Source organism: Myripristis murdjan, chromosome 19, assembly GCF_902150065.1.
Source record: "Myripristis murdjan chromosome 19, fMyrMur1.1, whole genome shotgun sequence".
NCBI classification, from domain to species: Eukaryota; Metazoa; Chordata; class Actinopteri; order Holocentriformes; family Holocentridae; genus Myripristis; species Myripristis murdjan.
Window position 1 is genome coordinate 10,244,083 of NC_043998.1, and position 137,769 is coordinate 10,381,851.

General features: G+C 42.0%; 11 protein-coding genes across 13 annotated transcripts in view; 7 read left to right on the plus strand and 4 right to left on the minus strand.

Annotated features, from left to right (window-relative positions):
- The window catches only part of patl2 (PAT1 homolog 2), a 6,463-nt gene extending 645 nt beyond the window's left edge, over window positions 1–5,818 (plus strand). The window contains exons 2-19 of the mRNA XM_030077173.1: window positions 1–35; window positions 121–419; window positions 514–579; window positions 658–711; window positions 795–959; window positions 1,055–1,129; window positions 1,260–1,408; window positions 2,304–2,378; window positions 2,478–2,601; window positions 2,781–2,898; window positions 2,997–3,103; window positions 3,193–3,246; window positions 3,330–3,469; window positions 3,690–3,846; window positions 4,009–4,149; window positions 4,430–4,527; window positions 4,635–4,775; window positions 4,914–5,818. The exon at window positions 1–35 is cut by the window's left edge and continues 116 nt beyond it. Coding sequence (XP_029933033.1) covers window positions 1–35; window positions 121–419; window positions 514–579; window positions 658–711; window positions 795–959; window positions 1,055–1,129; window positions 1,260–1,408; window positions 2,304–2,378; window positions 2,478–2,601; window positions 2,781–2,898; window positions 2,997–3,103; window positions 3,193–3,246; window positions 3,330–3,469; window positions 3,690–3,846; window positions 4,009–4,149; window positions 4,430–4,527; window positions 4,635–4,775; window positions 4,914–4,947 — 2,032 coding nt within the window. The 3' untranslated portion in view covers window positions 4,948–5,818. The remainder of the gene's footprint in view (window positions 36–120; window positions 420–513; window positions 580–657; window positions 712–794; window positions 960–1,054; window positions 1,130–1,259; window positions 1,409–2,303; window positions 2,379–2,477; window positions 2,602–2,780; window positions 2,899–2,996; window positions 3,104–3,192; window positions 3,247–3,329; window positions 3,470–3,689; window positions 3,847–4,008; window positions 4,150–4,429; window positions 4,528–4,634; window positions 4,776–4,913) is intronic.
- Window positions 5,819–29,203: 23,385 nt separating this feature from the next.
- Window positions 29,204–34,720, plus strand: cmn (calymmin). 2 transcript variants are annotated; one of them, XM_030078710.1, is made up of 17 exons: window positions 29,204–29,237; window positions 29,404–29,472; window positions 29,555–29,623; window positions 29,852–29,917; window positions 30,084–30,149; window positions 30,354–30,401; window positions 30,681–30,752; window positions 30,866–30,937; window positions 31,578–31,649; window positions 31,745–31,789; window positions 31,923–31,991; window positions 32,090–32,152; window positions 32,247–32,312; window positions 32,398–32,436; window positions 32,826–33,104; window positions 34,054–34,110; window positions 34,222–34,720. In XM_030078710.1, exons 1-17 carry the CDS (start codon window positions 29,219–29,221, stop codon window positions 34,224–34,226), a joined length of 1,176 nt encoding a protein of 391 aa, XP_029934570.1. In that variant the 5' UTR covers window positions 29,204–29,218; the 3' UTR covers window positions 34,227–34,720. The 2 variants fall into 2 exon arrangements, with proteins under 2 accessions (XP_029934570.1, XP_029934571.1); XM_030078711.1 differs by having other exon boundaries at window positions 30,354–30,392.
- A 111-nt stretch (window positions 34,721–34,831) lies between these two features.
- paqr4b (progestin and adipoQ receptor family member IVb) lies at window positions 34,832–38,536 on the plus strand. Its single transcript, XM_030078716.1, has 4 exons — window positions 34,832–35,597; window positions 36,741–36,959; window positions 37,660–38,119; window positions 38,152–38,536. Exons 1-3 carry the CDS (start codon window positions 35,432–35,434, stop codon window positions 38,091–38,093), a joined length of 819 nt encoding a protein of 272 aa, XP_029934576.1. The 5' UTR covers window positions 34,832–35,431; the 3' UTR covers window positions 38,094–38,119; window positions 38,152–38,536.
- A 75-nt stretch (window positions 38,537–38,611) lies between these two features.
- On the minus strand, window positions 38,612–45,793 carry pelo (pelota mRNA surveillance and ribosome rescue factor). Its single transcript, XM_030078712.1, has 13 exons — window positions 45,380–45,793; window positions 44,432–44,524; window positions 44,063–44,213; window positions 43,524–43,614; window positions 42,775–42,938; window positions 42,435–42,495; window positions 40,753–40,914; window positions 40,618–40,664; window positions 40,410–40,483; window positions 40,239–40,310; window positions 39,903–39,977; window positions 39,729–39,760; window positions 38,612–39,179 (listed from the first exon to the last, which is right to left on the minus strand). The coding sequence occupies exons 1-13, from the start codon at window positions 45,418–45,420 to the stop codon at window positions 39,085–39,087; spliced, it is 1,158 nt and encodes a 385-aa protein (XP_029934572.1). The 5' UTR covers window positions 45,421–45,793; the 3' UTR covers window positions 38,612–39,084.
- Window positions 45,794–46,003: 210 nt separating this feature from the next.
- On the plus strand, window positions 46,004–55,303 carry ppp1cab (protein phosphatase 1, catalytic subunit, alpha isozyme b). Its single transcript, XM_030078713.1, has 7 exons — window positions 46,004–46,416; window positions 47,109–47,240; window positions 47,978–48,208; window positions 49,295–49,399; window positions 52,113–52,336; window positions 53,682–53,816; window positions 54,388–55,303. The coding sequence occupies exons 1-7, from the start codon at window positions 46,362–46,364 to the stop codon at window positions 54,478–54,480; spliced, it is 975 nt and encodes a 324-aa protein (XP_029934573.1). The 5' UTR covers window positions 46,004–46,361; the 3' UTR covers window positions 54,481–55,303.
- Window positions 55,304–63,023: 7,720 nt separating this feature from the next.
- atp2a1l (ATPase sarcoplasmic/endoplasmic reticulum Ca2+ transporting 1, like) lies at window positions 63,024–74,919 on the plus strand. Of its 2 annotated transcripts, XM_030077808.1 has the most exons (24): window positions 63,024–63,273; window positions 64,397–64,414; window positions 64,919–65,001; window positions 66,469–66,573; window positions 67,273–67,411; window positions 68,242–68,322; window positions 68,437–68,522; window positions 68,614–68,911; window positions 69,076–69,242; window positions 69,406–69,494; window positions 69,613–69,715; window positions 69,812–69,943; window positions 70,256–70,372; window positions 70,474–70,692; window positions 70,818–70,929; window positions 71,136–71,359; window positions 71,558–71,778; window positions 71,995–72,197; window positions 72,326–72,411; window positions 72,500–72,633; window positions 72,798–72,915; window positions 73,115–73,232; window positions 73,614–73,659; window positions 74,599–74,919. In XM_030077808.1, the coding sequence occupies exons 1-23, from the start codon at window positions 63,156–63,158 to the stop codon at window positions 73,616–73,618; spliced, it is 2,976 nt and encodes a 991-aa protein (XP_029933668.1). In that variant the 5' UTR covers window positions 63,024–63,155; the 3' UTR covers window positions 73,619–73,659; window positions 74,599–74,919. The 2 variants fall into 2 exon arrangements, with proteins under 2 accessions (XP_029933668.1, XP_029933667.1); XM_030077807.1 differs by lacking the exon at window positions 73,614–73,659.
- Window positions 74,920–75,252: 333 nt separating this feature from the next.
- On the minus strand, window positions 75,253–82,420 carry sult1st6 (sulfotransferase family 1, cytosolic sulfotransferase 6). Its single transcript, XM_030077809.1, has 7 exons — window positions 81,644–82,420; window positions 81,317–81,445; window positions 79,576–79,673; window positions 79,250–79,376; window positions 76,193–76,287; window positions 75,941–76,121; window positions 75,253–75,584 (listed from the first exon to the last, which is right to left on the minus strand). The coding sequence occupies exons 1-7, from the start codon at window positions 81,828–81,830 to the stop codon at window positions 75,472–75,474; spliced, it is 930 nt and encodes a 309-aa protein (XP_029933669.1). The 5' UTR covers window positions 81,831–82,420; the 3' UTR covers window positions 75,253–75,471.
- A 2,705-nt stretch (window positions 82,421–85,125) lies between these two features.
- On the plus strand, window positions 85,126–92,204 carry LOC115378075 (tectonic-3). The gene is made up of 14 exons (XM_030078202.1): window positions 85,126–85,824; window positions 85,922–86,036; window positions 86,144–86,241; window positions 86,535–86,656; window positions 87,260–87,368; window positions 88,662–88,774; window positions 88,894–88,932; window positions 89,685–89,759; window positions 89,873–89,992; window positions 90,100–90,195; window positions 90,299–90,402; window positions 90,566–90,713; window positions 91,476–91,610; window positions 91,709–92,204. The coding sequence occupies exons 1-14, from the start codon at window positions 85,440–85,442 to the stop codon at window positions 91,955–91,957; spliced, it is 1,908 nt and encodes a 635-aa protein (XP_029934062.1). The 5' UTR covers window positions 85,126–85,439; the 3' UTR covers window positions 91,958–92,204.
- mto1 (mitochondrial tRNA translation optimization 1) lies at window positions 92,133–97,541 on the minus strand. The gene is made up of 12 exons (XM_030078200.1): window positions 97,145–97,541; window positions 96,833–97,032; window positions 96,569–96,686; window positions 96,002–96,300; window positions 95,583–95,695; window positions 95,284–95,474; window positions 95,054–95,184; window positions 94,225–94,429; window positions 93,502–93,673; window positions 93,232–93,341; window positions 92,814–92,971; window positions 92,133–92,383 (listed from the first exon to the last, which is right to left on the minus strand). Exons 1-12 carry the CDS (start codon window positions 97,332–97,334, stop codon window positions 92,216–92,218), a joined length of 2,055 nt encoding a protein of 684 aa, XP_029934060.1. The 5' UTR covers window positions 97,335–97,541; the 3' UTR covers window positions 92,133–92,215.
- Window positions 97,542–98,348: 807 nt separating this feature from the next.
- LOC115377747 (ataxin-2-like protein) lies at window positions 98,349–114,084 on the plus strand. The gene is made up of 23 exons (XM_030077732.1): window positions 98,349–99,111; window positions 100,266–100,305; window positions 100,887–100,943; window positions 102,525–102,596; window positions 102,820–102,979; window positions 103,167–103,288; window positions 103,601–103,692; window positions 105,590–105,838; window positions 106,085–106,542; window positions 106,649–106,735; window positions 106,835–106,948; window positions 107,156–107,236; window positions 107,580–107,641; window positions 108,582–108,928; window positions 109,062–109,131; window positions 109,634–109,768; window positions 109,887–109,950; window positions 110,712–110,893; window positions 111,545–111,686; window positions 112,002–112,111; window positions 112,245–112,424; window positions 112,867–113,041; window positions 113,333–114,084. Exons 1-23 carry the CDS (start codon window positions 98,987–98,989, stop codon window positions 113,380–113,382), a joined length of 3,174 nt encoding a protein of 1,057 aa, XP_029933592.1. The 5' UTR covers window positions 98,349–98,986; the 3' UTR covers window positions 113,383–114,084.
- A 4-nt stretch (window positions 114,085–114,088) lies between these two features.
- Window positions 114,089–120,859, minus strand: adprh (ADP-ribosylarginine hydrolase). Its single transcript, XM_030077733.1, has 8 exons — window positions 120,499–120,859; window positions 119,797–119,911; window positions 119,232–119,340; window positions 118,874–118,972; window positions 118,645–118,750; window positions 117,692–117,958; window positions 115,819–116,033; window positions 114,089–114,830 (listed from the first exon to the last, which is right to left on the minus strand). The coding sequence occupies exons 1-8, from the start codon at window positions 120,504–120,506 to the stop codon at window positions 114,682–114,684; spliced, it is 1,068 nt and encodes a 355-aa protein (XP_029933593.1). The 5' UTR covers window positions 120,507–120,859; the 3' UTR covers window positions 114,089–114,681.
- Between the last annotated feature and the right edge of the window lie 16,910 nt (window positions 120,860–137,769).

Sequence of the window (137,769 nt, forward strand, 5' to 3'; positions counted from 1 at the left end):
GATTGACTTACACAATGATGAGACATTTGGAATGGGTATGAAGATTTGTGACGTGAAGCAAACAAGTAATTTGTGACAAAATATGACGCCCCCCAACCTTCATTCTCCATTTCTTCCTAGATCTAGATGCAAATGAAACCACAGGGGAGCCCAGGAACGGTCTCCTCCAGTTTAAAGAGCCACCATCTCCGCCGCCTCTTTGTCCACCGTCACCGATACCAACATCAGTGTCTAAACCTGCTGCCCCACCATCTTCTCACTGCACCTCTCCGCCTCATAGGCAGAGGCCCCACTTTCTGCCCCAGGTCCCCCCGGGGCAGCGCGGCAGGGGTAGAGGAAAGAGGGGAGGGCTGAGAGGAGACCAGATGTTTGAAGATCCAGCTGTTATGAGGATAGTGGAGGGGAGACCGAGCCTCAAGGTGATTGCCGGTTTGTTTGATTACTTTCGCAAAAGCACTCACCGCAGCTTGTCCTCATCTTGGTAGCTGATATAATTTATTTGCTCTTTTTAAGAGCCTCGACAGTGCCATAGTGGAGTGTGGAAATGCCATGACCCGGGACATCTTTCATTATGATGATGTGAGTGTCCACTTGGGAAGGCGATTAATTTTTAATCGGTTTATATCTTTGTATCCTTACTATCCTTTTTTGTTGCAGTGGATGGCACGATCTTACAGAAAGACCAGAGGAATCCCTAGATCGATACTACAGGTTAAACCCATTAAACAAGTCTGTTATCTGCATGATGTGTGTTACCTGAACAACCAGGTGTCATATCTTATTCTGTTTCTTAGGACAATGCTATAGTGTGTGTGATTGATGGGCATGGGGGCAGAGGTCACCATATGACCTCCAACTTCCTGGGCTTGCCATATCCTGTCTCTTCCTTCAGGGGCAGGAGAGGGGCCCCCAGAGGACCCTACAACAAAAGAGTCTTCACCCCAAGAGGCCCGTCTCAGGTGCCCACTGTAGAGACTTGATTAGTTTATCTCAAAATTTTAATGTGCAGATGTCTGGAGTGCCCTGTCACTTTCCCCACTCACTGTACTTTCAGATGCATACATCCATGATGCCAGGATCGCCCATCCTCTCGCGTCAACCTTTAACCCCACGGCAGCATTACAATCAGGTTTTTGCAATGACAAGTTCTACCTGTCCTGAATTTTTTTTTTTAAAGCAAATAGCACATGTATTCTAACAAGCTTTGGTCAAATCCCTTTTGTGTTCGCTACTCATGTTGCTGTTTTGTGCTGTATAAGACAGGGGCCTTTCCGTTTCCTTTGAGCCGCCCTTGCCCCTCCACGCCTCAGTCTCTGAACCCCAAGATGATGCAACTTCGCTTTGGCACAAACTCACCAAGACCATCGCCTGTCTACAGCCCCTCGTCCAATCCTGTGCAGCATCTCAGGTCTGTGAGGGCAGGTTGCCTGTTGGAAATAAATGTCACCCAAGTTTGAAGAGAATATTCATGAATTTGCCGTCTGAGTCATGGATTTCGTCCGCCTGCTTTATTGACTTGCAGGATTGTTAATCGTTCATATCTGTGTAGAAATTTTAGCAACCTCAGATTTTCATAAATTTCAAACAAGCCTCGGAAATTGTTTTTCAAGATAAAATGCTAACATTCAACTGTTTGCAGAGCTGCACTTCACCATCTGTGCAACACCTGGTGCATGTGTGAACTTTATGTTGCCTGGAGGTGTAAAAATTAGATAATCATGCCTCACTTTTAGATGGATATTTATTTTTCTTAGTTCGTATTTTGAATTTCAGTAGTTACGTCAGTAGAATAACGTGTGAGCACTATCATAATAGCATCTATAAATTAAGGTGTGCCATTCATTTCCTATCCTGGTAAACTTATTTATGATTTTACAGCTCTTAACGACATAGGCTTGGAATGAGGTAGTTGCATCTGATTGCTAGATTAGTTGTCATCCCAAATAGTAAACCTGACCTGGTCTGAATATAATACCTTTCACATTTTCTGATAGAAACTTGGTATACAATGCTTTGTGTGTCAAGTGTGACACATCAGTATGACTATATTGACATACTGTTAAACCCTAAGTCCCCAAGTACCCCAAAGTGTTGGTGTGTACGTGATTTCATTAATCCTTACCATATTAAGCTAAATAAGTGCCTTTCAGTATGTAGGCCTGTATGACTTAATCATTTCATAAATTCATCAGGACTGTTGAGCTTGCCGTAGCTGTATCATGGAAACTCGAGCAGATCAGGCTCACATGCATCCACATTGCTTTTGAATTTAGTTTGCCTCTGTTTTTCTGTCTAAACCCCAGGTACCCTGGTCCCGTCACTCAGCTCCACCCTCAACATAAACGACTACTTAGTCAGAAAAAACATGCATCACAAAGGTACGGACTGCTTAACATTGTAAAGATCTTCTTTCATATTCAGTGCATCAAATATGAATATCTTTATATTAAATAAAAAAAAATATGGCTTACTTGTAGAAAACCGCAGGGCTGGGACCCTTACTGTAATCTCATGACAGCCAAAGAGAAGGAGTGGATCACCAGGTTACAGATGATTCAACTCCAAACTGTGAGTCCGTACCTTGAGGACTACTACTACCAGGTAGGATGGCTGAAATCAAAGCTTTTGTTTTTAAAATTTCCTGACAAATAATTGACCTTTCCTCTTTTGACATTTTCTGCATCATTGTAGCAACCTGCTCAGTGCATGGCTCAGGTTAGTATTTGATGATTGCCGGCATGTTAATCTCTGTATGTATCCTCTTCTCCATCACATGGCAGGAGTACTATCGGCGGATAGAAGCTAAGCTGGCTGAGGAAGAGCTGGGCATCAGGAGCAAGAGGGAGCCACCCAAACTCACCACTCCTTACATCACAAAAACAGACTCTTACACACCAGGTTTCTTTATTATTCACTCTTTCATGGCAGTACAACATGTGATTTCTCTTCATGCTAGTTTTTTTTTCCTACAATTTTGCTTTTTTGTTTTCCTCCAGTGGTGCACATTGAAGGCTCTCTGGGTCAGGTTGCTGTGTCTACATGTTACTCCCCCCGCCGTGCCATCAGCGCAGTCCATGCTGTTCAAGCCCAAGCTCCACTTGAGGTGCCTGTTATTTTCAGACAACTTCTTGAAATGTACAAGTGTATTGTTTCGCCTTCTGTGATAATAAAACTGGTATTTCTACATAACAGGAACAAAAAGACACCAGACAACAACGATTAGAGGTCCTTAGTAAAATTGAAAAGGTACATTATTTCATTCAGTGATGCTTTATTCACGTCCTTCCTCCCAACCATTTACTGTTAGTCACATGTATTCTGCCCTGAAGTTGTTCATAGTTCTGCTGGAGGTAGAGGAGGCAGAGAGGATGAAGGCTACGGCTGTGGGTGAGGCAGAGTCGAGGCTCAAGGAGAAGACACAGAGGAAGGTGGAGAATATCTACTCCCAGCTGAAACACCATGACCCCTCGTGAGTTCGCCAGATCGTCTTAGAAATGGACATTTTTCAGAGATGAGATCACTGCTGGCAAGAAGTTGTATATTAGACAAATTACTGGTCAAAAAAATGCAGCATATTTTGGGTTCAAAGAGTTCAGTTACTAGCTCTCTTCATCGACTTGCACATTGATTTATTGTGGACACAGTTATGTCAGACACTGGAAATGATCAGAGAATTTTCTTTACTTTAGAGATTCAGGGGGTGAGTTTCTCCCTTTTTTGCTGGTCTCAAAAGGCAAGAGGCTAGTAGCTCGGCTTCTCCTGTTCCTCGACCGTGAGTCTGCACTGAATATCCTGCATGTGGTGACCTCGAACCTGCCTACACTGATGAGCAGAGACACAGATGAGGTAGAGGCACAATAATAGAAAAAATAGTAAAAAGTATTTTTCTCCCTCATCTATGCAGAAAACAACTTGGATGTGTAGCAGTAAAAGGAACTTAAACTACCTTTTGGTGTCATAAAAGGAAGTAGAATGAGTGTTTTTTTCACAGCTACACCCACTTTTCAGTCCCTTCCAGTGCTCTACCCACCCCTGCGAACTGTGATTGGAGGTCTGACATTCAGTCAGCTCATTGGGGTGCTCAAAGATTTGACAACGTCCGAGTCTCTAACGACATACGAGTGCCTCACGCTAGCATGCCAGAACAAGGTCAGTACTTCTTGTTGCTGCTTTGCTTTTAGAAATGTTTTAGAAAAAAAATGTTTTTGCTGGATCGATTACTTGGCAGGGCGACACTCTGCTATGTTTGGTGTGAAGGTCCTGCGGGAATAATGGGGATGTTGAAGCTTTTTACAGCTTTCATTGATCAAGCTCAATCAGATGTTATGTCATGGGCTCTTGTGGTAATATTTTGTGATGCACTTTTTGTGTAGTTGCTCTAAATCTTCTTTCTCTCTCTCTCTCTCTTTTTTTTTTTTTTTTTAAATAGTTTGGGTTGTCCTTACTCTACGCCCTCTTGTCTCAAGGGGAGAGGTTGCTGTCGTCCGGTGTTCCTCTGGAGCCCAGCATCGGTGACTTTGAGGCCTGGTGGGAATCCTGAACCTAATACTCTATAATGACTATTTTTCCATTATCAGCTGTATAAATCCTAACTATAACTGTTCAACTAAGTAAGCAGTGGTTTTCCTTTCCAGGACGGACACAATATTCCAAGTGGCAGGACAACTGTCCCAGTGTTCACTGGTGGAGCCGCTCCTCCTGCCCTCTAACCTGCTCACTCTCTTCTGTCGTTACCTGGACAAGCGGACTGTCCATCAGCTGAAAAGCAACATGGAGTGGGTCCTTTTAAGATGTATCATCCATGAATTACTTGATTTTTGAGTAGAAGCATGTTTGGAATATTTTATACAAATAATAAATTTAGTTGGTTATACCTGGAGCAAAATGTTATTAATCACATTCTCCTTATTTAGGTCTGCAACAGGATTCCTGGCTCTTATGTCTTAAGATGCACAGCAGCTGAAGAGACACTCAGTTAATGACCAGGTTATGGTGAGCACCAGTGAAAGGAGCAGAAGCACAACCAAATCCTCAGTGTTCATTATAACATGAGCTATGTAAAATACTCCCTGATATGTTAAAAAACAACATTGATGTTGTTCCTCCCCCCCCTCCCTCATCCCTTCACATTTTTGCACTGTCTCAAAACTGTTTCCTTTCCTGTTTCCTTTTTATTTATTTCCTTTATCTGATCTTTTTTACTTTCCTCCCTTTGGTCTCCAGTATGCTACATCAATGCAGGTTCACTCTGAGATTATGGTATTGACTTTTTTCTTTTGTCGGTTTGACCTTCAAAAACAAGTGTTGCCATCATTTCATGAGTTGGCCATAAGGAAATTGGCAGCCTCGCCAGTAGATGGAGCTAATTTATCTTGTTCTATCCAGCTATCAGTTTACACACTTTCAAACGTCAGTGAGTGTGCCGTTTGAGTCCAGTTACAAGAGGTATGTGAATAATACTTAGCATTTCTGTATATGAATTAAATGTGTTGGATCAGATATTGGTGACCAATAGGGTTATGGAGGATTGTATAGTAATTTATAATTGTACAGCTGAACTTAAACATTCATTATAGTAATGTCAAATTAAGTAATTCATGGCACAGCACATCAAGAGACTGTGCATTTTTTGTGTTATTGGCAAAAAATGTATTTTGTACATGTGTAGCTATAGTAAATGTTCTGTATTTTCTGTCTTGATGTTTCAGTTGTAAAGAGATTTTTTTTTTTTTTTTTATTGAGTTGATTTGGAAACAGGAGTAATTTAAATTGCACCCTTGTAGAGCACTTGCAACAAATAAAATTCTTTAAAAAAGAAGTCATGATCTTTTAATCTAGTTTGCAGAAAATGGATTTTAGTTGATCAGCTTTGGTCAGTAAGCTTTATTTCCCGTGCTCTGCCCTGCCTAGTCTGTTTTATTCTTGTCCGTTTTCTACTTGACTGAAACTTTTTGTATCTTTGTACACGCTGGGCTTGGCATTGTTGCAGTCAACCCTGAAGTTTCTGGCGTCATGAGGACTGCTGTACTGACAGATTAGTGGGTGAAAATAAGTTTGTATGTTTTATGAGTCTGGTCTGGCAGATGCTGCAAGCCCCAAACTTCAGAGCATCTCAGTTACAAATTGTATCCACTAAAGCCATGACTGAGTCACTTCACGATCCAGGTTACTGACTCCATCTTACACGTTCTGCATGAAGGGTTAAAACACTGCCTCATCATAACTTCATGATTGAACAGGTCCATATTGTGTGTCAGTGTTCATTATCCCAGGTAGTGTGAACCACTGGCTCTTTGAAATATGTTCTTGTCTGGCTCGGCATCTGCTCTTATACCGTCTGGAACAGAATCTTAAACAGTTTTACACTCAACGGACCGATCCCTGTTTAACAGGATTTGTTTGTGTGGAGGAGACCTTAGAGGGGAAGCAAGGAGTCGAAAGACAGCCTCCCTGTCTGTATTCAACAATCACCTTTTTCTTTCAACATTTTCCATTGACCTTGGTTATTGTTTATAGTTACTGGTAGGTGTTGCCTTCTTGAATGTATACTCTTGACCTACGTGTCTCGGCATGGTCCGTGGCCAGTTACATTATGAGCATAAAATAAAAGCAGTAACTTCTTCACCTAAGCAAAGTTAAGTTTTGCAATATGGAGTTGATCTCATCATAGACAACCACATGTCTTTGGTCCATATTTCCTGAAGGGCACTGGCTTCTGACTGAAGTGATAAGCCTGTACTGTTCAGAAACACCAGCGTGTGACATTCCTAAAAGTTGCAAAGTCCTGATGTAACTAACTTTGTATATAGACAAGAGGGAGAATAAAGAGGAATAAATGGTGAAGGCTCCTTGGTGTTGAGTGATGCCTGAACCACAAGGACCTGACTCCTTCACAGTTGTTTGACTTTTAAATTGTTTTCTCTGAGATTTGCCATGACATCAGAATGAGCTGCAATGCAAGGCCTCCGTTTGTGTTGACTACTGCGATGTCCTCCTTTTAATATGTTTTGCTCTGTCTTTGCCCAAACAGTCAGGCAAGAAAAATGCCAACGTGGGCAGACAGAGACAATATTTTCTTATTGCCTGGGAGTGGGCTGGAATCTGGGACAACAGGGATAAATAGTGTGCCTGTGTGTACATAATGTTTTAAAAAAAGATTTGATATGAGAAATATGGATTAGTGGTGGTCCACAAAGATATATTGGTGAAGCCAAATATATGGTACGGCCTTGGTGCAAAGTGATATGAATTATGGGCCAGTGTTGATCCCTACTTTGACTACAACCTCCAACAAATATATTTGGATGACTACTTATGTTGTAAAACCATAGATGGTGTGTCTTACATTTGCTCCAATGTAGATGCATGTCAGATAGTTGGCTCATCAAATATTTGAAGTGAAGGCAAGCTGCATTTAATGACTACAGATGTACAGTTAAGGCAGGAGTGGCTGACATTCTCAAACATGGAAGGTATTTTAATATTCAGCACACATCCTGTCTTATTGAGTTATTGCGGCCCCCAGGGGTCCAACCAGAGGGGGGAAGGAGGGAGAACGTTCATGGGACCCCAAGCTGGACGGGACCCTTCAGAGAGGAGTGGACACTTGTTTCTATGATAAGTGATATTCATTGATGAGAGCCGTAAGACATTGCTACTTCTGGACCCCATCTGTGTTTATGAAACCCTCTGCTCTGCCCGTGTCTGTCACTGAGAATTGTTGACCCATGGGCCCCCTGGCACCAAAATGCAACCTCCACTGAAAAGGCTTGTCCTGTGTTAACAACTGAGGCTTTCAGTGTCATTGTTCATGTGACCATGCATCACCACAGATTGTATTTATGCCCAAGTGAATATTTTTATACCATAGCCACTGCAAATACTTCTGCAAATCTCTGCCCAGAGAGTGTTTGTTAAAACCAAATATGAGGACACCTCAAACATATAGTTCCTGTAAACAGTTTAATCACTTTTCCATACAAAACGTATTGTAGCTGACAATAGCAATAAACTCATGGCTACACTAACTAGCTGCATCACGTTAATATAACTACATTACCTGTTAGCTGCCATACAAAGCCCCATTTTTAAATCCTGAGTGCTTCATAACAATTATGACTATTTCCCAGCAATTAACACTGGCTCAACGTGAACACTAATACTGAGCTAGAAAAGACAGTTTTGTGTCCATGTATGATATTCAGTTTGGCAAATCCACAATGTCCACTGTGGCTCATTGAATAATGTTATGTTCAAAATTAACTGTGTTGCTAGGAAGATACAGGCGAAAAAGTTATATTTTCGCCTGTATCTTCTTAGCAACAAGTGGATAAGGCCTAAGTATGAAAATGCACTCCAAGGTTTTCTGAAAACTAAAGGACTCGGTGATCGCATACGCCTGCAGACACTTGGATGCGTTCTTCAAAGGCATTATGAGCACCAAAATGAAGTTATCATAGGAGGGCAGTTGTTGTTAAACTACCCAGTGCTTTGATATTTTTGGACGATTAACCATAGAAGTAAAATCTTAGTTTATTTGCAAAACTTGTGCTCAAACCCCATAATTGTGCTTGCACACCTGTCCCTCCTGGAGTGTTTGCGGTGGGCGACAAAGTCACTTTGTCACACACTTTGTCACAAGCAGCATTTTCAATGCCAACTAAGCTGCACAGGCCAAACAGTTGACAGAGTCTGCTGGATCTTTACCAAAAAGGGCAGAATCAGAGCTCAGCTGGCCAGCCTGCTGCTGGAGCTGCACACATGTGGGTCTGAATACACATTGTGGACACGGCCATCCAGACTCAGAGAATCCTTGTCAAACAGTGGTCACACTGTGGTCTCAAGACCAAGTTTTAGTATGGGACACGGAGCAATACACTAACATCCTGTCAGCTACTTAAACTCCACCCCCACCTCGGCTGTACCTCCACATTCCCATCTGGGTACCCAACACCACCTCAGAGCAGGGCTATTAGCATCAATCAGTCACAAGTCAGCTTTCACAACTTTTCCTGTTTTCTTTATGCTCCCAGCAGTTTGATTTTGTGTCATTTTATCTCAGATGTGTCTCTTTGAAATCGTGTTTCTCTTTTCTTTTTGTCCTCACGTTGGTTACATTCACACTGAGAGAGCGTCGAGGACAGTGTGACTCCAGGGAACAGTTAGAGAGAGAAACTGTCTGATTATTTGTCTTCGCTGTGCTAGAAAACTATGCTGACAACGTGTGTGTGTGTGTGTGTGTGTGTGTGTGTGTGTGTGTGTGTGTGTGTGTGTGCGCCACAGTGTGGGAGGTCTAGATAGGGTGCCATTTGTGTTTGTGTGTGTTCTGTAAAGATTTAGGTAAATATATAAATGGCTTGCAGCTTTTAAGCATAATGACCTTTCAACCCCTTAACAGTTTTACATTTTCCACTCAACACAGCTGTCAGCTATAGGAACGACATACTTGCCTGAAGAAAATGTCAAGCTGTAATTCAAACCGAGGAGACCATCGTGGACTAAATCTTGGTTGCTCAATTTGCAGTAAAACCTGTTGTTTATGTGCTAATGCTGTGTAAATGTCACTCATTGTCTTCACAAGCACACAAAACTGGGTAGAAACAAACTAAACACAAACTCAGTGCAAACACATTTAACATAAATGATTATAGCCAGTATTGTTGTCTCATTGTATCTACAAACATACTTTTACTTAAGAACTTATTAAAAAATACATTACATGAACTGACAAATTGTCAGGGGTGATAAATCCAGTGTGTTAAATTATTTTTGTCCAAATGGATTTCTTAAACCACCTGAATGGAGGGCGAGTTAAGCTCGTCAAACATTTGCAAGGAAATTTTGCATGTTCCCAAACGATATCAGGAGGCTGAAGGAGCTCCATAGGCACAATTTTTGCATAATTTTTCCAGTGAAATGTAATTACAGACAGTAAGCAGAGTTGGCCACTGAGTTTGTTGACAAGCCAAGTGTGTAAGAGGTCTGGGTGGGTGAGGAGGTGAGACATTAACCTCCACTTGACCCCATAAGAAGAGGATTTGGACTTTAGGTGAGGAATCTATGTTCAAAGTGCGATATCTTTCTCTTTTTGCCCCCCTTTTTTTCTTGAAATACACAAGAGGTCACTCTCACACACCGACTGTGTGCATATAAGATGAGATCATGGAAACCATACAGGTGAAAAGCGTCATGAGTAGCAGAGAAGGGGAGATGTGTTAAACTGCCTATTTTGCATCATATATTCGCTGTCATCGGAGACACTGAGATGCATGAGCGACTGCGGGCAGCAGAGGGAGCAGGTTGAGCTCAATGTGCAATACACATGTAGCCTTTATGAGCCACAGAAAGTCATGCTCATTTGGAAGGTAGAGTCCATGCACAGTGACGCTTGTTTTTATTGTTTAAAATTCAAGATTCAAAACTTTTGGTGTCCATTAATGCAAGCAATAACAGAAATGTGCTTTTGCTAAGATGCAGAGCTCACATAAAGACAGTCATACAGACATAGCTCACATGAAAGGAACGCCTATTTGTAGCACACGTAAAACGAACTCATGCATGTGCTGTAATTACAGAACATAATAAATACATGAGGATCATATAGTAAAAAGTGACAGGCTTGGATCGAGCACAGGAAACTGTGTGACTCTGTTATGGAAGTTGTTTGAATGATATTTCTGTGGAAATGAAGCATATGTTTATCTAAACTTGTCTTGTGTGTCTTTTCATGGTTGGACAGCTTATATGAGTCCAGTACCTGTTTAAGGAGGTATTTACGTGCTGCACTGTGTTACTGCACCGTATTTATGTTTCCATGTGAGAATGACGTGTTGTCTGCTCCATGCTTTATTTAACTTAATTGTAAAGTCCATTTAAATAATTGAAAGTACACTTTGGTTGCAAAGGAGTGCATTCATTTGTGCTCTGCAGCCTTACAGTACATGGCATTAATAGGTGTGAGCCAACATCCTGGATACACAACACATTGATCAAATATAGTACAAATAGCTACATTAAGAAATGTATTACGGATATACGGGGTCAAATATTTGTAAGATAATGATTATAGCCAATACTGAAATTCAAATAAGAGCATTCAACCTGTGCTAATGCATCACAAATCAGTGCTAAGCAGCCATTTGGGCCTCTATGTTGACAACTTTCTTCCTTTTATGTAACCTCATCAGTCAATGTCCAATCTGGTGAAGCCCCCTCTCCTTTTCTCTCTATCTCTCTCTCGTGTGTTAATGTTCTTTAAGTGTCCAGTTATTCAGTTGGTGTGTATGCACTGTGGCGGTCTGTCTTCACAAGGGAGGAGCATCTCAAGGAGAGGGGTATCCACAACCAGAGGTGGTAAGGCTTGAGGGGGGGGGGGGGGGGGGGGGGGGGGGGTCAGACAAGAGGGTATATTAGACCCTCGCTGACAAAGTGTGTGCCCACTCTGGACCTGCTGCGTACCCCTCCTTCAGTCGTCTGCTGCACCTTCAGCATTTCAGGTTTTTCCTCCATGTCCACCATGTTGGGACGACTGCTTCTCCAGAGTGCAGCGCTCCTTTGGCTGGTGCAGACAGCACACACGGGGGGTGAGTGTCTCAAGTGCAGATGTGAAGGCCACATCCCACCCCTGGGAGTTTGTTGGTTATCCTTGGAATTATACAGTTGGGTTTTTTTAAGACTTTAGGAATTAGTCACAGAATTCACAAATATCTGAGGCCATGGATTAGCTGTATCAATGCAGTATTTGACTTATTTTTCCTTACAACAAATGCAAACATATAGGAGGCTAGAAAATATGGTAAGCGCATTCCTTGCTTGGACGTTTTATTCTAAAGAAAAAACAGATTTTTTAAAATGATTTTGTGAGGAATGCTGCCTTTTAATTCATTGTGAGGAAAAACCTTGTGTATGACTGATGCTCTTTGGACAGCTTCACTGTGGTCGGTTGTTTATTTATCTGTGATCTGCCATGAGGACAGGGTGAGATGCTTTATGAGGCACAGCTTGTGAAGAATGAGCAGACATGACATGTGGCCAGCCGGCATGATGCTGCGCTCCATTGGCAGCTGGCTCAGAAGAGCTGCTCTCTGTTCGGGAATATCAACACTCTCCACTAATGCAAAGCCACCATTCAGATATTTATCAATAATCCTTGTAGGATTTTCTTTGAGCAGCTCTTTGACAATGATCTGTCTTGATGGCCATGAGCTCGACCATACATGCTCTACTTGCTGCTAATTTCAGTTTTTGCTTTTCTTGATGCCAATCTTGCCAGTCGAATGGAAAAGATTTATCAAACTAGACAAAATACACAGAAAACATGCACGTCCCAGGTGTAAGAACTGGTGACCAGGTCTACCTCTTTAGTCTTGTATCCACTTGTGTTTAATTGCTTTAACTTTCAGGGCAATGCTGTAATCAATAACTGGTCAATGCATTATTGAGAGTGTTCTCAGGCATAATCATCTGTACTACACTAGTGCAGGATCCAATGCACTTTAGACATGTGAGGGTTCCTTTGCATATTTTTTTAAAATTTGAATTTTAATTGATAAGGGCGAAACTCCAACACAGAGCATGAAACTGATTTGCTGCACAGAGAGTTGATAGCTGTTATATCTCATTTTCAACTCTTGTCCCTACAGTAGTTGGACTTCAGTTGGTAATATGTTCCAAAGTTGGCAGCTCTTTAGGGAAAAAGCTGACTGTCTAAATTTAGACCTACAGTGTCATGTTTTGCAGTTGCCACTCACCATGTTGCTCTGTCACTGTCTTGTCTTCGGAAATATCTGGAAAGAGGCACTGGGGATGACCTGCTGATACATCCAAAAACTAATTTGAGAAAACAAAAATGAGCAAAGCAGTATTTTCAGTGCCTGATTATAAAGGGATGAGATGTGTGTGACTGTTGCTGGTGATGCTTGAGTCCATACTGTCAGACGGTATGACAAATGAAAGAAAATCATAGAGAGCATGCATAACTGGGCCACCTGAGTGGTTAGTTTGAAACAATTAGTTTTGGTCTTTACTGTTTTTGAAATCTTCTTTACATGTTTATCAAATTTGAGTTGTGGATCAAAAAATTAGACAACTTGAAAGAAGAACTTGAAGTTGCGGACCTTCTCTGTGTCTTCATCTCATATCTTGACTTTAAAATTTTCAACTGAGCCCTGTTTTCCAGTGAGGAAACACAGAGAAGCTGTTTTCTCTTGTTGAAATATGTTTTAAAATACAAGATTTTAGTATAGTTTTTGCTTGGTTTGAAATTAAACAATACTGGTTGCTGGGTTTGTAGTGGAACACAAAGATGTCTGACACCAAAAAACAGACCTGAATAAAGTTAAAGTTTAAGATAGAGAATAGTCTGACTTTTCTCAACTGAGCTCAACAAGAGAAATTGTGAATCTTCTCTTCAGGTCTATGTAAAATTAATGTTACGACAAAATATACACTTAATGCATGTTGTGCTTGTATTTTCCTTGATAAAATATATCGATCGATGTTGCTTTATTGTATTGATCAATCAAACTCAAACTGTGTTGAAAAGTCTCAGAAATCATTTTGCTGTCCTGTGGTAGTGCAGCAGTTCAACCTGAATGAAGAGGGAAGAGATGGGAGAAAAGTCTCGCAGACGCTGGTGTTTGCTCGCCAAATTTCAAGTGATGATGTCAAACTGAAACAAGAGGAAAATCTTAGCAACGCTTGCTGTGTAACTCTTAAGTATCTGGCCATCTACCAAGTTTTCTTGCGATGATGCAAAGCAACTATATATTCTGCTTTACCTTTTCCGCCGGTTCCCTTTGGTGAAATCAAAGGCAGCTGAGCTTCGGTGGCAGCAGCAGTCTAAATTTGACATCCCGCTGTGAGAAAGGAGGTTTTACAACTTGTACACAGTCCCTCCATTGAGTTCTTTATCTCAGCGTTGAAGCTCGCCACTTCCCGACATTATCTTCACAATGCTGACTCACAAGGAGGATCAGCTTCATTCATTCTGTTGAATTATCAGAAACATTAAGAAACAGGACTGCAGCTTTCTTGATGAGGTGTGAAGTTGAAAGCAACACAAATACTGATTTCACAGATGTGAGGTGAAAGAAAACATCATTCAAACTGTCTTTAATTAATACACAATTGTTCAGCTCAAATAAAAAAAAATTTAAAAAGTCAAAAATTCTTCATATACAAGTGTTTACGCTTATTGATAGCTTTACTACCATGGAAAGTCTTGGTGGTTTTTCACATGTGGGTCGGGTTCTGGTCTCATTCTGGTGTACTACAGGCTACACAGCCGACCGCATGACTGACTAATCTGGAGAGTCTGAGGTCTATACTACCATGAATAAACACAAAGAAGGTTTTATTTTGAGGCAAGGTCTCTTTTCACAAGTTTTTATTGACTACAAGGAGAAAAGGGCCAGTGAATAATTGACTGTGAGGCATTCAGCTGTATCTTTAGCATCTGACAGGTTATTTTAAGAATGTCCTATGGCGCCTTGGTGGCTCACCGTGTCAAGCACAAACCACTGAATGAGTGTAAGAGATCAGTAGTCTTGGGCATATATATAGTAATTTCTATAATGTCGCCTGTGATCCCTGTCTGAGGATATGGGCCAGCAGATGGTGCGTCCAGTGGATATAGTGCTAAACCAAATGGTGAATTTATTTTCCAACATTGCAGTGAACAAGGAATATTACAGTCTACTGATGTAAATCTTAACATAAATGTGCTGTGCTCAAGGTTATGGTGCTGCTGGTGGTGTATCCAATGGACAAGGGCCACAACTCAGTGGTGAATAATCTATATTCCTTACACTTTTTTGAATTTTATTTTTAATTAAAATCATGTACATACAGTATTTGTGATCCTACCATATCCATTGGACTGATATAGTTTCCTGTAACAGATAACTTGGTTCTGTTCTAGGGATGAAACCTCAGAATGGTGGTGGTATCGGACGAATGCTTATGCCTTCAAAAGGTAAATTATTATTTGCAGTAAACATCTCCATTCATGATTTTTTCCTTTCCTGACAACATATTTAATATAGAGTATTTTGTTTTCCAAGATGTGGGTCAAGCAGTGGGCATGCAGGATGGATCTAGTGCTCAGAAAATGTGTGTAACTTTAATGTCTCACCCAGGCTTTGGGCCAGCTGGAGGTGTTCCAAATGGAAATGGGGCAAAATCTAATGGTAAACCTCTCTTTTCACACCATTTTTTTGTGGATGAAAAAAGCTTATGAGCTGATTATTGCTATATAATACCTCATCTATTTCAGGCTATGGCGCAGCAGCTGGTGTGTCCAATGGAATGAGTACTAAAGGTAATTTCACTCTGTGTCTGTGCTCACCATAGCTCTTTAATTTGCTGGAAAAAAAAATATGTTGAACAATACAAGAAATATTGTGGGCCCCTGGGCTGACGTTTCCGATCTTGTTTGAAAGGCTATGGCGCTGCAGCTGGTATGCCAAATGGACACGGAGCCAAATCAAATGTTAAGTATTCAACTGTGCATAAACACAGACACACAGATTATTATTACACCCAACACAGTCTCATACACACAGATATATGTGAATCAAAGTATGATTTCTATTGCAGGCTATGGAGCTCAAGCAGGTCCAACTGCTGGACAAGGAATAAAAGGCAACGGTAAATTATAATCTCAATGAATTATTGAGTTTCAGCTGCATGTTGAATCAAAGTCACATAAACAAAATTGTATGGGATCTTACATGTGAACACATGAGCACACACAGTTTTGTAACACTATGATTTCAACTGCAGGCTATGGAGCTCAAGCCGGCCCATTCAAAGGACAAGCAACAAAAGGCAATGGTACTGTACATGTGATCGTAAATAGAGAAAGGAGTTTATTTTTTGTAATATTTTGTTTGGTTCTTTCATTAATTGCAGTGTTTGTGTAAACTTTAGGTTACGGGGCTGCTGCTGCTGCACCTAATGGAAATGGTGGCCATATGAATGGTAAGTCCACTACCTGTGCATTTGTCCATCCAGATAATCTGCCGTACAGTAGCTTGTTACTGACCACAGTCACATGACCGACATATCACTGGCTTAGTGTTGCCCAGTGTCCTCATATCCACTTACACAGTTATTCTCAAATGGGGGTATGCGTACTCCTAGGGGTATGTTAGAGAACTGCAGGGCATACACAATTTTTTTTTTTTTTTTATGTTAATTTAAAAATATCAGTCATGCACGATTCCTACAATAATTAGCCTTGATAAAAATGTAAATGTAAGTTTGATAAACCTCATCTCATGTTCACTATTTGCTCCAGGTTTTCTGAAGGTGTCAAATATGTGTGTTTCTGGTTTAAATCTGCCAGGAGTGAAGAGGTTTGTTCATTATGGCAAGTCAGACAAAAATTAAGAAAATGGATTAGTGGTTGAAAAGAAGCAAAACCAAAGCCAACAAAATATCATCAGTATTAGCTTGTTGTTTCAGACACTGATGGCACTGTATTTGAAAAAAAGCACTGCACTAACACATGAGCAGAATGACATCATGCATTGTCACACCCAGACAAGACTAACCCTAACCAACATGCACACAGTCCTACAATATGTCATGAACTTTGTGATGTGCTTGTTTAGCATTGCAAAGCTCTTTGCAAATAAATAACTGTGACTTCACTTTAAAATACCACAGGCTATGGTGCTGCAGCAGCTGCAGCCAATGGACAGGCAACTAAAGGCAATGGTAAAGCAGATTCTTACACTGACGCTAGAAATGCAATATTGAACATTAGAGGTTATTTAATAGTTTTTCTGCATAGTCCAAAAAACGATCAGGGAGGAAAATGAGGTTTCACTGTGCATTTCTTTCTTAGGTTATGGTGCTGCAGCTGGTGTCCTGAATGGAAATGGAGCTAAATCTGCCGGTGAATACGCATTCATGATGTTCTTATAGATTGATTGACAGGAACATTTATAATAACAAAATCTAGTATGACCAAGGCTTAAAATGAAATAGACCACTATTCCATACAAGCTTTTATGCTTTTAAAATATTTCATTTGTTTGTAGAGACTCCTGTTTCAGCAGTAAAACCAACACCAACTTTATAAACTCATTGAAATTATAATCTTGAGGCTGTCAGGATGTTATAATGACTGAGAAGTTTTACCACCAAAACCTACAAGTTCCCAAGCACTTAACAGAGAGGCTACTATTAGAGGTCAGGCACTGATTAGAAATTTTAGATTTATCACCTAATGAATGATGATGAATGAACTGAGGTGGATTTTCTTTGTGTTATATCTGTTGACAGGTAATGGTGCTGCAGCTGCTACATCCAATGGAATAGGAACAAAAGGCAATGGTATAGTAGTTCCTTCGTTTGTTGTTTTTCTCATGTTGATTCCTAACAGAAATTGAGCCACTAGCCAGTGGTAATATCTAAAAACCTGAACCCAAAAGCAAAGTTCATTTAAATTGGTTTATGTAGGTGTTGTCACTCCCTTGGAGACAAATAACGATCTGGTTTCCTGGTTTCAGGTCAAGGGGCCTCAGCTGGCCCATCCCATGGCAGCAAGGCAAAGCCAAATGGTGAGAGATGTAGTGATGATGTCAAGTGGGAATGTGCAGCATTTCTGTATATTAGAAGTTTCAACACTGTGACTTGAGCGTGTCTCCATATTTAACAGGAGGCCATGGGAGCACTGGCAATAAACCCATGAAAGCATATGGCCGACCACCATATGGGGCCGGTAAGTCTTTCACCTTCCAGGGAGTCCTAATATTTGTAGCCACACTAATTATCTTTTCCCCCTTGGTTTTAAACTTCCTTAAAATAATGCTTCTGGATTAGGTCTTGGAATGGGAATGCCTAGAGGTCTAGATGTACCGCAGCTTGCAAGGAACCAGAGGAAAGGTGAGTGAGGGCATTTATATAATTTTAATATTGGGATGACCATCTAATGAGCATCAGTAACAATGTCTTTGTTTTTCCAGCATATGGTGGTAATGGTTATAATGGCTATGGAGCTCAACCCATGGCAGGTGACTCAATATTGCAGTCAATATTTACAATCAACATTTGATGAAAACCATGCAGTTTAGATATAAATCAGAAATGTTTTTTTCTCATGTGCATTCTTATCCATTACTTCTCTACAAGGCTACAATGGTGGTTATCCAAGGGCTGGTCTTGGTCTGGGCGCTGGATATGGAAATAAAAATGGAGGAATGAAGGGACCAAAGCAAGGTGTGAAGTTAACCATATGCTGTTGTCTCTATACTCATTTTTCATTTGTTTGACACTTGGCAGCACTCAGTCATGGTATACCCAGTGGCCACAGAGAAATTACATAGATAAAAAAGAATGCCTCTATGATACAAAACCAAATTAATAAAACAGGCTAAAAATTTTCAATCATTTAGAAATGTCTCAATTAATGGAACATGTTGCCAGATATTGTCCATCCCTGTCTTACTTTCAAAGCATTTTCCATGTACTGCAGGTAATGGTATGGCTGCTGGTGTTCAAAATGGATTTGGAGCCAAGCCCAATGGTAAGCACACAATGACTTTATTTTTACAGTATACTGTGTTAGGAATGTTATTTTTTTTTCTTATTTATCAGGTAGTATTTCACATGAATGCTGATTTTTCACATATTCTTAAAAACTAAGTAAAAGCTTTTGTAATAGCCACATGTCACATTCATGAAAGACAAACTGTAGGCCAGGGTTAAAAAACAGAGTTTATAAGTTTCACCATTCTTAAGTCCATGCATCTATACAGGAATTATATAAGAGTTACACCTTTATTTTGTGATGGAAGCAGATGAAAACTTAACATTCATTTCTGTAGGCTACGGTGCCACAGCTGGACAAGGTGTTAAACCAAATGGTAAAGTACTTACACAAATACAAAATGTATGCTTGTAGGAACTGACTGTACTGACTTGTAACTAATATGAAGAACATACTGTATGTCAAGTGCGTGATATGTTTTTGGTGCATCCTTCATAATGCATCATTAGGAATTATGGCAGCTTCACCAGTTTTGTTTCCACTTTCCAGGCTATGGTGCTGCAGCTGGTGTGCCTAACCATGGACACAGTGCAAAACCTAATGGTAAACCTATAATCACAAAATATTCAGAAGATCAGACCAAACAAACATTTCACAGACCTCTAGTGAAGATATTCTAATTCATACTCTAATTCATTCTGACATGAAATTCAAAGGTTATGCTGGAGCCAGGGCCCCAAATGGGAACGGAGCCAAGCCTAATGGTGGGTCCACATGCAACTTGATATATGAACATGTAATCAAATGTAAATAAAATGGGTAAAATAATGAGCACTGAAAAAACAAAACTATTCTAAAGCCTCAGTGTGATTGTACAATGAATCTTTCTGTTTCCCAGTGTATGGGTACCCCAATGGAGGGGCAGCCAAGGCACCAAAACCAGGTAACGGTATGTTCATACTGACATTATGACATATATTTTCACTAACATTAACACTAACAACTTACATTAATCTCCATGCAGACACAATTTTATACCAGTGAAATATCTATGAGAGAATAAAGTTCCTCCTTTTTATGAATGTTTCATAGGGTATGGACAACCAAGTGCAGCTGCAAATGGACCCAAGCCAGGTACTAGTCAGCAAAATGTCACAAAATTTAGATATGATAGATATCATATGTATGAGATATCAAATATCAACAGTTTGCATATAATGTGGATCTTTCAAATACTATGTTTGATCCCGAGGTTATGGAGCTGGACTTGTTCCTGGTGGATATGGAGCTAAACCCAATGGTGAGTCATATTGTTTTTCACGGTACAGTGTACAAATGTGCCAAATGTTGAAGCAGCCTCTTGTTTCCCATTTTAAATGTATTTGTGTAATGTTATATTTGAGGTTATGGAGCAGCAGCTGGCAGTGTTGGTGTTCCCAAAGGATATGGAGCGAAGCCCAATGGTGACTCCCTGTCAAAATAACATTCAATATAAATGCTCCATTTACCACAATGATCAGCTGGTTTAATGCTGTGTTTTGTCTCAAGGTTATGGAGGCAGAAATGGTGGTGCACCCAATGGATATGGAGCCAAACCCAATGGTAAGTCCTAGCCATCCTAAACATTTATTCTGTAAAGTATCTTGCTTTAAAACTGAGGTCACTTGATTGAAACTAAAGTCACTTAATTCTCTACATTAATTATAGTAGTATAAGTACTAGTTATAAGAGTAGTTATAGCTGTCATTGTAATGCAATTGTGAGATTTAGAATGTCCTTCTTAGGATACGGCGTACCGAGCAGAGGCCCAAAACCTCAAACTACCAAAGGTGTTGGAGCAGCGTCATCCAATGGAGGTGCTAAATCACTCAGTGGTGGTAAGAATACATTTAATATAACATATTTATAACACTTTTCAAATGAAACCAAACTGACTTGGCTAACTGGTTTCAAACTGTACTTCTCTGATTTCATCACTTGTGAACATGAGATGAGATAAAAGGTTATGAGCCAACACAAACTGAAACCATGGTGTGAGCTGGGCATGATTGTGTTCACATTAAAATACAGTATTCTCTTCTTGGTTTCTTTGGTAGTATGACTATTATTATTGTTGTTTATAATCAACAGGCAGTCTCTTCTCTAAGTAACTGCAGTGATTATGTGATTAGTGAATTAGTTTGTGAAAATTCTTATGATTCATAGGGTATCAAGGTCCAGCTGGTGTACCTAATGGGCATTGGGCTAAAGCAGCCAATTCTGGTAAATGTCACTGTACATACATGTTGTTTGTTTTAAATTTATGTGCGTTGTATGTTAATGTACTTTGGTGATCTAACATGTGATTGTCCTAAAACTGTAACACTGCATGTTGTCTAATTTTGTAATGTACTGTACATTTGAGTTTATCTGGCTTTTCCTTCATGCATGTTATTTGTCTGCCTCTTCGTGTGTTGTATTGTGTCATGGTTTATTTTTGTTGTGTGTAATATCGTTGTTCTGTCTGTTAAATTGTGGTCTAAATAGGTTATTCATTGGTAATTTCTGTTTTCATGCAATACAACTTGGTGTGGTTTGGTTTTTGCACAACGCAACTGTGTTTGGTTCTCAGGTTATGGCATGATGCCAAATGGGAAGAATACAAAAGGTGCAGGTGCATCTAATGGAAATGGTCTAAAAGGTGGAGTTCTCTCTCCTGAACAACCAAGTGTAACACCACAGGAGCCTGCAGAGCCAAGCACAAAGGGTGTTGTGCCACAGGAACCAACCCACGGTGTAGCGCCTGTTGCCCCTGAGCCAACCAAGGGTGTCTTTGCAGAGGCAACACAAGGAAAATATCAAAAGCTGCCAGCACCTGTGCCACAAGCAAAAAGCTACAAACCAGCACCGGTAATTCCTCAAGGGAAATACTCTGAACCAGTGCCAATCCCAGCAGCGACACCTGAACCAGCACCAGTGGTTCCTGAAGGCAAACACCCAAAGCCTGCACCTGAATCCACACCTGAGCCGGCACCTGTGACTGCACACGAAATGAGTCCAAAACCAGAACCAGTAATGCCACAAAGCAAGCTCCCCAAGCTGCCACCTGCACCAGCACCGGTAGCTCCTCAAGGGAAATCCCCCAAACCAGCACCTGTATCAGTACCCATGATCCCCCAGGCAAAGGGTCCCAAGCCAGCACCTGAGCCAGTGCCTGTGATGCTACAACCAAAGAATCCTAAGCCAGTTGCCCAGCCTGGACCATTAGTTCCCCAAGGAAAGTATCCTAAGCCAGAACCAGCATCCATGGTTCCACAGGGTGAGAGTCTGAAGGCAATGACATCCGAACCTGCACCGGTGTTCCCCGAGGGAGAGCCAGCACCCGAGCCAGCACCAGTCGCTCCTCAAGGCAAGTATCGCAAACCAGCGCCTGTGCAGTGATTCCCTAGAGGAACAGCCCAAAACAAGCACCTGAGTCTGCACCAGTGGCTCCACAGTTTGTGGTGCTAGCTGTTCCTCAAAAGGAAAGGCTACTAGAATTCTATTAGAGATAAGTAGTGGTGTATAGCAATAAGATAATATGCTGTACACTAGTTATACACTTTGGATTCATGACTTTATCCTGTAATTAGGGCTGCTGCAAATTAATTAGCAGCACAGTAGTCCCACTGCTTCCAAAATCAAATCATTTTGAGTAGTTAAATATTTATTGAGTTGACATTTTTGATCAGCCTAATCACACAAGGGGAAAAAACTCTCCCCCTTAGAGCAAAATCTTTCCACTAATGAATTCGGCCTGATCTCAAAAGTGATTTAATTTCCCAAAACAGCATGTTACTTTGCACATCAGTATAAATATGATGTGTCCTTGTCCTCTCCTAAACCTCATCATATCTCATCAAATCCTATCAAGACAGAATTACTCACTATACGCACTTTATACTAGCTGATGGTAATAAAACCTCCACTGTAATCTTTCCTGATGTGAAAGTGTATGTCTGCTAAATGTTTTTACACTTTGACTGCAATATTGTAACTGTGATGTTAACTATATGCACGATTCCACATAGAAAAGAAATGCATCTGAAAACTCTCACACATTTTTGGCTGCTTTCACATTTTGTAGATCAAATGTATTTATTTTCTTTCAAGTTTGTCCAAATTAATCCTCAATGTCAGCTTCAGTTATCACTGGCTTGAGGTTTGAAATGAAAATCTGTTGAATGAGATTTGATTTCACTTCCATTTGGCTATAGCAACCAGCAATATCAATTTAAAAATAAAAGGCAGCCAATTTTTGATGATGCATTTAAAATGGAAAACTAGACCTTGGTTGTGCATATATCTAATAACTGGGCGTTGTACTTATGATAAAATTAAACTTATGACTGAATGTTTCTGGGACAGAGGCTCATGTTAGAGAAGACAGGAAAAGGAATAGCTTCATGTATGATATTTTGAGGGATATGATTCCCTATCCCCCCAAAAAACAATTGAACTTAGTGGAATTTCCTCTTTCTGACAGCAGCTCTAAGAATACAACCTGATCAGCTTGGTAATGGCTGAAAAACAAAAAAACAAAAAAACAAAAAAACAAACAACAACAACAACAACAACAACAACAACAACAACAAAACAGGTAAATTAAAATCCTGGAATGGCCCAGTTTTAGGACAAATATCTATGGACTGAGCCAAAGATGAATGTCCCCCTGCAGTTTCAGTGAACAGGAACAACAACAGAATGGGAAAAAATCCTAAACATTGTTATGTTTAATTGATAGAGATGTACAAAATATGAACTGAGATCATAACCAAGGTGTTGTAGTTTTCCATTTTGGAAAGTGAGAAGTGAAACAGTGTCTTTCGGTGGGTTTGTCTCTCAGGCCTTATGGTAATAAAAAATTGTAAGGCCATGTAGGCTTTTGATATCTGCTGAACACGTGTAAATGATGTCAGTGTCTGACTTATATTAATCAGCATGCTTTGCAGTGTTTCAACTACCAAACATTGCAACATAGTTACAACAAAGTAGCAATCAAGTAGCAGCATGTTTTAATTCTCTAGATTTCTAGACATCAGTTTACTGGTTTTGTAGATTGTTGCCAGATAGGCTGCCAAAGTCTGTAATGGTATAATTTGTCAGTAGACAATCAGTGAGAAACTGACTGTTGTGCCTGACAAATTAAACTTTTTTCTTTTTCCTATTTTTGATACTGAATACAAGATTTTGTAAGAAAACATACTGTTGACTCTGTGGTCTTCAGGTGGTGCTGAAGGGGATCTGCCAATTGGACAAATGAGCCATTTGCCTATAGAGAGTCTTGGTAATTGCGTCTGTGTTAATACTCAAAGAAATTAAAGGCTGTTCTCTTAAAAATTAATTCATAATTTTATACATTTAAACAAACATCCATATTTTGTTGGTTGTCATCAGTACATTTTCATTAATTAGTCACTGCTGTTAATGCTCTTCTCAAATGAAACTTCGGAAAATTAAGAGAACAACCTGGTATGTCGCCTGCTCGTTTAATTCTAGTATTTTGTGTAAAATGTCAACTTTGCATCACTTGTATTGTAGCTGCTGTTGTCAACAGTCATTAGTTGTGTCTGTGTCTTGTACTTGTGTGTTTGTGCTAATGTCTTGTTTAGATCTGTCGGTAGTTGGACTATATTGTGTGTTTAGTTAAAAAAAAAAGTCATTTGTTGCATCTTAAAAGGCATTGCATGTTGTTGATGATAGAATATAAAATATCTAATGATCCGTGAGAGAAAGATCTTGCAAGTGGCATCTAAATGCATGAATCTGCATGTACGTGAGAGATGTCCTCAAAATGTGTTTATATAAAGATAAACTGTCTCTGAATTTGTTACTCACCATGGTGTCATTGTGGTAAATCTAACTTCACTCAAACTACAGTGTTGAATATGAGAACCTGTCATTGTTTATTTTTTTATATGTATTCTACGTGGTATTTGGGTTTGGGGTATTCAGTAGTAGCAAATTGCAAACATTTTTGGAAACAAATATACTCAAATGTTGCTAAAAAATTTATGGCTTTAGGTTATGTTACTGGAAGTGCTGTGCCTGAGCAAAACAGTGCAGAGGCAGACATTCTTTTTGGGGCAGGCAGCGACGGTGAGGGGGCCGTCACCCCTGAACCGCTGGCCCCTAAAAGCAGCGGACCCTCGCCCAACAACGTTGTGCCTGCACCTGAAACAGTGGCAGCTAAAAGCACAGGAACCATCACCCCTGAGGAAACACTGATCAAGGGTGTGCCAGAAGTTACACCAGAAGAAGCAAACATCAGAGGTCAGCCTGAGTCAGTACCTGAAAGGCTTGGGGTCAAAGGTCACCCAGCAGAGGAGCCTACAGCTGGGAGTCCTGCTGGTAAACTAAATGTTGATTTGTGTGTGTCTGTGTGTTTAAAGTTGCCGCTGTATGAGCTGCCTGTGTAAATGTTGAGTCAGTTTGGTGCCTCACATAATATTATTTACCATATTGCAGGATTTGTGTTTGTTTTACATTGTTTTAATGACTCAGATTCAAAGAGTTTGTCTGTTTATTTATTTCAGTGCAGAAGTAGCAGCATCTGCTACACAAGATTTGCAGCCTTTATAATCTAACATCCTTTATGTACTACCTATACCTGTTCATGTGATCTTAAAATACTGCAAATATACATGCAATGGGGGTTTGAGTGAATCCTAGCCAGTGTTTAAAATATCACCTTTGACACTATGGGCATTCTTTTCAAGTATAAACTCAAATGATTTGATTTCCTTAAATGTGTGATGATTTTGATTTTGGTTTACTTTTATACTTATTTTTATGTGCTGTTAATATTTAACACTGTTCCACAAGACAGTTTTGGTTTGGTCGACATTCAGTGTATTCAAGATTTGCATGAAGCAATTTTCACCTTCATTGCCAGGCATGAGGTGATTTTTTTTTTTTCACGTTGTACTTTTGTTTTCTTGACTTGTTAACCATTACTGTTTATGTTGCAAGACTTGAAGGAGGGAATGAGGTTGAAGTATTTTCAATTAAGCACTTACTTGTCAGTCTGCCTTTATGACCCTCAGAGAATGGTGGAGGATCTTCAAACCTCAAGGGACAGGGAGCTAAATCAGCCAAACCTGGTAAACAACGATTACTTTACCTAAACATTAGACAGACTGTAGTCAAAATTAAGGCAATGCCAACATCAAGTCGAGCCAAAATGAAGGGCTCTGGTGGTTGTGTGGTGATACAGGTTACATTTCCTGCCCTAATCCCTCAGTTGATCAAATGAATTAAATGAACATCTTAGTTGTGATGAATTACTGTCAACATATCTGGTCTTTTTAACTGGGAGCTGCATCCTCCATCATTTAAACGTGTGAAGATTTGTATAATAATAATTATCAAACGATCATCACTGAAGAAAAAAGAAATATAGGGTATACTTTTTCTTGTGTTTTCATTATTTTGTCCAAACATTTTCTGTCCAAAACTAGATGAAAAAGAGTTTTTCTGTTTTGCTGTGGGCATTTCTTTTGTGTATGTTAAAAATGTCTTTATGTTTTGCTTGAATTGAATTGGTAATACATGTTTACATGGGTATTCTAGACTGTGGACCATCAGGAGTACCAAATGGGCAATGGGTGAAAATACCCAGACCTGGTAAATTGAGAGTTTTATATTTCTATAAGAGTGATCAGCATGGCTTTCAACAGCCATGAGCCAAGTGATCATCATAACGTCAGTGGTCTCTCTGTATGTGCATGTGTGTGTTTTTACATTTACTGCATGTAAAGGGTGTTCAAAAGGACTGTCATAGTTCAGTTGTTTTAATTTCTTTAACTTTAACTGCCTCTGATATTTTAAATGTTAATTTGTTTATTAATGAATGGTTACCCCCTTTCCCTTTGCCTGAGACTACAAACACTGACTTACGTCTGAACTTCCTCTCCTTGAATGGTTACAATCCAACTTATATCATGTATAATATGATGGTAAAAATTCCATATTAATTTAAACCAGTGGTTCTGTGTTGTGTGGTTTTAGGACTCATTTTTATTTTCCTTTTTCAGGATATCCCATTTGAATACACATTGGTGGGAATTTAAAAGCTAAAATCACAAAATTCTAGTTATACATTTGAAATCGTCTTGCGACCAAAACCCCAAGTTGAGAACCACTGATTTAATAATCTATTTTTGCTTGGACACTAACTTGACGACACACACATGGTGCGTCAAAGCAGACAGTGAAAATTAACCTTGTGTTGTTTTGTTATTGTCATTTAAGGTTATGGTGCAGGAGCTGGGCTGCCCACTGGTGCCAAACCCAAAGGTACTGTGCACATAATGCAAAGTAGTTTGAACTGAGTGTGAAATCCTCTTAATAATGAGCTGTTTCATTAAGATCGTTTATTAAGAAGCATTTTCCACATAAGCTAAAATGGTGCTTTACATTGTGACTAGGCTTTGGCGCTGGAGCAGGTGTTCAAGGCGGATATGGTGCGAAACCCAACGGTAAGTCTACTTCCGTCTTAACAGTCGTTATTTTTGTATGTTGTGTTCACAATTGATTATTTTGCTCATCATTAATTTACTCAAAATGTGCTTATCCTGTGCTTAAAACAACCTCTAAGCATTAATGTTTATGAAAACAGAAATGATTGTGGGCATACTGCTAACATATTATAACTTGTTAGGTTATGGTGCAAGTGCAGGTGCAGGAGGCTATCCAAATGGAGGGGGCGCTAAAGCATCCAAACCAGGCAAGTGGCCTCATTAAATAACTCAATGGGAATGATATTAACTACAAAATATTTACTTTGGAGAATTTGCACCCACAAATTTTTGAAAATGACAAATACATTGTTTGAACGTTTTTGGTTGAGATCTAAAGATACAAAACATGAGACCATTTCAGACCAAACATGGAATAAATACTTACAACTGACACTTTAATGAGATTCCGGAGACATTTTATCCACCCCTGACAACTTGACACATAGGAGCCTCCAAACTGTCCTGGTGGGCAGCCTTCCAAAATCTGGTAAAAGCCCACAACTGTTTGCATGCTTAGGATTATTAAAGCAAGCTAAGACAAAATAAGATAAATTATTTTCAATTTTTTCACCCCAAGGTTATGGTATTGGAGGAGGAGGCTACACTGCTCCTGGAAATGGCAATGGATATGGAGCTGGTAATAATTACCCTCAGTATAGACATATGGTGAAAATGTATTTATTCAGCTGTTTTTTATGCTTTCTTGGGTTCATTATAAGTCTTTGAGGAAAATTTCATTTAGTTTTCTACCTTAATGGAATGCAAAAAGAAGCCATAAATGCCACCTCCTGTTTTATTGTGTTTTGTGCAGGGCTTGGATATCCTTATGCAGGGAAACCCAAACAACCTGGTGAGTCATTTTATTTTTCTCTTCTACCGCTTTCTCTTCCAGTCACTGTTGTATCACTATTATTTCTGAATTGTCTTCAAAAATAGTCCCTTTTGTGGACATTCTATCTTAATTCTTTCTCTGTGGTGTTAGCGTATGGACAAGGTGCCTACCTTGGAGCCGGATATGGAAATGGAAATCCCTATGGAGGTGCACTTTCAAAGGGTAAATTTCAAACATGCACTTTGTTTCTGGGAAATTCACAATTCTAGTATTAGTTGGATGTTACTTAATTTTGCGTCTCTTTTCTCAGCCAGTGCAGGTCAGAGTGAAACAAGCAAGTCATCAGGTAGACCCTCATGTTTATATTCATGACCACACCCTGAATCCATGAATATATATCTATATCTATATATATATAGATATATATATATAGATATAGATATAGATATAGATATATAGATATATATAGATATATATAGATATACTTGATCCTGCTAATACAGTATATAGGCTGAGATTGTTTGTGCACAATTTTTATGCAGGATATGGGACTGACTATGGTGCTGGTGTACAGCCTGACTATGCCAGTGAGTATCATTATATATTAAGGGCTTAGAGACAGAATGGCATCAGTAAGGTTTTACAAACTGCACAGGGACGCAAATACAAAAAGAAAAAAGATTTTTTTCATCTAATTTAACAGTGAAAAGGTGATGACATAAATACACAAAGAAAAAGTATAGCACTAAGTTTTTCTCTTTTTCCTGATATACAGATATCATTGTTGCCCAAATGTGAATTGCACTCCTCAAGTTCCAAGTCTTCAGTAAAATTACGCTTTAGATTTTGTTTTTTTGTTTTTTGTGTGTTTTTTTGTTTTTGATAACAGGGGAATTTGGTTTTATGGCTAGAATATTTGATATCTGCTTACCTATGTATTACAACAAAAGCCAATATTTTCCAATCTTTTGCAGGTCTTAGCCAGGGTGTACCTGCTGTTGATGGCAAATCAGGTATCGTATGGGTGGGGACTGATGACTGTTGGAGACAAATCTAAAATACAGCTCAGATTTGACACCATCACCACGCAGTATATGTTGTTTTAGTGCATCGCCTCACTTATGTTTTGCAGGCGGGCTTGGAGCTGGTGGATATGGGACTGAGTCTGCAAATGGAAAATACAGTGAGACTTTGTTGTCCTGCATCAGCAGTGATTGTTTTGGGTCAGAGGTGAACTTCTCGTATAAAACAAGCCTGCAGTGAGGAGAAATGTAATACACCATCATGCCTTTTGCTGTTCATTTTTCAGGTGGAGCCAGACCGCTTCCTTACAATGGAGCCCCACTCATGCCTGCTGGGCTAGATGGTAAGACCATGCTATTATATAAAAATATAGTGTAAGCATGTGCATCGTTATTGCTATCATCTACAATCTCAATACCCCAGATCCAATTCTTAGTTTGCAGACTGGTAGTATTTCCACCTTGAGCCTACAGTTATGATAGAGATCATTTTACTGTATTCCCATGCAGGAACCAGTCAGTTTGAGCCTCAAACAGCGGGCCTAGGTCCTAACGGAAAATTAGGCGGCATGTATGGTGGTAGGTATGACTTTACTTCAATCTCCTGTTTGGGATGTGATTTTGTGAGTGTGTTAAGTGCTACAACTTTCCAAATTTACAGGAATGGGCAGCTCGCCTTTTGGGGGCCAACCCATTGGAATGGGCCCAGATAAATCTCAAACCAAGTACGGTGAGTGCCTACTGGGCGTGTTCTAGCACTCAGCCAAAAGGAAAAACTGATAAACAATTTATGGGTAGTCAAATTCTGCCTCACCTTGATGTGCACAATTTTAATGAGAATTGGTAACTCAAGAAAGAAAGTTATCAGTTACGATTTATCATAATTTATTTGACATGCAATTGATCTCTGCCTTTAAATGCCTTGCCCATTCTCATGTGTTCTCTTGCTCTGATTCAGGAATTGGGGGATTGCCATTCTCTAGTAAACCTCTCAACAGGGGAGCTAATGGGGCGGGCAAGTTTGGTATGTGCATTGGTTTTTATTTCATGCCTTTCATTCGGTCTTTTGTAATAATAAGAATGCATACACACCCTGTGATATACATGTATGTATGCATGTGTTGTCGCATGTATGTGTCCCAAAATGTTGTGTTTTTAACTCTGCTTCCCTTGGTCCCATTTTTACCCAGGATATGGTGGAAGCCCATATGGACCTGCTGGTGATCCTGCTGGTGGTAAATTATCTGGAAAATATGGTGAGTTCACCACTTATCTCACAACTGTCCCCAGCTGTCCTCTGTATGTGTTCTGTAGGATCATAAATGAAGTAGCATATTCTACTTGTAAATCAGCACAAAACATTTCCCATAAGTTAACCTGGTAATAACCATAACCTCCAACCTTGAGCTACACTGGTCTTGTATCTAACAGCAGATGATATTAATTCAGTGTGCTTGCAGGTGGTTTGGCGGCCGGCATGGGAGGGGATCCTGCACCTGGTAAATATGGTTAGTGTTTTGGAAAATGGTCCAGGCCATTTAGAAGCAGTGATGAGGTCAGTTTGAACATAATCAGATAATCTAATTACTGATTTGGCACAGCTGCTGCAGTGGCTGGTAATTTGATTGCACTGCTCTAGCTTTCTTCACTCTTACAGTCATTTTTACAAGGTCAAATGTGAATCAAAAAGTAACTTTGACCCAAGAATGTGTTTTGCCTTGAAAGAAGATCCATTCAAAGAGGCCATATGATCAATCTATTGGTATTTTACCTCTGTCCCTTCTCAGGATATGGTGAGCTCTCCAATGGTGGGCAACCTCTTGGTCTCGGCAGTGATAGAAAATCAGCCGGCAAATATGGTGAATACATGGCCCTGTTTCACTTGCAAACCACATTAAGTCAAGTTCTCATTCAGTTTCCTCCCCTAACCACATACTCTGCCTCCTCTACCACCCCTCCTCCTCTCCCACAGGTTATGGAGGATCGCCTTATGAAGCTCAACCTGTCGGACATAGCCCTGAAGGCCACATTGCTGCCCAATATGGTAAAAGAAAGCAAAACAAATGACCCCTTTCTGTCTTAACGCTCTCCCTTATTTCCAAATGTACTGTTTTATAAAGTATTCACCCTTTGCATCTGGATATTTTCATGTCACACAAAATTAGAAAAAATGATTGTAATATGTTTTGCAGTGACAGTGAGTCTGTGAGGGGCACCAACTAACTGCACCAGCCAAAGTGTTATAAAATAGTCGACTCATTAAACAACATGGGAGCTGCGATTACCACCGCAAAATGTTTCAGTTTAAAGTCAGCTCAATACTTTCTGTGCTAAAAACCAGCGCACACATACAGTATGCAGTGGCATTTGGGATTCAGTGCACTCCCTGTATGTTCCACAGTTGCATATTTACTTTGCTGGATATATTGACAGAATATGGTTCTTATGCTCAATCTGGGAGCTAAAATATGTCTCCAGATGAATGCATTATTTTTGTTTGTGTCTGAGCCATGGGGCCACATACTGAGTTGTCTGCTTATATAGGCACACTGTTATATACTGCATAAATATTAAGTTGTCCTCATACGTATACATTTGTGCAGCCATAGTCTAAATACAGTAGTTAGTGGAATGATGGCCTATGTTTGAGTGGAGGTACTGTAAGTATTTATTTTTTTTCCCAGGTCTGGGTGGGTTGCCATATGATCCTGAGCCTATGGAGCTTGGACATAATGGAAAGTTAACAGGCAAATATGGTGAGATTTAACAAACTTGGCAACTGCCTTCTAAACACTGCTTGTTTATTCATTGCGTTTAACTGATCATTTTTGCGTGGTTGTCAATTACTAAGGCGGCGGTGAAGTTCCCTATGCACCACAACCTCTTGGATTTGGGGGTGAGGCAAAATCTGCTGGAAAATATGACACATATTCTCTCATTTGGTGTCAATAATTCCCCTTCATCACATACACACATCTTTAAAATTGTCCTATCATTTACTCAATCATTTTATTTCATTGTCTCAACAGATAACCAGGGATCTTATGAGTCGCAACCCCTTGATGCTCTATCTGCAGCAAAGTCTGCTGGAGGATATGGTATTGTGACCTTATTGCTACTGAGCTACGTGATCTGTGTGGTTAAAAGCACTCAGTTCCGATGTGAAAATCTCCCTTTTTTTCTCTGCCTTACACAGAAACAGCCGGTATGCCTTATGAGCCCCTGCCTCTTGAGCCAGAGACAGTTGGAAAATCGTATGGTGTGTGTCCCATCAGGAATAGAGGTTTCCTTTTGAAGGTTTCACTGCACAAACCCACAGCTTCCTCTGATTTGATTTTCCTCTGATCTCTCAGGGAAGGAAGAGCTACCAACTCCAGGCATGGCAGTCGAAGGCGAGGGCAAATCCATTGACAGATATGGTGTGTATGTGCATAGTTGGTGAAACGAATGCTCTCTGTGTTTTGCTTTGCCTCCTGTGCAGTCACTGCATTTGTTCATTTTCAGAAAACGGGGGTTACATTAATGGACACGTCCAACCTGAAGGTAACATTCCCACCTTTTAACTGTGTGTACAGTGCATAAACAATAAAATAACACTAGTTTATATCCAAATCACAACTTTGAATGTAGATATACCCATCTCACAACCACCATTTACACCTCCTGCAGCGTTTAGCAGAGCCAGTAAAATAGGAGGCACATCTTGAATTAGGCTGTGGGATTACATTGTGGCATATCTTGTCTTGCACTCCTAATTCTTGTGCTTCGTGGCCTTTACTGTGCCCACAGCTTTTTTCTATTCATTAGAACTAGGCAAAGCCTATATGCACATGTTGATTAAGCAAAGCACGCCCTCCAGTTCCACTCTTCTTTCTCTACCCTGCCTGCCTATCTACCTCTATATTCCCCTTGTCCTTTCTTTCTCCCTGTAGTTGTTGCGTTTCCTGCAGCCCCTACACCCAGCTCCACCCTGGCCTTGCCCCCTGTCCCCTCCTACGTGCCTCTAGTCTCTTCCTTTACATCTGATGTGGAGCCTGTAGCGGGCATCGAAGACCTGCCTCACCCTGCGGGCACTGCCAGTCTCTCCCTTGCATCCGCACCTGCTGGCCAAACGCAAGCCCCGCCTCTGCTGCCTGAGCAGTCGCCACGCCAGATACACATCCAGCAGCATCTCAAGCTACACTTTCACCCACAGGGCAAGTCACGGAAAGGTGAAGACAATACCTGCCTCACTGCAGAGCACATCAGGGTGGGAGGGCAAGTAGAAGAAGAATAAGAGAGTTGACTTAACCAGTAAAGTTGGTGAGGCTTGATTGAAGTGAGGACCCTGTAGACTCAGCTGACAGAAGTGGAATAAGCACATAATATAATGGCTGAGCCTACATGGTTCTCATCGTCAGGCCAGCTCACTGATATTATTCCCCTTTTTTCCACACTTATGGCCTGGCAGGGTGAACATTTAGGTATCATTTCCACCGAGCCAACTCGTCAAAATTTGGAACAAACAGCTTTGCAGGCTTGTTGGCTTTGAATGCCTCATTGGTGGCTGCTGACATAGGCCTAAATCCCTGTCTACCCCCAAAATAACTTGCACACAGAAAATATCATTGTAAGCAAAACTATTGCAAGAAACAGGCCACTTCCTTTTGCTTTGAGTTTCTTTGCACCCCCACTGAGAATGTATGAGGGCAGAGGCTATTAGCTTGTTTTGTATTATGTCATCAGGACTTATAAAAGCTTATGCTCACCAAAGCAGTCTTGTGGACAGGTGTGCAGGAGGAAAGATCTAAAAGGCTGCAAGAAACACACACTCCTGCACACTGTCTTGTTACTTGCAACAAACTTCACTGATAACAACATGTCAGTGCATAACCCTTCATCAGGTAACAATTTGCTTGTTACCTGATGAAGGCTTAAGGACCGAAACAATGTCATAAAAAAGGTTTCATGCATGGAAGAGGACAGTTTTTAGGAGCAGCTCTTCCTATTGTGTGACAGGAATCCAGTATCGAGGGAAGCCATTTAAAAACGGTATTACAGTATATTGTATCATACTGTTTGCCTCATACACACAGAAAAAGAAACAGTTTTATTGTTTTAGATTCTTGCTTATTACATTTCATTGAATTGCATGCTGTTTTTTTTTTTTTCTCATTTCAGGAGGACCGGACAACAAATATGATTTGAATGGCTTCTTTGGGAATAGCGGCTACCAAGGTAAGAACTGTCTACGTCAAAGCTTTTGCTTAATGTTTTATTGTGCTGACTTCCATCTTTTTCACAACCAGCCGACTCATATCTGCATCATATTCTTTTTTTTCCACACAGGTTGAGCCTGTTGACCATGGCAGACTTGATTAATTTTTTCCGTTGTATATTATTTTTGACTGTTTCTTAGTTTTGTGTTATTGTGACTTTCTCCTCTCTGTGGAATATTCCTGGCAATTAAACTTTTGATTATCCTTTACTATTTGTAGAGCTAGAACAACACTTGACTTTTTTTAAAAAAAAATTTGTGTAAGTGTATTATGTTTTTTTTTTTTTTTTAATGCATCTTGTGTATTTCCTTCAAAACCTCTCTGTCCTGCACTTACTGGTCCCTGTTCATGCAAAGAACTGCTTGACTGTTTGCTTGCTGCATTTATTCAGTGTTTTGATTGAATCTGTCAGTTTTGCCTGCCTGCTGTCAACTTAACATAATTCTATAAACCAAAATTCAGGCTAATTTATTTTGCATGGGATAGGGTTGTTTTTTTAATTACCTGTGGCAAGCACCTGTCAATTTTTGGACAGTTTTTGATTAATTAAAACCATTCAGAACCTTTAACAGAGGAAAATGTGGCTTCATTTATCTGCATGTCCATTTCTACATTTATTTTTACATAATGTCAACCTTCATTATTATTATTTTCAATGATCAGAACTTGGTTGGTAATTACAGTAATGAATTGTCTGTAACTGTGAGTTTATGAGAATACTGTTAACAGAATGAGTGCAGGACCACAGATGGGCTTTGAGCATTGCACTCTTCATCACTTCAAGACTTATCTCAATTACTGTATTCCCATTTACCAATTTAAGTGTTGTAATCCCCAGATTATCCTTACAACCCTGTAGTTGTAGTAGAGCTTGGGAAATAGGAAGCTGCATGCATGCAACCTTGAGTAACTACAGTGAGGAAATAGATGTATGTATACAGTGAAGTTGGGGTGTGTGGCAGTTCCTAGCCATGACAGTAAAGGAGCAGTTGCAGTAATGCACATGGCTTTTTGTGAGGATTACCCCAGCTTTATCCCTAGGAATAACAGACGTTTGCTGATTGGTTCTGCAGAAAGCATGCCACTTGGCCAGCTCAACAGGTTGCCTGCTTGGAATTGCACCTGTCTAGCGCTGGGTTTTCAGGAGACAGAAATCTAGTCTTCATCGTGGCAGTGCCTCAAAACTCCAGAGCGGGGCCTCCTTTATGAAATGATGGTGAGGAAACTGCATTGTGACCTGATGTAAACTCAGGGGGGGACATAGGCTGCAGGAAGTCGTTATGGTTTTTTGCAAAGGACCGCGGCTGTTGGACTTTGCAAAGACTCCTTCACACCTTCAGTTCAACAAATATGTGCTTACTGGTTACCGGCCAGTGTCCACTGCTCAGGAATGCCTAAAAAGCCTCTTCTATATGCACAATGAGCTGGGGAACATTTACACCCATGGTAAGTCCAGAAATTCACTTTCCATTGCACTCTTAAACTCTTCTTTAACCTGAGAATCCTCTCTCATCCCTGTCATTCTGAACTAAATGTGAGAATATCAGTGAAATAATGTTCACGAATGCATCAGTATTAGCCCATTTCTTTGCTGTTGAAAAAGCTTTTTTTCATTATTGTTTCACATGCCACTAAACATAGAATGAGAGGGGGTAAACTGGTTGCAAGGGATTAAAATGAGACCAGTTTGGCGGGAATCACCTTAACTTAAACCATAAAGGGGTTACGCATGCAAAACGGGTCACAGTGGGTCAGTGCTCTCACTTACTGCATGGCCAGTGTCAAGCTTGACAACGCTGTGTAAAGAGACTAAAGATATGGGGTATTAGCTGTAATCTGCCCTGGGAATCCCTGCCCTGGAAATATCTCACTGTTATCTGGGCCTTACAGAGGTGTGCAGGTAGGCAACTGACATTTCTCAAGGGTGACAAACGATTCATTTTTATCCCATGAGCAAGAGTCACCAAGACAGACATGAACAGATGAGGAGCACCTGCCGAAATGTGTCTTTAATTTAATTTTTTTTTAAAAACTGCTTTTGTTAAGGAAAGACTTGCAAGTTGCCTGTAATTTGGCAGAAGTTGTGCAAACATGAGCCATTGTGGAACATTTGTTGTGCATGAGCTAAAGCTTGTTTACCCTTGAACTCCCAGTGGAGCCTGCTGCGCTTCCTCTGTGTGTATCCTATAAGTTCGTTAAGGCTAACACTCTTACTGAGGGGAACTGCAGGGTATTAGCATTAGAGAGTTGCTCAGTAGGTTTCTGTAAACCTGCAGTGTAAGAGACATTTTTTTTTAGATTGTTCCTGTTGCAAATAAACAGAGGAACCATTGTCAAACCTCTAAATTCCTCATATTGTTCTGCAGAGGGAGCTTTTTGTTGTTACCAATTCAACCACAATACAGGCATCAACCCCAGAAAGCATTTCTAGAAAGAATTTCCTGGGTTAGGGGAACTGAGAGATAGACTAGTTTAATGCCATTAATCATCACTACAACACATTCATTGTCAAATGCAGTCAAACAAAGTCTCTGAGTATCTGCTTTACCTTCTTATCACCTCACCTCTCCTCACATCCTGTCACTCCAGGGATCCCGTTCTTGCTCTTTCTGGTGCTGCTGCCTCACAGTATCCCGTGGTCAGATGTGGAGAGCATCTGGCTCTGCGTGGCTCACTACCTGGCCTGCCTCTCCCCGACCGTGGGCTCAGTCCTGTACCACATCTTCATGAACCATGTGGGAGGAGAGCATGTGTATGACACCCTGCTCTCCCTGGACATGTTCGGGGTCTGCCTAGTGAACACCCTGGGTAGGTCCTTGACTCGATGAAAATGTTACCTAGGTGACACACAGACTCCCCAGCTAAACTTCATGTTAAGGTGATTAGTTGATTATTGATGGTTGATTTAGTTGATCACTGATTCTGTGACCAACACAATCCAATTATCAAGAGGTGCCAGGTCCACATGTCAGATATTCACTAAAAGTCAATCATGACCACAACCACAACCTCCTTTGGCCAATCAGTATTAAAAGCCACCAGCTATTCCTTACCCCCATGAACGACCTTTCCACAAAGCTTCATGGTGTTGCATGAAGCCGTTTCAAAGTTACATGCTTCCTTATGTGAAGCCACGCCCACTTTTTTGTGTGATTTGCAAGCCCGAAACCACCATTTCAGCATTGGGGGGGACTTGTACCTCTCAGTGTATATGGGCGTTACAGCCTTGGTGATTTGTGTGAAAAGTGAATCGGTTCTTTCTCACCCCATGATCAACATGCCCTCAATATTACAGGCAAATGTATTTCAGAGATACCCTGCCAACAACCAACCAAAAAAAAAAAAAAAAAAACTGAATTATACCACGATGAGTTCAAAGGGTCCTCATTTACCTTTAAACTGTAAATTGATCACTAATTTATAGTTAATTAATAGTTCAACAGGCAGTAGTCTTTGGATGAAGTGAAGTGCCGTTCATTAATTGTGCAGTCTTCCCACATGTCACTAGGAGCACTACCCATCATCCACATCACCCTCCTGTGTTACCCGACCGTGCAGCGGGTAGCCTTACTGGCTTACATCCTGGTGTCGGCCTACGGCATCTACTGCGCCACCACGGCCCGCACCAACGTCCTGCGCCTGCGAGCTTTCATCTGGCAGGCCCTGTTTCGCTTCAGCCTCTTCCTGTTCCGGGTGTACGGCAGCGGGGTGGGCAGCCCACACTCGCTGCGGCTCTTCTTCATCATGGACTCGCTGGCGGTATTGGGGGGGCTGGTCAACATCATCCAGATCCCCGAGCGATTCAGCCCGGGCCTGTTTGACAACTGGGGGAACAGCCACCAGATAATGCATGTGATGGTCATTTGCTCCATCATCTACCTGCACTGGGGCACACTGGAAGATTTAGCCTGGATTAAAACCTACCAGTGTCCTAGCGACTGATGCCATGTCCATCTTTATCTCTCTCTCACACACAGACACACACAGACACACACACACACACACACACACACACACACACACAACTTTCTAGGCCACGCTGTTCCCATATAGAATTAATATTTAGGCTTTAATAAGGTGAGGCTGAGGAGTAATTAAGGTGGAAAGAGAAGCGTGCTGTGTTGAAATGCACTTTAGTCCTAGCTGCTGACACTGAGATTGTATACATTATAATATACATTTCACGAGAGATCCATTTATAACTTGAAGCTTAAAACTGGAGTTACAGTGTCATAACTGTGGAACTCGAATATCACTGTACGAATTACCAAATCCTGAGGAAACTTGATTCTTAGTCTGTCAAATGCAGTAGCTGCAAATGCCTATTACCAAAATAGTTATTTTCATGGAAAATTATATTATGCAATAAAATGTATATTTTTATATCTTGCCTCAGCTTATAATTCATTTGTGCAATGAGCACTGTTCATGTGACAGAGAAATAAGACTAAGGTAGCATGTGTGCTTTCACTTTTTAATTGCAAGAAAGAGATACAGTAGAAATGAAAATCCAAGAATCAAAGTTTTTTCCACATTGGTCAGTCAGAATTATTTGCATGTCATTCGCAGTTTAATGTGTTTGCATGTAGGCTTGGCAACAAACATTACATTCGTTTTCATTGGCATTCTTGTGAACTGGAGTTTTTGTAGGCATTAGAATGAACTGCACCTTTAAAAGATAGGCAACCTTCAACACACACACCCCAAAAGCAGAGATGCATCAAATTATGTGAAACTGATGACAGAGAATTATGAACTGAGTGTGAATTAATTAGCTTTGAGAGAGGTTAGGATGTTGCAGAGGTGGAATATATCAGTCTCAACACAGTATTTTTGTGTTTTACAACAGATTGCGTCTATTCTATTGCTATCTGCAACACTGGACAGTGTTCCTCTCTTTTCTGCCAATGAGACTCTGGTCCACTTCCAGGGATTAGTCTGAGTCTGAGCTGCTGTCGTCCTCAGGCTCTGATAGGTCAGCGATGGGGAACCGCAAGATGGCTGCCACTCCACTCAGCTGAGTCAGCTCTGAGGAGATCAAAGACATCAATAGCTGAGAGCCGATAGAGACTCTTCTTCTCAGCAAGATATAGATGTAGATTTATTTCTAGGTGCAGAAGTACACAGTACAAAATCCCTTACAGCATTTATTGGTGGAAAAAACATAGTGTGCGCACATTACCATTATTTTATCCACAGCCAACAAATTAAGTCTTAGATGTGACAAAACCCTCCCAACATTTACCATATTTAGGCAATAAGGCAATTAAGGCTATACCAAAAACACCGGGATTTGTTTAGGATTTGTTTAGTCGGTCGAGAATGGGAACACTTTCAGATTAACCAAAATGCTTGCCAAACTTGTATGCATACTGATTTGAGATGTATTTCTTAATTTAATAGAAATTACATTGGAATTACGTGGGACTTCACATTTACTCTGAAAAATCATCAAGGTTACATTCCAAATGGTTTACTAATTGTTGCACCATAGTTTTAAAGCAAACTGAACTATTGTGCATCAGATCATTTTCTCTTTATAACATAATATCCATCAAAACAGTCCTTAGTACTTACGTTCACCGGACACATGAAGGCTTGAGAATATTCTGTAGAGATGAAAGTAAAAAAAAAATGAACACTGGAGTACCATATCTGGTTGTCTCATAATGAAAGAATGAAATTATTGCGGCCAAGGTATGATAGTTTTACGTTTCAACCGAAAAGTTAAGAATCATTGACAGCTGGTACCTGACATTGCCGCCATTGTCCCTCACGTTGTCCACCAAACGCACATACCGACTCCTGGTGGGCACATCCTGGTGTCTGGTGCACATACAACCGGTTAATACACACACACACACACACCCTTTCAACACCCTTTTAGCATAACAGTGGTGGCAGGAATAGGCAGAACATAAAGTAACATTGGCGTGGCTGCTATTTGGTGATAAATTTCAGCTATCAACAAAAGAGATGAGGTGAGACTGGGTTGCTCAGGCACACAACAAAGTCACATTGCTGTTGTATGTATTTGAAACACATAACCAAGACATCTGTAACAGAAACCCAGCTCTGTGTACATACCTGAACAGCTTATCACTTATCAACAGGGTGTCAATCGCAAGGGCCTCGGCCGCCCTCTCCACATGAGCCAGTCTACAATAACACAGAGATACAAAGGTTGTTGATTAGAAGTGGTGACGTATGAGGATGCCGTGAGTCACAGCCAGTTTATTGTTTTGGTCCTTCCCCCACCCGTAGAAGGCTCTGTCGGGCTCGTGCTGCAGCATCTTGTAGAAGTCCTCCAAGGCTTTCACCTCTCCTGCTGCCTGAAAGTCAAACATGTGCACTGATTCAACACGCTGATATGCTCCTCATTTCAGGACTTAAGACAATGTAAGTAGGGTGTGTGAAAAAAGATACAAATAACAGTGAAAATACAGATTACAGGATGCATAATCACCTTGGTGTCAGAGAGCCTACTTGTGACTGTGGGATCAGAGAGGATTTCTGCAAAACACCAAGCATTTGAGTAAGTTATCATCTTGTGGAAGAGCAGCATATCGTTGTTTAGATCTCCGAATCCAAGAGCTCCTACCTTTGAGGGAGTATTTGTGACCTGATGACGAGTGGACCAGCATGAATTTGGGTCTGTTCTCAAGTAGGATCTTGTTATCCTGTCGAACTGCCTCCTTGAACAGGTAGGTGATAAACTGGTCCTTTACAAACCCTGGACTGGCGATCAGGATACACTTCACCACTGAAGGAAGACAAATCAAAATCTAAATTATCTCAAGTGTACGTTACACTGAAATGCTGATATGACCTTCAAGCAGAAATTGAAAAAAAAAAATAGCCAAAGGGGATATGGCAACATTAATTAACTATTACAGAGCGCATAAAACTAAAAGGTACAAGAAATGCAGGCACACAGAAAACAACAGTAAAAACATTCAGAAATAACATGTTCACATGTGCATGTACGCATCAGGCATAACAGGAAGATAGACTATATTGCCAAAAGTATTCACTCAGCTATCCAAATCATTGAATTCAGGTGTTCCAATCACTTCCATGGCCACGGGGGTATAAAATCAAGCACCTAGGCATGCAGACTACTTCTACAAACATTTGTGAAAGAATGGGTCGCTCTCAGGAGCTCAGTGAATTCCAGCGTGGTACTGTAATAGGATGCCACCTGTGCAATAAGTCCAGTCGTGAAATTTCCTTGCTACTAAATATTCCACAATCAACTGTTGGTGGTGATATAACAAAGTGGAAGCGTTTGGGAACGACAGCAACTCAGCCATGAAGTGGTAGGCCACATAAAATCACAGAGCGTGGTCAGCAGGTGCTGAGAGATCACCAATTTTCTGCAGTCAATAGCTACAGACCTCCAAACTTCATGTGACCTTCAGATTAGCTCAAGAACAGTACGCAGAGAGCTTCATGGAATGGGTTTCCATGGCCGAGCAGCTGCAGCCAAGCCACACATCACCAAGTGCAATGCAAAGCGTCGGATGCAGTGGTGTAAAGCACGCCGCCACTGGACTCTAGAGCAGCGGAGATGTGTTCTCTGGAGTGACGAATCACACTTCTCTGTCTGGCAATCTGATGGACGAGTCTGGGTTTGCCAGTTGCCAGGAAAACGGTACATTTCAGACTGCATTGTGCCAAGTGTAAAGTTTGGTAGAGGAGGGATTATGGTGTGGGGTTGTTTTTCGGGAGTTGGGCTCGGCCCCTTAGTTCCAGTGAAAGGAACTCTTAATGCTTCAGCAAACCAAGACATTTTGGACAATTTCATACTGCCAACTTTGTGGGAACAGTTTGGAGCGGGCCCCTTCCTCTTCCAACATGACTGCACACCAGTGCACAAAGCAAGGTCCATAAAGACATGGATGAGCCAGTTGGAAGAACTTGACGGGCCTGCACAGAGTCCTGACCTCAACCCGATAGAACACCTTTGGGATGAATTAGAGCGGAAACTGTGAGCCAGGCCTTCTCATCCAACATCAGTGTCTGACCTCACAAATGCACTTCTGGAAGAATGGTCAAAAATTCCCATAAACACACTCCTAAACCTTGTGGAAAGCCTTCCTAGAAGAGTTGAAGCTGTTATAGCTGCAAAGGGTGGGCCGACATCATATCAAATCCAATGGTTTAAGAATGGGATGTCACTCGCGTTCATATGTGTGTGAAGGCAGATGAGCGAATACTTTTGGCAATGTGGTGTACATGTGTGCATGTGTGAGTGGGTGTATTTCTACGTAACAGTCCCACCATCAAAATTGATGTGGCGGAGAATCCCCTGCATCACTGCCTCATAGAACCGCTCCAGCGCCTGTATACCAAGACACAGACAGACGTGATGGAAAACATCCCAACATAACTAATGCACCCAGTCCTCGATGGCCATCCAATTGGTCGCTGACAAACATTTATCTATTCAGCCATTTATGCATCTTCAAATTTCAGTCATATCTGGCAGTTATGACAGTTATAACCTGCTATTGGTTTCTTCCATTGATTCAAAAAGTTCTTTCTTCTTGGCGTGTGTGTGTGTGTGTTTGTGTGTGTGTGTGTGTGTGTGTGTCAGTTATTGAGAGCTGACTCACTGTACCTTCTCATGCTGAGTGCAGCTGCCCCGCCTCTTACGAGGAATGGTGACCTCCACCTTTGCACGCAGCATGGTCATGGCAGGAGTCACCAGCACCAGGTTGGCCAGGCCCTCCTGCATCACCACAGCCGCTACGTCTGCCTTCTGGGTGGCGTCACACGCCTGCTCTGGAATTGTTGTTTTAACCATATTTGCTTACTTCACAATTACTTGTTTGACAGAAAGAGGCAAAGGTCTGTGTTTGGTCAGAGTGCAAACATGTGAATCTATGAAGCAGAAGTTATCTGAGATTATGGTGATTGGTAACTGTATCAAAGTTAGACTTGGCCAGGGGACAGTCTGTGGAATTTGACCAAAAGTCATCTGAATTTAAAGGCACATTCACAAAATGTGAATGTGGAGTTGTGGATTTAAATTTGGAAGCTTTACCTTCTTTGTTGTTGTTGTTGTTTTTTTTTGTTTTTTTTTGGGGACAAGGGAAAACAATGTTATTCAAACATACACACCTATGAAACTACAGCATGAGTGCTTGAAAATGCACTTAATGGACTAATTTCAAGTAACCTGTGCTGCAGTTAGTAGGAATACAGAACACAAGAAAAAATTCGTCATGCTGTTAAAAATCATGTGGAATTGGGTAGTATGAACCTAAAGGAACCAAATACAACAGATTAAACTTTTCACTATATTTCTGACCACAGAAAAAACGTTGCTATGACTGCACTCCTTCATTACAAGCACCACCTACTTACCAATCCTGTCCAGCACAACACTGTCCCAGGTCTTCTTAGCCAGAGTGAACTTCCTGTTGAGCTCGAGCTCGATGGTGTGATAGGCTCCCATCTGAATACAACACAGACATACAAACTAAATAATCTGAAGAAATAATGATCATGATAAACAATTCTGTTCATGTTTAAAAAGCAAATTACCAATGGAATCTAATGAAATATGACATGAAACAAATTAGAAAACATTATTTGAAAGTTACAGTTTGTACCTCACACAGGTCAATGTGATGAACACCAAATTATTTAATGTGTAATTAAATCTGCATATGTAGGAAGACATAGCTTTATGCAGATATCAAAACAATTCTTTATGATTATCACGATATTGCTATTGTCCGTATCGCCCAGTCCAACTGAGTGGTATCCTAAAGTCACCCACATCTATAGCGCCTTTCCTGCAAGGCATGTAATTGTTATCAGCAGATTTTACAATCCGACTGAAAAAAAAAAGCTGGACAATTGTTGGGCTGAAAAATTCAAGTCGCTTAATGATGTCTGACCTTGACATACTGGTTTTCCTCGATGTTGGTGCCCTTAACCCTCAGCTGACAGGCTTGGGAGTCAAAGTCAATAGTCTCCACACATAAAGTAAGAGTAGTGCGAACCCTGGAGCTGCCCACACTTCCAGTGGAGGACTCTGTCTGCACCTTCCTGTGGGACCAGAGGACAGGGGACAAGTTGTGGTGGCTTGTGTGTGGATTTGACACAAGAACTGCTCAGGAAAACAAGTGCAGAAAGATTCTGGCCTCCAAATCTGACAAGATCACCAATCATGCAGTGCTAAACCACCAGACATCACTCACCCATCTGTAAACGTTCAGATGCTGGGTGTGCACTGTGGTTTACAGTTTAAATATGATAGAGGTTACCTGATAGTAGAGGCTCTTAAACTGTCGCCCACTTGCAGCAGGTTGTAGGTGTGCCACATGTCCTCCGCCTCCTCCGGCATCAGAGTCACCTGACTGGAGAGATGCACAAAATGTAGATGTCAGTCTCAGTCGAAATGAGTCATGTTAGTAATAAGCTGCTGGCTGCATTAGCACAGAGTTTGAGTGTCTATATCACTAGCATCATCTAGATATGAACATGTTTGACATTAATATGTCAAAAGGTAATGGATATGGATGATATCAAATTCAGGGTGAGGCCTAAGACAGTGACTGGTCTGTTCTGATCAGTAAACTATTTTGTGAAGTAACTGCATTTTCTACATCCAGCTGTTTTTTTTTTTTTTTTTTTTTTTAAGAATGCTTGATTTTCATTGTTGTCAGGATATAAATGTCGAGGTGTGAGATGTTGTCCATATCATGCAGCCCCTGGTGTCATCATGCAATTGTTTTGGGGAAATGCTGCGGATGGTACAATGATCCAGAAGCATCCATGTGGACACGCAGCCACAACACAGCCCATGCAGCGCGCTGGATTTTGCTTACGCGCTGAGGCATGATGTGCACAAACACTGCATTGAACAGTCCTGTATGTGAAACTTCCAAAAGACACAATCTCTACATAAAACCATTCCCTCTTCCCTGTGTTAGGGTGCAGGAGCCTTTATCACACACCGATCTCACTTAAGAATCGAAAGTGTAAAATGTAGGCTGTGTTGGTAGTAGTTACACATTTATGTTGACTTCAACTTATGAAATAGTGGACGTGTCCAGCTCGACATTGCACGCTATGAACCCCCGTTCCTCACGCTCCTGTAGGTATAAAGTCAAAACCCATATGGACACGTATCGCAGCCAGGTTGACACATGTGCATATAAAGTGCAAACAAGTTACACTCATTAGCATGAGAGCTAGCGTCAGTCACTCACCCGGCATTATCTTTCTCAATGTCTTTATGGAGCAACTTCATGGCCGTTTACTAGTGTACAATATAAACAACAGTATTAAAGTGACTAGAGTGGATAAGACGGGGTACGGTCAAAGTGAATTCGAGCCATATTTATTCAATAACAAGTCAAGTCATTCTCCACTTCACAATGAATCGCTCGGTGCTCGGTGGCGGCTCGGGTCGCTCGGACATTGCGTCATGTCAATATTTTTCCCATCTTTGGTCACTTCCGTAGGTGTCGCTTTACTGCGCCACGGATGCGAAGCAACGGAAGTAGTAAATTTAATAAAAATAAAATCGACTAAACACGAACATATTCAGAATAGATTACACTGCTTGATAGTTTGTTTCGAGTTACCGCGACAAAACGCGAATCGTGACAGTGAATGATTATGCTTTTCACAGTCTTGTTTACGGTGATTAAAAAGCTGACGGACGTTAAAATTGACCAATCCGCGTGGGCACTGAGATCACCATGGGAACGCCCCCCCCCGCGGCCGCAGTCAGCCACTGCTGAGAACATTCGGTCCTCGAACGCCGCCAAACACCACAAGCGACCAATGGGGAGGCGGGATCTGTTCTCCACTTCCGCTCAGCCTCGCTATGAGCTAACGCTTCCAAGGTATCTACTTTTTGTCCAGGGCTGGGTGCTAGCCAGCGGAAAGAGCAACGTTAGTCTCACTAGAAAATAAAATAAAATAAAACAGTAGAGTGAATTTGAACGCCTAAAATTAAAATAGCTAAGTAATGCGGTTTTCTGGAGTATTTTTTAACCAAAACCTTTGACAATTCAACACCCAGCCTCAGGTTCTGAGGTTGTTAATTCCACCCAAGGTTAGCTAGCTGGCTAACGGTAGCCGATTAAACTAGTTTAGCTAACTCGGCGGCTAGTTATCTTGCCCGTTACATTTTGAAATTGCAGGGAGTAGATACTTAAAAACAAACCAATACAGGTGAATATTATGGCCGAAGCCGATAAATTGAACATCGACTCCATTATACAGCGTCTTCTGGAAGGTAAGACTCACTATTTTTCTCTAAATTTATTCCCCGAGGTAGCCATTTTAGCTTTCTCGGCTAATATAACCCGTTAACGTTAGCTTGCAAGCTAATTGTAGGTAAGTTTGTCTGATGTCTCTCATAGCTCGTTGCTAACCGGGAACCATAGCTACCAGTTTGCATAATACGCGCTTACTTATATTTTCTCAGGTATACTTATTTTTTTCAGCATCTTTATTAGCAGCAAATGCCGAGTTGTTCACCTTTTCTCAGATCGTTATTATCTTCAAATTACGATTTCCACTCGCCTTCATTGTAATACGACATGCCGGAATATTGTTTTGGTGCAAAACTTCATCCCAAGATTCTCTTTAATGACACAGTGTAACGTAGCAATGCAGATAATTGTTATTTTGGGAAAGAGAAAAAGAAGAGAGACGTATTTAGTGAAATGTGTGTTCACTAGCTGGGTTTGTTTTAGATTTATTATCAATGGTTTTTGTATTTAAACTTCAATGCCAAGTATCTCATTTGACTTGTTTTCCCACCAAACAAAACCTCCATCTGTATGGGTGTAAAGTAGAATTTCTGTTATCTACTCTTTGTGGATATCCCAGTGGGAATCGGTGTTATGAATAATACACCATTATCGATGAACCATTGTTGCCTGTGTGCTACGTCTCACTCTTGTCCATTGTTTCTTTCCACAGTGAAAGGCTCCAGACCTGGCAAAAATGTTCAGCTGACAGAGAATGAGATTCGTGGTCTTTGTCTCAAGTCCCGGGAGATCTTCCTCAGCCAGCCAATACTGCTGGAGCTTGAGGCGCCACTCAAGATTTGTGGTGAGGCTTAGTTGTGGTGTTTAGGGTTGAGGGAACACTCCCAAATGTAGTGAGCTATTGCATTCAAAAACATCCTTAAACGCCTGTTGTAGCTTAGTGCTGGCCTTCTTTGAGAAGGCCACAATATGCTATGCTTCTTTATCATTTAATGTCAAGGGAGACTCAAATGATAACTAATTGAAGAAGTAAAATAGAAAAGAAATAGAAGTGACCTTGCTAAATAATTACAAAATGAGTGGTTAAACTCCGATAACATTGACATGCAAGTACAGCATTGTTTTGCATTTCAATCCCCCCCTGGAGCTGGCCTCCTGTGACATACTGCTGATTCCACTTAATGGGGTACTGCTGATTTAAAGGAACAGTCTGTAAATTTAGGGATTGACTGGCTACGTTTGCACAGAAGTGCATCTCACTGCTATCATCACATTAAGTGCAAGCTGGTACTATGTACTCATGTACTCACTCACTTGTCCCATACAAGTTGTACAGTTGTCTCATTGCCACAAAGACGTTATGTCATGCAGCAGCAAAATTACCTAGCATAGCCATTAAAAGCATGACAGGACAGTCATGGTTCAGTTCCTTGTTGTTGCTGATTTGCAGGCTGCCAGGTATTCTTGTTCCTCTATCCATGCCCCTGTTGTGTTCATAAACAGTACATGACGGCCACACCTTCAGACAAAACCGCCATATAGCACCTCACAATCGATCTACAACACTGTCTCTCTCACCAGGTGATGTCCATGGCCAGTACTATGATCTGCTGAGGCTGTTTGAATATGGCGGCTTTCCCCCAGAGAGCAACTACCTGTTCCTGGGAGACTATGTGGACAGAGGAAAGCAGTCCCTGGAGACCATCTGTCTGTTGTTGGCATACAAGGTCAAATACCCAGAGAACTTCTTTCTGCTGAGGGGAAACCATGAGTGCGCCTCCATAAACAGAATATATGGCTTCTATGATGAGTGTGAGTCATATGGCATGCACACACACACACCAACATACATTCCTCATACCAACAAGCATTCACATGTATAGGAGTTTTGATAGTAGAGTACATCGAGCAACATCGAGCTAATCTGATAAGCTTTTGTTTGGGGAGTCATAGTCAGTGCACACAGAAAATGAGTTTGAAGATTTTTTAAATCTCTTGAAACTTCAGTCAAGATGATATTTAATGAGACTGTGAAAAAATGAACTTTTTTTTTTTTTACTTGACACCAAGCACCAAAGTTTAGCAAAATGATATGTATTAAGTCACAATATTTGAAATGGTAAGCAAAGATTATATGTTTAAGGGCAAGTGTAGTTTTTTTCCCCCGTTTTTGTTAAGTTAAGGATCTCATGATGATTTTAGTTCTGATATGTAGGGCTCTCACAAAATTTTTGGAGTAATAGAACATTGACAAGTAACCAGTTACATATGAATCTTAAAATCCTAATCTTTGAAACTATCAGGCTATTTGATTTTGTGACACTCAAATCAGATTTCCTTGCTGTCACTAGGCCAAGCATTAAGAATTCTCTAATGCATGCTGTATACATGGCAGAACAGATTTTTTTTCCTTTTTTGCCACTGTCACTTGTTTCCTAACAATGTGGTGGTGGAGCAAAAATTTGCCAACATTGACCAGTATAATAAGTGTTAGCTCATGCATCAATGATCACTGATGCCAGTCGATTTTTATTTCATTTTGCATCATCAAATCAATATTTGCTTGAGCTTGAAGCGAACCCTTGAATATAGCAGTTTTAATATACTCAAGCAAGCAATGCAGAGAATTTGTTATAAAACATGAATATGATGTGTTAGACAAAGTTTGTAATGGTTAAAAAGCCACATAATCAATAAAACACCAGGCTTCAGGCTAAGGAGCATGATGAAGCTATCTGGGCAGTGATTAATCGCATGCCGTTCTCAGCTATTTACAGAGCTAGGATTATGTAAAATGTAAAGTGTATCTGATGTGATGCAATAGTGGCAGCTGTTGGGACAAGATTTTCAAGTCTCCAGATAAGATTGTGACCAAGCAACTATGGTTGCCTCCCACAGGTAAGAGGCGGTACAACATTAAGCTGTGGAAGACCTTCACAGACTGCTTTAACTGCCTGCCTGTCGCAGCCATTGTTGATGAGAAGATCTTCTGTTGCCATGGAGGTATTTCCACCAGACACTTCATTTGGCTCCTGTCCAGAACACACACACCAACTCCCCTCTGCTCTGTTGTTCCTGTCAACATTATGGTCAAAGACCTGCAGGGCTGTATGGGATCATGATTTTTTTCCCCTCTTTTTTGGAAATGGGTGGAGATTATTTCCTTAAGTGCACCAGTGCTAAGATCTTCAGCACATTTACTACTCTCATTTACTACTCTTTTTTTTTTTATCATACTTGCATACTTGCTTTTTATTACACAATAAAATGTCAGTAGAGCATTTTGTTCACCAGGTTGAGCTCATGTTTGTGACATTCCTGGACTGCACGTCACTACATCTTAGTCTGTATCCAGACAAACAGTTATTACATGTCAGTGAGTGCTTGTTCACCAAGGTGCTTACTCACCTCTTAAAGAAAGTTTTTTTTTTTTTGTGACAACAGCATAAGGTGTGCTTTTTGCCCAATAAACTGTACAGTTTCTAATTATGTAAGCAATGAAATTCATAATGCAATGTCAGAGATGAATATAAGTGAGCTGTCAGGATTTATTAACAGATGATAGGAGCAAATGGTTGTATTAGTCACTCACTGTGAAAATGCTCTGTTCAGAAATGAACAAATTTAAGTTGACCAAATCTTTCTCTGTGCTGCATCTTAGCAATTCTTAATATTTAAAATGACAAGGTCGCTTAAAAAAATTGCAGGGCGCAGATTTTGGGGAAATAGAAGGTCATACTCAGTTGCAGTGAAGAGGTACGTGACATAAATAATAAATGTAGATGTACACTGCATTTGAGCAAGCTGACACCCGAATGACACAAAAAATTAAGTAGAAGCCATTTGTTTCGACAGCTTTGTCTAGACACAATAAACAGAAGAAGCATAGTGCTGCTCAATTATGGAAAAAAATCTTAGTCACGATTATTTTGGTCAGTAGTGAGATGACATTTTATTTAAGCATGATTACTTATTGACTTTTGAAACATCATTCTTTTATTGAACTTAAAAAAGGGCTTTACAGTAGATTTCTTTGGATTTAAATATAAACGTGCCAGCACCTGCAGTGCTGCCAACTTTGTCTCTAGCTTTACTTTGAAATGTGAAAACAAATGAATTTACATCAATGGAAACACAGCTATTGACTGCCTGGCTAAAAAGTGACGTTAAGGGAGGGGCGAAAGCACACCACTGTTAAGGAATGTGTTGGATTGACAGTACAAGACAAAATGAGAGGATCATTACAAAACGGAATGCGGCACAATAATTATTTTATCTCGATTATCTTGTTTTTGTAATCATCAGCAGCCAAAATTGCAATTGAAAATAAAATTTGAATTATCATCTAGCCCTAAACAGATGTTACTCTTTCAGATATCACTTGAATTTACTATATTTTTATGACATCTCGCTGGATTGTCATGCCCAGTTCCCACTTCCTGATCAGTCTTTGGAATCATATTAAGGCAGGCGCACAATGAGACATGGCCCCTTATCACTCACATCTGAATGTATGGAGGGTGTGTAATGATGTGATATCCTTGTATATGGCAACTACCTGGTTTACGAGGGCATGCTGTATTTCCCTTATGGGCCGGTCTCTGTGTGACCGAAACAGTCAAAACTACACACACACACACATTGATTTTTTTTTTTAAATGTAAGAACTGAGTGTCCAAAAAACGGTTATACTATAGATGTTTTATTATATTTCAGATAAATACATTAATATGAGCCCTTACAGGCTCTTGGTCAGGTAGCCAAATACTGTATTATATATTTGAAATATGACTCTGTTTTCACATTTCTCTCTGTGTTTCATCATATTGAGTTGTTCTATTTTCTTGTATTATGCTGGTGCTTCAGCCCTACACTATGGGAGCTGGGCTGTGTGTGTTCATGTGTAGAACAACTCAATGTGATGAAAGGGAGAAAGAGGTGGGAAAACATACCGGCTGGCCATCTCGCTGTGAGTGTGCCATGTGCTCTGTGTGTGGGTGGAGGGGGGGTTGTGTATTTTAGTAGTGCAAAGACGCCTATGCTGTGTTTAAGATCTAGTTAGAATGAGAGGCTTGTTCAGTGATGTTGACAGGTATGCGTTCTGCATCTTTGATACGGTCCAAAAGGATGCAGCAAACTAACCACTGACACGTCTAGGGGACTCACCCTTATTTTTCCCCTGATAATTCAACATCATGAACAGCAAATCTGTTGAAATCATAGAGATACACAAAAGAAGCCTTGCTGTCAAACAAAAAAAAAATCTACTGATCACCATTTTCTGACCATCTGTGCAGATGAAATCCCGTGTTCGGTCATACTTCATACTTTCACTGCAACAAGACCTGAACAAGAACAATTTTTGTCACACAGATTTCATTTCACCAATCTCAAAATTCAGCCTCTTTTTGATGTGTTGCACATACTAGTGTGTAAACTGACACCGGCGAGTAAGGAGCAGGGAGAAGATAGTCCTCCAGTTCATCAGCATACCCAGGCTTCACATAATTCACAATAATTTGATGGACTGTTAAATAATAGAGCTGTTGAATTCAGGGGTTTCTTTCTGAAGTCAAGCTATATTTTAAGTTTTTCTTATTGTCCTTTAATTAAAGTATGCAACCCTGCCCAATGGCTCCAAACAGTGGTGTTGGCCAGACGATCCTCTACACACAAAGAAAGCTTCTTATCAAATACTCCCGTTCCTCTTCCACAGGCCTGTCCCCAGACCTCCAGTCTATGGAGCAGGTGCGGAGGGTTATGCGCCCCACTGATGTGCCTGACCAGGGCCTGCTGTGTGATCTGCTGTGGGCCGACCCAGACAAGGATGTGCTGGGTTGGGGCGAGAACGACCGTGGTGTCTCCTTCACCTTTGGCGCCGACGTTGTCACCAAGTTCCTCCACAAACATGATATGGATCTCATCTGTCGGGCCCACCAGGTCAGTGCCAGAGTGTGATCCTGAGGGGTTTGGGTGTGGGTGTTAGATAACAAATGCTACCTATCACTCACATTTTTACCAGCCTCCAACTGGCCGCCACTGAAAAAAGTGTCAGAGGCCGGTTAATTTTTCAACAAGCAGGAGTCAAAACAGGTTAACCAGCCCGATGCTTCACAACTGTGTTGACGTAACCGATAGGCCTTTAAATTGACAGTAAATTTACAGTAGTCAGTTGGATTTCAGTGAACTATAATAAAAATAAATCTATACTAAAATATTATAGATTAATGGTAAGAAATAAAAAAAGGACTAAAAAATGAATTGCTTTTGGAAGCAAAGGGCATCCAGTGCACAGCCAGACGGTGGGGGAGGATAGCTTGAGGATGTCACGTGCCTGTGATTTTTGCATTGTTTATTTGATTTAAGATATCACTTTTACTCTGGTAAAACTGCTGCAACAGCATCTTGTTTACAATTTTATAGACCTACCTGTGTTCAAATGTTCAGTTCTCTGCAACACAGCTCTAAAGACACATTTGTTTACAATGTTATGAAGACATGAAGAAAAGGCATTGTTTTGCACTGATTGTGCCCCAGAAGTTTTTTTTAAAAAAAGTCATTCAATTGTTTCTTCAGTCAGATTAACTGAACATATTGTGGGAATATTGAAGCATGTTGCCTGTCTCATGAATTGAATCATGAATTGAGTGAATCACTACACCCCTACTCGTGTGTAAATGTTACTATGGGAAGAGTAGTAAAAGAAAAGATAAAAACATAAAAGATAATAGCTCTGTCTACTGTGTGTAGATTTATTGCAGTGAGGATGGTGGATGGTCACCAGCTACAGTGTTTCTTCTGTTCATTTTGCAGTAGTTTCCACCACAGCAACCGAAAATGCCAAATCATATTAGAAGTTGTAATTAGAAGTGATGATTGTGTTTTGGTAAAAAATGTTTTTCAGCATTTTAATCCCAATTTAAGTTATAATGTAGACCCAAACAGTGACAGATATGGGACAAATATTTGAAAAAAAGAGTCAGGTGGCACCTCTGAAGTATTGAAATAGTGTCTGTAGCCCAGAAGGACCATCTGAATATCCTTTAACCACCTCAGGGCAATAATGGATTTGAGCCTGGTCTCACTAATAACCAGGGAGTTAGATTGATAGAAACATCTTTGATCTTTTTCATGCCTCCTAAGTCTGCATGAACTCTAGTGCTCTTCTTGTCACGTATTATAGGAAGTTTCTGGTTCTGTTATTTTGCCTGACTTCATTGTGTTTGGAGGATATTACCTTCACCCCTTAAACAACTTATTAACCTGTTGTTCCTCTGTCTGTCAGGTGGTAGAGGATGGCTATGAGTTCTTCGCAAAGAGGCAGCTGGTGACGCTCTTCTCAGCCCCAAACTACTGTGGCGAGTTTGACAATGCCGGAGCCATGATGAGCGTAGATGAGACCCTCATGTGCTCCTTCCAGGTAAAACTGGTGCTTAAGCAAAACCTTGAAAAATTCTGTTTGATCAGATGTTTTCAAATGTTAAAGCTATAGTTAAATTCATACCTGAGGTTTTACACCATGAACATAGTCGAGGTGTTCAGTCTAACGCCAGCACAATGATGATTAAGCCTATAAACCAACAACAAAACTCCCTGCTTTTTGTGTTATCACAGACATGATAAAACAGGTGTTTGTGGCCCCTTTGCTTTGCTGGTGCAGAGTTCACCGGGAGTGGCTCATTACCTCATGTGATGATACTGTGGTTCTCTAAAGTTTTTTTTTTTTTCTCTCTCTCTGTAAATGAAGAGTCCTGTTTATTTTTTTCTTTACTTTCCTGCCTCAAGAGGGAGACAAATCTCAAAGCCCTAACCCTAACAGGAAATTTCTGTTCTTCAGGTTTAAACTGCTCTGATAAAATGATAAAGAAGTTTACAAACTAGCTTTATAAAAACATTAATTTTAGAATTGTTTTGTTTGTGTGCAAATTTTGGCATCTCTTTGTTGTTGCTATTTGGTCATGTTTTTTTTTCTTTACTTTTTTTTTTTTTAGATTCTTAAACCGGCAGACAAGAAGCTGTTCTACGGCGGAGGGGCCGTGGGCTCTGGTCGCCCGGTCACCCCTCCCAGGAAAGCTAAGAAATGACACTTGTAGCCTGCCCTCAGCCTCCACCTCCGCCCCATCCCTCCTGCCCTCTCTACCTCTCTTCTCCTTTCTTTAACCAAACAGCCAGAAATCAAACCTATACCCAGGGCTTTTTTCCTTTTTTATCTGTACTTCTTTAAACATTTAATGTTATGAATTGTCTGAGTGAGTGTGTGCGCCGAAGAGACAGTCTGTCTGTGAGTGAGCATTAAAACCATGTGTGTGCGTGTGTACATTTTGTGCGAGAGTATTAGAGATTTATACTATCCCCCCTCTCTTAACCATTTTGCCCCGCTGAAAGGTTGAAACCACAGTGTCTATCTGTACAGTAATTGTGACTGAAAAGCAGGGTTTGGGAGACAGTGGGAGATTGCTGAGCTGGTGATTTTAACAGCAAACTCCTGCCGGCAGGTGGTGTGTGTATTTGTGGCGGGGGGGATTATTTTGTTTTCCGTGTCCTCTGTACTGTAAAATCTCAAACACACACACACACACACACACACGTGTGTATGTATGTGTGTGCATGTGTGTGTGTGCAGTGTCATGCCCATCCTGCTCAAGTATAATGTCTAAGTAACCTTGAACAGGAAGAGTTCCGTCACCACCGTCTCAGGAGAGCATGCACATGCTTTCTCTCTAACACACACAAACACACACACACATGCATACAGATGACTCTTCTCACAAATTCATACGAGCCAGAGCTGTAAAAACCCCACACAGTTTAGGTTTGTACAGATTTGATTACTTGAAAGAGATTTTTTGTGAATTCGTTTTGTAGTCTTTCATCAAGATGACCAATAAAGCGAGAATCTGAGCTAAACGGACTGATCCTCATTTTTATTTCAATCCAGTATCTCATATTTTCAAATTGTAATGAGTTTTCACGCAAATGGTAATTAGTTGTTGTCTGTAGCTGTAAACTGCCCACAGCACTACTTTGTCTTAAATTGAATGCCTAATATTGTAGTATGTTTATTATCTACCAGCAGCGCAACATGTTTTAACCTGAAAAAAATTCTTTAACTGTGTTTGAAGTATTACCAATTCAGAGTTAGTAGAATTCACATATTTAATATTCAGGTTTCCATTTCCACACAAACGTAAGCATTCAAAATCTGTGTTAACTGACCTCTGGTCAAAGTAGTTCTTGCTGTCGTTCATGTTTTCATATGTGTACAAGTGTTCAGCCCCACAGTAGGTGGCGATGTTGAGCTCCTTTGGCTCATGGAGTTGAAAGGGTCCACCTGTCCATGACAGAGAAGTAGTTGTGCTTTGTTAATACTGCATATTTGTTAGCTTTTCCTGTAGAGGTTTTTTAATTTGTAAGGGCAACAATAACACCTGAAAGTGAATTACTAAATATGGTGACAACCCCTGCACAACGCAACAGCAGATTAGATTAACAATTTGGTGTCAGCTTCTGTTGTTATTTTAACTAGTAAGATTAGTATTGATACTCTAACTATGCAGAGGCTATGCAAAAAACTTTGAATCTCTCATGTTCGTCATTCTATATTTAAAAAAGATCCCATTTCTTCCTTAGGCATCTCTCAGGCTCTGTTTTCATTCATTCATCTTGCTGTCATCGACACCCTTCCTTCAAGACGCTCTGTCCGTCATTTTGCCTTCCTTTACAAGCCCAATAAGGTGAGAGGTAAAGGCAATGGCTGAGGGAGTTAAGTTTAGATAAATAAAGCTTAATATATTCTCTTGACCAAAAACATATCAACTTAATGCATGTAACTTCATTTTTTTCAAGCAATGTTAGGCTTCATTTTCTGTATTTCTCTGCACATATCGTTATAGTTTTGTCTTAATTTCAAAGTTTTGCAAGCACAAGAAGGTGGGAGGTGAAGGGTATAAAAGCCTCATTTGTTGTGATATGTATTGCACAATTTACCAATATCACAATGTAGCTCAGTCGAGAGGTTAACAGGTTGCAACCACAGTCTTCTTGTTGCTCTTGGTGCACTTCATAATAATCTGGCAAGACTGGAGGAGGTATAAGTAGGCCATGACTGTGCAGGGTTCCTCGGAAAAAGTGTGCACCCTCATTTCAGTGTTAAAACTGCTCTTCTACCTGTTGGCCGTTGATCCAGTCTCAGTTGTGGCATCTAATCTTAGTTTTTCCACAATTCATTGGGTGTGTGTTCAAAAACTATTTTTACTGCATTATATCTTCTAGGCTGTGGTTCTAAAGTTTTCTCTAGATCAGAATCTTCAAGACCTCAAACCTGACCTTGTTCTTGAGGTGAGGGTTTTATTGTATTCATTATTGTTACTTGATGGCGGGAAAAAAAATCAAAAACCGATAATTGGACACAGTTCGGTTTCTTTTCCCAGCAGTCCTAGCAATGAACCCAAAAAGAGTGGGTTAAGTGAAAATGTACAAAAAAAAAAGCCATTGCAAAAGAGATGGAGTATTTTCCAAAGCTTAATTTCTCAAATGATATTAAATGCACAGTGGTTCATATAGACAAACAGGCCTGAACAACCAAATTAACTCTGTATAGTTGCAATTACAAAACCCCAGAGAGATAATCTTTATTTGCATATCCACAAATTAAAAGGTGACACCATTACTAGATAGCAACATTATTTTTAAGGCTCACCCCATAATCTTGTGCGTTTTTCCACATTCTCTTGTTACATTGGTCTGCTTGACACCATAACAGCTATCTTGGTTTCCATGTATCTATGTGATGATGGTATCTGTACATAGCAAAATATAGGATGACCAACTGTGGTAACAAACAATCTTAGAGTGCTCTATCCATTCTACAGCTGAAGTCTTATATTTCATGAATGGGGAATATTCCTCAAATTCATATCCTGTGACCTGGGACAGTTAGGCCAAAACTCACTCCAAAGGTAGAGACCGGAAAAGCAAGACTCCAACCTGTCAGTTTGGAAACTTGTCATCCCTTACATCAACGGACCTTCACTGTGTAGCAGCAATAATTAATCTACTCCATTAAAGCTAAGAGGAGGCTGCGGCCAGATTCTCAAAAGTCTCAGTGCGGGCTAATAAGTTTGGAATTGACGAAAAGAGTTTTGAGTAGTCATTAACAAGACAGACAATCACCCCCTCATCTGTGAAATGAGGACAACTTTCGATCACATTCAAGGCTCATTTTCATTGGCTCCCTTGTGGCTTGTATGTAGGTTGGCCCTAAGTGGCAGGAATGGTGTGAACAACCGAGAACTCTTCAGCCCACTGTAACACACGGATACTGATGACACGGCGAAGTCAAAGGCGCCCTAAAACACCCACCAATCTTATTCTCTCAAACAACAGATGAAAGTAAGATTTGCGAGCTTGGACTAAAAGGCACAGCATTCTGAAACAAAAAAGCCGCAAAGCTGTCGTGCTGCTATGCCTAGCTGCATAGTGTCACCTAGTCTATTTATATCTTGTGGGTAACTCTGGATACATAGACTCAGCTGCTACTTCTATTATTACTATTAGCTAATGCTGTAACAAGTACCCTGCTAACCAACACTATAGCTTCTTTACTGCGCTACTAATTACTGCATCACTGACAATACCACAGACATTCATCTTCAAACACTGGTCACTGGAACATTCAGAACATTTATTGGTGTACATGCTTAAGATTGTAGATGCCAGGAAACCTAAAGCTTATGGATGCAAACAAATCTACATTTAAAATGATGCTGCTGCATTCCTGGCTGATGGATTAAAGCACCTTCAGGTGAAGAGTGTTATGGGATTTGTAGCCATTGGTTTTCAATGAATATTACTGTCTGTGTTACTCAAGAGTAGGAATTTCATTGGCTGGCTGGCACAGAAACCCGAGTTGTATTTCATACAGCTGGATCAGAGAGAGCTTGGTTTTTAATGAGTACCTAGAAAAGGCCAATTAAACGGAGGTTCCCCCAGTTCACCATACTGACACTCTTTCATGACTACGTGCTGACATCATTCAGCTGGACACTTATAAAACATGTAAAGCCCTCAGCATGTATTGGTAATGACAATAACCTTCAAGGATTTCCTTGAAGAAATATATCAGTATTTCCTGGCACCTCTCCTGAGTGACGAACATCCACTGTGCCCCCCCGCCCGCTTTCTGCTTGTGTCGCACAAGTCAGCAGGAACAGACTTAGTTGCATAAGTTAGTCGTGCATGCAGCTGCAGTGCCTCAGTACTTAACACTTGTACAGAACTGGGAACATGTATAGGGGTCAAGAACCACAGGGGGGAGGAATTGATGGGTTACGGCAGCACATGGTGCTCCAGCAGCCTGGCACGAGGGTGTGGCACGTTAGCACCACTCTCACAGTGCCAGTGAGACGGTGGGGGTTGGCGCTTATGGTTGTCCAGGCCTGCCTAGGTCACATCGTAGTAGTCTATACGCAGAGTACACGCAGAGACTACTGACACTTAACCGATAGACAGAGAGGGAGGATGGAGGGGAGCAAGGGAGAAACCCTATCCTACTGGGATATTGAGTTAAATGTCACTGCTCTGCCCTGAGGGAGACACTGACAGGCCGACCCCTTTCACAGCCCCCAAATCTCAGAGGTCAGAACGGCTATACAACAGCTGAGGCCTGGAGAGAGCGGGTGGGTGAAGGAGAGGAGCAGGCAGAGCAAAACAAATATAAAAGGTTTAAATAACATATCTAGGAGCAAAAAAAAAGTTCATATAAAGCCACTGTCTACCCTTTAATGTATGATAAGCAGCAGTGAAATTCACTCGTTGAAGTGTAGTGTGCATAACATGATGTATGGGAATTTATTATAACATACACAACATTTTGATCAGATGTGTTGCTATATGTAGTATCACTAATCATTCCATAGCTGTTGAAGTGTCGGTGCAATCTAAAGGGATCGTATTATATTCTAAATGAAATTAAATATGAACTCAAACATTAACTTAGGTGCTCATAATTATTTTTTTCCCCAAATATATTTGCAACTAGAATAGGTATATACAAATGTACGCTCTCACATTTGGTGTAAATTTATTTAATCGTTCTGATCCTGAGCATTTCCCCACTAAAGCAATGTGGCACATGTTTCCCCCTCCCTTTATGGGTGCTGCTCTCTTCTACAGTATAGATCATCTACTGTACCTTTGGGGGGCTGAATTGCCCCTCACCAGCAGATGGCCAGATGGTTGGGGTCAGTAGGTCACCAGCAGCTGATGGAACACTTCAAGGCCTGCACTACAGAAAAACTTCCCATTTTAGTAATGCAGCGTAGAGGGGCAGAGCCACCTTGAAATCCTTTGATGTGCAGCTGGTTCATGCTCCTACTATAAGTAATACACTGAATGAAATTTCTTTTTTTTCACATAGTTTTGTATATAGTGTATTATGCTGATTTATTCAGCTGGTTACTGTAAATGAGATTCATATGATATTGAACATTTGTTGAAAAACTCCACAAAGCAAGGCACATACTGTCTGCTCTATTTAAACAATATTAATTGAATAATTTAATCCCGATCCTCTAGAATTTTCTTTTTAGACAGCTTGTTTCAGGCTTAACTTGGTCACAATACAGATTTTCCTGGAGGTGTCCCAATGGGGCTGTTCCATGCACATTTAAAAAAAAAAAATCACAGGGAAAACCGATGTCAGCTCCTCTTGGACAAAAAACAGGGAGCGATGACGACTTTGGTGCAACAATCTCAATGTGTGTTTGCAGCAGCATTTACAGGAATTAAAAAAAAAAAAAAAGGTTCTGTCAAATCTGATTTGCAACATCTTGCTTTTGAACACATCACTATGAGCTTTCTGACGCAGATCCGATTATATTTTCTATAGCTATTCAATGCTGACTAAGTGATTTAACAAATGATGTTGAGGAATGTCAAATCAGTAAACACTAACTGCATTAACGCCTTACACAAAGACACAAATGGGTTGTTTAAGGCCACGGCTTCCTGTGGCTGGCCATTGTTGACCTTCAGGAGAAATTTGCAGCTGTCAACGTATGCATCTTTTTGAATAGTGACAACAGGGCGATAACATTAGTCCATTATACTACCTCATAGCCTCAATAGCTTACATGTTTGGACTGCATATCCAGTCTGTCCCCAATTGTCCACATCACCAGTGAAAAATAATGATAGAAAAATTCTTAGGTAAACAACCAAATTGGGACAAATTTGTAGGATTTCAGTAGGTTGTGCACTAATTATGACAATGAATGCATTTTGAAACTGAAATTCACTTCTAAACTTCTATTTTAACTGCAGCTGGAAAGGTAAAGTGCAGAATATTGTTTGTTCTCGTTGTTGTTTACCCAACCTTTTTTGTTAGAGCCCAATAACGTCTAGCAAATAATACAGTAAACAGATAACATTAAAAGTGTATCTGTCGAATATGGTGAGCAGTGACCACAGGTGCTTTTACAGCAACACCTGTCAGTTTATTGATTAGCAACAGCAACTTGGATTCCAAGGACTCTGCTGTCCCACCGAGCAGGTTCAGGGAGGAGGGGGGGGGATGTTTACTGCTGTTAAAACAAGTAGTAAATCAACAGCCTCTGAGCTCCACATTATCTTGAATATTAAAGTGAGCGTCTGTGTTTTTACAGTGTGCCTGGACTTATTTGCGTGGCGCTGACACTGAGCTAAGAAAAGAACACCAGTTCTTCTCTGCTTCATGTTTGTCAGAGAAAGAGAGTTATGTAACTTTTCTGTGATTTGTCAATAGTCTTCTGAGGGGTTTTGCAATAACGAAACTCGTACTGTATGTTGTTTGTATTTACAGCTCATGTGCAGCGAAGAAAGAAACAAGTGTTCTTTGTCAATATTCACAACTATTAAAAAAAAAAAAACAAAAAAACATTTTGACCATTGGGGAACAAAAATATCATGTGAAATAAAGCACCTTTTATTACTAACCAATTGTTATCACTATTTTTTATGCTGAGCTGGCACCAGACAAAACAATAGCCATGTACACCATCAAAACTACAACTACACTGAAGATTAATGCACAGCCAGATTTGAGTAAATCAGTGCTAACAAAAAAAAAAAAAAAAAAAAAAAAAAAAAAAAGCAGTACTCCCATAACTAACTGGCAGGAGTGAGGGCCAAGCCTAAAGAGAGCTTTGTCTAAACAAAGCATAGACAGTTTCTAATTAAGACTGCTCCATGAATTCTTCATAATCAGAAGAATTCTGATGAGAGCTTGACAAAAGAGTCAAGCTTTTTGGGCTTCCTCCAAACTGCTTTTTTTCTGAATCTGTTTGGGACAAATAGCAAAAGCAATTTGGTAACTGTTGCAGCAGGGAGTAAATAATGAATAATCAGACCCAGAATGACCTTGTGCATGAAGGTGAATGAATCAATGAGACTACGAGTGGACAGATCAGGCCGATCAACCCGATTACTCAAGGCGGAATGATAGGTCAGGGTTTGTTAAATCGTGTATGCTGACTTGCCAGTGACTGAACAAGTGCTCTGGATCCACCACAAGAGGCCATTGTGCCTCGCTGGATGGCAGTTCTGTGGACGGATCATCTGGCGCTCGTCTACTTAAGCCGTGCCATATCTCCCGACTGCCTTCCCTTCCTCATAAAAAAAAAGGAGAGATAAAACTTGATCCGCCTGTATCTGCAGCCGGGGTTGCTCCTCCGCGGTGCGATAGTATAACACGTTGGCTTCCCTCTTGGCATTCCTGTCCCCCAGCAGCCATTCCTCTCCAACATTATCACTTTTCTTATTTATTCTTTCATTCTTCTTCCCCTCTCCAGCTGTATCTGTCTACCTCTGTTACCTCAACTATTTTCAGATGAGTTAACCGGGTTCCCCACATTGATTTTGTGTCAATTTTGCTTGTTTGCCAAGACCCGAGTGTGCATCAGTTCTATAGAGCTCCGGACAAATGTGCAATTATAGCGCATGGCGGTCTTAGTGTTGATGATATCAGATTATGTAATTCTGTTGCTGGATTAAGCAATGTGATGTTCCCTGAGCCTCATGCGTCAGTATGCCACCTTGGTCACCCCATACTATCCGTGTAAGTGCTCCCAACTTGTGCTTGTACTAAATTAACCTTCTGCCAACCCTCCCTGTTCCTTCTTCATTCTCTCACTCTGTGTGTAGTTCTCTCTCTCTCTCTTTGGCTCGGCCCCCTTCCTCAGCAGAGACCAGTTGAGCCGTCACTCAATGCCCCCCCCCTCGTCCTCCCCTCTGGACGATCTTCTGTCTCACTCTCTCACCTTCTCCCTTCTCCTTATTCCACTGACCATGCATGTTCCAAAAACAGATTTCATTTTCATCCATGGTACACCCCCTCCTTCCCAAACCCCCCCTCCACCCCTTGCACCACCACACTCGCATCACCTCCCTCCCAAATTCAAGTCTCAGTTCCTGTCCAAGTCCACCATCTCACCTCCCCATTGCTCCACCTCGAGCCCCACCCTCACCCCCCATGTCTCCCATGCTGGAATTTGGAGGCGTGTGTCAGCGGGGTGTCCACCAATCATGTACCCCTTGGTGGTATAAAACCCTGAGCATTTGTGAGCTAATTCGCTCTTTCTGTCAGTCCAGCACTCCTGAATCGGAGGGTGCCACACTTTTAGGAAAGGGTGGTGGACCAAGGGTGAAAACTGCAGATATCAACAAAGAAGTAAAAGAGCACGGATAGACGCGGTTAGACACCCATTCTGTCTATCCAACAAGGATGGAGAACGCACACACGAAGGCCCCGGCAGAGTGCCTGGCTTACTTCGGGGTGAACGAGAACACTGGTCTCACTCCCGATCAGTTCAAGAAGAACCTGGCCAAGCATGGCTACAATGGTGAGAGTGTGGGCATCGGGGACAGGGTGGGAGGCCAGCTGGTGGGAGACTAGAGCAACTAGAGCAACTTCTCACTCCAAAGCTGGAGATAGATTTGAATGTTTGCATTTATAGTTTTGCATTAAGTTGATTGCTTGGTTCTGAAAGTGTCTGAAACAGCTGATCGTTGCACTGCCTGATTGGAGCGGTCAGCAACACTTGAGTTTTCAGAGAACAACTACCAGACGGGTTGAGGTTTTGTACTGGATGCTTTTTTAGAGAGGAGTTGCAACAGCTGGTAGAAATGCAGAGGCACTGAGAAGCAGAGACTTTGAGGGCTTTGAAGAGCTATTTAAAGATAGCAAAAGAAGATGGCTGGAGAGCGAGAGAGACAGGTGATGGCTCAAGAAGCTTCCTGGGTGATATATGGGGCGGGCGTTAACAGGAGAGGTGGATAATTTTAGGCAGGGTGAAAAGGGGAGGTCCTTAGATGGGTTAAGTGATCTGGAATATGATTGCTAATCAATAGCAATTGGAATGACAAACCAGATACCAACGGCTTTGTAATATAGCAGTGCAGTTCAAAAGCTGTAAGAGTTTTGTGATTTTCACTTTGCGGTCATTGTCTCACGGTGATCTTTTTGTGTCTATGGAACAGCTGAGTCAGCTGTCACTCAGCACACTCATGCTGCAAATACTGATATTGTATTTTGTTGTAAAGTCAGTAGTGTGGGAATTCATAAAGTGGCCAGCCATCTTAAAGAAATTTTCATTTGGTCAAGCCAAGTGAGGAATCAGACATGTGTAACACATGGCAACTGATATTTCAATTAAGTCTGAATACAGACTTTAGTGGCTTTTTAAATCTGTGTTTCTTGCAAAATAACTTGAAGTCATCGGATGCCACACACACAGTTAAGAGGCTTATAGAATTTGGAAGAAGGTGCACGTTTTTGTCAGATTTATCATCTTCTATTAAAATATAAATATTACTGTCAGACACAATTTTTCTCCCAAACCCTAGTTACATTTGAAAATGTTTCTACTTGTATGATGCTCAACTTAAATTGTTGCTAACCATCTTTTTATTTTTATTTTTTTCACTCTTCCCGGCTCCCTTCTCTGGTCTTGTGTCCAACCCCAGAGTTGCCTGCTGAGGAGGGTAAGTGTTTATCCAGCCACAATAATAAAATGTGTCAGAGAATTTGAACAGGAGGTTATTGATATAGGTTTAGGAAACCTGATTTACAAATACCTGAAGCAGATGGGACAGCCCTCTCAGACTCCCTAAACTGGCCCTAGCACAAAGCCAATAAATCTAATTAGGGAGGTAATAAAAACACACATGCAACATATTAATTATGAAATGTCTGGAACAGTATTGTGTAATCCCCATGCTCTAGCGTAATCCTACTTGTAATTGGACATCAACCATTTCTCTTGCCACAGAGATGGTTGATTATAAGTAATGCATATCATATTTTAATCCTTCCACCTTCTCGTATGCCATCCAAGAACATATGCACAGATTCATATCATACACATTTCTCCACACACTTCATTGTATTTTCACTTGTAGCTTTCACTGAGCCCATTCAGCCTTTCTGATTGTTACACACTGTCCTCTTTATTCATTTTCTTTCTCTGCCTCTCCCCTCTCGCCCAGGTAAGAGCATCTGGGAGCTGATTGCTGAGCAGTTCGAGGACTTGCTTGTCAGGATTCTGCTGCTCGCTGCTTGCATCTCTTTTGTGAGTAAACGACTGCTACTCATCATTCATTCTAAGCATCATATCATTTTCTACATTTAACTGCAGCTATTCCTGTTATTCCAGCTTTAAACTTAAAGTAACAGGAGCTGAATTTATAGTAGCCATAATAGTAGTAATGAATCCCTTGGCATCCATGAGACACCTTGTAACATCATGTAACTTTATCATTATAGTGAAGTTATTATAACACAACTTCTGCAGACTTTATATTTATCAGAACAATCTCTTTGGAGTGAGGTGTGCAAGTTAGCAATGATTTTGTTTTCTTCTTGCACAAAGTAGGCCTACATTTCGGAGTCGTCTTCCTTGAACTCTCAAGTTGCCGTCTTGAGTTGTCATCTTGTAACAGCCCAGTCATTGCATCTGACTTTAAGACCCAGCATGCTATAACCCGACACACACATTCATCTAAGGAGCAAGCATTTGTGTAACTAATCATTGCTGTCTTGTCACTTTGTCAGACAACTTTGTTTCCCCCTCTAATCTCCCCACCCCTCTGTATTTTTGAGGAACGGAACTTGGGAGGGGGGAGACAGATTGAGAGGGCTTGTAGGAGGTGTATTAATTCCTATCCCTAGCTTTCCACTCCTTCGGGCAGCTGTCAGGATGGCCTTAGAAGGCGAATATTGAGGAGCCAGTGAGAGATGGGGGTCAGGGAAGTCTAGGGGGGCTGAGGGGCAAGGGTTTATTTTAAGAAAGCCTCAAGCCGAGGAGAGAAACTGAATCCTTCGGGAAAGGTCAGGACTGAAGGAAGGAACGAGGAGCCTCTGCAGAAGTAGAGAGGGTTGAAGTGGATAGGAGCTCGGAGTTATGGGACATTGAGATCGAATTAATAAGGATTATGTAATCGTACTATGACATACAGAAATATTATCATATCAGTTGTCAAAATAGCTGATCAGAGGTTAACACTGGACAACATGTGAAAAACACATGTCAGAGCACAGATGGAAAAAAAGAAATGAAGGAAAGGTGTAGATACGCTGTCTTAGATGCATTAGAATTGAAAATGGCCCTCATAATCTAACCCATAACAGTCTCACAAATGTGAAAACATTTTTTCCTCATGTTCACATTTTTTGAAAATATTTGAATTCAGTCTGAAGATGTGCAAAAGTGCACATGTACCTGCAAGCACACAACACTATAACCCTTTCATAATCTTCATGACTGCCTCCAGAATCCTCAGAAATTGACCTTTTGACCCTTTTGTCACATTTTACACTGAGGATTTGAGGCTGGAGGGAGGTTTTAATTGAGAAAAGACTATAAATCTTTGGAGCATTTTAGTGGCCTATTAGCAATACATACAGTACAGAATGGTAGTTGTATTGTGTTCATGTATATTGTCTGTCTTAGAGGTGTTCACTGTTGTCTTCACAAACAGCAGGAAATGATTTTGCACTAATGTTAACACTCATTTGGTATTTGCCACTCTGACCTCAGGTGCTGGCTTGGTTTGAGGAAGGTGAGGAGACCGTCACCGCCTTTGTGGAACCCTTCGTCATCCTTCTTATCCTCATCGCTAACGCCGTTGTTGGAGTGTGGCAGGTCAGTGATGAGGCCCGGCATGTTGAGCAATGAGATGTATCAATTGCAGCGATGACAGACTGAACAGGGGTTAGAGTTACCGTCATATTTCCTACCAAGAAGTGGTTGCTCAACTGAAACATATGAGCTCAAAATAGTTATTGTGAGCCACGCTGGCACTGTCATAAAATCTGAGGAATCTTAATCAAACAAAATCTTTTATTCACTCTATCATTAAAACAATAAATGAGCAAATATTATGGCAAAATTACCTGTCCTTATAGGATATTTATTGAATATTATGGGAATATGTCATGATTGCAGAGGAGGAAAAAAAATTAAAATTGAATAAGGTCACTATAAAATCACTTTTGAGGTATTATTTTGTTAGTGGTCGCTGATCTGTGCTTTCATTTAATGTTTCTAGCTCCTATGTCCAGTTTATGTTTTGACTGGGACGTCTGTTTTGACTACAGGCAAAGGATGACTCAGATTATGTGTGCCGTTCGCCTCTACATGCATGCCATTAAGATCTTGGCAAGCTTACAGGCTTTAGTCAGTGAGGGGGTCTTCCCTTTACCACCGAAAGCACTGAGTTGTACTGCCCCAATGGCCAATGGCCTCATCCATATTTTTCCCACTGAAAATATAATTGATACGGAAAAAATATTCCCTCTTTTGTATTGACGGCGGTTGTGTCTTCTTGTGTGTGTGCCACAGGAGCGTAATGCTGAGGATGCCATCGAGGCTCTCAAGGAGTACGAGCCTGAGATGGGCAAGGTTTACCGTGCTGACAGAAAGAGTGTGCAGAGGATCAAGGCCAGAGAAATTGTCCCCGGAGATATTGTGGAGGTGTCCGGTAAGAAATTATTGTCCTCCATCTGGATGGTTATTTTTTTAAATCCCCCCAGTTCTCCCAGTTTGATATGGAAATATTCAGTCAGGTCAGTTTGGTAACAAAAGAATGAGCTGTGTGAAACGCTGTAGTCACAGGATAATTAAAATGTAGTTATGGAAAGACACTTTGGGCATCAGTGATCATTTTTTAATAATAATAATTCATGACTGAATATATGTGCATGCAAAAAGACAACGGGAAAACCTCCTGTCTTTTTTAAGCAACAAGAGGGGAAGGGGGGGGCTGGGGTGGCGGGGTGGAGTAGCACTGCTGTGAAAACATGCTGAGCTAAGGAAAACAAATTCATGAGTATAAATACCCCCGCTAGCACCTGCCCCACCTCCTCTTCCCCTCTCTCCCGTTGCCCACTTCTGTTCATTTATCAGCGTCCACCTGTTGCTCCTCAGGCTGGCTATTCTCATTTCCCTGCTCCCCTCCCCCCCTCACCCACTGTTCATTTTGATTGGAGCAGGCATGTGCCAGCTGAAGCTCTGTCCCAGTCAGGTGTCTACGGATTAGCTACATGAAATGAATTAGTCCTCTGTTTATTTTTCTGGATGTTTTTGATAAGCATTATTTTCCCATTGCTGGTTTCTGAATTTTTTTTTTTTTTTTTTTTTTTGAAATTTCCTGGCCAACATAATCCCTGAAATATGTCACGTGTCACAATAGTTGTGCTGGTTTTGTGCTTAAATTAAGCAATTAGAGAATTCATGCATTCCTTGGCACTTTGACAGAAATAATATAAACTTGTTTTAATGATGGCTTCTGTGTCTGTGTGATTCCCACAGTTGGTGACAAAGTTCCCGCTGACATCAGGATTGTTTCCATCAAGTCCACCACCCTCCGTGTTGACCAGTCCATCCTTACTGGTGAGGTTATTAGAAAGCTGAAGTGTTATAAGGTCTGCTGATAGGTGTGTCTTTGTGCCAGTTTGAATATTTTTTTTTGCCCTTGTTGAAATAATTTTCTCTTTTCCCTCTCAGGTGAGTCTGTCAGTGTGATCAAGCACACTGAGTCTGTGCCCGACCCCAGAGCTGTCAACCAGGACAAGAAGAACATGCTTTTCTCTGTAAGTGTCCTACTAATAATTTGTCCTTCTGTCTTTGCTGTAGTAGTTATGTCTGGGTCCTTACCCTGCTCTTCCTCTTTCTTCTCTGTAGGGCACCAACATCGCTGCCGGCAAGGCCATTGGTGTGGCTGTGGCTACCGGAGTCTCCACTGAAATTGGCAAAATCCGTGATCAGATGGCCGCCACCGAGCAGGAGAAGACTCCTCTGCAGGCCAAGCTGGATGAGTTCGGCGAGCAGCTGTCCAAGGTTATCTCCCTGATCTGCGTTGCTGTCTGGGCAATCAACATCGGCCACTTCAACGACCCCGTCCACGGTGGCTCATGGATCCGTGGTGCCGTCTACTACTTCAAGATCGCTGTTGCCCTGGCTGTGGCTGCCATTCCCGAGGGTGAGAGGCAGCAGGACATATAAAAACAGAATTTAAAAAAACAATATAATATTTGGCTGATAGATTAGGACAGTTGAGGAAGATGTCTCTAAACGTGTGCCCTCTCAGTTTTTTCCCTCCATCACTGGTACATCACATTCATAGTTCTTATCAATTTCCCCCAGGTCTGCCCGCTGTCATCACCACCTGCCTGGCTCTGGGTACCCGCCGTATGGCCAAGAAGAACGCCATTGTCAGAAGCCTGCCCTCTGTGGAGACCCTGGGCTGCACCTCCGTCATCTGCTCAGACAAGACTGGCACCCTCACCACCAACCAGATGTGTGTGACCAAGGTGGGTACCCAGTATGCCACAAACTACACATTTTTCCACAGAAAGAAAACACATCTATCATACAGACAAGTGTAAACCCTAATATACGGCCAATTCATTTTTCTACATATGTTTTGATCCGTACGCATGATGCAATTAAAATGTTTTGTTTCTTGCTCCATAGATGTTCATCATCAAGAACGTTGATGGCGACCATGTTGACCTTGATGCCTTCGACATCTCTGGCTCCAAGTACACCCCTGAGGGCGAGGTGTAAGTTTGCTTTTAATGCCATGTATCATCAGTCAAAATACAGTGAACACTGGACACTGAAGTGTACATACATCCTCTCCATTTGTAATTCATTTGTCATTCCCCCTCTATCTCTCAGTTCCCAGGGAGGTTCCAAGACCAACTGCAGTGCATACGACGGCCTTGTTGAGCTGTCTACCATCTGCGCTCTGTGCAATGACTCCTCTCTGGACTACAACGAGGTAAAAATCCGTATTTTGAAATGACTTTGAAAAGTGACATCCATCATTTTGCTCTTACTGTACATTTAACCCATTGCTCTGTCTTCCTTCCACCAGGCCAAGAAGATCTATGAGAAGGTCGGTGAGGCTACTGAGACTGCTCTGAGCTGCCTGGTTGAGAAGATGAACGTGTTCAACACCAACGTCAAGAACCTGTCCAAGATTGAGAGAGCCAATGCTTGCTGTGGAGTAAGTTTCTTCTTGACCTCTGCCACATACCTGATCTCTCTATGTCCTGCTTCACCTAACCTTCCCCTGATGTATCTTCAAGCTTTCAATTTTAATGGATGTCCTTCTCATTCTTAGCCTCGGAAACAACAACAACAACAACAACAACAAAAACGCATAGCATATGCAATGACATAACAAACTTTGCATTTGGACACTATTTGATACATGAAACGGTCACCATTCATAATTTGAAATCAGATGTTTTTAGACATAGTGTGGCCAGGTTGACTGTTTGTCTTCTGACTATTAACTCTCTGCGTCATCCAACAGGTGGTCAAGCAGCTGATGAAGAAGAACTTCACTCTGGAGTTCTCCCGTGACAGGAAGTCCATGTCTGTGTACTGCACCCCTGCTAAGGGTGATGGTGGCGCCAAGATGTTCGTGAAGGTTAGTGTTCTCTCTCTTTCTCTGGCCAGATACATCCACTGGAAAAATCCTTATCAGCAAGTGGCAAACCATTCATGTCCTCATCCCTGTTTGTCCCACAGGGTGCCCCTGAGGGTGTGATTGATAGGTGCGCATATGTCCGTGTTGGCACCACCCGCGTTCCCCTGACTAATGCCATCAAGGAAAAGATCATGGCTGTGATCAAGGACTGGGGTACTGGCCGTGACACCCTGCGTTGCCTGGCCCTGGCCACTCGTGACACCCCACTGAAGCTTGATGAGATGAATCTTGAGGACTCTACCAGATTCGCCGACTACGAGGTGAGAATTGAAAACGTGAAACTGATGGGAATTTGATTAGAAGCTGTATGCATAGACTTGTGGCTAAAGGTATAACAAAATAAGGTTTCCATGAGCCCAGCCTCACCCCCTGTGTCCCTCCCCAGACTGACCTGACCTTCGTTGGCTGTGTGGGTATGCTGGATCCCCCTCGTAAGGAGGTTACTGGCTCCATTGAGCTGTGCAGAGCTGCTGGAATCCGTGTCATTATGATCACTGGTTAGTCAGTCCTTATTGCATCTTTTGGACCCCTTTTGTTATATATGTCTAAGGTGTATTGTCTAGATATTAGATGTAGGAAACACATCTGAGAAATGTATATATTTATTAGACCCTGTTGCGTCTATTTTTAGAACAATTGTATCTGCTCCTCTAGTCTTAATGTCACTGGCTACCCACTAAACTGTTGATTGCCCCTATTTCAGGTGATAACAAGGGAACTGCTATTGCCATCTGCCGTCGTATTGGCATCTTCAGCGAGGAGGAGGATGTCTCTGGCAAGGCCTACACCGGACGTGAATTTGACGATCTGCCCAGTCACGAGCAGGCTGAAGCTGTGCGCAGGGCTTGCTGCTTTGCCCGTGTGGAGCCATCTCACAAGTCCAAGATTGTGGAGTTCCTGCAGGGTTACGATGATATTACTGCCATGGTGAGGAAAATTCAGCAGCACATGATAAAATGTGAACTTTCATGAACCATATTGTGTACTGCCAGGTCTTTTCAGCCATTCCATCTCTGTTTTAATGCACAGAACGTGTAGTGTTTCTTTGCTGAACTGTCTGCTGCGTATGTATGTGGTTAGAGAAGTCTGTGCTGAACCTGCACCTGCTCTCTCCTCCCAACCCAGACTGGTGATGGAGTGAACGATGCCCCCGCCCTGAAGAAGGCCGAGATTGGCATCGCCATGGGCTCTGGCACCGCCGTTGCCAAGTCTGCCTCTGAGATGGTCCTGGCTGACGACAACTTCTCTTCCATTGTGGCTGCTGTTGAGGAGGGCAGAGCTATCTACAACAACATGAAGCAGTTCATCCGCTACCTCATCTCCTCCAACGTCGGTGAGGTCGTCTGGTGAGTGGTTTTCAGTGCATTTCAGGTGAACGCTACACTGAGGGTCTGAGCGATAAACTGTGGAATAGTCACTCTGATCCACATCTAAGCTTTCCCTGTCCTTCCCTCTCTTGGTTTTTCTTGACATTCCTTGCCCTGGCTTTGTCTGCATCTCTAACCTCGGCCTTTCCTTTCCCCACCACCTTGGTCGATTCCTTCCTTTTTTCACCTCCTCAGTATCTTCCTGACTGCTGCTCTGGGTCTGCCCGAGGCTCTGATCCCTGTTCAGCTTCTGTGGGTCAACCTGGTGACTGACGGCCTGCCTGCCACCGCCCTGGGCTTCAACCCCCCTGACTTGGACATCATGGGCAAGGCTCCCCGTTCCCCCAAGGAGCCCCTGATCTCTGGCTGGCTGTTCTTCAGATACATGGCCATTGGTGGTAAGTAGGACTATGGATCTTTTCTATTCGTATTTTGCTCAAAATGTCTGGTTGTACTTGTCATGCAGTGGTGACAGAGTAGTTATGGGGACCAGCCTAACCAAGCTACTGTTTTCTTTTCTCAACAGGATATGTCGGTAGTGCTACTGTTGCTGCTGCCGCCTGGTGGTTCATGTATGATCCCACTGGCCCCGCCGTCACCTACCACCAGCTGGTAAGTATTTCTCACTCCCCCTCTCGCTCTGTCTCACATGCACACAAACACACACACATACATTAACCCCACCTTCCCTCCTCCACAGTCCCACTTCATGCAGTGCCACGATGAGAACGAGGACTTCACTGGCATTGAATGCGAAATCTTTGAGGCTTCTCCCCCCATGACCATGGCCCTGTCTGTGCTGGTCACCATTGAGATGTGCAACGCCCTCAACAGGTGCTCCTTCAGATGTGTTGGAATGCAATTTTCTCTGTAGTGTTTTTTTCAACAAATGAATCTTAGATTACTTTAGAAAATTGTAAAATACAAATATACTGCTTGAGTCTCCAGCGATTATTTCAGACAACCCTGACATTTTCCTCACCTTTCTTCCTCTCAAGCTTGTCTGAGAACCAGTCTCTGCTCCGCATGCCCCCATGGAGCAACTTCTGGCTGATTGCTGCCATGACCCTCTCCATGTCCCTCCACTTCATGATCATCTATGTTGACCCTCTGCCTGTAAGTCAGCTGCTGGGAAAGTCTCAGTCTCCTGGTTCAGGGAATGAGCCTCAGCACAGCCCTATAATAATCTGTCACCATTACAACAGGGGAACATCTCACCTGTCTCTCACAGTCATTTCACATGTCTAGATTTTTGTGACACACTTAGTGTGCATGTTGTCGCTTTCCACTGACTCCTCACTCGTCTGCCCCTCAGATGATCTTCAAGTTGACTCACCTGACGGTTGAGCAGTGGATGATGGTGCTGAAGCTTTCCTTCCCCGTCATCCTGATTGACGAGGTCCTGAAGTTCGTCGCCCGCAACTACGTTGAGGGTGAGTTGCCTCGCATTTGCACACATTCACACTGAACTCTGAACACACCGGTAGGAAAAAAAATAAACACATACATGGGATCATAACTGTTTTAAATCTCCTTGATGAGTTTTTGAAATTCTTTTTTGAAAATCTCTAATATCATTTGAAGTTTTCCTATTAATTCTGAATTAATGATTTAAGTATAATCCCTTTTATTAAAATGTTATTAGTCATTTCACTTAATTAATCCCTCTTTATTTTGTATTATTTGTACCATTTTCTTATCTAATTTAATTAATACCATCTTCATTTATTTAATCATTTCCATTACTCCCTGTCTCTAACCCTCCTGACCTCCATCTCTCTTTAACTCACTCACCCCTTTCTATTCATTTCCAGGCTAATTCAGTCAACCATCACACCATTAGACTGTAACTAAAACAAGGTATTCTACAGGCCGCAATGCTGGCGGCCGTCTGTGTGTATCTTACTGTGTATGTTAGCTGTTTTTGTCTTGCAAGTGTATGTACCAAGCCTTGCACATTTTTGTCCTCATTTATGTCTACATATGAAAACTGCAGTTCAGTGTGTGGGCTCTCCCCAGAATTCAGTTGCATGACAGTGTTTGGGCTCCACAAAATTATGCCTTGAAAAATAAATAAATTTTACATGGTTGAGCTGCAAATTAACAAGGCAGCACAGCCCCTGTTAAACTGTCTGCGGAGACCCCTATGTGCTGACCTCCTCCTTGGAGGTGTCTGTTTTCGTGCCATTTCCTCTCTGCTGCTCTGTATCAGCGAGGTGAATTAATCACCCCTTAGTGTTGTTGCTGTCGTCTGGACGGGGTTGTTGGGTTGTTTCTGTCTGTGGTGGTGGTCTGACCGGCGTCTGTTTCCGTATTTTTGTAAATATGCTTAATATTGCCTGTATCCCAGGAAGTCTTTTTGGCCCTTCTTCAAATGAATTGCCAAGACTGATGGCTCCCACGTGTAAGACCATCTATGAAATAATCGACCCATTTTTCTCAATTTCTGCCAATATTACTTTTTGGAAATACTAGTTTTCTGCAGAATGACATTGCATTTATACATACCTATCATGTAGGTAATTTAATATGTTGCATTGTCCCTTACATTATGTAAAGTATACTGGGCCTGCAAAAAAGCAAAAAAAAAAAGACTGTATTTTTACTCTGTACCAATGGCAGTCTAGTATCCTCACTTGCCAGCCTTGTATGTAATTTCTGGGCTGACTTGGTGAGACATGAAAATTTTTACATTATTCCATGTAATATGTTACACAGTATGTTATTCTTGAGTTGATAGGCGTTAACTATGCCAAAAATCCTTTCCCACTCTTATTTAACCTGTTTTCTGTTAACTAGCTAAAGAATCTAAATAGAGATGAAGAAGAGGATCTCAAGAGGAGGAGAGAAGAAGGTGGAGGAGAAGAAAAAAGGAGAAGATCACAACCAAAGAAGGGATCTCTAGAGAGCCAACCAATAGAAGAGAGAGGGAAAAACACAAAAACCTACAAAAAACAATAAAATACATTTTTAAAAAATCTACATAAAAATAACCTCTGTGTAAGGAAAGATATTAAATTAAAATGGAGGGACGTATCTCTGCTAGTAAAATATTCAAGTATTTAAGATTTTATTCTAAGAAATAAAGTATGTATTAAAAATGATTTTTTGTTAAACTTGGATATTCTCTACTGTTGTGTTTCTGTGTCCCCTGTCTATTTTCATATGATTTCCAGCTCATTACTTTTATTCTAGTCTTTCTCATGTCTCGTGCAGCTTTCCTGCTTACGCTGAGCGCTGTACAGAGTGGTGTAGGGTTGCAGAATGACTTCATATGGGCAGAAAAGCCACATGGCTGCCATCTGCCTGCGCTCTCTATAGGCTGTCAGTGGACTCTGTTTTGGCGGTCCGATGGCATAAATGGACATGTCCACTCACTCTCAACACTTTTGGTCTTATTTATCGTTTACGTGATAAGCTACAATAAAGTGCTGATTACAAACTGTGTTTGTATTGTGTAGCACGTCTTTATTGATCATTACAAAGCATAAAATTGGATGACTGGCTCTGTGTTGCTACAAAAAAGGTGCAGTGACTACAGTGTTCCGTGGTGTGAATCATTGTTCCTCTGATTTTTCAAACAGTACTTCTTCCTCCTGAGTGGGGTGCATTGGCAGCTTGTTGGTCTTTGGTTTGCTGAGTTGCATCAGTTTGGTAAATCTGAAATTCCCATTAGATGAGGGTCCTGAAGGGTATGTTGGCGTCCTTCATTTGCTTTTCATAATCTTCATCAAACATCTTCGACTGGCCAGGGGTGAAATGGTTAGTCCAATCACCCACTTCACCTGATTATGAAGAGAAAAGAGAGTAAATAGCATTGGAGATAAGTTGTACATAAAAATAAATAACAGTACTTCTATTAGTTTCCCTTAAAACTATTGGAAAACATAAGGCTTGCTACAGGTATAAAAAAAAAAAAAAACTTGACAAGCAGAGGTAGTTACTCTGGAAACTGCTAGGTGGCGTCATTGGATTGTACAATGTGATGTGATGCGGGAATATCACACATTTCAGTTTTGAATCGTGGGAGCAACCCCTGTCTTGCTCTACATTAATTATTTGTATTCATACTGGTCAAAAGTGTTAAACCCACAAGAAAAGGGATTGTTTTGGGGCAAGACTCCATGATAAATAGATGCACCTTTTCTCATGAAGGGAGAGATGGAGTGGTCAAACACAGGCTTGGGGATGAAGGTGTAGTTGGCCATCGGGTTCTCCTTCATGCTCTTGAACGATGTGAGCTCAACAATACGGCTGATGACATCATCAGAGAGCGACAGGTCCAGGTACTGCATTATGCGCTCCACCTCCCGCCGAGGATTCTGGGGAAGTGAAGATGTCAGTGTGTGTGGACGAGAGGTAGAAATACAGAGAACATGCTGAGCATCAGTACCTCCTTCATGTCTTCATAGAAGAGGTAGAGGATGTTCCTCTTCTCTCGCTCCTCCCAGAAACCCTTCACATGGTCGTACCAGGAGCCCCAGGCCACTGCAGAGACAACATGCAATCTGTAAACGATCATGGACACACTTACTCCAGAAAAAAAGCTGTCCAGTGTGACTATTACACATGGATTTGCCGTAAAATATGTAATATCTGATCAATATGAAACGTTGGTTACTGTATGTAAATACTATAGGTTTGTTAGTTCACAGGTGTAATGATTCCGCTGCATCGACTGCATCAATTTGCCAAAAGAAATAGCAGAAGTAGAATGAGTCATTCTGATCTCAGTTGATATAAAATGCTTTGAATGAAATCATTCATGACTGTAACAAAAAAAAAAGATTACACTGCATTGATCTAACACTTTACAGATTGCAACTTTTTCTGTCCATAATTTTGTTATAGTCACTCTGATGTATGATTTTTTTCATATTTCAGAATAAAAGGATGGTTTGACATTATTGCACATGTTATGTAATGGATACGAAATTTTGGCTACAAGTACTACAGTACAGAATCAAATCGCTTCACAAATTAAATTGAGAATTGAATTGCCGTGAAGCCAAAGGTTCATACCTGAACTGCAAAATGACCACAACATTGTGATAGTAGGATAGATCAAAAATCGAAACCAAAATTCTGTCTGTGAGGTAAACTTGTGAGGTAAACTTGACAAGCCTCCATAGTCTAATGTCCTCCATGAACTTGACACTGGCACATTCCCAAGTTCAGGGCAGTGTTCACACAATATACGGGAGATTTTTCAGTTAAACAGTAAATGTTCCAGTTAAAGTGATGATGGCAGTTTGTTCTCTAGAGGGAAAAAAATACTCATTTTATGTGTTGGTATCTACTAATGATTCACTAAATGGTGGAAAACCAAGTGAAATATATTGAAAATCTTGCAATTTCCACCAGCCATTAGTTATTTACCATCCTTCACCATCCTTCACAGTTATTTACCATCCTTCACTCTGACCAGACACAGTCACTTCCAACCACCCTGTGAAAATCTTGAATAAATGCCCAATGAGACTTGCAGTCAAAAAATTTAGCGCATGTCCAGGGAACCTCATCACTGTTCTATTGAGTCTTAAACCTGCCTTAAGCCAGCTCTAAAACTGACTAATTCCAGGTCTTCTTCATGTCTCACTTAAGATATTAATTTAAACAATCCACAGGCTTTTAAGGCTAGAACAGTCAATGGTCATAAAAAATATGATCACTTGGCTATCCTACTATTTCAAACACATCCAGATGATATGATTTTAGCTGGGGCTTGGCTTAAAAAAGTGATGAAAATCAAACTGTCTCTTTTAGTGGTTTTAATGTTTTTAGGTCTGATAGAGCTGGAAAAGGTGGCGGGAATGCAATTTATGTAAAATCATTGTTTTCTGTACTTGTGCAGATCTCAGTCACAATTCCTAAATATTTTGGATTGTTGTCCCTTAAAAAATGATTTTCTTCAGCTTTCATAAAGGTGGTTGTAAATCTGACTTAAATAATTACTAACCAGTTTCAAAACTATCTTGCTTATCTTGCCATCTTTACTTATTAATAATAATAATAATTTGCTCTCTTTATCTATTTAATGAAGGCCCTTGATCCAGTTGACCACTCTCTGCTTTTACAAAGACTCTCTTCTTTGGGTTTTGACAATAGTAGCTGCTGGTGGTTTCAGAATGATGTGTAAAACTGGGTAACTTTCAGTCCTCTTTTCCCTCCATTACAAAGGGAGCTCTCCAAGGTTCTGTCCTCGGGCCATCCTTATTCACTATTTACACAAACAATGTTACCTCCTCACTGTACAATTATGCAGATGACACAATCCTTTATTCCTGTGCAGATTCTATTCATGCAGCCAATCAAAATCTACAGCAATCATTTAACTTCCTTCAAAAGCACCTCCACAATTTAAAATTAGTGCTAAACTGTGACTAAGACTAAGCAGCTGTTGTTTTCAAATGCAAGAAATGCTAATCATGACAGTCTTGAAATTTGTTCCGCTGATAACACCATAAGAGAGAGAGTGCAACATTATAAATATCTTGGCTCAATCAATGAAAAACTCACTTTCAAAATCAACACTGATATGTTGTTATCAAAGCTGAGACTGAAGACATGTTTTCCATTATTTGCAAGAAAACATATTATTGAATTTTGTGAGGCAGTTTTTCTCTCTGTGCTGGATTACGGGGATGTTATTTATGGGTGAGGGGCCAGTTCCACTCTCAAACCCTCAGATGCAGTACACCACTTAGCATTAAGATTTATCACTGGAGATAGTTACACACGATTGCCTACTATATCAAAAAACTGACTGCTGTGTCAGTGAGGAGGGATCACCATCTCTTATTATGTATTTATAAAGCTATTTTACAAAAGCTGCGTCACTAAGTCTCAGCCCTGCTTCACTGGACTACTGGTAGCCATCGAAAATTCACACAGTTAAGAAAATCTGCTTTTTGTTACTGTGCTCCACACACTTGGAATATGCTTCAACAAAATTTTAAGCTGACCTCATTAATACCACATTAAGACAATTCCAAGATCTAATTGCTAATTTTATTGATTGTAACTGTGTTGTGGAAAAATACAGCACATTCGTGTACCACCTGTGAGGATCATAAAGCTGGGGTTAACCTGAGGACACAGAAGATACCAGAGGGCAAACTGAGTGTGCAAACAGGCCGGAGGTCCAGCGTGGGGACACAGAGGTGCCAGCGTGGTCATTTACAACCATGGGTGTCGTTGCGAGATGTCTACAAACAACCAAAAATTGACTAACATGGGGTGTACATTAACCTGACGGGAAGGTAATGCCACTTGTTTCCAGTGCTTGTTTCAGGATTTTTTCTGGGCACAAGCATAAACATGTTGGAACAAGACAGGCAAGTCAGTCCACTTGCATCATCATGTTTGGTGAATTGTGCCTTTATGCACATTAATAACCTGTTCAACTGGAGGTAAGCTGATACTTTGCGTTGTGTATTCATGTACTCACACTCTCCCCGCATGAACTTGTTGATGTAGCCCTCCCAGGGCCCCGGCTCAGGCTGGGTCAGATTCATGCGATCAAAGTGGTAGTAGCTCACCAGGTTGTCCTTAGCATTGCGTGCCACGTAGATAACCTTGACACATGATCAGGAGGAGCAAATAAAGAAGGGATTTACAAGCAGTGCACAAAGAATAGGTTATGTGATAAGAAGCAATTGTTGTTGGCACCCTTTCACCCTGCTGGCATGCATTCTCAGTGCTAAAACAATAAAATTCACCGTGAGACTTCCTCCTCCGCTTACAAAACTGAGTCTCTCAGGTATCAATTCTCACCTTGCAGTTCTTTTCCCAAAATCCAGGTGGCACCAGATGAAATGGAAGATGTGTCTTGATAACTCTTGGAGGGGGCATTTTCTCCAGAAGGTCAAGACCTGAAATACATTTGAGGGAAAATATATATAGAAACACACACACACAAAATATTAAACTATACTTCTGTGGTCCAGACCCTCAGCTTGTATACAAGCCAAATGTCATCGCCATCCAACCACTATTCTTCAAATTACACAGGTCAAGAGCAAAGGTTTTGAGGTGTTATACTGATTCAAAATCGATTTTATAATGTTATAATGCCATTGTTGTGCACACAGGTGGAAAAAGATGCATTAGGCCTCATCTAATATCTCAAAGTCAGATATTCTGGGTCTGGTGATGGCAATGTAAGATAATGTCTCTTAAATATGCTTTGATTGAATCTGGGGGACTGGCAGCTAATGCAGGCGCAACTATAACTATACAATGTGATCCAATACGAGATACTTCATTGTAATAGTGGGGAAATTTGCAGACCCAAATAATAATAATAATAGAAAAACAAACAACATATAAACAAAGAAACACTTATTGCAGCACATCACAATCACAAACAACACACATTGCACATATTACCCAACCAGTGACAGGAACCAGCAGCATATTACACAACACCTCACATCATAACATTGCATACAGTATAGCATCACGCCGGTGTAAAGAAAGTGACTGCTTGGTGGAGTGTATATGTGCACTGATTATTACAACAGCAACATTTCAGCCTAAAACCAGCCGTTAGTTGCACAAGAAAGTACTTTTCAAATGATCTTGTTCTACAGGGATTTCCTGGAAATGTATTTTTAATGTTTTACATAGCAGAGGAATTGGTTTTAACAGGAAATATCCACACCCTTGTTTCATATGGAATAAAAAACTTGGAATAAACCGACTTGTGACGGTGTTTTTCTTTCAGATTTATTGTTATTCTGTTCCTCTTACCATATTGGACAATATTTAAACCCTATCAATACTGGATAAGTGAGAGTGCACCCACACTGAATTTTCACACACTGTGACTGGAAGATCATGATTTATTTATTTTTCTTAAGACTCCAGGAACTTGCCTCTGATGCCATAAATACATGAACTGCTTGTTCTCTGCTGCACTTGGGTGTTGTGAAACAGCTCTATCTGAGAATCTCTCTCTATTCATGAATAATTCTTACCTGGCAGCTCCATCGCATTTCAATCAGAAACACTAAATTCATTTAACACGCCCCTAACCCATACAGCCAATAACTGCACTGTTTGGATTTATACAACAAAGACGAAAATTGCAGCCAGGCCTATTTTTAGTCTCTCACCCTGGCACTTAAGTTTCATTAATTTGACACTGGCTGTGGCACCCAGGGAAATGTTTATGGGTTAATAGCTCATTGACCCTGATTACGGCGCAGGAAACGGGTTGTTATGAAAACATTCCTCCGGGAATTGGATTTGTGGGTTCTGACCACAGCAGTCAGACCTAGCAGGAGGATGCATTTGGGCTGAGCGGGAGAAATATAATATATATATATATATATATATATATATATATATATAAAAACATTCCAGCAAAATGTGACATACAATGCATTTAAACTGGATATTCTGCAGAGAAGCCACTGACAGGCTTGGTGGTGCAGTGGCAGCAGCTTAAATATTAAATCAAATAAAGCCAGATATATTGTACATACATGAACAAACAGACAGAAAGGCACACCTGAGGGGATGGGCGGTGGGGAGAAGATCTCCAGGAAAGGGATGCGGACAGGTGTGGGAGCACGTTTGCAAATCTCAGTGTCTCCATTATGAAGAAGCAGGTCGACTATTTCCTGGGTCCAAGTAGTGCCTTAGGTACAACATACATAAGAAATAAATACATAAGAACACTGATTTGGAACAAGTGGGTTAGTTTACATGTATTGACCCACACTTATCTTGTGCCCTCACAAAATAAATAATAAAAAAAAAAACACACACCAATTCCAATACTAGCATTGCAATGTGTATCAAAACCACCAAATGCAGCTGTTGTGGCATACAGTACCTGCTTTGGGGTAGGTGGCGATGAGGAGGTCTGTGGGGTGAGGAGAGAAAGCCCAGATGGAGTCCCAGTTGTTGGCGATGTGGTTCATGAGAGGCACCCCTTTGACTGGGATCACAGGGAAGCGATAGAGGGAGCCGGTGGCGCTCTGAATGGCCTGGCTGTAGGATAACTGCTCCTCCCCCGCCATGACTGACACTGGGACTGCCTCAGGATGACTGAAAGAAATTGTTCTCCAGAGACCAAAACTTCTCTGTGGAGGGGCTGCAGCAAGCCCAGGAACGTGATTCTTCCTCAAGTCCCGCCTTCGGTTGCTCGTCTCAAACGTGCACTGTTGATTTGCTCTCCAACACAATGAATCCGCAAAAGCTGCAAAACTTGTTCCCGCTTTGCAATTTTTCCCTTGATTAAAACTCCTCAGGTATACAAACGCTGTGAAATATCCAGCCCATGCCTTGTCTTTACACGTCCTTATCTGTTGTCCTTTGCTCCTCTGGACTGAGCTCCTCTCCAGTCCTTGCGTTTTTCCTGCCTTTGACTTTCTATTTCTTCTCTAAACTCTACACTCCCTCCTCAGAGAGATTTACAGCAAGAATCTCTCACTTAGTTCTCCCAAAGATGATCCCTGCTGAACTCCCAGCTGAAGCTTAAGTGCATGAGTCCCTCTAAAACATGCTTCTGCCCTCTCTCTATCTTTGTAACCTGGCTGTCTGTGTCTGAGTGCTTGTATGAATGTCTTATCGGTTTGTTGTCACTGGAACTTGCACAGACAGACCTCCTATACTAAAGTACCCTTATGTAACTCTCCCAGTTCAGTCTGAACTCCACTTTTCCCTCCAACAATACTATCTTTCTGCTGAATCTGTAATTCTGGGAAGGGACTAGGGTGGGTCTTAAAAGAGCCCTGCACAGCAAATAGAGCCACACTGGCCACTATGGTTGTTATTTTTCAAGGAGGAGCACACTAAGACCCAAGGAGCTTGCATAAGTGTTGGCTTGAAAAAGAAAACTGATCTGATTTATTGAGCTGGGGAAAATCATTAGGAAAACATTTCACATAATCATCTCTTCACTGTACTGAAGCCAGTGCGTAAAGTTTCTTGCTGCCGTTATAGCTTTACAGTCATGAACCAATGACTGCAAAAAATCTTTATGTCAAATGCTGTAAATTTGAGTTTGAGTACTATGTCATTCAAATAGACTGTGCAAAAAATATTCTGATAACATTCATTGTTCCTGTTAAATAAAAAAAAAATGCAAAGTTAAATAACATCATCAATGATGCATGTAAACCAAAATGATATTTTGCATGTTGCCTCTGAAAACTGTCACGCTGCATACTGACCACATTACCCTGAATCCCTCCAAGGAGCTCCACTTCCTGCAGGGTCCCTCTGCAGACGGCAGCTGGAGGTTCCTGACAAAGCAGCAGTGAAGCCAAACCGCTTCCTCGCCAAACAAATGAGCTCAGCGTGGCGAAGGGTCAACCCTGGAACGAAGACTCAGACTGATGGAGAGAAAGAGAGAGAGAGCAGAGATGGGGAGAGGGAAGTCAGCATGAACACAGGATGGAAAAAGTACTGAAAAGTTTTGGATGCATGAATAAGATTTAGTGTAGCAAAGAAAATAAAGTTATGACCAAGAGGGGAAGCTTTGAATGCTTTTGCTTTTATGTATTTGTACCTCAGTAGATATACACTAATAAATTATGTTATGTTATGGTCTAGCTAATCCCCTGTGTCTTCCTGCTTACCATCATAATATTGCTGTTGATTACTGTAACATATGAGCTTGGCTCCCAGCTGTAATGATTTGGTTTCTTGCCCAGCCACTAGTGTGTGTAGGTCAGTGGACAAACATTTACTTTTACAGGCAGCACCAGGACAAGGTTTGCTACTGGTATACAAAGAAATACAATGAACTTGGCGCTAAGAAGCTTTTCGGAAAGTCAGTATTAAGCAGTGCAAGTGGATCTGGCACTGCTGTGTGACAAAAGCATGCTTTGAACAACTTTATGTAACTTTATGTATCGCACAAAATCATGAGGTAAGTCATGCACCTTCCTGCCCAAGCACGAGTCTAAGACCTACGGATCAACACACACACACACACACACACACACACACACACATGCACATGCAGAAATTAACATATGCGACTTCATGTATGTGTGATTAAAGTTCACAGTATACCTACTAAGGAAACCAGAAAACATCCTTAATGAATTATTTCAACTCATCTCTGTTATTTAGCTGACAGGTGATATCAATATTTAGTTGGATGTTTTCTTGTTCAGGTTCTTGCCAACCATTTATGGTGGTATTTACCCCCGAGGTTGACCTGTCAACTCCTTTCATGTCGCAAGAATGAGCGTTTCACCGGGACTGCTCCCCAAGATGAATGCAGATTTGGACCAGCAAACAACATGATTTCATCAAAACATAGAAACAAAGTAGTTGCTCCTGCTAACAAGCAAGGGAGCTCGAAAAGATCATTAATTATGAATCCCAAACAAATGTGTGTTGTTGTGCATGCTTTAAACATTTCTTCAGTTTCGGGACACCGATCAAAATCATGTTGTTCACTGGGCCAGATCCATGTCATTCATTTTGGAGAAGAATGGTGCTGGTGAAGTGCTCACCAGAGGGAAGGAGCTGACTGTTACACTTGCATGGAGCAGCAAATACCACTGTATGAGTAACCACCTGAACTGTCACTTTAAAATGCCCCTTTGATTTGATTTGTCAGTCTCCTCTGGCTTTGTTGACGGGGCCTACCCTGCAGACTCCAGTGTTTTCTTCTAAATGATCCTACGACCCTTTCAACATGAACTTGTACATGAGCAATCTCTCTGTTTTTCCCTCTGCACACGCTGACAGTTGTGTCTTCCCCTAAGTGAACGCAGGTATCTTTACGAAAGTGAGTCCTGGGCTGCACAGGGCATCACAGCCACCAAACTTCATCGACTGTGGTGATGTAGCATAACATAGGCTGTTATGAATTATAACTTTCTTGGAGTATTTTCATTAGAGGCTCATCACGTCATCTTAAGCTTCAAGTAAAGGGACATAAAACAGATAATCAACAGTGTACTACTGTAAGATTAAATTAGTGATTGTTTTTCTAGATGTTTTATTTTTTAATGTAGATAGTCTTCAATGTATATATTTCTGCATTTATTCTATTCTATTTAATTTTATTTTATGTTTCTATTGATGCAGCTATAACATAAGAATTTCCCAGTTTCTATCTATCTATCTATCTATCTATCTATCTATCCACACACACACACACACACACACACACACACACACACACACACACACACACACTCAGACAATAAAATCAGGGACATAACACCTTCCTTCCCTCATTTGTGCCTGTTTATCTGTCATTACGATTCAGTTTGAGATGACAAAATTTCTCGGGCTGTCTTCAACAAGCACTACGGTAAAAATAAATTCGAAACGGAAGCCACCGTGAAAACTTCCTTGGCAACCAGAAGCTTTCCCTCCTGGCGTCTGTTATAGTCAACATTAGTTAGCATTAACGCAAACTATTTTCGAAATAGAAATCTGAATTAAATCGTATGAACGCAGTTTATCTCATTATGCGACTTTGTATACACGTTCCCGCAGTTGTGACAAGAAATGTGACAATATTCTGTTGGAAATGACTGTTACGTTAGCATTAGCTTGCTAACCTGGCGCTAATCAACAGTAAGCGGTAGCTAGCGGCAATCCGCCACGAAGAGGTAAATACATGTGTTTTCCACTGCGTATGTGACAGTTTTGACGGGATGAAGCCACACAGTTGGTGCCGTTCAATTCAGATGCTGGTTGTCTTGTGTGGGCGTTTGACCCAGGCTGCCACAGAGGCAGGGTTCACCTCAGAAAACCCTTTAACTATCAACACCAGCCCGACACCCAGGGAGCCTCTCAGCCCCGCACCCGGGGAGCCTCTCAGCCCGACGTCTCCTGCCCCCGGGACTGAGACAGAGGAGCCGGCGGCCAGCCCTAACCCCGAATCCACCGCAACAGCAGCCCTGACTCAGTCTGCAGCTCCAACTGTGGTGACTGGTGCTCCCTTCTCTACTACTGTGATGACCGAGGCTCCCTCCTCTCCTGCTGCGGTGACCGAGGCTCCCTCCTCTCCCACTGACAGGCCTGTGGTGCTTCCAGATGGTAGGCTACAGTATGATGCCTTGTCACTCATAGGCTTCATCTCTGTTCAAAACTTCAGCCGTGCTCACCATGAATCTGCATTTCTCTTGTCTTCCAGTGTGTCTTTGTGATTTGACTCCAGATTTCTGTGACATCGGCTGTTGTTGTGACATAGCTGATTGTGGTGTTGCTGACTTGAGGACAATCTTCACCGGATGTCCAGAGCAAGCCATGTATGTAGCTGCTACTGCTGTAAAAAAAAAAAAAAAAGAAAGAAAGAAAGAATGAAATCAGTACACGTCTTTTACAATTTAAAATGAGCTGCATTTCTGTTTTACAGATCAGGAGTTTGCATCGAGAAATGGCTGATGTTCAAAGCCAATGTGGATCCATCTCTTGTCACTGTCACTGACTCCTTGTTCTGCGTCCGGCCCGAAGGTAAATCTCCTTCTCTCACACTCACACTGCTATTTCAGTTCCAATATAAATTTATAACAATTTATTACAACAAAGTGTCAAATTCCTTTGTGTTAAAAACACAAAGGACGTGAGAAAGAAGGAAGAAAATAAGAAAGAAAAAAAACTATATGCTATGTGGAATAACACTTTTTTTTTTTTGAGGGTAACATTTTATGACAACTAATTTCACAGCAGCATATTTATGAGTGAGACATTTCTAAGTCTTTAATAGTGTTAAAGATTTACAATTTTCCCAACCTCTGTCCCAAAAGATAATGCTACAGCACCCCGGCCTCTCCCAGCTCTACGTCAGTATCCAGCTTTGGGGGATTCGTACCACTTCTCACCTCCCGGATCTAAAACCAGTAGCCTCCACACCAGAGATTTCTACAGGGTAACAGAAACAATAACATATTTAAAGTATTTTTAGTTATTTACAGTGTTTGCAATGTAAGGACTGATATTGGGATGATAGTGAAGTATTGCTGCCGCAGCAGTAGTGGTATTATTATTTATTACAATTCCAGGGATTATTGTTATAATCCTGGGATTTTAATGGAGAATTTTAGTGTCCCCTAGTCTAAATGGTATTTTAAACAGTTTCTTCATTTGCTTTCCAAGAATACAGAACACTGAATATCTTTAAAAGTTTCTGTAATTTCTTACCATAATAATGATCAACTTTAAAGATATTGAACACCAGTCACAATAATTGTGATCAGCATTTTCCATTAAAAAATATAGTATTGGAGTACAGTAGTCTGTATTTATTGTTGAAATTACTTACGTTTATAATCTTCAGTAATCTGTTTGTCTGATTCCCATCAACAATTCTATATTCTGCTACTGCAACAATCCAGTGTGTCCGACTGTCTCTCAAACATACCACAGTTTTGTTAGTTGGTGGTCAAAAATGTCATTTTACTATATTTTGTTTTTATATACAGGATATGATCAGAGAAATGAATGTAATGCTCTTTATTTGACTGCATTGTAGGCTGATGATGTTATCCAGACGTATTTCTCCGAGTCATCTGTACGGGGTCTCCTTCGTCAGCCTTCTCCAGGCACCGCCACTGCATTTTGTGTCAGCCGCAACCCCGCCAGTAAGCTTAGCTTAAACACAAAGTGCCTTCAACTGTAGAATCACAATATAGTACAAGGTTCCCAAGCATACACATCCATTTGAAAAGATTTTCTCTTCTTCTTTGAGTTTTATTGTAAGATATGATTTTGTACAGAACAGGCCAACTGTTCATACTATGTGGAGATGAGAGTGGGTAGAGTAAAAAGTCTAATATCTCACTGTCATAGCAATAGTGAAATTACACTGCTAATCTATTTTCTGGAAGACCCTTGATCCGCCTCAAGGGCCTGTATCAGTCCCCACACCCCACCTTGGGCGTCACTGCAGTATCATATTGATTGCAGCCTCAAGACGTTTCACCCCAGGGGTGAAACGTCTTAGCCCCCTGAAGGGCTAAAACAACATTTAACTGGCAAAACATATGCATGCGGATCATATCCACCATTGGATATTTGAATAAGTACTCAAAAGAAACTTAAGTGCCCCCCCCCCACCACCACCACCACCACCACCACCACCATTCTCCTTAGCATCTGCAGCATAACAAAAGGACTGGCTTTTAACTTTCCAGTTTTATTGCAGTCCACATCCACAATCAACAACTTTACCTTCCATTGTGTTTGATTGTCTCCTTGCAGCGCAACGGCGCATTCATTCATAAAGTTGATCAGCTGATTTTACTCACGGCCGCTGGCTGCCTTCTTCAAATGTCAGCAAGTGATCAGCCCGATCCGCCGACTCTCCAGTTTCCTTCAAGTCTTCAGTGAAGCTTATCTACTTGTTATGGCTACTCTTGTGTTAAAAAAAGGGCCAAAAAACATCAGAGTAGTTTGTGAGGAGGTCTACGACTCGCTAAAAAATAAGCACTCGCGGAGATGTTTCAGTTTCAACAAAAGGGTCTTAAATTTATTTAAATGAACAGAAATATTCTCCGGGTTGACTTCAAACAATAAGCAAATAAAAAATGTAATTTAGCGGTAGATAAACTGTTTCACTCCTCACTTGCCTCACTCCTTCAGCACCAAGGAAAAAACCAAAGAAACCAGCTGCTCTCACTCCCTAATCAAGGGGGGGGTTGGCCTGGCCAGGAGGAGGGACATGCGCAGCAAAGAAATATAACATTCCAAATCATTCAAATAATTGTATAAAAAATCAATAGGCTCCAACAATACATTTTTTTTTATCTTCATCATTGGATCAGTTATTACACTGGTGTGCAGGCAGCACATTCTGACCATTATGACTATCACAATCAAATGTATCCACTTTAATGGCTGTTTCCTAAATGCCTCCTGTGTTCCTCTGTTTCCAGAGTTCCTGAGGTCCGTGTCTTCATCTTGTACCCGCACAGTAACTCCCCAGTCCTGCACCACAGACCCAAGTCTCAGCGCCCGCTCCTACTTCTCTGACCTAAATCTGATCAAGGTCAGCAGGTCCATCTGTAGTAGACACTCCCTGTAGTGTACACTCTCATGCACATATAGTTAATACTGCTGAGAATCACATGGCAGATAAACTCTCTAACATCAGTATTTCCATGACAGCGCCCAGTAGCGGAGACGGCGCCAGTGACAGATCTGCTGGTATGTTTCACTGTACTGCACATGTGATGTAATGCACTTGTATTTTGTTGGCATGCACATCTCCACGGGCATGCATGAAGTCAACCTCTGACATGAGCTGCTGTGTGGATCCTCTGTCACGACTGGCATTGGCGCTGTTGTTCTCCACTTCAGCAGTTCAGCATATTTGAGATGGAAATAATAGCCTCTAGTACTTGTGACTGTTTTAAATGTCAGGTTTTGTTTTGAATGGATAGTCTGATAGTTTCATGCTCAAAGCCACTGTCAATTACATAAACACACCTGTGATTAACAAAGTAATACTCCAACCAAAAATCATTACATAAAGCAGTGCTACAGGTGATTCATATTTCTGAGTGGACGAATAACATTTTTCAGTTGTTAATTATTATTGAATGAAAAGGAAGACTCACTGAATGTTTGCACTCTTTTATTTTTAATAGAAATATATCACCACTGTACTCTGTATTGTCTAATGTATCTCAGCTGTGAAGAGAGATGCAAAAAGTAAAGCCTCTTGTTGGTTACTGCTCATTTTTGTAGACTAAATATTCAAAATGAAAGTAAATCAGTGCTTGTAACCACAGCTCTCCAGAGTGGCTCGCATGGGTGGCTGCCCATTCATGAATGCCTGTAGAGGTGCATGCACTAAAATTGAATGATGTTGAATCAACACGTAATGTCACTTTGAAGAGTATGCCATTCGTTCTCCAAAGTAGGCTTCACAGTAACTGGACTAAATCTCGTTTCAGATCCCAGTCAGTCCTCTCTCTGAATGGCCTGCACCGAGTGAACAAAACAACTCCTGCGTCAATGTGGTGAAAAAGGTTAGAAGGATTTTGTAGTAATTGTTTCCCTCAACTGCGCCTAACATCACATGCATTTGCATTCATATATAAATCATCGACCTCACTCTCTCCCTCCTTTGATCCGCCTGCAGGTGGAGTTCATCATAAAATACACAGGAAGAGGGGAGCTGATGCATGCAACAGTGAACGTGGTCTTAGCTGATGTGGATCCAAATCAGATGCTGCTACAGGAGCATTCTGTAAAATTCCAGGTATCTTTGTAAAGCCACGGATTCTGTCTCAGATATTTTGCAAACTTTTCACAGCTGTTTTTATTGTACGGTGTTTGAGTTTAACTGAAGCAATCTCTCTCCTGCAGTTAGCAACACCCAGCCCTACACAGGGACCAATCCCTGCAGTCGGGCTGAAAGTGGGATCTCCTGTCATTGGTCACTTTGATGAAGCAGTGGAGCCAGTATCCTTAACTCTCAAGTCATATGAACATTCAAAACACAACATTTTGAATCGTCCTAAGCTTCCTGTCATTTATGTGTTGTGATTCCTTGACAGCGAGTCAGCTGACTGTTTTGGGGGTGTCACAGGGTGGGGAGTGTTCATCTAACCACAACACCCGACCACCCATCCTCTTCACACACAACACCTTCACTGGCTGCACATTCAGGTGAAGTTTAATTATTTAGCTCACAGTCTACAGTCCAGACAGTAATAGTTTTAAATGTGTCTGTCTTGAGACTTAAGCAATGTGTTAGAATGAATGAATAATGAATTGTATTCCCTTTTTGTGTGGTTCTCTCTTTCGCCTCTCCTCTCCATGCGTGGCCCAGGTCCCCGTCCCAGAACTGCTCTGCCCTGCGCCTCCAAGCCTATGGGATCTTGCAGGGAGTCTCCACTCCTGACCTGATAGCTATGAACTCAGGCTCTGAACCAGACTGGACTAGAGTCATCACCCAGAAGTGCTCTGTCAGCTCGCAGGTACAGCTGGCTAGGAGGACTTACAAAGTGAAGCAAGAAAATGTAATATCTACATGAATCCAGAGGCATTGCACAAATATGCATGGCTATTTTCTGATTATTTTAAATATAAACCCTAGTCATGACCCTTGACACGGGAGCAGCATAGGAGACTTCTAAGGTTTCATAGCCCCATTTGGCCCTGTACTGGCACCCCGACTATGCAACGTCATAAAGCTTTTCTTGGCTGAAACTTGACTCTGACTGACAGGAAAGAAATTAAAGTTGTATTTTCTTAGTGATGGAAACCTGGAATTTCATGACCAGGTAGGAAAAGAGAGCCTGACCGATATGCTTCCAGGCTGATACTAGCCCATCACAAATATACTAATAATGTCTATGTGTTGGCTGAAATGGGAAAACATATTGCAGTAAAAAGCACTTTAGATAATTTGAAAACTGTTGTTGTGGCAGTTTGTCCAGCAGACTCCATTGTCTACAATATTTTGCACAGCATTTGAGATAGCAGAGTAGGGTAGCACAATGGTACATATAATTACAACTGTTGATGATTCTTTGCAACAAATGTGTGTATTTATGTATTAAAAAAATATATCAGCCAGTGTGTCTTTATCAGAAGATGCTCGTCTTGTTTGTGGAAACTGCAGCACTTGAGAGACAGAACAATTTTCTGATCAGTTTCAGACATAAAAGTATCTATCTGTCTTTCTGCAACCTTGTGTCTCTCCTTTTCACAAGCTTTCTTTTTGTCCCGTCTCTCAGGAAACTTGTCAGTCAGGCTGCGTCCTCCCCCACTCCCTCACCGTCCACGTGCTGTGGGCTCAGCTGGGACTGCGGGACCTGCCCCAGAACTACATCCTGGGGGCCAAATACCTTTTCCACTGTCACAAGGTCAAGGTATGTGTGCGTGATCGCTCAAAACTTCAGATATTCCTTCCTTTTATCGCTCAAGTAAATGCATTTGACCCGACATCCTTTTGTCTGTTTTTCCGTAGTGTCCAATCTCGTCCACGCTTGCCCTCACCACTGAGGTGAAGTTTGTTGACACTACAGTTTACCCAGAACCCCCCAGGGGTTTGCCGCAGCCTGACTGGAAGTTTCCCTTTGGTTTCTTCACCAGAGGAGCTGCTGAGCTGGACGGGCACATTGTTAGTAACAGTGTCGACAGCGTTGGCAAGGTCACGTGGAGCGCCCTGCTGCTCACAGCGCTGATGTTAACAGGATTAGAATTCCTCACCAGGTAGTCGGCTGGGTAACCAAGGAGCTTTTTGTATATTTTGAGAACTGTTCCCTGAAATCTGAGGACTTGGATATTGTAGAAAATAGTTGGACCAGAATTGATTCCTACATGGTTTATTTGAGGTTTATTGCACTATTTAGCTATTTAATTGTATGCAAAAGAAATGAAAAGGGAACATATTTTCCTAAAATAACTTTATTTCATTTTTGTACATTTTCAGAAATACAGAGTTTTTTACAAACCGTTTTAAATAGTCATCATTTCACTGTGGCAAAACTACATTTCTTGTGCACCCGTCCTCTTCCCTCCCCTTTTGGTCTAATTGGTTTCTGTGAGATCGTCTCTCCTTCTTTCCTGTTTGGTGGACATAGCTGAGGAGCTGGACGACTGCAGCAGGTGTCATCCCTTGCAAACGTGTCGCAGCACCAAGCTGGAAGACAAACAATGAAATGATGTGTATACTGATATGTAACAGCACAGGGGGCAATTTAACTCAGTGAAGTGAAATGGTGGTTTTATGTGCAGGTCTAGCAGGTTGAGGAATTTATTTTCCTCATTTCTGGATCTTAAGAGGTGTGATAAAACCTCAAAATGGTACAGGAATGTAAGAAATTAAATAGTATCAATCTGCCATGTGAAATGTAAATGACAGACATGACATAGACTGGAAGAAGTGAAAAATGTGACACTTGTGCTCTATATGTATTAATATTAACATTTGTATTTCAAATAACAGTAATTAGAAAATGGTGCAGATGCCTGCCTTGGTGTTGCTGGTTGCTTTGACTAAAAACTAAATTCAGCTCCTAGAGCAAGATGCAGGCTCTCAGATCAATCAGAGCTTTTGTGCTCAGACTCACAGTGCTGGGTCGTACTCTGTCCAGGATCTCTCTGACTTCCTGGGACAGAGACACCGGCAAAGACAAATAATCCATGTCCGGGGGAAGAGACAGGCTCTCCTCCCTCTGGATTCTCTCCATCTCTTTCCTCTGCAGGTCACAGTGTGGCCTGTATATGGCTACAGAACAGAGAAGAGATGTGTGATTTTAAAGAAAGCATGACCTTCTGTATGCTATGATAGCTCAAAAAGTCACAGTAAAGAGGAAACATTTTGAGGAAATGCAGAAGAATGATTCTGCCAACAACTGCGACCGACCATATTCTTCCATAAATCATTCATCCTGTTAATTTAATCGAGCCCACAATGATTTTCTTAATCCCTCCAACTGCTTAAGTCTCTTTTCCCCATTTCCTCAAAATGTAAAAATGGATTTTTACCCTCGATCTCGAGTCTTTGTGAGAATTCCAAGTGAGGCGAAAAGCGCTCTGGGAACGCAGATGCCAACATTTCAAAGGACACGTTGTTGTACTGCAACAAATCCATACCACTGAAACAGAAGAAGCCAAGCAGCGGGTAATTTACATGACGATGTAGATCGTGATTGGGTGAGGACCTTAAATGGACCTCAGACCTCCTTTCTGTTGCATCTTGAAATGAAAAGACTAGTAAAACGTTCCCAAACTTAGTCTAAAATAGCTGCCACTTACTTCAGGATGCTGTTCTTGGTCTCACTGATACCGACGTCGCCCAGTATTTTTTTCCAGCTACTCGTAGGCAGAACCAGAGACTGCAGGGCTGCCAGTGCGTCTTGGAGACTGTCCCTCACTCTCACAGCTTCCTGGTAGCGTAAGGAGGACACACATCCCACCTCCTCAAACCCTGACAGAGGACAAAGTGTATGAGAGCAGAGAAACTAATGCACATGAAAAATTGCATTGGGCTGTAGGGCAGACAGAAAACCTCACCAAATCACACAGAAACGATCTTGATGGAGAAAGTACACTTGAGGTAAGTGGGGAACAAACCTTTTTTGTATTTTGGGTGAACTGCTCCTTTAATCTAACAAGGAATATGCATTCATATTCTTTAACTGACATTATGTTTGTGCCTTTAATGAGGGAGACAACACCAGTATGGTATATGTGTGTGGTCTCATATACTGGGAAAATCTCTTTTTTCTGTTGTATTTGGGGTGACCTGTTCCTTTAATACGACCCGGAGCTGACTGTAAGATCCAAAATGAAGAACAAAGCTGGCAAAACTTTTGAAGCTATAAATGGGCAGTATTAAAACCTAATACTTAGATGACTTATTTTAAGATTTTTAAAGAGTTTTAAAGGACACATTTTTGTGGCTAAAAGAACGAGCCAGAATAAAGACAGACCCCTGCACACACACGTCGCTCTGAGGCCAGGTGAGGCTCTGCCTACCTTTGAGGGTGAGGCGGAGGTCAGCGTTGTCCGGCCTCAGGGACGTTCGAAACTCAGCTCGGCTGGTGAACATGCGGTACGGCTCTGTGACGCCCCGGCTCACCAGATCGTCAATGAGAACTCCAATGTAACTCTCTGTTCGTGACAGCGCCACTGGAGGCATGGAGAGAGCCCAGCGCCCCGCGTTCACCCCCGCCCACAAGCCCTGCAGAGACACAGAGACAAGTTTGTGTTGGCTGCCAATTTAAAACTGAAACTTTTCCCTATTATGCACATTATCACAGCTAAGGCTCAGTGGAGGAGCATGAAGAAGCCTGCAAAGACAGACTCCAACCATATATAGAAAATTCCTAATCTGAAAGTTTTGATATGTATGTCTTTTTCAGAGTAATTCATACACTGGATACAGTATGGTCACAGGGGTTCTGTTGTTATTATGATTTTGTATTGAATTTCATTTTGGAAAAACTGATTGTGAACATTTTCTGAGACTTATAAAACAAAACACACAAAATGCAATATAAAGGCTTAGTTTACATTTACAAAGAATTTTCTTAAGATGTTATCATCTACTTTTAAAAATGAAGCTGTTTTGCACTAGCCTGGAAAAAAAAGGGGGAAAATGGATGTTCCAACATAGATTAACGTGTCAAAAGTTATGTATATTAGCTAAAACTAAACAAAAGCTACACTGACATCGATAAAATACCCATAAAAGATCATTTAAGATGGTCAAAAGACTGGGATTGAACAAAAAAAAAAAAAATCGCTGCCACTGCCACCAACAACCAATGACCACTGATCTAAGAGTTTTAAAATGAAAAATGACCTGTGCAGCAGCCTCCTCGTATCCTGTTGTTCCGTTGATCTGTCCAGCTAGAAACAGACCCTGGGTGCTTTTCACCTGCAGGGCGGGGCTGAGCTGAGTGGGGCACACAAAGTCATACTGCACACCATAACCTGGAGGACGCCAAAAGAAGAGAAACGTTGATGCATGGCTGCACATTTCAGATCTGTGCATGCAAAAAAAAAAAAGCTGTCACGATGCAGATGGTGTACCAGGTGTGTGGATTTCGGCCCGGTGCAGGGGCGGGATTTCTCTAATGAGGCAGAGCTGCACGTCGGGGGGCATGGTCATGGACAGGCCCTGAGGATACAAAAGGTCAGAGGTCAACCCCTCTGGCTCCAGCCACACCTGGTGCCGTCGACCTGGGAAGCGAAGCACTCGCGACTCGATGGAGGGGCAGTACCTGAGAGAGACACATGACTGAGAGCTTTAACACTGAACACTGAATACACTGAATGTCTTATCTCTGCATCAGATTTGTGTGTGAGTGTGTGTGTGTGTGTGTGTGTACCTGGGGCCCTTAGTGTCCTGCTGTATGTGACAGTTGAGGTGAAGACTCTCTCTCACTACCTTCTCCACACCAGGTGTAGTATGGGTCAGGTAGCAGGGCAGCTGCTCTTCAGGCTATAGATGAAGAGTTTCATGGCAAGAGTAATATTTAAAAAAAAAAAAAAAAAAAGATAAATTCTCTTGCTAAATAATTAGTTGCACAGCATTAATAGAGAACTGTAGGTAAAAGGTCCCCGTTGACAAAATACTCATTTAGGTACTGCATTTTGGAAATGATCTCATTCAACATACTATACTGTCTGTGAATGAAGTATGAACTCCATCTTTTTACAATCAGCTGTGTTGTTTACAGAATTCCCCTCTCTCACTGTGTCATATTATGAGCACTTTGCATTATATTTAATGCTGAATAAACCTTGCCTTGCAGCGTGTGTGAGTATTGAGGAAGCTGAACGGTGTGGGCTGTTTGTCAGGGGCATGAAGGGAGGCCAGGGAAAAGTCGACCGAATCCTTCACAATCCTGGGAGGGGTGCCGGTCCGCAGTCTGCCCACCCTCAGCCCCAACCTCTCCCGAAGCGTGTGGGACAGCCCGGCACTCGACGGGGCATCTCCGATCCTGCCCCCCGGGGAAGTGGTCTGGCCCATAAAAAGGGAACCAGACAGGAAAGTACCAGTGGTGAGTACCACGGAGCTGGCTGAGACAGGCTGGCTTCCATTTGCTGGGGAGATGAGGGAAGAAAGAAAATTTGCTCTTAGACCAAATCATGGGACTGTATTTTCTGAATCTTTGTTAAGCCAAAGATTCACACCCCTATCCGAAGTTAACAGAGGTTAATTTTCTGAATAAAGCTGCATAATTTACCAAACTTTGGTCACAACAAACATAATTTACTAGCACTTGGCTGGTTGTTGATTTTAAGTTCAACCTCTAATCCTCATGGTAAAATGAATATTGCTAAGACTAGATAGGGAAGACGGCGTCTGTACCCAAACGTATCCCAGTGACTCGGTGGTGTCCCGGCTCCTCCGGGTCGGGCTCCGTCAGCAGCAGCTCCTCCACAGAACCCTCCAACACCGTCAGCCTGGGGGTGGACAGCAGCTCCGACTGAGAGACAGACACAAATAATGAGACAGAGTCCGTGACAAAATTACAGTGAGAGCCATTCAAGCTGTGAGTTTTTTATCCTTGAGAGATAAATTCCTCTTATAATAAAAAAAAATGATCATCTCCAACATCTGTGAATGTGACACCTGGATGAACTGGCGATAGAGCTCGCGGTCCAGCTGGGCCCGCGGGCCCCACACGGCAGGGCCTTTCCTGCGGTTCAGGATGGAGAAGTGGATCCCAGCCCAGTCCCCTGCTCGCCCACACAGCCCATCCAGAGCATCCACCTCCTTCACAAGATGGCCCTTCCCTACTCCTCCCAAAGAGGGGTTACAGGACAGGGCACCTGGGGGAGGATGGAGGAAGACAGAAAAGGTCAGAACACACGGTTTGAACCACAACAAAGAGACAACCCATGTGAATTTCTTTAAAAAAAAAAAAAAAAAGCTTTCTCTTACCAATGGTGTGGATTTTCTGGGTCACGAGGAGGGTCTCAGCTCCCACTCTAGCTGCTGCCGCTGCCGCCTCCGTCCCCGCATGCCCCCCACCCACCACAATGACATCATACTTGTGTCTGGCAAGGTGACTGGCGGTCCGGGAAAACCTCAACAGGAAGCTCTGGAGCGGGGGAACTCTCTTTGCCAACATGTGAGATTCACATCTGTCACAGTCAGGTACACAAGGTCAAAGGTTGGATTGATGTTGACCCAGTCATGCAGCTTAGTTAAACATGAAACTGCAGTCACTGACCACAATATACACATGTTGCTTTGAACTGGCACAGTAATAAAAGAATACAAAACTAAGACAATAACCTGACATTTGCAGACAGTTGGCTTTATGCACAGCTCCGCTACTTCCTGAAGTTAAACCAGCTCATTTATTTCCTGTCTTATATTATTGGACAAACTGATTAATCCAGGTGTGTCTGACCTTACAACAATGGTCAGACACACCTGGATTAATCAGTTTGTCCAATAATGTAAGACAGGAAATAAAGGAGCTGGCTTAAGTTCAGGAAGTAGCAGAGCTCTATAGACAACATTAGTAAAATCCATCTCCAATAAGCAACCTCAAGTAATACTTACCAATTTCTCTGAGAGAATATGGAAGAAGACGTTGTTTTCTTTTCACAGGCAGAAAAAAAATCCAAATTTATGCAACAGGAAAGGTCTTTGATAACGTTACAAAACGTCTACAACCATGGACGCAGAGTGGCTCTATGGAGGCGGCCATTGCTGTAATGCTTTAAAGCCGTAATAAACGATGTATACGCGCACTGATAAAGTTCATGATCATACAGTAATGCCACCCTCACATTGATGAATTTATAGAATGAAAAACAACAACAACAACAACAACCACCAAGAAACAATGAAATCATGGAGGAAAAAAACGATTCAAAAAGTTGGAAATATATTTCTCAAAGTAGCCTCAAACCCCTGATATTTTGAAAACGAAACATCATGGCTTGGTGTTTTGTTGTGATTGCCACGTGTACAATAAAAAAAAAACTTTCCCCCCGTTTGGCTCCGATATCAAGTAAGATAAATATTTACTAGTGTAGATAGAAAATCTCTTGTGTGCACGCGCTCACTAATAGGTCCACAGCGCACGCGCACGTCAACGCCCCCCCTCCCCCTCCCCCGCCCCCTCCCCAAGCCGGTTTCCAGTCAGTCGCGCGCGGATCGAGTGAACCTACCGAGAGGTGGTGACCGACCGCAGGTTTTTCTATTAGAAACCTAAAGAAAATACATTTCAAAAGCAACTGACAGTTACAATAAGACCTTATTTTTTACCCGAAAGGACGGCGGTACCGGAGATAAGTCCAGGCGAGCGAAAGAAGAAAGTAATCCCGAAGGAGAGCGCCCGAAGTGAGCTGGAGGATCCGATGCTAACGCTACTTAGCCTGCCTATGCTAAGCGCTCTCGTGTCATTCTAACGTTAACAGCCTTTTTGCTTTGACACAACAAAGCAAAGTAGTGGAGTAGACAGCCCTGAAAACTGAATACTAGCTGCATTTTATCTGAACATTGAGGTGTCCTGTCTTTAAATTTCGCTTGCTTCTTGTAGTTTACAAGCAAGGCCAAAAGAGACGGATATTCACTTAGCAAGATTAGCTACAGTTCAGTAGCCGGTCTGATTGAGGTTAACTGCACCGGCTTGGCGCTCATCGGGACAGTGTACTTGTGTTTCATAGCTAAAGTTAGCTGGCTCCGAAGCAACTTTAACATCCCGAGGTGTCAGTGTTTATAAGTTGGTTAGCTACATTTGATATAGTGAAAGCATAGTGCTTGGGGATGTTGAAACAACAACAACAGCCCGGCTCAGGCGGGCGCAAAACGTCAAACGGGACGTCGGGCCCCGGCGGCATGTCTTCCCCGGGCAGTGGGATCAACAACAGCAACAGAGCGCCGACTGGGAGGTGAGCAGCCCGGGGGTTCCTCTCAGGACAGTCCGGGGATTTTCCTCCGACTTTGAGGCCTACCGGTTAAAGGGATATGCACAAGTAGGCGTGTCTTAGAAATAGGACTTTTTCTTCTGCTCCTATGAAATTAGTTTACGACAGATTGACAGCATCCGCAAGCCAATCAGAGTGCACCAATTAAAACTGACGACGTTCTGTGACAAATAGGTGACATTGAAAAGGCGGGCCCACATGTTTGGTGGAAGCGCCAAGGAGCAAATCAACTGGCAGCATGTAGGAGCGAATATGTATCTGTCCAGTCAGCTGAATTTATTCATTTGTGGCCCATGAATGAATGTTCTGTAACAGCTAAACAATTATTAGTCATCAAAAATCACCGGATTTATGACGAGCACAGCTCTGACATGATCATGTGCATTGTCTGGGATTCTTGTCAGGTCCGTCTCTCAGTCTTTGTTTTGCATCCGTGTATGTGAACAGCAGTGACAACACATATGTTCAGCTTCAGCTAATCTTTATAAAGGGCATGGTTTAGTATATATGTTTGAACTTCCTCTTTACAATGAAGATGTTATGGTGGAGCCTTCAAAATGTAGTGATCAAGAGTTCAACACTTTTCCTACAGCACATTTCCTGCAGCTTTATACATTTACTACACCCTGTAATATTTAAATGTTCAGTTTTGTGAAAAAGAAAAAAAAAGTTCAAATCACATTGACCTTTTTCTGACCTGTGTGAGGTCAAAACTGAAACAAGAAATGCTGACTGACTGGTCGGTGTAAGTTAAGTGTGAATATGGGGAATGTGAGATAATAGAAAAAACAGCTATGCACTGTAGATGAAATATTTAATTACAGCAGGAATAATGTTTCACCAGCCAGTCATGCCTCTGTGAGCAGGTTGCCCTGAAAGCTAGAAACACAACAACAGGTATATCAGAGGTTTTGCATGTGACAAATCCTGCTGCAACTAGGGCTGAGGAATTAATGGGAATATCATCAAAGTCACAGTATGGCCAAGTGCAATATCCACATCACAGCTTATCCCCATTTCAAGCTCTAGCCATAACAGGCACTGAAAATGAGTTCTACATGTTTTTATTAAAAAGCAGACAAACATGTTGTAACTGTGCTGTCCATCTTGTCCATCAGGAATCGAAATTCTGTGAAGCCACCGTTCCAGTCATCTCCTGTGAGTATCATGAGATAGAAAGTAAAAGAATAAACAAGCACACAATGTACTGTACGCACTTTGTGAAACCAGGATGTGTGTCTTCATCTGTGTTTGCCCTGGCACTTGGAGTGGGATTTATCATTTCATTTGGTAGTAAATTTGTCATATTGCGTCAGTGTCCTGCAAAAACTAATCAATGTTGTTTGATTCAACTCCACACACTACAAAGAAAATGCAAATAATATGTTTTTGAAGCTGCTATAGCTTTGTTACAACTTTTTAGACATACCTGTCCCAACTTAAGAGATTGTTTTTTAATCCAAAGACCATGTTAGTTTTTCTGTTACTGATTTGGCAAATGTATTTGTTTATTTGCTCAATTGTTGTTGTGACACACTCCTATAATAAGAGGTCACAACATGCCGGTTCTACAATGGGCCAAATATTGTCAGTTAAGAGCGTATCAAGACTAATTCAGCATTGCCTTTTAAAACATATTGGCCAACATCAGTAGTCTCCATGTGGTGGCTTCTTGTTATGTCTGTGTGACACTGCCCATCTTGGTGGATCTGACTGGCATTTCTCTTTCCCATCTGTAGGTGTTTGAGGGTGTGTACAACAATGCCAGGATGCTACATTTCCTGACAGCTGTTGTGGTGAGTCATGTGCCCTCCTATTGATGTCATTCTCACTGCATAGTAATTTAGTGCTCATTACTCTGGAGAGCTGATGGATCACAACATTTCCTAGCCCTGCTTATTCACAAGCACAATACAAAATGAAAGTAAGATGTGAATTTAGCAATGCACCTAATCTGCTGTTTCCCTGTTGAGACACTGTGATGCCAAAAAAACTGGCTGTGCTGTGCAGCACTGAGTGTACTTACATTACACTTGATCCACAAATACTTTTCAAAGTTATTGATGTAAAGTGTGTGTGTGTGCGTGTGTGTGTGTGTGTGTGTGTGTGTGTGTGTGTGTGTGTGTGTGTGTGTGTGTTTGTGTTTGTGTGTGTGTGTGTTGGGGGGGGGCGTTCAAATATAATTAAAAAAATTATTTTCTAATATATATATTTTTTGGCCAGTTTTTATGTTGCCATGAATTAGGGCTGTGCCATATAATTTCGTTCATTATAATACCAGTATACGCAAAAAATATGTCATATAATGATATCAATGTCATAGCAGTGTGATGGCATGTTTCCACATTTGCATACCCTACCGCTGCTCAGCCTGTGGCATTTTCTCACCACATCAACAAAAATGGCTGAAAGCCAGAGCACCATCAGCCTTAGTTCAGTGTTTTCCACGCTGCCCAGGTATAATTTGACTCATTCTTGGTTTTGCCTTAGCTCCATTAGTTTCACATCACCCCCGTTACCCCCTCCCTTCGTTGTCACCATCATAATGTAAGCAGCACTTTTGTTTCCCCAGACACACAGCCTTAAACATGTGATTCATAGAGCTGGGTATCAACATTTGTTACCTTCATGGCACCTTAAATGCCTTGCTGCTACAGATTATTGGACAAAAGAAGTGCCATTCAATACCATGTTAGTTTTGACTGTTTTGACACGTAGTTAACAACAAACTGCCTCCAAACGCAGCTTATCTTACTGACATGAAAACCAAATTGCGGGTGAAGAAATCCAAGCCGTAAGTTGTGTTTTTTGCTGGCAGGTTTATCATACACACTGGTTAAGAATAAAGTCAACAGCGCGAACACAGAGACAGAGATAGAAAGAGGCAGGGTTGGGGCAAGCCGCTGTGTGTGCAGTGACAGTGTGTGCGTGTGTGAGTGAGTTCTGGAAGAACTTGAGCTTTAATCATTGAGATGGTGAAGATAGGTTGGACATGAGCATTGCTGTATGCAGACTCTGCCACAGAAATGTCAAGAAATGTGGTAATATGACTCAAAAAGCTATCTCATATTGCCCATATCAGGTTAAGATTACTCAGGAAAAAACACCAAATGTTTGTTGTTTTGATGGTTGGTTTCTATCTTTAGGCCTACAATAGATGTGGAAAGCTCAGAGTAAATTTGACTGATATGCTCATAATTGTTTTTGGAATTATGACTCATCTTTTGTTTTGTTGTTGTTATTAACTAATCTGAAAACACACAATACTGTGACACTGAATTGCAGAACTTACAGAATCACATTGGTTGTGGAATCATAATATGTATCGAATCCTGACTAAACAAGGTTTTTAAATGAAGTGGTCCTCTCTCTTTTAGGGTTCTACATGTGACATTAGAGTGAAGAATGGCAGTGTATATGAGGGCATATTCAAGACTCTCAGCTCCCGGGTAAGACACACAGGCTGACAATACAAGCACACACACCCCTCTATCATTTTACAAGGCACTGCTCGTTATTTTGTCATGGAGATACTGTTCTTCAGTCAGAGAAAACTGTGGCCTCTTCACTGGCTGGTTAAAAAGGAGTAGTTGTCTGATGTAGCCGGAATGCCTCCTTTTCAAGTTCATACAGTCATCAACTTGATGCTGCCCTGTGGTGTTTTGCCCTCAGTGCGAGTTGGCGGTGGATGCAGTCCACAAGCGCAGTGAGGAGGAGGGCTCAACGTCAGCTCCACCCCGGAGAGAGGAGATCACTGACACCATGATCTTCAGCCCCTCAGACCTGGTCACGATGATCTGCAGAGACGTTGACCTCAACTATGCCACCAGAGGTACAAACACACACTCACGGTGGGAGAATAGGAAATTAGCAAGTACAGATTTTCCACAGTTCCACGATGCTTTTGTGTTGATGACATATGATTCTTTCTGACTAGCAGGACGGGATCGTGGGAGTCGTGTGAAGTTTTTCGGTTAAGGTGTGAAGATTGGCTGCTAATGTGTCTCTGTTGTGTCTAGACTCCTTCACAGACACAGCCATCAGCTCCAGCCGTGTCAATGGAGAGCACAAAGAAAAAGTACTGCAGAGATGGGAGGGAGGTGACAGCAACGGGGAGAGTTATGACCTAGAGAATGATACAGTGAGTCCATGCATCTCTAAGGCCTGATTCAGACAGCAAGCCCAAATCTCTTTATTAAAAATGAAATGGTGTTTTAAATGACACACTGATTCAGAAAAGCTCATAAACACATGCAGCCCCTTAAACTAAAATATTTTGAATGGATATTCAAAATATGAATGGATATAAATGGCATAGGAGTTTCTACAATTCCAATCCACCATTTCAGCATGAATTAAATATATCTTGATTAAAACTATACCCTTTTAAAACATTAACCTTAATCAGAGCACTCAGTGAAACTAATAACTGTGGTCTCTTTTCTTTTTTCAGTCCAATGGCTGGGATGCCAATGAGATGTTCCGTTACAATGAAGTGAAATATGGAGTCACTTCAACATACGACTCCAGCCTCTCCATGTACACGTAAGTTCCCAAATGGATTCTGTACAGTTATTATTCCATTGTAATAAAGGTGTGCCCAGAGAAAAAGGCTGACTAAAGGGAATCTTACAAGTAATGATGTGGAGTGACATGAAAAACCTGTTTTCCCTGATTCATTCTCTAAATGTTTGCACATTTTTTTTTGTTTTTCTAGGTGTTTAACAAGAGAATTGCTGACGTTAAGTTTTAGCTTCTTTGCCAGGTTGCATCAAGATATACATATTTTAAGGTGTTGTAAGTTTGTTTCTGGCCATTTCTTTGTTGATCAAGACAGACGAATTAAATAGTGAAAATCAACTTTGTATGCATTTCATATTCCCTAGATGGCACTGATGTCCAGACATCTGCCACTGAGGGCCAACAGTATGCAGGTTTTCACCCCAACCAAAAAAGCTTAAAACAGCTTAAACCAGAGATGAGTGATTTATTATTGAGATGAGCTAGTGCACTGTTTTGTTGGAATGATCTACATGAGGATATAATGGCCTGGGCACCTGGGGCAACATGCATGTCTAAAGGCTGATTTATGCTTTTGCGTACGCGTAGCCTAGGAGGGTTTGCGTCATAAATGCGTCCCCGGTGGGCCCTCTGTGACCGCCACAGAGACTTGTCGCGCACCTCCCAAAAATTGTAACTACGCATTGGAACTGCACAGACCCAACGCAGACCTCAAGAGCTATGATTGGTCTCCCGAACTACATAATTTCCGGCATTTCGCCCCTCGGGCCTCACTGCCTGCTGTAGCACCACATTCCAGTAGTTTTCACCTTACTACTTTGCACCTTTTGTTTGTATTTATTTGCGCATTTCAATTATTTTGCACCTTGTTTTGCACTATTTGTTTGAGAAAATAAAACAAGTAAGTTATGTAAAAACTTTTATTTACGTTTATTTACAATGCCACAAATAAGGGTTTTGAAAAGGCTTGTTAGTGTAGGTAACAATATGATAATAATGTATCGGCGGGGGATTGCATAGCGTACTAGACCGTCAGGACGCAGAAGCATGAGAGGCACACACCATCTGTGGAGCAACTGTGTGCGCGTTGCGTCTAGTGTCCGCAGAACCATAAATCAGCCCAACCACTCATGTTGTGGAACGGCGCTGCAACCCTGCATAGAGGCCCCCAAGTGCATGTAATTATTGATTTCAAAATGCATATTTATTTGGTGTTATTCATGGTATTGAAAATTATTTTGTTGGCCTGGCCTATACAGTTCTAGGAGAAGCACTGCTATGAAGTCTCTACCTTACATCAGTCAATAACTTGATGTTTAAATTAAAGACAAATCAACAGAAGAGGCAGCAGTCGTGGCTTGCTCAACTTTCTTAACCCTATAAAGCCTGAACTATGAAAGCATTGGCCGAAAATTCCAATTTTTTGAAATTGAACCTTTTACATACGATTTTTCTGTTGTATCATATATGACAGTACTTGAAGTGCCAGTGGTATGGTCCAGGGTGAACAGGGGAAGTGTCCAAAGGTATACAACAGTATTTTGGTCAAGTACTGATTAAACTGAAACGGAATGTGTTATTTGATAACGTGTATCATATGTGATACAAATGGCTTTATAGGGTTAAAGCAATATACCTCAAGTTTCTTTACGTTGCAATACATCAAATCAAAGTGAAATTTACTATAGATGACATGTTTTGGACATTTTATCTTCTGAATGATGTGATAAAATTTTTAAAATTCACACCTTGTCCTGTCTGTTTTCATCATTGCCCCGGCAACAATTTTGGAAAGCTCTGTGTATTCTTTTACAAAGATGTTCTTTCCCTGGTTCCTGATTAAGTGCTTCTCTCTTTTCATTAAACTTCCTCATCACGCACACTCCATCTCACCCCTCTCTCTCTCTCTCTCTCTGCCCAGTGTGCCACTGGAGAGGGGCAGTTCAGAGGGCTATCGGCAGAGGGAGGCACGTGCTGCTCGCCTGGCCAGTGAGATTGAGTCAAGCCCACAGTATCGCCACCGTGTCAGCCTGGAAAATGAGGAGGGCAAGACTGAAGAGGAAAAGTATAGCGCTGTTGTGCGAGATGGTGCTGATCGTGAGAGGGGCCGAGAGAGCCCCCGGGACAGGGAGCGAGAGAGGGGCCGAGACAGCCCTGGAGCCAACAGCAGGTGAGCAAGGCTGTTCTTTGAGGTTTCGTTTGGCAGGTAGACAGCACAGAAATGACACTATATGTTGGTGAGTGAGTGCATGAAGGGTGGTGGCCATGAGAGAAAAACTGTCAAGGTTTTGTGAAGGCAATATCACCTTTTACTTTTTGCCTAAAAATTATTTGGATTTGTAAACAGCATTTTTATTTAGCTGTACAGTTTCTGTTTCATGGCTCCATGATTATATTATCCATCTTTCTCTGTCAGGGAGGGCAAGTACATTCCGTTACCCCAACGCCAGAGAGAGATGAACCGGGAACGGGACCGAGCTGACAGAGGTCCTGGTGGGCCTTCACCTCACAACCGACTAAGTGGAGGTTACCGCTCCACACCCCCTTCCTCCTCCTCCTCCTCCTCTCCCAGACCCCCCCTTCCCTCTGCTGCTGGGCCACAGGCTGGTGTCTCCCCTGCAGAACGAAGCAGCCCTCTGTCTGGCCGAGGCGGAGGCTTTGCTCCCCACCACCCACAGGGCAGCCCCAGCCCAGGACCTGGCTCCAGCCCTGCAAGCCCCTTCACCCCTGCCTCCCCTGGGGGTCCGGCCTCAGCAGCCTCTGCTTCAGCTGCCCAGTCCCCGGCCAGCCCCCCCGCCCCACATGGACACTCTGTCCCCCACTCCCACTCACTCCCACACTCGCTGTCTGATGCTGGCAGGCCTGTCAATGGAGGTGAGTGGAAAGTGTGTTAAAGATGTGTTTTACCAGGATATTAGCATGTAGCTCAAGCAGCATGAATTGGAATGGGAATAAGAGAACATTTTTCAATACCTTTCAGTGTCAGCTAGAACGTCTCCCAAAGCCCAAAGACCTCAACAGTCGAGCAAAACAGTCCGTACTTCAAACTCACACACTCAGTCAACAGGTACACGTGTTGTCACCAGCCTAGTGCTACTCTGAAATACTCTGTTATTAGAGAAATTAAACAAAAATCTAACCTCTTTTTTTTTTTTTCTCCTTCCAGCCACTCGCTCTCCTAAATCAGGCTCCTCCCAGGACACACCTTATTTGGACACATCATCTGTCTCTATGCCCACTCAGAAGACTTCTGGCCCCGCCCCTCTCTTCCCTGTAGATGGTATTACACCTTCCCTTGGCTCCTGTTTTAGTCAGACCTCCAGTCAAGTCAAAGCCAAACACTTTTTGTTCTGTAATAGAGTGAGCTCTGTCTTCTTGTAATTGGGGTCACGTTATAGGACAAAGTTACAGGAATTAAAGGTGGAATCCAGTGAAGCCCTGCGTTTAGAAAGTAATTAGTTCCCTATTTGTCTCTTCCTTTTCACAGTGAACGAAATCCTTAGCACAGCTGCAAAGGAACGCTCAGCCGAGAGCCCCAGCAGCACAGAGGACAGCAAGACTAGTAAAGGTGTGTGTGTGTGTGTGTGTGCGCGCGCGCAACTTGAAATTGGTACCAGCCAAACGCTGGAAAATTTTGGTGTTGCTCTGAAGTCTCTTAACTTAGACACATAATTCCACTTTGGTTTTTTTTATAATTCAGTTGATTGCCGAAATCTAGAATTCACTGGCCACTGTGCCCAGATGACCTAAGTATTTTATCCCCCCTTATTTTGTGTATGCACTGACAGCTGTTGCAGTTTTGTTGTTGACATTAAGCGTAGTCTGCAGTCAAAGCATTTTGCTACTGTTACTGGTTTTAATTTTAAGATGTCGCTTTTTTACCCATGCTTCATTTCTCTCCCCTCCTCTAGCTCCCTCAGTTCAGCAAAGGTCGCAGATTGAGGAGTTGCGGAAATTTGGCAAGGAATTCAGGGTAAGAGTTCAGCAGCCACTCCATGAAGCGTGAAAAAAGAAATCTGTTACCAATCAAGAAAGGGCAGTATCCTCAGTAACCGCTGGTGTTAGACTCCTCCACAGTAAAATTATATCTGTCCTCTCCATTTGGCTGTAGCCAGTCGTACATGTACCACATGCCTCTTCAAATGAACCCTCAAGTGTTTTTTGAATGTTTGGTTGGCTGACACGTTCTTTGCTGGTAATGCTCAGTCAAGACGGTGTCCTGCGGAAAATATTTCTCTGTGTAATTCCTTTTTCATGAAAACAGCTAAAAGGTAGGCTTCTCTGCGAGTTCAGGGTTGTAGAATGCAGCTGTTTTCATCGTGCGGTCAGTTGTGTGACCTTTTCAGTTGTGCAGTATTTTTTTGGTTCTGTGGTGCAAGGTTTTGTCACACCAAACAAAACCGAGGTTTTATTTGACAAACAAACCCTAGGCAAGTGTCTGACATTCTGACTCATAATTTTCCCTAAGGGAAAAATGCTAGTGTCAAAAATATACATATTTTTTTTCCAAAGTTATTTTAACTTTGTAGGCTATTTCTGATTAAGGCAGATCTATTATAGAATAGCAAATCTGTTCCAGCTCTACTCCTTGTGTACGTGGGCTCTGTTGTGTTCAGAATTACTACTGCCTGCACCTAAATCTCATATTGGTTTGTAAGCTGTGATGAATAGAAGTTGACCAGATATCACATTCAAGTAAACATTTGGCAATTAATGTTAAAATTGCATTAAAGTGGTCTATTAGCCCACAGATACAAAGCAGAAAAAGGCCCAGTTCAGACACTGACTTCTCTACCACTCATGGAGAATGTGAGTCTGGTCGTGGAATTACATTTATCTGTTTGTTAAACCTCCATTCCCTGCCTCTGTTCTCTCCCTTCTCTCTGGTCCCTCCACCTGTCTTGACCTCCCAGCTCCAGCCAAGTGGAGGCAATTCTAGTTCTCCCAGCTCCCCAGCAGCAGCAACTCCTCCTGCTCCAAGTGAGATCACCCAAGCCAGCCCAAAACCATCATCATCTGACGCTCAACCAGCCTCAGAGGCTAAACCCCAGCCCCCAGCTGCCAGTCCTTCCCAGCCCCAGCCCTCACCAGCCCCTGCTGAGGAGCCAACCAAGGACACCAGCACTGCACCAAACACCACAGCTGCCAGCACAGGACCCATTTCAGACCGGCAGTCACCAGCTGCCCCTCAGCCTGCCAGGACCCCAGGAAGTGAGGAAGTCAGGTCGGAGACAACGGAGCGAACGGAAGGAGTGGCTGAGTGAGTTATCAAAAAGGATTTGAGAGTTGTTTTTGTAAACAGATTGAGTGCACTTACTCCTTATTCCTTGAGTGTGATGTATTATGCATGTTATGGTGTGACTCCAGTCGTTTTCTTTGATATATTTTCTCAGCCAAGTGAAGAAGTCAACGCTAAACCCCAACGCTAAAGAGTTCAACCCTATCAAACCTCAAATGCCTATGGTAAGCCAACGAATTCCTGTCAAAATCTGGTCATTTAAAAAGGTTGCCTTAAATATTCATTACTTTAGTTAAAGCCAGTGTAGAGGATAGTTGATGTAAGCAGAACATATGACAGCATTCTTAAACAGGCTTGGAAAGACTGGAAACATGAAAATTGTTCCTGGTTAATTGAATTATTTGGTTGTTTTCCATATAGAGAAATTTGCCCAAATTTATGGAAAATGCATCATTCCCAACAATTACCATTGCACATATTTTGTAATTGTTTACTCTGTCAATTGATTTTATTTGTTGTGAAGAAAAATCAGCAGATTTAGAGTTTCGGCCTTGTTTACAGTCATATTGCCCTGCCAGTATGAGCGCACATTGAAATTGGGCCAAAATCTCCATTGAAGAGACAGCAAAGGAAAATAATGCGGTTTTGAAATACGAAAGGTGTAGAAACCATGGTAGTTATTTCATTGAGATGCTGATGTATCTAACTCTCTGTGTTGTCTTACAGTCAAAGCCCAACACTGCCCCCACACCACCTCGTCCCACTCCTCCAAGCCCAGTGGTCCTTCAGCACCCAGGGGGGCAGGGACCTCTCTACAATGGTCCCTACCTCTCCTATGTCTCACAGATCCACTCTGTGCAGGTACACAAGATACATATTATTAAGCAGTTCAAATCCAAGTTTTGATTAATTTGCTTACATGCTCTGCAGCTGCTGTTTTTAATGTTGATTTTTTTTCCCCTGTTAATCTGTTTCCCAGCCCCCTCCAATGTACCAGTATACCATGTCCACAGTCAACCAGGGAAAGTACACTAGGACCAAAAGTGAGTGTGTTGTGCCACTGTCCAATGCCGCATGTTTCTTCTTTGTTTTTGTTTTCTTAGCATTTTGTGTATAGAATCTAAAATGAAATGTCCAGTCAACTCTTTAAATTCTCAAGATCAATCCTATAAAAGTATTGATATAATGAAAACATCTCACAGAAGCTGGGCTCTGTCCAGATTTTCACACATAGAGCTGAGTCTAATTCCAGTTGAGTTACACTGAGATAACTTGGGTAGGTCTGCAACTGATGATTACTTTAATTGTTGATTAATTTATTGATTATTTTTTAAATTGATCATGTAGTTTATAGTGTCAGAAGTAAAGACACATGCCCATGGGAAGTTAGCAGAGCATCAGCCAAAATACCTAAAGTATTGATTTAATGATGTGAATGGAAAAATTAATCAAATCTTAGTGAGCTTAGGGAAACTGTAATCGGCAGATATTTGGGTTTTTTATTTGATAGATGATCAAAACAATTAATAGATTATCAAAGTATCAATTTTCTGCCAGTTGATCAATCGTTTCAGTACGAGACTGAGGAGAACTCCCACATCATGTTGCTATTCTTAGAGGGGCATTGAATACCAGCTGGCCTATCAGACAGATAAGCCATAACTGGCACAACAATGCAATGCTGTTCATTAAAAAAAAATCTGACAAACTCTTTATATCTCTTATGTTTTGAAATGTCCAGTATACAGTTTGATATTTTTTAGGCCTTTGAAGTCCTGGTGTCTTAATTCCACTCCTCCCTCAGGCTCAGTTGTCGCACCACGCTCTGATCATGGTACGTCAGCGCCTCCCATGCTGCAGGCTGCCGCATCTGCTGCTGGAGCCCCCCTGGTGGCGTCGCCCTACCCTCAGTCCTACCTGCAGTACAACCCGCAGCAGTACAGTCAGCAGCAGGTCATCCAGGCCATGACACCTTACCCTGGACAGGTAGGATCAGTGGACAGGGGCGATAAGGATCTGTTGTCTCTTGGAGTGTTTAAAAAAAAAAAATATATATATATATATATATATATCAAGGCACTGCTTAATATGTAAACAGGTAGCTCACAAACCTACAACTGCTTCGTGCATGTATAACTTCAATTATGTTGCCCGGTGAACCTTATGCTGGGTTCTTAGGGCTAATAATAGTATCCGATTACTGCCTAAACCCTCCTTTGATAATTAAACCTTTATATTCCCGAATTCTTAAACATTCCAACATTTACTGTGGAAGCTTGCTTAAATTTGAGTCACATTTCAGCCCTTTATTCACTGGCTGGATTTCCCACACAAATTAGCTATACTGCAGTCGTGGCAAAGGAAAGGGAGACCCATTGTCATTTACACAGGGACCGGATCATGTTAGGTCAAAATGAAAGGTCACAGTGGAGCGATTTTAATGAAGGTGTAAACAGAGAGAAGGGGCAGTTTTTTAACTTTGAGAGCTCATTATTCAGTACTGAAGTGAACAAGAGAGGAAGTTAATAACAGGCACTTGAGGTAATTAAGCTCCTTTGTCTCCCCCCTGCATTTAAGAAAGTAATGAGATGTTGAAAATTGCTTGATATGTCTCTTGTTCTCTTCCCCTCTGGTCAGCCTGTGTACCCCATGCTGCAGGGAGGTGCCAGGATGATAGGTCAAGGTGGGGCTCCCCACCCTCAGGCCCTGGGACCTCCAGGAGGCCCTCAGTTCCCTGCACAGGGAGACGGACCTCAGGGCCCACAGCAGGGTATCTATGGTGAGTAGCACTAACGCCAAATATATGGGTAATGAATGTATATATGATGCTGACAGCTTTGTTTTAATTAGCTTTACGTTAATACCTTTTTAATGCAAACCATAAAGTTTAAAAATTGCCTTGTTCTTAAAGAAAGAACATGGCAAGCATATCATGACATGTTACATGTTATTCATTTTGTTGAATTAAGGCATCTCAGAAATTGCATGATCCAATTGCTCTCAAGAAATAAACAGTAAAATAAACACATATTGACCTGCCAGGGCCTTGATAAAATGTGGCTTATTAAAAAAACATAATTTCTTCTCTCCGTAGCCCCCCAGTCTTTCTCCCACCACTCAGGTGCAGTGCATCAGCCGCAGCCCTCCAGCACCCCTACAGGGAACCAGCCCCCACCCCAACACGCTGCCCCTAGCCCCGGACAGGTAAGACACACCTGCAGGAATGCCACAATTTCCAAAAGTACACCAGAGCAGACAGTGGAATAAAACACCGCTTTTCTGATCCGTTTTAACCCTCTATTGTTGTCTTTTTGACGGCGTGCTGTCTCCTCTTCAGAACGCCCAGTCGGGCCCACAGCCCCAGTCCTTGTACCACTCAGGTCCCCTGTCAGCACCCACTCCCCCCAACATGCCGCCAGGCCACACGTCTCCACAGGGCTCCTACCCCATCCAGGGCTACAGCATCCACGGCCACCAGGGCATCCCACACACATACCCTCTGGGTCAGCTAGCACAGGTGTGGATCCAGCTGCCTTTTTTTATAATATATATATAGAAGTGACCTTGCTGTTTTTCAGAAATGCCAGTGTGGCACAGCAATGCCATCATTTCATGTCTTCAGTGTTTTTACCATGTTGAGTTATTTTATTCATTCACTCTTTTTAGCTTATCTTGTGTTATGAATACTGTAGCCTGTATGATTAAAAACAGTTAAAATTATAGTTAGGTCATTAGTGTCATGTAGACAGAAGAATAATCTGTTAAACCCGTTGAAATACACAAATGTTGCTGTTTATGCTCGCTGTGCACTGTCACTTAATGTGCATTTTAACTAATTGGAACCAGCCCTCAGAAAACTTGCAGTGCATCGCTAATTGGAAAACTTATTTATTTTTTTGATCAGTGCTGCTTAATTACTTTCTGACTTGATGTGGCTTGTCCTCCTCCTGGCTCCTCAGGCCCATGTACAGGGGGCCATGTCGGGTCCCCACCACTCGGGGAGCCACGGTCAGCCCCAGTTAGTGATGCTGCAGCCGCCTCCACCCCAGCAGGGCCCAGGCTCAGTGCCCCAGCACCCACAGCACGGACCCCAGCAAGGAGCACACCAACACTTCTACATAGGACATCCACAAGGTACAGGGCTTAATGTCTGAGAGTAACCACAGCCCCACCAAGGAAAATGTCTTGCCTTCATATCACCATTAAAAGTGAATCTGAAACTTTTGGGTTAAGGGGCACTATTTGTAGATATAATGACACAGAAAGTGCATACAATTACAGTTATTTTCATCATTTTGCTGATCTTGTTATCCACAGTAGGCAGTGTCGAGTAAGACACTTGGCGACATTAGTCACACATCAGTAATAATAGCATGTTGATTGTGTTGCAATGTTTTAAGTGTGGGCTTTTTTTTCTTCACACAGCAATGCAGGTACAAACACACCCCTCGCCCTTCCATCCTCCTGGAAACTAAAGTCCTCTGGTCCCCACCCACCCCATCCCTGCCCCTTGGAACAAGCCTGAACATCTCCATAGAGTCCTGGATGTGAGGCCCAAACTGGATGTGACCCACAAAAACAAAAGACTTACAGGATAGTACAGGGGAGAGAGGAGGACAAAACGTCACATGGCACCTTATTTGTCTGCTGTATCAGTACAACTTCAATTTCAGCCCCAAACGAAGAGGACCACAAGACTTGAGATGCTTTTGATGAAGGTGGAAGACAGCATCGTCCAATCCTGGCTGTCATCCAGCTCTCCACTCCATCTCCCTCCCTTGTAAAGACTTAAGGCACCATGCTGGAGAAGCAAAAGCGAGGCTGAATAAAAGGAGACACGACACTTTATCTTCCAACATTGTGTTTTTAGCCTTGTGGGTTTAAGTACCATAAAACAAATGGGAAATACAAACTGACGCGGGATTTTTGTGAATTCAGAGCATGTGTCCCCAAGGAATAAAGAACACACGGCTTGAAAGGAGGGAATAGAAGAGGAGAGGGGATTTTTAGCAGTTTTTTTGTTTGTTTGTTTTTTTTTTAACTTGATCCGGTAGTTAAAACCCACCCCCTTTGCCCTTCTTCTCTCCTGTAGGGAAATATAAATAATAATAAAAGAAAACACAAAAAAATTATTAAAACAACAATGACCAAAAAATAAAGTTTTCAACTTAACTACAGGGCTTTGTTTGCTTGATTTATTGCATTAATTCTGCTTCTCCAGATTACTTTTTTTTTTACGTTATGTTTTTGCTCTGCACTGCGTGAAGTAACAGTAAACAAATACAATGAGACAAATTAATTTGTTTCATTAGACAATAACAAGGCTGCATTTCATTTGACACGCACTAAACGTTAGCTCATAAATCAGTTTGACAGAAAATGAATAATTATCCCCTTGGGTGCTTTTTGTACCAGTTTCACATTTTCATTAAGTATGAATCATTGGGCTCAGTAGTACAGCTCTACACCTGCAGTCGACATGGTCACCAGGGGGACCCCTCCTCTCACACCAGTCTCACTCCCAGTATCACGAGTCCCTGTTGAGGCAGTGGAAATCGCTGTTCTCTGGGTTAGTGGGACACTCTGGTCCCCCTCAGGCTAGCATGGCAGCGCGTTTTCTACTACATGACAGCACTCTAGATCAATGTACTACCGAGCTCACCACCTACTTCTATGTCAGTGTGTCAGAGTGTGTGGCCCAGATTCCCCTCAGCGCGACAGGCATGTGACAAACTGAGACACCCTGGCAAGCGCAGCAGACTGCGCCGGTCTTTTCAGTGTGACAGGGCGTAGAGTTTCTCGGCACTGCGCTCCAGACGCTCCCGGTACTCCAGGTTGGCATAGTTGCCCTCAGGAACCCCTTGGGTGCCATAGAGGAGACCCCAGCAGCAGCAGGCGATCACGGCGGTGCTGTCACTGTCGCCTGTGGACGGAGAGAGAGAGGCACACAGCTGGGGAGGAGAAAAGCATGAACAGAAGGGTGGAAGTCCTGTGGCGAAGCAGACTTTCTCAATGTCATAGACTGAAATGGGTATTTTGCAGCTGTTTTGGATTCAGCAAATTGACATGTCACACTGTTACTAATATGGTAAATACCTTTATTCATGATTATGGCTTTAAGAAGTCAAACTTAGGCTTAAGTTTTATTCAACACCTGTCTATATGATCAAACACCAGTTGTAGGTTGGTGGCTCACTTTGTGTCCCGTGGCATTAAAGTCAGACAATTCTTGCTGGTTGATCCCACTGCCACCTAGTGCTGAAACTATTTGTTGATTAACTGATTGATTAATCAACCTAAAATTGATCATACATCCATTGTTTTAGCCATTTATCAAGCATAAACAAAATGCTGGTTACTGCTTCACTAATATTAATATTTGCTTACTTTTCTTTGCTTCATATCATTATAAATTAACACTGGCAGGTTTTGGGTGTCGGTCAAATATGCAAATTTAATACATTGCTTTGGGCTCTGGTAGCACTCTGGTTCATCGCTGACATCCTTCAGGCTTGATCGCACACTCACATTTAATAGCTCCTCCTGATTCCATGACAACTGACTCAAATTCAACATAAACAAGATGATTACATTTCCCTGGGTTTATCTCGCCCTCTGTTCAAAAGCCTGCTCGCTGAATAGCAGTTGTATAAAACATTTGTTTTCTGTATATTTCATCTGTGCAGCCTCTACAAGGTTGCTGCCGTCGCCTTGACGATGACAGATGAAGACCAATTTCAGTTCTGACTAAATTCCCACATGGCGAAGGGTCAGAGAGCAAGTGTTTTCAGTCTTAATGAGGTAGAAGTATTGGGGGGGAAAAAACACCTGACTGGAAAGGGAGCGTGGCAGAGGCATTAATTAAGATGAAGCCACAAAAAAAACATCTAGTTGTCATTTTGATCTCTAACCTCCATGGAAGCCAGCCCTGCTCATCAGCTCCTCCCAGTTTGAGCCCGACCCCAGCAAGGCATCCAGGGCGATCATTGGAGCATCGTGGCCACTTCGTCCCGCCCAGCCAGACAGGCTGAAGCTCTTATAAGCCTCGTCTCTCTCAGCCGGGCCATAAGAGGAGGGCCAAACCACGGGGCCCACCCCATTGGAGATGCCCCTTAAGTCCAGGTACCTTGAAACAGAGAGAGAGCAATCAATAACCTTATCTGTATCAATTATCTAAAGTGAAAGAAGCAATATGCCATTCCAAGGTCCACAGGAAATCCTGTCATCATTAGGCCAGCAGCATCAGCTCAGCTATTAGCCTACCAACGGTTAGGGTGGAAATTGAGTGAGATACAGTGAAGATAAGCTGCAGTCACATATTGCATTCAAGTCACACCAAACTTACCCTAAAAACAAGCTTCCGACTGGGAAAAACAGTTCATGTCAGCATACTTGTAATTACAAGTAGGACATGCATAGGCATGTTATCTCCCACGTGGCATCATGGAATCCAGAAATAAATCAAAACTGGCTGTAAGCACAACAGGGAATACACTCATGTCGGCAGCCCAAGGCAATAATAATCAAAATGATCAGATATATTCAAACTAATACAACCAACTCTACTTTTAAAATGTGAGCCGCGGTTTGTGGTTAATTTTCAATCTGAGAGCAAAGATGATTCTGGCTGTTTTGATATGTTACTCAAATGAACACTTCCAAATTGTATAAACAAAATCTGATGCTGTTTCTCGTGCTTCCTCTGATGTGACGTGAACGCAGCAGCAGTTTTCCAGGGCGGTGTTGTGTTTGTGCATGTCCGTTCAGTTTGTCTGGGACATGACCTTCTACTGCTGAGCCTTGTGGAAGTGTTGTGAGCCCACCGACCATCTGTGATGGGACGCAGGCTGGTGAATGACGCTCATGTTCTCACCCCTCCCTCGTTTCCTCCAACATCTGAGCCGTTTCTTCAAAGAATTCACCCAACCTTAATATTACATAGTTATAGTACTGTGGTGCTGTATCATATCATATCATACAGCTTAACTTGTAGTACAGTATTCACATTCTGTATATTGGTAAATACATATTTTGGAGATTGATAAACACACACTTTGTCTGATTAAAGTCACAATGAAATGACAAATGACTTTCTACATACCTAATACTCTGTCATAATAAAAAATAATCAAAATGCCACACTTTTACTTCCAGGAAAATGGCGTATTTAGGTGGGTACTTCATCACACACCAGTAGGTGTACATAAAAATGACAGCCAATAAAAACCCACCTTCCATGACATATAACTTTAAAACTTTAAAAGCAGGAACATGGTGTGGTGGTGCATTTTCGGGTATTCACCACCAAAAACACAGTTTCCTTTTCCTGTGGGATTTTGGCTACATCCTGTTGGCTGAAATGTGTTCATTCTGGAAAGCCTGTTGGCCGCCACTCAGGGCATTATATCTTAAGATCCTTTTAAAATCATAAATATGTCAAATACCAACATCAAGATGCCATCAAGATGCCATCAAAATGCCGTTTCCCTGTGACTTTCAGCAGACAAACCCAGGTATGTCATCGATTTGTGTGTCAATACTCTTGTCATCATGAGCACCAGCTTGGAAAAAATGATGATGTCTGTGCTAAGGTCACTCTATTGAACCAGATCTGACAATGACATTTTAGAACAAATTTTATACGACTATCTGTTGCCCTTAACACTGGCACAAGTTAATAGATCATTGTTGCTGGAGCCTCGGATCTGAATGCAACATGACAGCCTGACCTACAGAGCTGATCCTGCCTGTGGCTGGTCATCTCATGACTTTTGCTGTTCATACCACTGCCACTTGTCGCAGAAGTAGCCCCAGTCTCTCTCCGTCTCCTCGACAGCGAAGCCGCGGCCCTGAACAAAAAGCTTGGCTATAGGACAGGCCTCGTTGATCAGGCCCAGACCCCAGGTGGTGACTGGCCGGCGCTGCACGGCATACGAGGTGAAGAGGGCTGATGCTACGGCTCCCAGGAAACCGGTGGGGTGAGGGTGGGTCATCCTGCCTGTCTCCACGGCAACCGCCACCAACGACAACAGCTGGTCGGGCTTTGGATACCTGTTGAGGCCAAGATATGAGAGTCATGCCATGCTGCTCCAGGTAGGTGAAGGATGTTTCTATTGAAGCTCCCTCCATGGCAAACCTGACATTTATCATGTGGATGAGAAATATCCTCAAGCAGTTAGAGCTCTATCCTGTTGTGTGCACCGTAATTACTTTTCTTTATTACTTTACAGACTCCACATAATGTTTTTTACTTGTAGTGATGCTGGAAGGTTGTTTTAAGCCTTGAACTGTTGGTTGCCTACTCACAAAATATTTCAAGCTTATTTCCACGGTTGAGTCACAGTCACTCCTCTGCCAGACATGCACAAATTTGATCTTTTGCATTTTTTTTAAAAAAAAGTGCATTTTCCTCTGCTCACCCCTGAATCACTCTAAAAGATTACTGCAAACACCAGCACTGTCACGAAAATCTTTTGTCATATTCTATCATATTACATAGGAACTTTTATCAGCGTCATCACTTCGCTCTTTGAATCCCACAATTTCGGTTATTGCTCAAAACAATAATAGTAAATACAGATACCCAGAGACATTCATGCAAAAAAGCCATAGTATGGGGTTAGGGATGATTGGAAAGCAATGATCATACCGATAGAGGGCACAGACAAAACACAGAAGAAAGAGAATGCAAAAGTTAGGCTGCATTAAATGTGCTTGTTCTACTGTAAGTGTCTCACCTCAGGCCGATGCACATGGATCTCATGGCCGCTCCGCAGCCCGTCCCCTCCGGGTTATAGGGCACTCTGAATCCCCCCTCCTCCCCTGGCCTCAGCTGGGACACGCCTGAAAGGGAGAGGGTGTAGGGCTTCTGTGTCTCCACTCATGCATGTGATGTGAGTGAAACAGGAAGGAAGGCATTAAGATTGAAGCCATCAGTAGCGACTAGTATCTCTCTCTCTCTCTCACCCAAAATGCTTGAGGGCCCTGGTTTCCTCCCCTCCATGTCTTTCATCCCCTCGACGTAGCGGCTGGCCACCTCGTGCAGCAGCTCATCCCCTGCCTTCCCTATGAGCGAGACGAGGAAACATTAACACACAGATCCAGGCACAGTAAAGCCCAACTTGAATTCCTACTATCTTCTTTTCCCTTCTGCAGTCTGACACAGGGTTGAAATAAATCAGCAGATAAAGCCATCAACTTAACCTTTACTTTTGGCTCATGAGGAGGAGGGCTCCATTTGTCACTGTAAGGCCTCTCTATAACAAGATCAAGTATCCAATCAACCCCCTGTACTGAAACTGGAACAATGTGACTTTATCCTCACCAGTCGCCAGTCCCTCAGCCGTTGCCAGATGCAGAACAGTGTCATCGCTCACCGGCCAATCAGGGAGGTGGACCTTGATGTTCTTCAGCCCACCAAGCTCCTTTAGCTCCTGTCAGAACGGAGAGGGCAATAAGTCACATTGCTATGTATCTGTTGTGAGATCCAGCTTTTAAATATTATCTTAGATTAATCACGAACCAACTGACCTGACTTGTACTAAATGTTCAGAGCTTAAGACTGAGCCAGAGTCTCTGAACATTTCCATGTGAAGAACGCCGAAACATTTACACAGTAGACAATGTCTGATAACAGTTGGTCCTTGGAGACGATATCAGTGAAGTCAGTGATGATTTACTAGAGAGCTGCATGACTCTCTAGACTGTAGGTGGAGAGCTGGCAATGAAATCTATGCTCAGCAGTCATCCATATAAATTCTTTCACTGCGCTAACCACTTGTGAATGAAATAGTGGCGAAGTTAAACTATTACTCATTTCGCTGGGCCCCTGAAGCTCAGGTAGCATATGAGTAGTCTGACCTCTATTTCGAAGTTGTTCCCACACTGACCTGATGAATGGCTGGCCCTGACTCGTTGTACTCCCACAGCTGGTTCCTGTAGCCCAGAGCATCACCCACCCCGCTCAGCAGCATGGCTGCCTTATAATCTTCCACTGTGGCAAGGCTGATGGGAGAGAAGGCACAGTCAGACCTCTGGTACTCATTTAACAAATTTATAACACCTTTTTCCGGTGCAATAAAGAAAGATGGGCATTTTTTTTATTGCAGAAAATCATGGATCTCTGCTGCAACAAAGTGATACTAGTTTGCTTATTGGCCTACAGTAAGTTTCACAACAAACCAGAATAATTGGTTGCAATTGGATATGAATATTTTATGAACCTCACTACTTCTGTCAACAAGGGTTAATTGTGTCCGCTTAACAGGCGACTCACAAGTAGGCATAACATTTATCATATGCAATGCTGCACAATTTTACTTTGTCCAAATGAATGACATTTACATAATGCAAATATATATTTTTTGGCGACTTTGGCAGATTTTAAACACAGGCCTATCTCACAGTTCAAAACACGCTATAAGATGACAGATAAGACGTCTTTTGCAACAGACGTGATATTCATGTGAATCCAAACATCGATAAGTGAATCTCCCCGAGCATAAGGCTACTACCCAAGCATGGCCTCGCACGGTGGGCTCATTTAGTATCGACCAGAGAGGAAGCCACTCTCCACGCAGACGCAGCCTCACCGATCCATCGCTGCGCGTCTCTCCACAAGTCAGGCTTCACCAGGCGGCCACACGCACACGCTGACACCGGGGCTGTAGAGCGGGGCTTTCCTCCTCTGGTGCACACCGAGCTCCGTCCCCCAGCTCGCAGCTCTGCAGACAGGGCCGACAAACACGACCGTAACAAGTTGCTGCGGACACTTTTAACTCCAGGCCCAACAGGCAGGCGGCAGCTCCTCGAAAATGTGTCGGCCAAAGTTAGCACAGCAGCAACCCAAATTTAGTAACTTGCTCTTCAGCTGCCGGGATGGACACATTACCGGCCAAGTGGTCAATCTTCCCTCAAAACCAGTATAATCATTGACGCTTTCCAAGCACTCTCCCTGTTGTTTCATGCAGTTGCAACACAAATTTCTGTCTGTTTCTGGGCGCTTGCAGAGAGAGGAGTGGATAAAATGTAATATGTTGCAACGTAGTGCCAAACTGTGTTATTTTGTAAAATTAGAAATGAATAGACAGATGCATGGTTAGATAAATAGATGGCTGGATGTATTGTATTTAACCATTACTCATTTTGGAAGTAACTAACTCTTAGTGAATTATTAATTACTAGAGGATGATTTTATTCCTCTAGAGGGAATTTGACCTGGTTCATGGTGACACATCAGAGAGTTACACAATGAAGGGCTGACACATTTGATGCAGCACAAAACATTGCAGGACCTCTCACAGTGATGTAGCCTGGATTAAACCCACTGAAGCTCAGCTTGGCCAACCTTACATTTGCAAAATAGATTTAGCCTGGCTTGGGTATATCTTTATGAGGTAAATTTGTGGTGTATCATTGTATTAAATGAAAGTAACTTACCTGCAAATATGTTTTGTTCAGAAGCAAAGCATAAATAAAGGCTTTCTGTTAATATAATTGATTTTTGTGATTTTCTGGTTGTTTGCTTTGGGATCACTGACTGAAGGTCATAGTTTACTCTCGTTTTGATGTACTGCTGTATGACTGACATCACATGTGGGGCAGACAATATGTAATCTATGCCAGTGCATTAAATATTCAGTATGAATTCAAACTCAAACGCTTAAATTAATGTGGCAGCACTGGCATGGTTGTTATCGGCAGTGAGACGGGTAGTGAGCGGAGCAGTGGTTCAGTGTAAGTGGGGTCATACAGTCATGGTGAGGCTAAGAAAGGGACCAACTCGAGGCTGCTGTGAGGCATCGCTTATGCAAAACAAAGTGACAAGGAGCGGCTGCTGCAGCAAGGTCACGGATGAGCAAAAGCACAACTGGGCAGAGAAACAACAACAGATGCATAAATGACAGAAGATTCTTTTCAGTTTCAACCAGGAAGACAGCATCTGATTTTTTACTCCCATGTGATCCAGATCTGATTTTTTTTTTCTTTGCAGGTTCAAGATAGGAGCACTATAAATCTGGATCAGAAGGAGTTTTGGCAGCAGAATGGCCCAGTGAGTAGGAGGACCATCTTTCAAGCAGATGACTCAGCTACAGGCTCCTCTGTCAGCAAGCATCCATCCCTCTGCCATGTCCTTGAGCAAGACGCTGAACTAGCTCCAGGGCTGCTGAATATCTGACCCAGACTCTGACCTTCTTGTGGAGAAAGGCAAGTGAGCAGAAAATTCTCCTACAGGGGTCAATAAAATATCACATTTTATTACATTAAAATCAGGTCTTCAGCTCCTGTAAAGTCTAAATCCAGCTTTGGATATAGTGGTTGAGCTTTTGCCAACATTTTTTTCCCTTCAGGCCCATAAAACCTATTATCTGTTCATCAATATGATGTGCTTTGAAGCTTTTCCTTCCACATGGTGGCATGGTTTCGCTATACCACACCCAGCATAAGCTTTGAAATGGAAACAGACTTGATGATTGATGCATGATGCCGGCGAATCCCAATGCCAGGCTCCCTGTGATCCTATGGCTGATGCACAGTCAGCCATCGCTTCCAGGCGCTTAACATCAAAACAAACGTGTAGATTGAGGAGGGACATGGGCTATCCGGAGAAAGATGGCCCGGAGGATATATGTCAGATGAGTTGTCAGGATCCATAAAGGCTGATGGCAAGCTGGGCCGGAAAGCCACACTGGTGAAATAAGAGTAAATGATCCATGTGGAGATATGCCTGGGCGGTGGTGCCGACAGTTTCAGATAATCACTTCATTGCTGCTGTTGTCGCTCAGGGACCCCGCTTTGTGTGTGAGTGTGTGTGTGTGGATACATGTGGAACGTGTGTATATATGTGTGATGGCGCGAGGGGGAAAAAGGGGAAGGTGTGAATGTGTCAATAATATCAAACACATGGGTACTCTGAGGCCACTGGCCACTGACTGAAAACCAGGTTCTGGTCAGTGTCATTCAACTCACATCGCAAACTAGTTTCATTTTTTCTGTTATTGAGGTTATAGATCAGCTTGAATTGACAGATAACATAGCTGTCTTAAAGAAAGGGCCATCTAAAACTGTGGATACATGGATACATATGAAATAGGAGTGTAACAATTTTGTACCAAACCAAAAAAACAGTACACGCTATCTTACATGGGTGGGGAATTGTGATCTTTTTTATTAACAAAAATTGTCATAATTGCTCATAACCGATGATGCGAATCCATTTGTAATTTAGAATATAATCTATTAATGTTAGGTGTAATTGGCTCTTCCACAAGCTACATGCAAAGGCTTTCTGTTGTTATGATGCACAACTCATTCAAATTTTGTGTTGAATCACTGCTGTTTAAAGATGTATTATGTAAATTTTGCAACTGGTGACTGGAATGAGGACCATTTAGCCTCAACTGACGAAAAAGCTGTGGAAGAAGCATGTAATTTGATGGTTGAGTCAATATTTGCTTTGACTACCGTTGACTGTAATGTTGCATAGTACCTTTAAATAAAAAAAAGAAAAGAAAAGAAAAGAAAGAAAGAAAGATCTTGAATTTTGGCTCAGTTCAATGTTTTTTCAAGCCAAACCATGAGAGAAACCAAACTGAGGTACAAACCACTGTTACACCTCTAATATGAAAGTATTTCCCTTCCCTTAAAATCAGATTTCAGTTGTTCAAAGTGACCCACTTCTGATTTTTTTTCCCCCCAGATCTGATCTTTTTGCCTTGACTGTTCACATTCATCTGTGCATGTGACCTGTAATTCACATCAGTTCTGTACCATGACCCCACATTTACAACAAGGATGCTGCCGAACAAGAAAATGTCTTTTGCATGACAGTGTGTGATCATGATTAATAAAACAGTGGTGCAGACATTCATTTCCTGAGTAGTTTGCTCTGGTAACAGTGGTGTGATGGCAGGCTGTCGGCGGTTCAGGCTGAGGGCAAGAGGGCAAAAAAAGGGCTTTGACTGAAACATCTTCCTATATATCTATTAAATTTGCAAGCTCCCGTCTCCTTGTGGTTGCTGCAATCCCCCATGTTTTGTTTTGTCCATCACTGCTGACAATCTGTGAATAATGATGCTCTGACAGAAATGTGAGTGTGCTCAGTGGAGAAAAAAAAAAACATATTAATTCTGATCTGAGTGTTCACATATCCGTGATATCTGCTTGAATAAGATTTATATCTGATTTAGGACCACATATGAAATAAGCCCAAATCAGAATTGAAAATGTCTCATTCAGTGTGTTTTTTTTTTTCTGTTCACTCTGGCACAAAAAAATCAGATGTGTGTTACATTTGAGGCAAAAATGAAGATGCAGCCACCATCGGCAGCCCAAAATGCTGTTGCACACCAGCAGCCAAACCAAACAGCATCATAGATATTCCCATTCACCAGCACTAATTGCCCAGCCAAAGACATTTCTCCTCATGTGATTATAATGTTTTTTAAATTGCCCCCTTTGGCATGGCTGAGCTCCAGCCAGCAGCACTGCCTCTCCAGCAGAGGGTTCGTTTACCGCAGAGAAGATCGGCTCGAGTACACTTGACAAACTTGCTCCCAGGGTGTCTCTGGGGGGGGTGGCGGGGGTGGGGATGGTAGAAATGGAGAGATGGAGGGATGGTAGTCTTAACTGCCTGAAAGGAAGATGTGGGCTGCAGCTGAGTGACAAACTCCAACTCCCTGTTGCAGGGTTTTTCCTTGTGGACGATCTGTCAGATTGCCTTTCTCTCGCTTTTGCCAGTTTCTTTCTTCCTGTCTTGTTTTGCACCCCCACACCCCTTTGTCCCCCCAACAGTTACAATAAACCTGTCACTTTCCACATGCGTCTCCACTTTTCAGAGATGCCGCAGACTTTTTGAAGACAGGTTTTGCTGCTAATTTCATTTTCCTTTGAGCTGCTCTTCAGATTTTGGGCAGGCTGCTGTGAACAGTTAATAGTCTAACACTTTGGGGCAAAGGAAACAGCAAAAGTCTGTCCTCGCTGCTGTCCATGAGCGTCCCAGAATTCATAACCTCGGAGTCCCTTGTAGGACTTTCCCTGTCAGAAATGGCATTAGCGTTGAGTGTTGGGTCCCATGGTGGTTTAAAGAGAGAGGGATGAGGCAGTTGGTGGGCGGGAGAGGAGGGGCTAACAGCCTCGCTCTCCATCAAAAACTGGATCCAAACATCAGTTGGACCGAGTCCCTGGAGCTCTCCTCTCCAAACCCTCCAACCCTGTCACCCGGCACCCCCCCTACCCCGCCACCAGCCCCTCACCCCGCCCCACCCCAGACAGGCCTCTGCAGTCATGATATCCGAATGGTATTACAAGTTCCACCGTTGCCTAGCAACTGGCTGGCGAATTACAATTGGGGCTGTATATGGTGGAGAATTAACACTGTTTATGGCGGTGTCAGTGTGTGTGCATGTGTGTATATGTGTGTGTGAGTATGTGTGTGTGTGAAAGTGAGTGCAAGAGAGAACATCTGAGTGAGTGAATAATGTGTGTGTGTGTGTGTGTGTGTGCGCGCGCATGCATACCTGCATCCTCTAAGAGTGACAAGTGTGAGTGTGGATGTGTCACCGCTGCCCTGGTTTCACAGCCGCTTCTGAGCAATATGAACTCAGCGCCAGACGTGTGGCCTCACAGTGCCGATTATAACACAATGGATTAATCCAAACCTTATGAATCAAATGAAACACACATCTTGGGAGTGGATTTTACAACTTCAGGAAGGGCAAGTTGATTTGATGGTTCCGGTTTCCTGGAAAATAAATGGCATTTTTGGGTCCACACTAATGAAGGACCCCAGAGGTTCTATATATTCCACCTGCCCACCCAGGGGAGTTACACTTGTTCCCAGGCTATAGATAGAGCCGATGACAAACTTCAACTTTCTTGAGGCTCTGGGCTAAATTTTAATTCACTGGATCTCTGCTCTCGCCAGAGAAATTTCTCCTGTGCACTTTGCCATGAAAGAGTAAGTGCAGCAGTGAAGGATAATAAAGGGTCATACTTGATGTTAATCATCTGACACACCTAATTCAGCTTTTTTAAGAGCTCGTACTCCTTGGACTGAACCCCTGTTTTGACTAGTTTGATACTCCCCTCTGTTTTGTAGTCTTTTCTCACCAATTGCTATTAGTTTATTCATCTATTATGATTCCCATCAGTTATTACCCTGGGGTCCACAAAGAGCAACGCAGACAAAACAATTATTACAACACACAAGTTAAAGTACAATTAACAAGCATTGCCTAAAGTGTGATAAACTTTAAATAAAGATGAACAGAAATACATAAACAGAATAATCAAGAAAAAGGCCATCGCTCCGGATGGCAACACAGTTGTTGGAATCAGTGATATTTGAATTTGCAGCAGAAGGAAATGATAACAATCATTTTAATATTTAACAGCTCGTTAATCATTTATGAGGTAAGCTGTGAATATAAAAGACTGTCAAGTTGTGAAAATAAAGGCTGGCAAGTGTTTTGACATTGATTTTTTTGACCTCAAGATCTATTGTTGTCCTCTAGTGTGAACCTGCGTGACAGTAAATCTAACACGTCGGACCACTTGGCTTTCTTCAAGAGTGACAGAGCACTCTTTGTTTTTACTCCCCAAAATCCTATTTCCCAGTGTATTTTCAAACGACAGGCAATGCGATAGTGAAAATGGAGTCTCTGAGTGCAGAATGGCCCTGATGTGTAAAATCAATAACTCAACAGAGATGGAATACCTTCAATCTCCTCAGTGGTGTGTTTTATAGATGATTTGATTATTTGACTCATTCCGATGTGTTTTCTGGCCAGCGCCTGTCCTGCACGCTGACATTCAATTGCTCGGAGATTTCAGGGGTGGTGGAGGCTATCTGACTCTCAGCTCCAATAACGTTTATATGACAGCCCTCCTCTTCTTCTTCTCCACCTCCCTCAGCACCCTCCCCTCCCCCAACCTTTCCCCCCCGCTTCATTTCTCCTCCCTTCCTTCATTCCCCACCCTCCTTTCTCTCCCTGCCCTCTCTTCCTGTTCTCCCTGTCTCTCACATCCATAATACATCAACACGCTCCCACAGACTTGTTGATTTCTGCTCTGTGCTTATGCAACATAATGAAGCTATCAATTAAGGGAGGAGTGAAGGAAGGATGATGTCAGGATAGCAGTTTGTCGATGTTTATTAATCAAGTTTTACACAATTAGGGTGTCATTTCATGCATGTTGTACAGCTTCCCCTCCTCCGTCCCCAGCCTAAGATTAGTAATCAGCTGATGTTCTCGTATTAAATTCACCCTCAACTTTTGTACGAACTTCAACCCCTGATAAGAAATCTTAGTCAGAGTTGCACTAATCTTTGGGAATCATCTGAGTTCCATGTTATTTCCATTTCCACACAAAAATTCAGCTGTGAATCGGCATTGTTAATTAAAAAAAAAACAAAAAAAAAAAACGACACAATGGCAGCAGCTGCCAGAGCGCCATGATTTGTTCTCTTTAATCCAGTGGCTCTCAAACTGGGTCCAGGGACCTAGAGGGGGTTCTTTAGTGGGTTCCAGGGGGTCCCCAGAGAAATGGGGACTATTTTAATTTCACTATTATTTCAGCCAAATGACAGAATCTGCAAGAATGACTATTCTGCTCACAGGTTTCACACTCTTCACTGTTAATCTGCCGGTCTATAGACAGTTATTACTAAATCTTATCAGATGGGGATCCCTGAGACTACATCTTATCACGTCCAGGTCTGCAGCCTGATGTGTATCAGTTTGGGGGTCTGTGACACCAGAAACATGGAGAGCCACAGTTTTAAAGCATCTGACATGCAGTTTGAACTCGAGCCTTTAAACCTGACATGTGAAAGTTCTCCAACATGAAATAAAGCTTTGTGATTAGCACTCACGTGGCAAACCATGATGTATTTTTCACTGCGCTGAAAAATGCATGAAGCCTCCAGCACTTCTTTTCTTCCTGATTATTTTTGGGGCATGTCTGCATTATTTGATCGCAACAGTAGAGAGAGACAGGAAAGGCAGCAAATGGCTCGGGCGGGAATCGAACCCGGGACGCTGCGATAAGGACTTTGCCTTGATATGTGGTAGGCACTCTGAGCCATCGGGACGCCCCCTCCAGCACTTCTTTTTACGAACTGTACCAATCTCCATACATATTTGGCCCTCACAACACTGTTTGATGTTCTTGCTCCCATTTCTCTTCCTACTTTTGATGTGAAATAGTGCAGCAATTGTGCGGTTGAAGCACAAACTGCCTCAATTTAAAAGAATTTTCAAAAGCAAAAATCTTTGCAATATAAAATGGTATTTTTTATTTGTAGTGTAGTCTTGAAATCCAGTGGTTTTATATATCCTGCAAACCAGCATCAACAGACTCAATATCTTATTTTCAAATGCCCTTTCAAGCTTTTTTGCATATCAATAAATTCCTAATAGAATTCAGTTGTGACTGTGCCTGCCTGCACATCACTTAGCGGCAGTGGGATGAGGGGGGGCATATCTGCCAACATGCTAGTTTCATTTACTTCCTTTTGAGTCTATATTCAATTTTGTCCCAGCCAGAGAATCTTTAATTGAAATCATGGCTGAAGTAAATATTTTGCTATCTTCCCACATTTAAGTCGGACCACATTAACACCTAAAATGACTTCTTTTTACGCATCATTCTACATGACAGTTTTTTGAGAGTGCATGCATATATAACACTGTCACTCATCGCTTTTATGGCTTGGCCAAGTGAGGCTGAGGATGCATACAAAGCTGTGGGAGATTTTAATGATGCAGAACTTTCCAAACTCAAGTTAAGTATGGATATGATGACTGGCATGCAACGTGAATATGCATATTACCACTGTTACTACAGCGACCGTGATTAAATCAGATTTAAACAGAGCATGACTCTGACACCAGCAGGGCTGCAGCCTGCAGAGCATAAACCTGCATGGGGTCAAGATCCTGTTAGGCGTTTTGGATAATGATTTTGATTTGTTACTCATGTCTGCATGTTTGCCTCCACTGTTACACAAACATGCGCTTTAAACCATTTCAGACAGTGCGATTGTTAGGGGACTTTGTGTCCCCATGGCTTCCACATAGTTTTATAAATGGAGTTATCAAAACAGAGTCAAGTGTCTGCTTGTTGCCGGTGTTGGGATGCCATCATTACAAAACTTTGCCAAACAATTTACAGAAGAACTGATTCACATTAGTGAGGACAGGTGGGTCATTAACGCTGACTTAGGATCAGCATTTGCTAACAGAAATAGAGACAAACTGATGTCATGTCAGCGTTTTTGGCTGGACTGCAGCAGCGGGGGCCAGTCCTACCAACGCAAATGTCTGTCACTGAGTCACTGACTCGCTTGCTGGCTTGCCATCCAAAATGTTTAACATATTTTAAGTGCATTTTAAAAATCCAAAAGAAAATGCAAATGAATGCAGGTTTCCATATAAGTTCAAGTTTCAGGTTTACTTAGAACCCAAAAACTCTCCCTCTCTCGCCACCGCACAGTGCAGAGTTCTGCGGTGAATTAATAGGCGAGTGAGTGCTGATGAAAGGGAGGTGTTCTCTGCCAGATGATCCACGACATGCGCTTGCTCCCCGCAGTTCACGGTTCACAGAGCAGTGTATAGTGTCTCTCTGCTGTCATGCTTGTTGTCTGACAAAGGAAACAGTTGCCGCCTCCCCGTCACGTCATCGTTATGAGAATAGTGTTTCCAAGCGTCTCCATCTTATCTCCCATGAATTCTTTTTCGGAAAAGGTAAAAACAAGCTCATACTGCAAAAACTCAAAATCTTACCAAGAATATTTGTCTTATTTCAAGTCAAAATGTCTTATTTCTTGTCAAAATATCTCATTACACTTAAAATAAGACATGATCACCTCAGAAATAACTTGTTTTTAGACAAATACTTGAAACAAGTGAAAATTTGCTTGTTTCATTGGCAAAATTTGCCACTGGAAAAAGTGAAAATTCACAAGAAACAAGTGAAAATTAGCTTGAAACAAGGGGAAATTGTCTAAAAACAAATGATTTCTTAGGTGATCATGTATTATTTTAAGTGTAATGAGATATTTTGACTAGAAATAAGACATTTTGACTTGAAATAAGACAAATATTCTTGGTAAGATTTTGAGTTTTTGCAGTGCAATTGAGGAAGTTTTTTGGAATCTTGTCACTTCCATCAGCCTTTACTCATGCGATATTTCAAAATGCACATAAAAATATAGTGATGGAGACACGGCTATTGACTCCCTGAGAGATGAAGTTTGGTGGAGTGTTGGAGTTTTGATATGCACCCGACAAAATATTTCCCAAATTACTCAACACACACCTCAAAGCTTCAAAACAGCATCTTTTCAAATGCAGTATTTAACCATGCTCAGCCATGTCGGTGTTTAAGTACCGTAACCTCCAGGCCTTCTTAAAGCAGGGTTATATTCATGGCCGTAGCCACCTCTGAGGGCACCGAGGTCCAGACCTTGGTAATCAGGGTTTGGACACTAGACACTTTTTAAATATGGCCGCTGTCCAGACATATACTAGGATTCACATCGTCTTGTATGAGCATTTCTGGGGCGTATCCAAAACCTGGTAATCTAAGACAGTTTTCATGTTGTTGTTGATACCCAACAACAGAAAATATCATTGTCACAATGACACATCATTTAAATTTAAGTTTCTACCTGGAAATGACTGGAATTTCAGTCATTTGGGTGTAAATGAGAAACCACTGATGGCCCCTGAAGATGGGTAATGACACCGGTGTGATTTGTTAATGGCTGTTTCTCCTCACTAATTTCTCCATATAGTTCAATAAGAAAAAATAGGAGAAACAACCTGAGAAGTTGTTTTCATTCCCTGCTTTTTGCTTTCCTCACATTTTGCTTGATGTTTATATTTCACCTTTTAGCCAGACTGCATGTTTTTTTTTTTTTTTTTTTGCACGATTGAACTTCATCTACTTACTCCAGAGGGAGAGAGAGAGAGAGAGAGAGAGTAGTGATTTCTTGTCTGATATGTGATGTCTGCTTTAGCAATAAAAATGCAATCACTTTTGAATTTGAAATTTGGATAGGAGAGAGAGAGAGAGAGAGAGAGAGAGAGAGAGAGAGAGAGAGAGAGAGATGAGATGCATGCAAGAGGCAACTAAACTCTTGCAGGTTGTCTTAACACACCTTATTTTTTTACACACACACTATACCCATCATTTTATAATCGTTCTGGCTCTGCTCTTCACACAAAGCTGCCACATAAATACACACACACACACAAATCCCATCATCACACACAATTGCACACACACAGACAGACAGACAGACACACACACACACCTCTTGCATGGTCCCAGAGCTCATCTGCACGCGGCGGAGGCAGCCTTGCACTCATACAAACTTGTGTTCTGCCCTCCATGACTGTTCCAGCAGCTCGTCTCCATGTGGCAACCAAGGCCGCCGAGCAAATGGCTGCATTGTCAAATTCCTCGTCAGTGCCAGACAGCGCGTTGATCCCCGCAAGGCTCATCTCTCTCTTGAAAACATTCTTTGAAACCAGTTTTGAATGGAACCGCGCTGGGTTTTGCCTTGAAATGTGTTACTTTTATTCCACGGGGCCAATTTTCCGTCCGGCACTGCTCCCTATCGCCAGACATAATAGGGAGATGTTGGTCCTGTTCTGCTGCATAAAGCTCCATGGGCGATAAGCTGGAAAAATGGGAAAGATAACTGGGACAATGACCAGGATTATTTTAGTGAAGTGGGGCATGTATTATAAGCAGTGCTATAAGACGAAGCTCATTCGAGAAACAACATGGTCGAGGCAAAAACCTGTGTGTCGTTTGCATTTATTATTTCTCCCTGACCATATGACATAATAAAACTGCAGATACGTCTGCCTCCAGCACGTGCCTCCTCTCTCTTTATGGCTCGACCTATTCCTGGATTATAGGAACAAACGTCCTCTGCAAAGATGACAGCTCCTCAGGCAGTAAGGGCCGCACTGTAAATGTAGATGGGCGGAAATCATCTCCTCAAATATTAATTGTTTCTTGGACTGCCTTGAGCTGTACATATTGTGTGAATTATTTGGTTGAACAGTGTTTTTCACCTTAGCTGAGGCCAGGCTGTTCAGCAGAACACTCTGCCGCTGACATTCTCCCTGTGAATTTGGCCTTTTTTTTTTCTTTTTTTTTTCTTTTTTTTTTTGAGGAGAAGTGGGCAGTCCGGTTTTCTGAAGCATGTTATCAACTTCTGCAGTTGTGGACAGTGCAGCGGCGTGTCAGATGTGGTATTTCCCAGCTTCATCTCCTGGATGAGTGAACAGCACGATGGCCTCGCTGCCTCTCCTCCTCGCGTCCCTCCACAACTTCCATCTGCGTTCCTACGATGCAACATTCCCCTCGTGTCGGCAGCAATCACTCCTTTGCGCTCCCGGTGTCGCCACAGCTGGGGTGTTTTGTGTTTTTCAGTGTTGCTATCAGATTCGCTTCCTTTTTCATCTGTAACTTACAGGCACATTTGTGGTGCTAGCATTTCCATTTCACACATTTATGGGCCAGTGAATCACATAATACATCAGGGCAGCTCATCACAATAATACTGAGGATGCGGCGTACCAGGCTGCTGTGTGTGCGAGGCACTGAACCCGCCTCTTTCCAGACAGTAGCCTACACCACGAGCTCGCGTTCACATGGTAGAGACTTGAACAGCATCTGAAAGGAACAAGGACCTTGAAGTCCTCAGAATCTATTATTTTTTATTTCGCTTTTATCTGACTCGCTTTTGTTCAGCGGCGCGTCAGTACTGGTGGAACTAATTCCCACAGTGTGAACATGTGTGTCGGTGGCAGGCGCCATTCCTCTCAGTTTTTAACTCAGCAACATGTCTTATCGTCGGGCCTGTGTGTGTGACGATTTCCTCTTAGCAGATTCATTGCTGACTCTTGTGGTCAGCCATTTTCAGCATCCATCCTTGACATAATTGGTGTGGAGGGAGGAGGTAATTACTTTTCACGACAATAGTTGCCTGCCTGCATTTATAATGAGTGGATTTTTTTTTCTTTCCACTTTTCATGAACAGTGGAGGATGTAAAGGGAGAAAAGACAGGCTTAGGGAGATAGGAGGAGGAGGGAAAAGGGAGAGAAAGTGGATTAAAACAAAAAGGTGATGCAATGACTGAGCGTTCTTTTGAGAGTTGGCAGAGTGTCGTGTGTGTGTGTGTGTGTGGTTGTGGCATGAGTCATTGTGTAAGAGAGCGGGATGCATCTTTCTCGGGATGCTTGTTTGTGTTTCTGTACATTTAATTTGCGTGCATAGTTATGTGTGTATGCATTTATTCATGTCGGTGCCATGGCATAAATTTGATAGCGCCCAAGTCTGAATGTGTTTTGTTTATGTGCATCTTCCTGTGTGTGTGTGTGTGTGTGTGTGTGTGATGGGGGAGAAAGAATCGGAGAGGTGGGCATGAGATAAGAAAAAGAGGCAGACATGAAGAGCCCCCTCCCGAACAAAGAAGACATCAAGCAATTTTTTGAAGATAATGAAAAAGCACTGGCAAGTCTTTCTCCAACACACTGTCCTCTGTGACAGCTTCTTGGCTCTTCTCTTTGATAGACGGAGAGTGGACCAAAACACAAAGAAGGAGGGAGAGAGAGACTGAGCGAGAGAGAGAGAGAGGGAACTAAAATGAAGACGACCAGCGAGAGACAGAGAGACAGACAGAACACCAAATTTGTCCCTTCAATAGTAGAGAAGTAGGGGAAATAGCATGTTTCTCCTCGTCTATCACTGCCTGAAGAACCATTAGCTTAATTATATAGAGAGAGTGAGACTGAGGAGACTGAGAGAGAGAGAGAGGGAGAGGGAGAGGGGAGAGTGGAGTTACCTACCTACCATGAATTCCTTTGGCATTAAAGGATAGGTCTGATATTATTAAGTTATTAAGTCCACATTAAAATAACTGTTCATATAATCATTTATAACAGTTCATATGACAACTGCGAGCTTCAGTGACAAGAAACTCTCCACTCTGCTGCCTCTTGCAAGTATCCAGCACAGCCCAGCAGGGCCGTCGTTTTCAACCGCAAAAAAAAAAAAAAAAACATTAGAGATGTTCCTTTTCGAAACCTCAAAGCACGGGGAAACACATCTTGCGATTGTCCACCCCCGAAAAAAATGGCAAACGGGGTTGAGTTTTAAATTGCCTTGAATATGCCCACACTGATAAATGCTCAATGAGAGGAAGAATGCTCAAGAAGAAACTCCGCTTTTTCCTCCACGGCAAACACCGAATCACAAAAGTGTTCATGAAGGCCGCGTGGCACGCTGGGAATTTGCAATCAGGAAATTCTTCATTCTAAAAGCTACATTTCGTTTGATCAAGTCCACCCTAATCTGGAGGAATCGTTCATGATGTGGACGCCAAGAATTCATCTGCAGGGCAACACGTGAATGACTTTGCTGTCATGTGGATGGTTTTGGTTCCAGTGCAGTCCTGCATTATATATCTTTTGTCATGAAGCCCTCCGTTTTGCCCCGGCTTTGTGAGCCACACTGCAATATGACACCAGCGTTTTCAAACGGACACAGTGTTTTTTGAAATTGTCTGTGTTCGGTGGACAAAACTGCCGTTTTCAGTGTGGATGCAACGGTGGACGCGGACTGGAGCGAGCAAAGAGCTTGATCTGTGGTGATGGACTGAAAAATACCAAACCTATCGTTTAAGCAAAAAAAAAAAAAAAAAAAAAAAAGGAGAGATTTAGATTTAGATTTGTTCCCCTCGTAGAAATCCTGGACAACTGGAGGCTGCATTAACAGGAGATGGGGTGGGGTGGGAGGGTGGAGGGGTGAAAGAGGGGGAGGGAGGCAAGACACAGTCACATGCACAACAGACTGTCAAGGAATAACTCCCTGCTGTCTCTCTCTCTCTTTCTCTCTCTCTTTCTCTCTCTTTCTGTATAACTCTCCCTTTTCTCACTCCATCCTCCATCCTCCTCCTCCTCCAACATGCTGCTCCCCATCTCCTCCTCATTTTCATCTGAACTTGAACTATCCATGCATTTAATTTTTTAATGATACATGAACCACTCGCTCATTCCTGCTCTCCCTCTCTCTCCCTGCCTCACTCTGTATCTCTCTCTCTCTCTCTCTCTCCCTCTCTCTCCCTCTCCCTCTCTCTCTCTCATGCGCTGCTTCGCTCCCTCTCCTCTCTTCACCACCTGTTAGTCTCCTTTTTCTCTCCGCACTGGAATCCCCCCCTTTTTTATGAGGAGTTTCACCCTCGCGCTATCATCATTGAGGTAAGTCTTTTCTTTTATTTATTCATGAATGCTCTCATGTGGGGGGGGGTTGAATCTACTGTCAAAATTGTTTGTCTCCTGTGTTTAATATTTTTGTCTTACCCCTCTGTCTGCATGCACTATCTTTATGTCTCATCTCTCTCTCTTTTCTCTCTCTCTCTCACTCTCTCTCTCTCTTTATTTTCTCTTACATCGCCTCATTCCATCACTTGCAGTAGATGCAAAGAGTTTGCATGGCATGGCTTGAGTCTGCTCAAGTATCTTCACTGCATTATAAAATAGAAAAGTAAGGCAGGGAAGCAGTGTGGCGCCGAATTGAAAGAAACACAGCGAGACAAGAGACATTTGATCTGGCAATTTTTTTTTACACACACACACACACACACATACACACACACACACACACTCACAGAACAGACAACTTGAGGCTGTCCGAGTGTTGTTATCTCTCTACCTGCTGCTTCCTTCACACATACACACAAAGACCACATACACACACACACATACTCTTAAGTTTACTCATCTGTGGCTGCTTGGAAATAACTTGAGTCTATTAGACAAGTGCTCCCTGTCACAGAGCTTGTTTGTAACTGACTATCATGCTTTAATGAATAGCTACAGTGTGCCGCACTGTACTATACCATCTGTCTGTCAACCAGCCGCTTGTTATTTAAAGGTGAACGGAGACCGCCGCAGGGGCCTGTTGTATGTAGGACACAACAGAAGAAGAAAAAAAAAATCAGTGGAGAGAGGGAGACGTAGAGAGAAAGAGGCAAAGACACGGAGAGAGAGCGAGAGAGAGAGAGAGAGAGAGAGAGAGGGAAAGAATCCCTCACAACCCTACAGGTGGAACAAAGTGCGAGGGCAAGACTGACGGAGAGATAATGAGAGCGATAAAGAGAGGAGAAGAGAAGGGGTGGCATTATAGAGGATAGACGGCAGAGGTGGGGATGAGAAGGTAGAGGGGTGGGGGTGTGTGTGTGTGGGGGGGGGGTGGTGGTGGTGGTGGTGGTGGTGAGGGAGCGACCGTGCCTCCGATATGAGTCTAATTTAAAGTGAAGGAGCTAAAAGAGGAGGAAGGGAGGACGCATGCTGCACGGTTCTCAGAGATATTCTTGACAGTCAGGTTCTGTCAGGCTCTGCTGCCCCTGTTCAGATCGGGGGAACCTGTGTACCCACACGGTGACATATGAGGTTGCATAACTAATAGCTGCCAGGCAATCTTGCTGTGTACAAATTGTGGCATTTTCTCGGGCTTATGTGAATTATGTAAAGTATGTTTAACCATGTGTTTATGGCTGCGAGGCACAGAGTCACACAGACCAAATGTAGCATGAGCTTTTACACGTCATAAACCTGTTTTTTTTTTTTTTTTGTGAGAGAGAATCGAACGTGTCTACACCGCGGAATGCCAAATGCTCCTTTTCTGAGTGTATGTATGCATTACAATCCATCCTGGTAATAAGATAATGATGAAATGCCGAGATGAGAGAGATTCCAGCTGGCAACATGAGAGCGATTAATCATCAACTCCCTGTGGCTTCTGGTTTCCAGAAGCTGCGAGCCACCAGGCCTCCGGGCAATGTGTGTGTGTGTGTGTGTGTGTGTGTTGCTGGTGCTCAGGCTCTTCCAGCTTGTAGCCAGATCTGCCAGGATCGCAGGCGACTGACTACGCAAATTATATCAACAGCCACCATCTCCCAAGCCTGCAACAGCTGCAGCGTGTGTGTGTGTGTGTGTGTGTAGTAATGTGTAAATGAATGATGCAAGTGTGCATAATATGAATATTGTGTGTCAGAACGATGTGTGTGGAGGAGTGCATGTGTGTGTGTGTGCTCCAATAATAGGAACACCTCGTGCATTCACGCTGCGAGGTATTTATATCAGTCATAAGGATAATCATCATTACCACTCATCCGTGCTAACTGCTCTCAGTTCATGCTCATCATAAACACCGTTACCTTTGGTGGATTCATTAACGTGGACATGGTGGATTGTTTTCACTGCCATAATAATGTTTTCCTACCTGCTCCTTAAAGGAACAGTGCATCCAAAATACAAAAAAAAAGATATTCTGTGCAGTTAGTGCATCCACATCATCTGTGTGTGATTTGGCAAGGATTCCAGTCAGTACTGATCTTTGCTGTCTACCTGCACCCCGACACATTGGGGCCGGATAGGTATTTGTGAGAAGTGAGAAGTGCAAACTGTTGAAAAATTTACATTTGGCAACTTTTTCTGTTGCTGTTGAACTGCATCTATCCCCCAGTGGGTACAACTTTGAGGGGGATAGATACAGTTTGCTGGTTTTGTTTGGCAGGAAATATCTTGCAGCAAAACTTTTCACCGCCAAATGCTGCGGATTATTCTGGGTATCCGTGTCATTGTTTGCGGAAGGAGCTGTTGTTGTTGAGTTGTTGTGTTTCGGTGAAGGGAGACAGACTGGAAACCTCACCAAATCACACAGATCTGGTTGGATCTTTTTTTGCATTTGGGTGAACTGTTCCTTTAACTTGGATACAATGGATTGTTTTTATTGCCTCATACTAATGTTTTTTGCAGTCTCTTCCTCATTAAGC

Bases quoted from the DNA above. Each gene is read 5' to 3' on its own strand.
- cmn (XM_030078710.1), top strand. The intron at 30,753-30,865 runs GTGAATACATGG...CCTCTCCCACAG, and splicing joins AAAATCAGCCGGCAAATATG to GTTATGGAGGATCGCCTTAT. The intron at 32,153-32,246 runs GTGTGTGTCCCA...CTGATCTCTCAG, and splicing joins GACAGTTGGAAAATCGTATG to GGAAGGAAGAGCTACCAACT.
- paqr4b (XM_030078716.1), top strand. From the start codon at position 35,432: ATGGTTTTTTGCAAAGGACCGCGGCTGTTGGACTTTGCAAAGACTCCT. The intron at 35,598-36,740 runs GTAAGTCCAGAA...CTGTCACTCCAG, and splicing joins GGGGAACATTTACACCCATG to GGATCCCGTTCTTGCTCTTT. The intron at 36,960-37,659 runs GTAGGTCCTTGA...ACATGTCACTAG, and splicing joins CTGCCTAGTGAACACCCTGG to GAGCACTACCCATCATCCAC.
- pelo (XM_030078712.1), bottom strand. From the start codon at position 45,420: ATGAAGTTGCTCCATAAAGACATTGAGAAAGATAATGCCGG. The intron at 43,615-44,062 runs GTCAGACATCAT...TGTTGTATTCAG, and splicing joins AGGAAAACCAGTATGTCAAG to ATGGGAGCCTATCACACCAT. The intron at 40,311-40,409 runs GTGGGGGAAGGA...GTGTTATTGTAG, and splicing joins CCCGACAGAGCCTTCTACGG to ACTGGCTCATGTGGAGAGGG.
- ppp1cab (XM_030078713.1), top strand. From the start codon at position 46,362: ATGGCCGAAGCCGATAAATTGAACATCGACTCCATTATACAGCGTCTT. The intron at 47,241-47,977 runs GTGAGGCTTAGT...CTCTCTCACCAG, and splicing joins GGCGCCACTCAAGATTTGTG to GTGATGTCCATGGCCAGTAC. The intron at 52,337-53,681 runs GTCAGTGCCAGA...TCTGTCTGTCAG, and splicing joins TCATCTGTCGGGCCCACCAG to GTGGTAGAGGATGGCTATGA.
- atp2a1l (XM_030077807.1), top strand. From the start codon at position 63,156: ATGGAGAACGCACACACGAAGGCCCCGGCAGAGTGCCTGGCTTACTTC. The intron at 69,243-69,405 runs GTGGGTACCCAG...CTTGCTCCATAG, and splicing joins ACCAGATGTGTGTGACCAAG to ATGTTCATCATCAAGAACGT. The intron at 71,360-71,557 runs GTGAGGAAAATT...CTCCCAACCCAG, and splicing joins ACGATGATATTACTGCCATG to ACTGGTGATGGAGTGAACGA.
- sult1st6 (XM_030077809.1), bottom strand. From the start codon at position 81,830: ATGGCGGGGGAGGAGCAGTTATCCTACAGCCAGGCCATTCAGAGCGCC. The intron at 81,446-81,643 runs GTACTGTATGCC...GTTGTACCTAAG, and splicing joins CGCCACCTACCCCAAAGCAG to GCACTACTTGGACCCAGGAA. The intron at 79,377-79,575 runs GTGAGAATTGAT...TCATGTGTCAAG, and splicing joins TTTGGGAAAAGAACTGCAAG to GTTATCTACGTGGCACGCAA.
- LOC115378075 (XM_030078202.1), top strand. From the start codon at position 85,440: ATGAAGCCACACAGTTGGTGCCGTTCAATTCAGATGCTGGTTGTCTTG. The intron at 90,196-90,298 runs GTATCCTTAACT...ACAGCGAGTCAG, and splicing joins TTGATGAAGCAGTGGAGCCA to CTGACTGTTTTGGGGGTGTC. The intron at 90,714-91,475 runs GTACAGCTGGCT...CCCGTCTCTCAG, and splicing joins AGTGCTCTGTCAGCTCGCAG to GAAACTTGTCAGTCAGGCTG.
- mto1 (XM_030078200.1), bottom strand. From the start codon at position 97,334: ATGTTGGCAAAGAGAGTTCCCCCGCTCCAGAGCTTCCTGTTGAGGTTT. The intron at 94,430-95,053 runs GTCATTTTTCAT...GTGTCTCTGCAG, and splicing joins ACGAGGAGGCTGCTGCACAG to GGCTTGTGGGCGGGGGTGAA. The intron at 93,342-93,501 runs GTAAGTGGCAGC...CTTCTGTTTCAG, and splicing joins ACCAAGAACAGCATCCTGAA to TGGTATGGATTTGTTGCAGT.
- LOC115377747 (XM_030077732.1), top strand. From the start codon at position 98,987: ATGTTGAAACAACAACAACAGCCCGGCTCAGGCGGGCGCAAAACGTCA. The intron at 102,597-102,819 runs GTAAGACACACA...TTTTGCCCTCAG, and splicing joins TCAAGACTCTCAGCTCCCGG to TGCGAGTTGGCGGTGGATGC. The intron at 107,237-107,579 runs GTGTGTGTGTGT...CCCCTCCTCTAG, and splicing joins GGACAGCAAGACTAGTAAAG to CTCCCTCAGTTCAGCAAAGG.
- adprh (XM_030077733.1), bottom strand. The intron at 119,341-119,796 runs GTCAGTGTGGGA...CCGTTCTGACAG, and splicing joins CAGGGCCAGCCATTCATCAG to GAGCTAAAGGAGCTTGGTGG. The intron at 114,831-115,818 runs GTTAGAGATCAA...CTCCGTCCACAG, and splicing joins CAGGGCTGGCTTCCATGGAG to GCGACAGTGACAGCACCGCC.